This window comes from Azolla caroliniana, unplaced genomic scaffold, assembly GCF_043228905.1.
Source record: "Azolla caroliniana isolate FFs.n. ecotype wild unplaced genomic scaffold, voAzoCaro1.0.p SCAF_16, whole genome shotgun sequence".
Lineage (NCBI taxonomy): Eukaryota > Viridiplantae > Streptophyta > Polypodiopsida > Salviniales > Salviniaceae > Azolla > Azolla caroliniana.
The window spans coordinates 971862-1091606 of record NW_028230451.1 but is presented as its reverse complement, the minus strand read 5'-3'; the positions used below and the strand labels follow the sequence as shown (position 1 = coordinate 1091606).

General features: G+C 38.4%; 13 protein-coding genes and 2 non-coding genes across 18 annotated transcripts; 9 read left to right on the top strand and 6 right to left on the bottom strand.

Annotated features, from left to right (window-relative positions):
* The first annotated feature begins 3781 nt into the window (after positions 1–3781).
* LOC147853449 (protein ACCUMULATION AND REPLICATION OF CHLOROPLASTS 6, chloroplastic-like) lies at positions 3782–14342 on the top strand. 2 transcript variants are annotated; one of them, XM_087332120.1, is made up of 7 exons: positions 3782–4120; positions 4690–4904; positions 9882–10112; positions 10187–10411; positions 11637–12846; positions 13335–13468; positions 13829–14342. In XM_087332120.1, the coding sequence occupies exons 1-7, from the start codon at positions 3964–3966 to the stop codon at positions 14117–14119; spliced, it is 2463 nt and encodes an 820-aa protein (XP_087188246.1). In that variant the 5' UTR covers positions 3782–3963; the 3' UTR covers positions 14120–14342. The 2 variants fall into 2 exon arrangements, with proteins under 2 accessions (XP_087188246.1, XP_087188245.1); XM_087332119.1 differs by having other exon boundaries at positions 4687–4904.
* Positions 14343–17999: 3657 nt separating this feature from the next.
* Positions 18000–20385, bottom strand: LOC147853448 (uncharacterized). The gene has a single exon (XM_087332092.1). It carries the CDS (start codon positions 19633–19635, stop codon positions 18166–18168), a length of 1470 nt encoding a protein of 489 aa, XP_087188218.1. The 5' UTR covers positions 19636–20385; the 3' UTR covers positions 18000–18165.
* Positions 20386–24655: 4270 nt separating this feature from the next.
* LOC147853447 (pentatricopeptide repeat-containing protein At1g07590, mitochondrial-like) lies at positions 24656–27241 on the bottom strand. Its single transcript, XM_087332691.1, has 2 exons — positions 26662–27241; positions 24656–26037 (listed from the first exon to the last, which is right to left on the bottom strand). Exons 1-2 carry the CDS (start codon positions 27199–27201, stop codon positions 24781–24783), a joined length of 1797 nt encoding a protein of 598 aa, XP_087188817.1. The 5' UTR covers positions 27202–27241; the 3' UTR covers positions 24656–24780.
* Positions 27242–29919: 2678 nt separating this feature from the next.
* Positions 29920–37418, top strand: LOC147853446 (Spc97 / Spc98 family of spindle pole body (SBP) component). The gene is made up of 22 exons (XM_087332690.1): positions 29920–30130; positions 31031–31134; positions 31230–31288; positions 31387–31435; positions 31586–31720; positions 31798–31929; positions 32601–32684; positions 32765–32863; positions 32976–33067; positions 33155–33227; positions 33302–33454; positions 33616–33732; positions 33818–33871; positions 33994–34077; positions 34182–34256; positions 34433–34603; positions 34684–34809; positions 34905–35012; positions 35993–36055; positions 36139–36213; positions 36311–36525; positions 36613–37418. The coding sequence occupies exons 1-22, from the start codon at positions 29968–29970 to the stop codon at positions 36737–36739; spliced, it is 2358 nt and encodes a 785-aa protein (XP_087188816.1). The 5' UTR covers positions 29920–29967; the 3' UTR covers positions 36740–37418.
* A 1557-nt stretch (positions 37419–38975) lies between these two features.
* LOC147853445 (large ribosomal subunit protein eL18x-like) lies at positions 38976–41521 on the top strand. The gene is made up of 5 exons (XM_087332614.1): positions 38976–39129; positions 40190–40279; positions 40372–40500; positions 40696–40878; positions 41244–41521. Exons 1-5 carry the CDS (start codon positions 39127–39129, stop codon positions 41400–41402), a joined length of 564 nt encoding a protein of 187 aa, XP_087188740.1. The 5' UTR covers positions 38976–39126; the 3' UTR covers positions 41403–41521.
* Positions 41522–42533: 1012 nt separating this feature from the next.
* TRNAT-CGU (transfer RNA threonine (anticodon CGU)) lies at positions 42534–42605 on the top strand. Its single transcript has one exon. It is a non-coding gene; the product is annotated as a tRNA-Thr (tRNA).
* Positions 42606–44295: 1690 nt separating this feature from the next.
* On the bottom strand, positions 44296–45973 carry LOC147853443 (nucleoside diphosphate kinase 1-like). Its single transcript, XM_087332665.1, has 4 exons — positions 45836–45973; positions 45559–45607; positions 44937–45168; positions 44296–44600 (listed from the first exon to the last, which is right to left on the bottom strand). Exons 1-4 carry the CDS (start codon positions 45884–45886, stop codon positions 44486–44488), a joined length of 447 nt encoding a protein of 148 aa, XP_087188791.1. The 5' UTR covers positions 45887–45973; the 3' UTR covers positions 44296–44485.
* Positions 45974–48382: 2409 nt separating this feature from the next.
* EMB1379 (embryo defective 1379) lies at positions 48383–52180 on the bottom strand. Of its 2 annotated transcripts, XM_087332633.1 has the most exons (6): positions 52033–52179; positions 50788–50978; positions 49589–49669; positions 49280–49504; positions 49124–49201; positions 48383–49016 (listed from the first exon to the last, which is right to left on the bottom strand). In XM_087332633.1, the coding sequence occupies exons 1-6, from the start codon at positions 52139–52141 to the stop codon at positions 48846–48848; spliced, it is 855 nt and encodes a 284-aa protein (XP_087188759.1). In that variant the 5' UTR covers positions 52142–52179; the 3' UTR covers positions 48383–48845. The 2 variants fall into 2 exon arrangements, with proteins under 2 accessions (XP_087188759.1, XP_087188760.1); XM_087332634.1 differs by lacking the exon at positions 49124–49201 and having other exon boundaries at positions 52033–52180.
* A 312-nt stretch (positions 52181–52492) lies between these two features.
* Positions 52493–52564, top strand: TRNAT-CGU (transfer RNA threonine (anticodon CGU)). The gene has a single exon. It is a non-coding gene; the product is annotated as a tRNA-Thr (tRNA).
* A 12441-nt stretch (positions 52565–65005) lies between these two features.
* LOC147853440 (protein TIFY 6B-like) lies at positions 65006–68872 on the top strand. Of its 2 annotated transcripts, XM_087332036.1 has the most exons (7): positions 65006–65022; positions 65249–65419; positions 67117–67195; positions 67276–67372; positions 67745–67961; positions 68049–68106; positions 68429–68872. In XM_087332036.1, exons 2-7 carry the CDS (start codon positions 65302–65304, stop codon positions 68610–68612), a joined length of 753 nt encoding a protein of 250 aa, XP_087188162.1. In that variant the 5' UTR covers positions 65006–65022; positions 65249–65301; the 3' UTR covers positions 68613–68872. The 2 variants fall into 2 exon arrangements, with proteins under 2 accessions (XP_087188162.1, XP_087188161.1); XM_087332035.1 differs by lacking the exon at positions 65006–65022 and having other exon boundaries at positions 65085–65419.
* A 2315-nt stretch (positions 68873–71187) lies between these two features.
* On the top strand, positions 71188–76627 carry LOC147853439 (proteasome subunit alpha type-3). Its single transcript, XM_087332034.1, has 11 exons — positions 71188–71321; positions 74072–74154; positions 74256–74295; positions 74404–74487; positions 75262–75335; positions 75413–75499; positions 75582–75666; positions 75788–75834; positions 75902–75967; positions 76049–76139; positions 76416–76627. Exons 1-11 carry the CDS (start codon positions 71301–71303, stop codon positions 76488–76490), a joined length of 753 nt encoding a protein of 250 aa, XP_087188160.1. The 5' UTR covers positions 71188–71300; the 3' UTR covers positions 76491–76627.
* Positions 76628–78413: 1786 nt separating this feature from the next.
* On the bottom strand, positions 78414–79938 carry LOC147853438 (uncharacterized). Its single transcript, XM_087332306.1, has one exon. The coding sequence runs from the start codon at positions 79777–79779 to the stop codon at positions 78829–78831; it is 951 nt and encodes a 316-aa protein (XP_087188432.1). The 5' UTR covers positions 79780–79938; the 3' UTR covers positions 78414–78828.
* Positions 79939–99268: 19330 nt separating this feature from the next.
* On the top strand, positions 99269–102695 carry LOC147853437 (auxin-repressed 12.5 kDa protein-like). Its single transcript, XM_087332066.1, has 5 exons — positions 99269–99400; positions 99636–99887; positions 100500–100571; positions 100723–100843; positions 101411–102695. Exons 1-5 carry the CDS (start codon positions 99304–99306, stop codon positions 101436–101438), a joined length of 570 nt encoding a protein of 189 aa, XP_087188192.1. The 5' UTR covers positions 99269–99303; the 3' UTR covers positions 101439–102695.
* Positions 102696–104797: 2102 nt separating this feature from the next.
* Positions 104798–106855, bottom strand: LOC147853436 (protein ANTAGONIST OF LIKE HETEROCHROMATIN PROTEIN 1-like). The gene has a single exon (XM_087332559.1). The coding sequence runs from the start codon at positions 106658–106660 to the stop codon at positions 105248–105250; it is 1413 nt and encodes a 470-aa protein (XP_087188685.1). The 5' UTR covers positions 106661–106855; the 3' UTR covers positions 104798–105247.
* Positions 106856–111169: 4314 nt separating this feature from the next.
* On the top strand, positions 111170–118364 carry NS1 (Class II aminoacyl-tRNA and biotin synthetases superfamily protein). Its single transcript, XM_087332201.1, has 16 exons — positions 111170–111720; positions 112399–112467; positions 112566–112670; positions 112749–112856; positions 112972–113109; positions 113186–113266; positions 113457–113534; positions 113628–113696; positions 113773–113847; positions 115034–115117; positions 117007–117093; positions 117181–117276; positions 117396–117470; positions 117552–117678; positions 117805–117961; positions 118055–118364. The coding sequence occupies exons 1-15, from the start codon at positions 111202–111204 to the stop codon at positions 117918–117920; spliced, it is 1827 nt and encodes a 608-aa protein (XP_087188327.1). The 5' UTR covers positions 111170–111201; the 3' UTR covers positions 117921–117961; positions 118055–118364.
* Positions 118365–119745: the final 1381 nt, after the last annotated feature.

The window sequence follows — 119745 nt, the reverse complement described above, 5'->3', positions numbered from 1 at the left end:
AGAATCGTGGTGAAGGGGTTCCAGCAGAAGAAGGGCGTCGACTTCGATGAGATATTTGCCCCGGTAGTGAAGATGACCTCCATCCGGACGGTGCTGAGCATAGCGGCAAGCATGGACCTCGAGGTAGAACAGATGGACGTGAAGACGGCATTCCTTCACGGTGACCTCGAAGAAGAGATCTACATGCAGCAACCGGAAGGATTCGAGAAGAAAGGGAAGGAGCACCTGGTATGCCGGTTGAAGAAGAGCCTTTACGGACTGAAGCAGGCTCCCCGGCAGTGGTACCGGAAGTTCGACTCCTTCATGACCGACGAAGGGTACCACAAAACGCAGTCCGATCACTGCGTGTTTGTGAAGAAGTTCGAAGGAGGAGACTTTCTAATACTCCTCTTGTACGTGGACGACATGTTGATCGTCGGACGGGACCAGGTCAAGATACGGATGCTGAAGAAGGCTCTTCACCGAACCTTCTCAATGAAGGACTTGGGTCCGGCGAGGCAAATATTAGGGATGCACATCATCCGGGACCGGAGGAAGAAGCAGTTGTGGCTGTCACAGGAGAAGTACGTGACAAAGGTGCTTCAACGGTTCAACATGTCGGAAGCAAGACCGGTCGGGTCAACCCTCCCGGCAAACTGCAAGTTGTCCAGCAAGCAAAGCCCCAAGACAAAGGCTGATAAGGAGGACATGATGAAAGTACCATATGCCTCTGCCGTCGGAAGCTTGATGTACGCAATGGTGTGTACAAGACCGGACATAGGATATGCAGTCGGAGTGGTGAGCCGGTACATGAGCAATCCCGGCAAAGAGCACTGGAACGCGGTCAAGTGGATACTCCGATACCTGAAGGGCACGGCAAACGTGTGCCTCCGATTCGGCTCCGGTAAGCCCGAACTCGACGGCTTCACCGATTCGGATATGTCGGCTGATGCAGATACCAGCCGGTCCACATCAGGGTATGTGATGACGTATGCAGGGGGAGCTGTTTCGTGGCAGTCGAGGCTGCAAAAGACGGTTGCGTTGTCAACCACGGAGGCGGAGTACATGGCGGCTGTTGAAGCCGGCAAGGAAATAATATGGATGAAGGACTTCATTAGAGAGCTCGGTATCCGGCAGGAGGAGTACCGACTCTACTGCGACAGTCAGAGTGCCATCCACCTTGCGAAGAACGCGGCCTATCACTCCCGGACGAAGCACATCCAGCGAAGATATCACTGGATCCGGGAAAGGATAGAAGACAAGGAGTTCGTGCTGACGAAGATCCACACGGACGAGAACGGGTTGGATATGCTGACCAAGGTTCTCACACCCGACAAGCTGGATGCATGCCGGAAGAGGATCGGACTGGAAAGACATCCCATGCCGAAGTGAAGGGGGAGTTTGTTGGGATTTCGGTCCCTCCGGATGGGATGTCCGGAAATGAATGACGGCAAGCCCGGTTACGGTTACGGAACCAGAGGATGAAGAGTACCCGGCATGAAGCCGGATGAAGAGTACCCGGCATGAAGCCGGATAAAGACCCGGCTACGAAGCCGGATGATGAAGACCCCGGTTACGGAGCCGGATGACGAATGTACCCGGAGAGAGATCCAGATGCGGGGACATATGTGTGAATATGTTTGCCAAGGGCCCTTGAGGCTATATTTGTAAATAGCCCGAAAGTCATATGTGTATAAATATGACTTAGGGCAAACTGCTGTATGTTGCTGCTCATTTTTCTGTTTTCCACTTAGAGGGAGCGAAGTGAGAGCAGCCGAGAGAGAGAGCGAGAGAGAGAGAGATAAAGGAAGAGGTAGACGCCTCTGTGTAATACCGCCGTCTGTGGCGAGGACAGCGAGCTCAAGGTCGTCGCCTTGCAGCTCGCCATTGTACATTCCCTGCGTATAGTGATAGTTGGAGTATTTTTCACTCCCGTGGTTTTTCTCGTCTAGGGTTTTCACGCTAAACCCTGTGCATTCGAGTCTCTCTCTCTGTGTTTTTCGATTTACTGCTGCATTGATCCGTGTTTCCTCGGTTGTGGCCGAGAGGTGAAGGTTTGAAAGCGTCAATTCCTAACATATAGCCATATTCCTAGGACACATCCTTCTAGTTTTTGTGACATCGTGTGATTCAGTGTTATGACTAACGACTAATATTAAATTTGGAATTAAACACATTTGTTTATAGGGTTTGTAGACAACAATGTTCTATGGCAATACATTAGTGTTGTATGAAACCACGAGTTGCAGACAATGTGGTGTGAATATGGCGTCATGAGTTGTCATCACCCTCAAACTCTAGATAGCTAAATGTGTGCAATGGCAAAACAAAGAAATGGTGGTAAATCATGGTCAATTTGGAATTTGCTATATCTTTTGATTAATCGCACAAGAAACAAGTTTTCATAGCGAATAACTTGGAACTTTATGAGTCTTTGAAACAAATGTTTGTTAAGTACTCATTGTACATTGCACTCCTCAGGTGAAGCCTAAGCTTCCTTGAGTCTAGGTTTTCCTAGACTCAAATCTTCAACCCTAATACTGCAAATTCACTAAGAGGGAAATTACACCAGACAATCCACATAAGGGTTTGAAGGTCTTCTCACAGAACATCATGTCCCTCTTGGTTTAGGTCCTGTTAAGAATTAGGTTATTAAGCACGGGTTAATTAGTACCTAATTATGTGATTAAGCAGCGAAAGATTATGTGATGTGTGTGCATGTATGTGAGAGTGTGAGAGGAAAAGAGAAAGAACACTCATGAACAACGAGACAAGACAGGGGATGATTAACTATATTAAAAAGCATCATCAAATACAAAAAATGTTGTTTTTTTATTATGTTGTTTCATCTTCACATTGTTTTCCTTTGACATGCAAGATGTCTTGTAAGATATGAGTTGTAAATGATTCCTTTGTACATTCTTAACTAATGGAAGTAGATGTTTTTTTTGGAAAAAAAAAAAGCATCATCAAATACAAAAAATACCCACAATGAGGTACATATATATATGTACATACATTATACATCTCATGTGCAAAGGTGCACATGTGTGAGTAGAATATAGGTACAAAGGTGTAAGTCCTATATTAAATGAACATGGGAGTGGAGGATCTACAATGTATCCCACTAAAGCATAAAAACCTATTTAAGGGTTTAAGGTCAAGACACTAATTAGATTTTATCTAGGTAACTACTAAGTTACGTGTGTTGACTAACTAAATCTAGTTTAGCTTGATATCTCAACAGGTCCCCTGCCCAATCCAATTGTATCAACGCATGCATGTGTGTTTACGTGACAACGATAATTACAATATTTAATCACTAATTTTTTAAGTTAAATTTCAAACGAGTGACCCAATTGAGATAATTGGAATCTTAGTTTGCGACATTGCTCCCTTTGCTTTACGTTAGAAGCCAATTACTTGATTTAATTTTGATGATTAAAATTAATGGAGACATATTAAGCTAGCATGTTATTCCCAATTATGATTATTTTGTTGACTAGCATGTTATTCCTAATTAATGGAGACAAACTACCAAATATATCTCGCACTCTTTATTGCTTATCGAATTTTCTTAATGATATGTCTAATCACAAATTTACACACGATTATCGTCTTCAACTTGTCTCGACACGACTCTAATCAAGGGTATATAAAGGATTATTCTATATGAGCACAGCCAGGGGTATTTTGGATATTGATCAAAATTGCTAGGGTTATATTTATAAATAGTCTTTACACTGTCGAAGGAAGGCTATGGAAAGCTTCCGTTCTTGTTGTGATAGGGTTATCTGTTGGCTTAGGTTTTAGATTTTAGGCTTTTGTCTTACGATTTTAGGTTTTAGATTTTAGGCTTTTGGGTTGAAGAACTTACCTGCATCCATCAGGTTTAGGGCTTAAGATTTTACCTGTATCCGTTGGGTTCGGGTTTAGGGTTTTTGATTTTGCAGAATCCTATGTATCGTTTCTATTGTGAAAAATATGAATATTGCATATAAATCCGAGGTTTTGGTACTTGCACCAGAAGTTTTCTCACCGTTTTTCAACAGAAAATTCAGAGCTTTAGCTGGAAATACACATTCGCCTTTTTCCTGTTCTTCCTGTTCTTCTTGTTCTTCAAGAAAGCGTTTGTTTCAAGGTAAGGTGTCTGCTTCTTTATTGCAAAACATGGGAGTTTTCTTTCCATATCTCTAGTCTTTTTTTCCTTATTTTTTTTGATCGCATATCATGAATATCAACTTAAGGATTTCCTTTTATATCGTATTTGTTAATTATTACTATGTTTATACTTTATATGCGTTTTAAACCCTTAAATGACCGCCAACAAATCATTTCATTTCACATACATCTTCTATTGGTGTCAATATCTATGGTTTTTCTTTGGAAAAAAACTCTGAAATACTTCTTCACATTTGCTTTATTTCACCAAATGTCCCTGAGGGTTCGTTATTTCCCAAATACCCTTGGTCACCCTCCTGAAGAGAAAAATGAATTGACGCTTTAATTTCTCAAATAGTCATATAATCGAGAAAAAGGGGAAGAATTGACCAAATGATTGCTTGTTCTTTTGGGTTTTCGATCAAAAAGTCTGGGCATTTAGGAAAGAATGAAAATGCAGGGTATTTTCATAATACATAGAAAATTGAGCATGTTTCAGAGTTTTTCTCCTTTCCTTTTCATAATATTGGTTTTCTTTACGTTCAGAAGAAAGAAGAAGAAGAAACTTTGATTACACTTGCAAAGCAGCGAAATGGACAGACCGTCTCTCTCATGACCTCTATGTTTCGAATGAGCCCAATATCGAAGACCTTACTGAGGCCATTTCGCAAGTGAATAGAAATGGGAAAACTAGTGGTGCACTTGCATCATCTTTCCCGGCCCTAACAGAACGAGCAGTCTCTCTTCCGTTGGATTACTATCAGGTTTTTCTAGCTTTCTTCCCTTATTTATAAATCCATTTTTTTCTTTGTTTTTATGTTTTTCATATGCATCTCCATAAGTTTCCAAGTTTACTTTGTATGAAATGGGGAAGCCTTCGGATTCCCAGTTTTCATGTACGGTATATTAGAATTGTGTGCTCAATGAAAATCTATCTTGGATGTGAACCAAAATCAATGAAACCCCATGCTGATGTGGCACAAAACATTAGCCGTGTACACTATAGGGGGGATTGTTCCTTGTCCATGTACATGTGGAATAAAATTGTCTAGGTTTGGATGGTTTGCCAAGAGGAAAATCCAACCAGATGTGGCACAAAAATTGTGTGCTTGATTGAACCTCCATGTCGATGTGGCACAAACCATTGGCAAAAGACAATGTCAGGGAGCTGGGGGCTGCACAGGACTTTACATTGTAGGATATAGCAAAAAGTGTAATTGGATGGGGAGTAATCCCTTGGTAATCACCCATTGAGAGTAAGAGAATCTGCAGGATTTTGGGATGTGTTGATATTGATCTAAGAGATCAGCTCATCCTCGAGTATGTCCCTGATGAAGTGGTACCTTGCATCAATGTGTTTTGTACATGAATGAAATGTAGCATTATTAGCTAGACATATGGCACTCTACCCAGTTCTAGCTGTAATCCCAGTAGAGATCGAATAGTATATCGCTTTCACAGTTTCTGTCTCACCATCCTCCATGAGTGGCTGAAATATATTCAACCTCTTTGTAGATAGTGCAACTATTTTCTGAAATCGGGAGGATTGTAAAAATAGGACCACTTGCCAATGTATAAGTGTTGCCCCTAATGGATTTACTGGTATCCACATCACCAGCCATGTCTCATTCACAGAATCTCTGCAATTTAAATGTACCCTTTATTGTAAAGTTCGTGATCAGTGAGAAAGAAAATGAAATAGATAGATTGAGAGGAATTGGGAGTGAGAAAGAGAGATAATAGAATTTGAGAAACAGATGGATGGTTTTGGAAAATCAAGAGATTACTTAGATTATTAATAGCTGTAAATGTACAATAGAGTAGTGAAATTGTAACCCTAAAGATTCAAAAACTCAAATATAACTTACAATTATAGATTCTTTAGCTCTTCTTGAACCTGTTGATCAATTTTCCTTTTTCTTCTCCTCTTACAATTTTCTTGAGAGACTATATGTACCTCTCAAAAGACTTTTTGCATGTAATTCACATGTTGCCACATGATGTGCACACAAAGCGCCATGCTAAACCATCCAATTATTGTCAATATCTCTCAATAGGCTTTACAAGGGCTGAATGTGGATGCATAATACACATTCAATATCCAACACGTATATCACATCTAGAGATTCAGACCTTTGCACCTATAGAGCTAAACTATCTTCAAGTTAAACATTTGTTCTTTTGGAACTGCTGTCACAAAGAACCACGTGATCATTCTTTTGGAACTGCTGTCCATCATTTACAGCCATGTGTTGATCATGTTCTACAGGTGTTTTATTATCATCAGGTGAATTCAATGGCTGTCCAACATGTTCTGGCACAATTACCACAAGTTCAATGCTATTTTCAGCCCTTTGTGGTGCATCATGAATCTGTTTGTGTGCTTATGGGTGACCGTATGTACTGAAATTAGACTATTTTGCAGTCATCTTTTGAGGCAACATTATCTCTGAGTAGCTTTGCCCCAATAAAAACATATTAACTGCATACTTCTGCCATAAACTGGTCAACCAAAATCTATAGCCCATTTCATCGTCATCATCATATCCCATGGAAGTGCTTTTAATAGACTTACTATCAATCTTATTTTGCAAATCTTGACTAATGTATACGATAGGCATGCCAACCAAATGCACCTAAGTAGTCGTATAAAGCAAGTTTGCTAGACCGAACCTCTTCAGGGATGTCCATTTTTAATGTTCTATGAGGAGAGCTATTGCAAATATGACTTGTGGTTTTTATAGCAGCTTCTCAAAATGTGAAGCATGCATGTCACTTCCTCACATAGATTCTTGCCATAATGTTCAACCACACCATCGGAAGAGGGACTATATGAGGCTGTTAAATCCCTCTTTATATCATGAGGATCCCAAAATTTCTGAGCTTCAGCACTTGTGCACTCCCCAACAATGTTCGGATGCTGTCATTTCAATATTCTACCTTTTTAGCTACTCGTAAATTTCTGAAACGCAACAATGATGTATCACTTTTACTTTTCAACAAGTGTTTGGTCTTAATTTTCAGCAAGTAAGTCTTGAGTAATCACAAACAAAAGAGAGTAAAAAGCACCTTTCATTGAATTGATAGGCATCAGAATGAACAAGGTCAAGGAAATTCTGCTTCTGAGTCATATCAGAGCAATGAGAATTCCTCACTTGCTTTCCATGTTGGCGATCATTACAAAAATGTAGTTTTTGGCCCTTGGCAACCGGATGGTGATATCTAGGCTTTTTTGGCCCATATGACCAAGCCTTTTGTGCCAAAGTTCCAGATGTCAATATACCTTTGCAACAACAATAAATTTTCAAAGCAAAGTTTATTCATGCAAGCAACAGACTGCCTCTCTTGCTGTCCATGACAACAAGAATAAAATCTTCAGTCAATTTCCAAGAACTACCATTGAACACAATGCTATATTCATGCACATCTAGATGTCCCATATATACCGAATACATATCTGTCATAATTCGATAAAAGCACTTGGCTATCATACAACAGCCAAGAAAACATTGCCATGACCTGTTGATAGGCATCACATGAAAAGATATATCCAAGTTCACAATTCAAGTGTGAGAGCATTCTGTATTGTCAACATGGCACCAATAATGACAAGGACCTTTGCCTGGACTCCTGAAATCAATTTGGGGAAAATCTAAAGTGAAATTCTCTGCTTATGTTTTTACAACAGTTTCTGTATACATTCCACAATGGTAAAGAATCAAAATAAACTGGAACAGAAATGCCTGATTTGCTGCATGCAGACTTGTAGATTCTAGCGGATGACAAAACCTACTATGACAAATTCCAGCAATTTCCCACAGATTCTCTTGCATAAATGCTATCTTCCACTTGACATTGGAGTCAGGTTCAGCTATGAACCTAGACTGTTAAACTCTGTATAAAACCTTTTACACATGAGGAAATCTGAAGGCTTTGATACCGGTTTGAAGAAGGTGGTGAGCTTAGACAAGCCAGGTGGAGAGAAGAGAGAGATGGCACAGGCAAGCAGGTTTTAGGTTGTTTGTGCAGAGTGCAATTAAGGGATTTAGGAAATCAATGAAAGGGTTAATGTCAATGAAATCTCCTATATTTTCTTTCGTTTAATCATATTGCTATTTTTATCTCTTTCTTAATCCTATTGCTAATCTTATCTCCATCTACATCCTATTGCTACTGTTAGTTTTCATCCTCATCTTCAAGAACAACAAAACAACATAAATGTAATGAAGTAAATAAATAAACAAAAATAACAATGACTACAGAATCACATTTTCTATACATGTAAGATTCTCACATCAGATATAGTCCTTATTCCTCAAAAGATGTGTAACATAGGTCAATCCAAAATAGAGAGATCTCTGAAGTAACAAAACCACTTGCGATGGCAGAAGATAATGGTCTTTATCTGTCAGTGACAAGGGTGGTGAGATCGTATTCCCCAAGGCAACGCCTACATGCATGCTATTGTCTGATCCATTGTAACCCTTTGCAAGGTCCTGGTCGGGAGCCCCCTTGTGTAGCCCTTGATTGATTTGTAGCATGAGTAGGAGCAATGGGGCGAAAGGATGTTGTGATAGTTCTTTATCAATGAGCTTGTGTAGTTGTATTATTGTCCTTCAACAACTCCTCTATGTGTCTCTTGAGTTCTAGCAAGAAAGACCCAGGCACCGTTGGTCCTCATATTTCCTTACCTTGTGTATTAGGCCTAAGCTTTGCTTAAAGAGGCAATGACATCTCCCTCTCATTTCATAAAAAACAGTACAATGGCAAACATGGCATTCTTCATAATGCACTCCCTGATGACACAATTGGCAATTTTTTTCTTCTAGAGGTATTTGTGCATATTTGTGTAGATCAATCTCAAACTGATGGGAAAAAGTTTGCAACTACCCTATCACACTAGCCAGCACATAGGATAGATGTATGTCCATATAAGAGGGCCTGATGATGAATCCATCCTCCAATGTGTGTAAAAACTGCTTTATAGTGGGCCATCTCACAGCCAAGAGATGTTCTGGGGCTGTTCCATCTCAGTTTGGATCGCTTAAGCTTTTCCTTTTTGGTCATGTTTAGATGGGGATTCTGGTTCTGATTTTATTACCCATTCTTCAATGGTGTTAAACACCATCACTTGAGTTTTATCTATATTTACCAACAAACCTTTGTTCATACAAAATACTTTTTTAAGGCTTTTAGATGTCTTTGTAGTCCCTACGGACTGTCAGATATCAGCACAATATCATTAGAATACAGTAATATTTGTATGGTTATACCTGCTGGGCATGCTCCCAAACTGCCAAATCTCTCTATGTAATGTTGTACCTCATCCTTGTGTTAGCCAGTATGGGTGAAAGTGGGCATCCTTGTTTTGCTCCAATTGTTCTAGCCAGAACAACTGCTCCTAGTGTCTCTTGAGTTCTAGCAAGCATAGCCCCAAACACTGTTGGTTGTCATATCCCATTACCTTATGTAGTGAGCCAACTCCTTGGCTGAAGAGGCAACAATAGAAAACAGGCCAGTGACATACATAACGTTCTTCAGATTGAACAGTATATGGTGTTTAGTTTTGAAGAATAGAAACAAAATCTTAAGAAAAGAATGATAAGTTGTGGTAAACATGGTTTCCAGTCACATTGATAATATCTTTGGAACATATTCTGTTGAGAACATGTGAGTAAACGCCATTCTTCTTTACTGATGCAATGTATAAGACCATGATCTTATGATTTTTAGTCTGACAGGTGCTTGGGGCAGACACACACTTTCTTGCAGATGCAATTGTCAGAGCTTACGAGTCCCGCATAAAGAATCTACCAAAGGAAGGTTTTAGTCAAGAGGCGTTGATTTCTCGCCAAGAAATTCTCAAAGGAGCATGCGAGACTCTAGCAGATCCAGAATTGCGTGGGGAGTACAATGAAGGCCTTATAACTGATGAAAACAAAACAATAATGGTAGCCGTTCCTCTGAGCAAGGTAGAATTCCTTTTTTTATTTAGAGACTCCAACTTTTTAGGCACATAGCAATTGTCATCATAACATTATTTCAGGTACCTGGAGCATTATGCTTACTTCATGAAATTGGGGAGATGGAGGTCGTCTTGCAAGTTGGAGAGGATTTGCTACGAGAACGACTTGGAAAGTTTTTCCAGCGTGATCTTGTATTAGCAATGGCTTTGTCATATGTAGAGCTTTCTCGAGAGGCAATGGCAGAGACACCCCCTGCAATTGTGCATAGTTGTGAACTTCTTGAAAGAGCACTGAAGCTTCTTGAGGTAAGAAAGAAACAGCATAAAACTTGTGATGAAACGCTATAATTGCCTTGAAGATGAGTTGAAATATATCTTTAGTTGGGGAAACCTCAAACATTTAATTAAAAAATGGAATTTCAAAACTTCATCAGTTAATTGTTGCATACAGACTACTGTGAACATAGTTTTATATATGTTTGTAGATGTTAGTTTCCTCCTTGAATAGGCTTGTTGAGAAGAAATGTTTACATAGTTTTACATATGTTTGTAGATGTTAGTTTCCTCGTTGTATAGGCTCATTGAAAAGAAGTATGAACTTAAGAATGTCATATGAGCATTCAGTACTCTAATGGCTAGTTCTTTCATGCTCCACTAAGATTTAAAGGCCCAAAATTTGATTTTTGTAATGAGTGCCAATAAGGTGAGCAAGTAAAGATTTCCTACTACTCTGGTGTCTCTTGTAAGCCTAATCTGCTTGATCTAGTTCATTCTGATGTTTGCAACTTGCCCACCAAATCTATGGGGGCTGCACTTTAGTTTCAATGAAGGCTTATTCCTAGCATATAATTCATATACAAAATCAAGCCCAAAACATGCTTTATGAAGTCTATTGAGCATGGAAGATCCTATAAAATGACCTCCGGTATCATTACAAATTCATCTTACTACGATATGCCAGTCTAGAGTCTAGAATGTCATTCTTTACTTGGCAGGACAAATTTGTAGGTTTGATTTGAAGGTTGGGACTGATTATTGAAGCGGATTGATTGGATAAGGAATGTAATTAGAGACCACTTGTCAAGAATGTGAACAGTAGATATGGAATAGTTATTGAATTATAGGTTCATTTGCATGTGCATTTGTAAAGACAGTCAAAGCATGAATGGATGTCAAAAATGTGATTTCAAACTACTTTGAAATAAGAAATGGAAGATAGAAAAACTTTGTAAAGAAATACAGATTCATCCAGGTTATTTCTCGAATAGAGTTTGCATTTCTAAATTAATACTTAGTGCCAATAACCTGCCATTACTTTTATGTAGGAGGAAGGTGGCAGTAGCCTAGCTCCAGCCTTGCAGGAACAAATAATACATGCTTTTCTAAATTAATACTTCGTGCCAATAACCTGCCATTACTTTTATGTAGGAGGAAGGTGGCAGTAGCCTAGCTCCAGCCTTGCAGGAACAAATAATACATGCTTTTCTAAATTAATACTTCGTGCCAATAACCTGCCATTACTTTTATGTAGGAGGAAGGTGGCAGTAGCCTAGCTCCAGCCTTGCAGGAACAAATAGATGAAACATTGCAGAAATTAAATCCCCATTGTGTCTTAGAACTTCTTGCATTTCCACTTGATAAGGAGCATAGAGGGAAGCGAGAAGAAGGCTTACAAGGATTACAAAGCATTTTGTGGGCTGTTGGTGAAGGTGGCGCTTTTGCACATATACCTGGGTACACGCGAGAGGACTATATGAAAGAAGCATTTACTCATATGACAGCTGCTGAGCAAGTAGCGTTATTTACTTCCACTCCAAGCAACATTCCAGCAGAGAGTTCGGAGGTTTACTCTGTTGCTCTTGCACATGTTGCTGAAGGTTTTTCTTCAAAGAAACCATACCTTATCAAGGAAGCAGATAATTTATTCCTTCAACTTCAACAAACAAATGCATCTTCTAATGCATTTGCAGTGGGTGGGTCAAATGCTTCAACAGATCAACAACTTGACTTTGCATTTGAGAGAGCAATGTGTCAACTTCTGTTGGGCGAGCTTGATGACTGCCGTGCATGGCTAGGGTTGGATGATATAAACTCTCCATATCGCGAACCTGCTGTGACTGATTTTGTTATTGCAAATTCCTATGGAACTGATGAAGATGTTTATCTACCTGGCCTTTGCAAACTGTTGGAAAGTTGGCTTAGGGAGGTGGTTTTCCCAAGTTTCCGTGAAACAGATCAATTGCATGTCAAATTGCGAGATTACTATGATGATTCCAGTGTACTGAATTATCTGGAGAAGCTAGAGAAAGGTGAGTCACCACTAGCAGCTGCAGCGGCGATTGTGCAATTAGGAGCTGGGGCAGGTGCTGCTCTTGATAGCATGAAGGAGACTTTGCAGAAAGTTTTTCCACTAGGTAAAGTTGGAGTGCAACGGCAGAAAAACAATGTTGAATCCCCGGTTATCACTGATATCAAACATGAGCAGAATAAGGACTATTTGTCCCCATACAATCCATCTATTCCAGTTAATACAGAGAGAAAAAGTGGTCTACATTTTTCTTCAGATGATCATAAAGTAGCAGAAGACACGGAATATACAAGAACATCAAGAAATTCTGTTATTCAAATTGTAGGAATCACAGCTTTGTTTGGGGCTCTAGCTTTTGCTGGCTGGAAGATCTATTTTATGAGAAACACTATATTTAAGCATGAGAAAAAAACAATGTCTAGTAAGATTGCAGGTAAAGAATCCAGCAAAACACATCATTAATGATACTTAAGCTCTGGGTTTTGTGTTCAAATTTTCCCACTTGATTTAGATCATTGTTGTAGAATACTTAGCATACAATATCCAGAGAATATGTGTTCTAAATATTCTAGCTTCTTTAAAATACTCAGAATATATATTCTCCAGATAAAATATGTTAGATACTTATCAATTTTAAACTTTTTAAAAATAATAATAATTAAATTAAACTTTTTTAGCATTTTAGAAATTTTAAATACCTTTTAAATATGAAGAATGCGTAGAATACATTGTATTCTTAGAATACGTAACATATTATAAAATGACAGCTCTAAAACATAGAATACATGTACAATACTTGAGAGTATTCTGATCCATATTCTGAATGTACTCATTTTTGTACAACTATGATTTAGATGATGATGGTTATTTAGCATGTGCTCCAAATTTCTGACATAATGGTGGCTAGTATTTTCTTAACAGGTCGAGTTACAGTTAAAAAAAATCAAATCACTCCAAAAATGAATGCACAGCTCGCAGAACAGCTTGTTGAGAAATGGCAAACTGCCAAGGCTCATGCTCTTGGTCAAGATCATGCTGTTGAAAAACTTTCCGAGGTAATTTATGCCATTCTTTGAATCTTCAATGAAATTTGTAATTCAAGAAGATGCATGCACAAAAAAGCAATTTGGTCAATGAGCGTGACTTCATTATATAAGCTACTAAGGAAAACATTAAGTTTCGATTACATGGTAAATACATATACTCTAGCAAAATAGCAGTTCCATATAACTAAAAGTGAGCCACCTATATTCATCCTAGAAAAAGAGACATGATTTGCTTTCGCTAAAATTATACAAAATTTGGTGAATGTTTTGTTCCTCATTATGATATTGAGGTTATATGTTTAAAAGCAATCCTGTGTGACCACATTGTTCCTACATGCTAATGTTTTGTTTCTTTTGAAATTTGGGAAGGTTTTGGATGGACAAATGCTGAAGAGCTGGTGTGAGCGTGCGAGGGATGTGTCCAAGAATGGGTGGTATTGGGAATACAAACTGGCTGATCTTAATATAGAGAGTGTGACGATAAGCACAGATGGTCAGAAGGCCATAGTTGAAGCAACTCTAAGTGAGGCAGCGAATTTGTATGATGCAGAAAAACGTGAAGTTATAGACTCATACGAAAGCGCATACACCACTCGATATGAACTTACGTCAAATGATAAGAGCTGGAAAATCACATCTGGTGCTGTCTTGCGGTCATGATAAAAGCGTTGATGTTTATATGCTTATATATTGATAAGTTTTTGAGTTGTTGCAAGAGGCTTGAATTCGTTGCTTTTGATGTTTTTCTTCTTGCATCATTGTGTCAGTATTCAGCAAACAAGTTCTGTAGTTGTAACATAGCCATTGATACAAAAATCAAATTTACCATGATCTCTTCGAAATTGTAATCATGTTTTCCGAAGTGAACCTCATTTTTCACGTTTTAATGTGCTTTGATAACCAAAGAATTGATATTTTATGCTTGTTCTGCCTCAATTTTCCAGATCTAGAACAAAACATTGTTGGTTTTCATATGATAAGTGTCATGATAACACATGTTTAACAATTTGATATGTTTTCGTGTATATGTTATGTATGCTTCATATGGCATGCTGGTTTTAAAAAGCAATTGACTTTGTGCAATGCTCAAAACCAGTGGACTGAATAACTCGTTGAAACTAACAAAATTCTTAAATTTGCTACGTAAGGTTACAAGCATGATAATCACGAGTATCCTTTTTGCCATTGGTAGCCAAAACATTTCTTCTTGACCTAGATAACCCTGGCAAGGTATCTATGACTAACAACCATTTTGATGATTCCTTTACTTTAAAAAGCCTTTAGTAGTGTATATTGCCTCTATCAGAATGAAGTTAAGTTCAACATTTGTAGACAGCAAATGTCTAGAGAATTAGTAGTTTGAGAATATTAATATATCAGCATTTTTTAGGGCTACTATTCCTAAGTCTTAGCTCATTGCAAAATCCTAAGACTTCTATTCCCATTTTATGTTGAAATGTGTTCATTTTTGTGTCCAACTAATAGGTAAATGTAGTGATGTGCTTACTCTATAATTTATTATAAGTGCTCAAATGTTGGATTATTTAATTTATGGTATCTAACAAAACCTTGCACATTGTAATGCTTCCAGAAACCAATAGTGACAAATCTCCTAGTAATATTCCTTATGGTTATGATGGGAATGATATATTAACAATGGAGATGTATGATTTTTAACATGTATTGCTTCCACATAGATTTAGCAAGAAAGTCCTTTTGATTAGCATGGTAGTGATATTTGAATCATGAGAGCTGCATGTATTTGCATCATGTCAATCAATCCTCATTCATAATGTATACCACGGTCGTCTGATTCCAATTGCTTGATACCCCCAATGAACAAATTATTGCTAAGAGATTAATATTGGCATGACGTGATCTTGTTAATTTGTTACCATTATTTAAGAAGATGAATTGGTGATGGTGTTTTTGAGCATTTTTCAAAGTTGTGATTGACAATTTGACATGAGGGATTTACCGAATGGTTATCTAGTGATTTTTATAATGGTAGTGAAGGAAAATCTAAGAATATTGGATAGTAATATTATGTTTACTGTACATGAAAAATAGTACATTTAAGTGTTTTGCGACATATTTATTGTTCATTGATTTGTTGTTTTCTTGCTACGAACTTCATTTGTCACGACTTAATGTGATGTAAAATATAAAAACTGAGTAATATCATTGAAGAATGGAGAGCTTTTATTCAGCTCGCAATGATAGTGTCTAGATAATGCTTTTAACTTGACATGAACAATATCTTAATAGCAATGGGGAAAGCTTGTTGCACATGCTAGTTTGGAAAGGTAACATGTTTCCCTATCGAATATGTAAAAATCCAATAATGATAATGACGGTGTTATTAAAGAATGCAACAGTGAATACATTATACATTTATGGGTGTTAAACCAAAACTACTTTTTTCTCCTCATAACATGAAAGTGAATGGAGTGCAATAATAAATAGAGGGCACATAATGCAACCACAAGTTAAAATAAGGTTGGTTGCACATAATGGCATATACTTCCAATTCAAATATAAAGAAAAAGTTATACTTGAAAGGATATCATCTCCTTGATTCGAACATTTAAAAATCAACTTAAAATGTGATGTGCACATAACTGGGGGCATCATCTGTTCTTGTGAAGTTGTCAGGTCTATAAGTGTAGAATTTGAATATTTGAAGTACCCCCAATCCCCTTCCGGCTTTGCCACTCATCTTCATTTTACGTGAGTGGTTTTGTCCTTTCTAGGTTTTCACACTTGCATTTACCATCACTTCATGGGCCAATTACAACCTCTAATATAGATAACAAGATTTGTTGATTCTTCTTCATCTTTGCCTCTTGAGATCAATTCATTTGTATGTTTCTTCTACAAACATCCTTGCTTTTTAACAAATCACGCAATGGACTTCGTGTGTTAGCATTGCTTTCAAGTTACTACATTTCATTGGCATTATTTGACCTACCAATAAAGTGATTTAAGTTTTGTATAGATCTATTTGTATGCTTGTGTAAGAGTAGGTTCTTTATAAAGCTAGTGTCTATTTACATGCTCTCTCGTACTTGTGTCATGATAGGTTTGTCAAAAGCGCAAGCATCAAGTAGTATGTATTGTATCCTTGGTTGGGCTAATGTACATGCGGTAAGTTGGAATGTTCATGAACATGTGACATGAGTAAAGATGACCAAGGAGCATTTGTAGCCTCACACTTGTAGATTTCTTCACTATGATATTCACTCTCAAAGCTTCACAAGCACTAATTGCCTCTCTCTTTCAAACTATCGGCAAAGTATCCAAGTGTGCATGTTTGAATTTCAACAATGGACAATGTTCATCCCTTTTGATTGTAATTTTCCAATTGACTCATGTAAATGTTGCCTTAAACCTAGAGAACTTTGTCCAAGTCATAGATAGTCCAACACATATGGAGCATAGCTATCGTCGGAACACATAGGTAAACAATGTGAATTTCTTGTTGATGTAAGAATGATGTGATGTATATATCGATGTGGCCAAGCGAGGAAGAAAAGGCTATAAGTAGCTTTGTTACAACGATTGTGTAAGGGTGTACCAAGACTTTAATTTATATAATGGAATTATGATGTGATGTAAGAATGAGGTGATGTATATATCATTGTAGCCATGCCGAGTGTAAAGGAAAGGGCTATAAGTAACATTGTTACAATGATAAAGTGTAAGGCCGTACTAGGACTTTAAATTACACGATGAAAGTGTGATGTGATCAAGACGCGGTCATACATGTTGTTAAAGGGCAATATGTATACTGAGGCTTTATCTTACATAATGAAATAGGATATGGTCCTTCGTGCCTTGGGGGTTTCTCTATCAATAATTTTCTACAACATTGTTTACTTGGAATGGGTCATATATGCAATTACAGCAAAGTGTAAACTAGCGTATAATGGTGTAAAAATCAAGTGGTGTTTTATAGTTTGAGAAAGAACAATAAGGTGAGAATGGATTGTATACAATATTAAGATGAAATGCAAAGTTTCTTACCTTGGAAAGGGCGGCGTGCAAAGATAGAGAATGGGTGGTATATGGAATTAAGATTTTACTCCACAACTTCTTGACTTGGTGGAAACAACCTAAAAAAGTAAGTGACTGACACCACATGGTTTGACCCATGTGGTTTGACAAACTACAATAAGGCAGAACCCAGCCTCCCGAAAACCCAAGCGAAAAAAAGAAAGATAAAGAAAAAAACTTTGTTGGCATATCTAGAAGGGTGTGTGACCCTTGGTAACAAATGTTTCATTGCACCTTCTTTTAGTTGTTTCACTCCCATGTACACTAACTATGTATGTATCCACATTTAGAGTGCCAACTTCCAAGTCAAATGAATAGAGAAAGAGAGATGCTAACACGTACAACAAAGTAAAGTAAACAAAAGGTGGGGGAGGGGTAGTTCTTTTATACTTCATCCATCACAACTACATATATCATCTATCTATCTATCCGCTAGATATATGAGCATCCTAATTTTCCAAACCAAACGTAAGAATTCATGAAATATTAACACCTTCCTTCCTTTAGACATCAATGCAATGCAAAGTCACTTGCCTTTGTACATCTGAAATGGTGTGTGCATTATTGGTGTTGCCTCAATATATAATATGAGAAAGTATGAATGGAGAGAAAGAAGCAAATAGAAAGACATACACATCTAGTGGGAAAAGCTAGGGAGAGCTCATTGTCTCTGCAGCAGCAGCAGGGGTCGCGGTCGGGTGGTCCCCGCTATCACGCTCCCCACCGTCTCTATCGTTAGCAGGTGACTTGCGTGGCAACTGGCATGAATCGTCCGCATGTAGTCCCAACCGTGCCCAACCCGCATGCTCGCAACTACCCTCATTGGTCGGGGACCGATGTCCTAGCTGACGCGCCGGTTCATCCATATGTAAACCCGACCGGCCCCACGCATGCTCACGGGCCCCCTCATTGGTCGGAGAATGATGCGGCAGCTGACGTGGGTAGTCCACGGGTAATCCCGAACGTCCATGTCCATGTTCGTGCCCATGTCCGTGTCCTTGTCCGTGCCCGTGCCCGTGCCCGTGCCCGTATGCGTTTAACGCATCGAGCGTGCCTAGATGCCCTTCCTCGGCCGGTTGCCGGAATGCGACGTACGACGAGGCCGATGGCTGCATGAGCATTGACGGGAGCGCCGCCACGTGGTGCATCTGCTGACGTGGCAGCATCATGGCCGGCGACGACGCTGCTGCCCACATGTTATGATGCTCGAGGCTGCCAGGTGTCATGATGTGAGAGGCTACTGAGGAGTCGAGCGGGTGCTGATGATGTGGATCGGGCACGTATGGCAGCATCCACACGGTGCCCGGCGCACTCGCCCACAACGACGGCGGCAAAGCCATTGTCGAACCTTTATTGTGAGAGTTAGGGTTATGATTTAGGTTAGGGTTGGGATTAGCGTTATGATTCAGGTTAGGATTGGGGCTCGGGCTATGATTTAGGTTAGGGTTAGGGTTAGGGTTGGAGTTGGAGCTGGAGTTGGGGTTGGGGTTGGGATTGGGGTTGGAGCTAGGGTTAGGGTTAGGGTTTTTAGAGGGTGTGCTCCCCGAGGTGACCATGGCTGATGCAGGGATCGTGCCTGTGCCGGTGTGGGCGATGACGGCAGGCTCCGCCTGCCGGAGGAGCCATTCGATCGTCTCGCCATCGGACTTGTGGCCGAGCTCTCTGGTGAGCTGGAAAACCCGGGCCGCGCACATGGCGGGCATCCGGATACGTCTGCCTCGTCCGTCCACCTTCCGGTGCCGATCTTTGGTCGAAGAACGTTTGGGCGGCGGCTTCTTGGCCACCGACAGATTGCCACCACCGCCAGTTCCAGCCACCGACATTGTTTTCGTAGTGTCCATTTCAGCTGCCTTTCCTCCATCATTCCGCCCACTGCTCCCTGCACCGGCAAGTATGGCTGCCATCGAAGATGGGTGAGAAACATTTGTATGTCCTTGTGATCTTTCTTCTTCTTCTTCTTCTTCTTCTTCCTCTTCCTCCTCCTCCTCCTCCTCCTCTTTGCCATTATATCCGGGCCCCGACATTGCAATGCGTGTCGATTGCTCCGCCATCGAAGTATTATACCTGGTTTCTGACTCCACTGATGTGTTTGCCAGTGACTGGCTCCAATTATGATCCATCCAATTTGAATTGGAATCTATCTAACCAGGAAGCTTCATCATAGGAGCAAACAACTTATTGAATTTTTCTTTTGCCCAAACTGAAGTACTTTCTTTGAGTTGATGCCCTGCCACAATCTATTCACAGGGAATCAATTTTTACACAAACAAAATTTCCCCGGTTGAATTCCTCGAATTTCTTCACAAAATCTCTGATGTGTTGTGCAATTTTATCTTAATTTTCGGCTCTTCGTTTTTTTCAATCCTTCAAATTTCTGCACCGAGTCTGTAATGGAGTGGAATAGATCAAAGAATGCTCCACCAAAAAGTATGGTCTCTGATTGAACCTGATTCACGGAAGATTTATTCACTAATCAATCAGCTGCAGAGAGCAATTACCCCACAGATTTTTACTAATCATCAGTTGCAGAGTAATTAGCTCACAAATCTTCACTAACCATCAGTGACATCAGATTGTTAGCCTTCAGATCTTCACAAATCAATCGGTTGCAGAATAGAAAACCTTCACTAATCAATCAGTTGCACAAAGTGGTTAGCTGCCCACACACCTTCACTAATCGTCAGTTTGCAGAGTTATTAGCCCACAAATCTTCTGTAATCATCAGGATTAATTATCCCACGACATATTTACGCTTCACTAATCAGGAATTGCAGAGATTAACCCCCCCAAAATTTTCGCAGATTATGTTGTTGCTTCCTTGAGCCCGCAGATCTTCTCTAATCATCAGGGGGGGGGGGGGGCGCAGAGAATTAGTTTTCTGAGGAAGAGACAGAGAGGGCCCACTGAGATGGAGATGGGGGAGAGAGATTGGTTGATTTTTCTGATCTATATGTTTTGAGGAGAGGAAGCATATGACTGATGGGCCCAGCCAAAATATGGATATGGCTTTTAATTCTTGCACAGACAGAACAGATAGTTTGTTGAGAGAGACACAGAGGTGCTGCTGCTGCTACTTATACGACGGAGATCTGAGAGGCAAGTGAGGCCTGGCCCTCCCCCACGCCCCAGAGACGAGAGTCTGTTCGGAAAGTACACTGTTTCTCAGATCTAAAGAGGAAAAACAGCAGAAATACACAGAGAGACACAGACAGAGAGAATGGAGCGTGCGTGCGTGTGTGTGTGTGTAATATGTATGTATACACAGAATCCCTTAGAGAGAGAGTGCGTGTGCGTGTAGAGAGAGAATTGCTTGAGAGAGACAGAGACAACATTGTGTGTGTGCGTGTAGAGAGAGAAAAACAGAGCGTGTGTGTGTGTAGAGAGAGAAAAACAGAGTGTGTGTGTGTGTGTAGAGAGAGAAAAACAGAGTGTGTGTGTGTGAGAGAGAGAGAAGCTCTTGAAATAGACAGAGCGTGTGTGTGTGTGTGAGAGAGAGAGAGGCCCTTCAGAGTGTGTGTGTGAAGAGAGAGAATCCGTGGAGAGGGACTGAGAGAGAGAGAGAGAGGGAGGGAAGCCCTTGAGAGTGTGTGTGTGTGTGTGAAGAGAGAGAATCCGTGGAGAGAGACAGAGAGAGAGAGAGAGGGAGGGAAGCCCTTGAGAATGTGTGTGTGTGTGTGTGTGAAGAGAGAGAATCCGTGGAGAGAGAGAGAGAGAGAGAGAGGGAAGCCCTTGAGAGAGTGTGTGTGTGTGAAGAGAGAGAATTCGTGGAGAGACTGAGAGAGAGAGAGAGAGAGAGAGGAGTGCTTAATTAGCTTTTTCCTGTTTCTGTTTTAGTTTGACGCTTGCAGAATACCTCCTTCATAAGGGTGGGTTCACACGTGCCTGTGAAACCCTCTCCCCCCCAGGGGCCCGATCTTCCCGGGCTCGAGTCTTCTCGGCTGTCGGCCTGTTCCCAATTAGCAAACGTGTCTTGTTCATGTCCACCGGACCCATCCATCCGCCCATCGGTGGCGATTACCATTAGCAAACGTGCATGTCTCGTTATGGCTCCATGAAGCCCCCCCCCCCCCCCCCGGGTTCTCGCTCACCAATTAATGATCAATGACTTTCGTTTCGTAGCTCGCGATCGAGTCGTGTCTTAATTTTACCACGATTATCAGCCACACCAACAAAGCAGCGTTCAATATCAACATCGCATCTTTTGCCATCAACGGGAAACTATTGTTTTTGGAGGAGGGGGTGGGGGTGGATCGAAAAGCACGATGAATATTGAATATATCATAATTATAGTCCACATGACTCTTTAACCAAAAGGAGAAGAATGGGGGTGAGTATGGGATATAATTTAAACCTTTTTTAATTGATGTTGCCACGTGCATTGTGCTCGATACCCAGTGCATCGCCCCCCCCCCCCCCCCACTTGACATTTAGTAAAGCGAGTGATATCACTAGAAATATATCTCTCCATCCCAAGACATGGTGCGACAAGTGAAGAGGTTGAAAGCAATCCCTTTTAATAGCATCGAGAGAACACGAGACACGCTTGCTTGGTAATTTTACTTTAATTTGTGTTCCATGGTAATTTTTGAGAGTTTGGTCCATAATCCCATCTACCCTTGCCCCAAGTTGTAATATGTTTGTATATATGTAACTATATCAACGCCTATAAATGCTATATGGGGCTCTTTACTAGCCATCTCACTATTAAATATTGACCAACAAAGCTTTCATTGCAATTACTCCCTGTTGATACCTACTAAAGCAAGAGAACTCCCATCCAATTCTACGTCTCCATCCCAAAACATGTTGGACATTAAAAATCACTTCGAAAAAAACATGAACTTCATCATAACAGTGAAGATGACCTGATCCTTTTCTTGAGCGTCGTGTTTATCTTTGCGGAGGTTTTGATGTTTGTGTGTACAACTCTTCTTATAAATGTTATCTGGGCCTGTTTACTAACAACTGGGAAGTTAGGAAAAATATGTCACGTGCATTGTGCTTAATGCCCATTGCATCAATCCCACTTGACAACTACTAAAGCAAATTGACTCAATAGGAACTTTGTATCCTTGCAAAACATGTTATGGCTAAGAGAATAACATTCTTTTAAAGTATTGGGAGAACAAGTAACAATTTGCATCTCATCTAACACGATGATTGTGGTTTTTTTTTGTGGAAAGCTACCTTCACATGTTTATCTTTGTGGAAATTGTAATCTCTAGATGAAATTCCCACCAGCTTGTGCTTAGTTTACAAGTTACAACATTGTAATAAGGTGTATGCACAACAATCCATTACATGCACATGTGCATATATTAGTTCGTCGCTATTAAAAAATATGGCCTCTTTGTGATAACATTTATCTTTCTCATGGATATTAAAATGGTTGAGCTTGAAGACTTAAAAAATGTGGCCTCTTTCTTATAGCCTTTTTCTTTCTCATAGATAACAAAATGGTTGAGCTTGAAGACACATTGTCACAAGAAGGTGTGAACCATATAAGGTGACGAAATTTGGTTGACTGCCTCCAAATTTCTAAATTCCTTACTATTTACAAAGGGGCTACCTATTGTAAAGAAAAAATTAGACTCGACGATATGAGCACAGGAATGGGTACAGTGATTGATGTCTAGGATATGATCACATGAATTATTAGACCAATTGTCCACGATATCATGCAATATCCAAATTTGAGTCGAAGAGGGTCATTCATGAGGATCAAAGATAGGGATCATGTTGGAAAATGTGAGCCTATAATATCCATCTAGATAGTTATTCATGAGGATGGGACCATATCCACCTAGTAATACTTGATAAAATTTAGAGCTACAAATCACAATACCATTAAAAATGAAGGAACTAGCTCAATTTATGCATCTCAAAAGGATAAAATAGTGGACTAGATGAAACCGCGTTGGAAACATGGATTGACATGGAAACCAATTGTTTGTATGAATATCCATACTTTTTTTTTTAGAAGTCGATGAATCTGTCACCAATTTATTATCCAATTCTATTATTTTGTGACCAATTGTTGCAAGGCCATATCAATATCTGGTTTCAAATTCAATGTACAAAGAACTAACACATTATTATCATGGCGAATGCTCGAGATTTGAACCCATGTTGCACACCATTGTGTTGTTATAATCGGCATTCAAAGATTTTCAAGGCAGTTCACTTGTCAATCCATTCACATTGAGCTTAGCACATAGTCTTATGCCAGGTGTAATTGTGACTTCAAACTAACACTATATGAAACTCGTAAACCACAGACACATTGTTGCAACAAATGATATAGGTCGCTAGAGAATCCTCACTTTACCTCTTCAAAGTTTTACCTTCCCTTGTGAATGTTTTGTTACAGATTATTGCTTAGTGGTACTGGATGAATGGAGAACCACGTGAAAATGACATTGCAATAACAAAATGAAGGGCTTTCCTGCCTTGTATCAACTTGAAATATCATAGAGCTTCATCATTGAATTTGCTTGAGATATATGCGGTGATCACAAACCAGAAACGACGTTCTGCACTCGATGCTGGTCACCTATTTCATATGTTCATAATATACCAAGAAATAGGATAATTTCCCTATTTGACTATAATTTAACGTAGAATTGTCATATATCCAGATATCATAATTGAAATTCTAAACATAAGAAGAGAACTTGAACTATGAACAATTGAACGACAGTTTCAGAGCATGAACTTTCAAATGATGACAATTGGTTACAGTATGTGATGAAACAATCAATAGATGGAAAACTCATCGATATGACTTCACATGCAAACACTATAATCAAATCAAGCACGGAGGCAAGTTTTACTCTCAACATTTTTTTCATATTCTACAAATATTGTACAGTCAAAGATACAAAATATGCGGGAATTTTAGTATCTACACAACAATTTTAAAATTTTCAATGAGAATCCTCTTAGATAATAAGTCAAAACTCTTCTTAGCTGGCCATGTTATGAGCCTAGAAATGTGTGGATGTGTTGCGTGTGATATCTACAAGCTTTACATAAGCTTATAGCACTCACATGGATAGAGACACTGTCTCATGTATATATTCCTTAAGACACAACAAACTCTTAGTTTTTATCCTCTTTGCTTCTATTGCATACATAAGATGGACAAAATGCGTGACATTAAGACTTCCTGTCCATCAAGAGTGCAGACAATTAATACCAGTTGCCCAAAAACTCGACGATATCCACTAAAAGTAGCCAGCCTTGCAAGAGAAAAAAGGAAACACCTACTTCATCGACGCATCCTTTCTTGAAGATTCGATTTTCTCCAGAAGCTCCAAAGTTTCTGAATCGGGTTCAAAACCATCCTTCGACATTCGTTCGACAAAATTAACTGTTTTTTTTCCAGCATTAACATAAGCCTTTAGCAAGGCATTGTAAATCGACGTGCTCCTATAAGGACCCTCCGCAGTGAACGTTTCAAATGTGCGTTCAGCACTTTCAACATCACCCCTCTCTGCCAGATTTTCAATAACAAGAAGAAAGGATGCTAACCATGGCTTTGAATGATCAAAGCTTAAACTCTCTCTCGATAATCGGAGATATTCTAATGCTTTCTCCATGTGGTCCAATTTAAGATAGCCTTCGATAATATGCCTATATGTCACAGCATTTGGCCTCAATCTATCCTTCTGGATGCGCATAAGAAGCTCTTCAGCTGCTTTCATTTTCCCATGTCTAGCATAAACATTCATCATTGCATTGTATACTCTTGCTACTAACCCTCCTGTCTTCCTCTCAGCTCTAGTGGCGAGTTCTTCTGCTTCTTGGATTAAACCAAGCTTCCCAAGAGACTCGATCATCACACCATATGAGCGAGCAGAGAGGTTTGTAAAGCTCGACATTCGTTTCCAAAGCTTCTTAAGCTCTTGTTCTTTCCCCAAGTCAGCATAAACAGTGAGTAACAGATCATTTGCGAGATGGCGATCCGCAGGATTGATTTTCATCATTTCATCAGCCAACAACTGAGCTTCCTCAACCATCCCAGATGATGTATATGCTTTTATGACCAAAGAGTGAGTAAAACTATCAGCAACAACACCTGCATTAGTCATGGCAGCATAGAACCCCAATACCTTGTCTGTATGCCCTTGTTTATGAGACATACTCATAAGGATGTTATATGTCCTCGTATCAGGTACTATACTTCTAGCATTCATTTCACTTAGCAAATTCAAAGCTTTGTCGAACTCACGCTGATTACTGTATAATGCAAGGAATTGACTAAAAGGTAGCGCTGAAAGATGTTTTCCTGATGCTTTTAATTTCTCTAACATTCGCTCGGCTTCTGCAATCATACCCCTTGCAATATAACAAGACATCAATTGGTTGTATACTAGCTCGGTTGACCACTTGGATGGAACTTCTGCAAAACATTTTTCAACATCCTCTATCGATCCAGTCTGGCCAGTGAAATAGAGTCTATACATGTGGTCAAAATCATCCATCTCGAACAGATTCTCAGTTTTTACATAGTTTGCTAGCTGTAAAATCAATAGATGGAAATATTGCATTAAGAAACTAAGATAGCTTCGAAAAACTATATTACTCTTTATAAACGAGGAAGATAATACGAAGCATAAATTCTCATAAATCACGCATATTATACAAGGAAATAGCATCAGCCACTTAATATTAACACAATCCCTTCATTCCTGTATCATTAACACAAAGGGGAAAAAAATTGCAAAGTGCCTCTTTTATGACAACATAGAGTTATATTAGATGCAGGCACATGTATGAGGTTGAAGCACTGATTTATATTGTAGAAAGCAACCCCTTTATTCCCAGATCCCCAGGAAACCCATCCTAAACTGATTGATGAGAGATTTTTTATTTATAGATAATTGCCAGGTTTTAATTTGCCAGCATACAGACACATAAAAGCACATACATACACACATATGCACGAACATCTATAAATGCATAGTGCATATATGTGTACATAAACAGACGTGCATACATATGCATGCATAATATACATAGTGCATAGCACGCATATATGTATATTATAAAAATATATATTCATGGTATATATATATACATAGTTACCTGCAAAAACAATAAATCATATACATATAAGTTCTACATTATCTTCCCTTGCATACCTCTAGCGCCTGTTTGTACCTACGATGCCGCTTCAAATTCGTTAGAGCAACAATGATGGCATTCTTAGGGAAAGAATGGCCTTCTTCAGCCCATTGCTGGAGAATAGGTGTAACAGACTCATTGGGGCCAAGTCTGATAAGGAGTCGGCCGAGCCTTCCTGCCGCCATTGGCTTACTTTCAGTACTGGAATCAGCAGAATCACCTCGGAAACCTTCTGCGACAGAGGAGATTTCAGATGCCTGTGTCTCCTTCTCAAAAGGTTCATTCCATGAGAACTTATATTTTTCTGTGGGATCGCTAGTTGAAGCTATGGTGCTCCTTTCAGAAACGCTTGTACTGAAGCTCCGGTGTCTATTTCCTACCAGAACTGTTTTTCCTTCTCCGTCTTTAATGTCATCTTGGAAGTGGTCCTTCACTCTATTCAAACAGTAGAGCGCATTTCTTGCGGTAAGGCTGGATTCACAGGAGCTTCTCCATTGGAACAGAGAGTCTCCTGAGGACCTATTGGTGATTCTTCTGATGGAGAAGACCTTCCACATACTAGTCTAGTCTAGTTCTGTCTGTCTGTTTGTCTCTCTCTCTCTCAAAAGAGCATAACAGAGTATATATGTATCAGTATGTATACATACGGCGGCCAGCCTAGGTATGTCATAAACCCTCTGGAAATAGTTAACTATGGTTAGAATTTCTTCAAACCATGGTTAGAGTTTTCCTACAACCATAGTAAACAAATTAACCGAATGATAACACTTCTAGTGCTCGAGTGATAATATCGGATTGCTGCTTAACAATGTCAGATTGGATCCTGGTCTCATTAGGCTTTATGTCTTCTTAAATTCAAGACAGGATTGTCAATGTATTGAACTAACGATCCCCCGACTCCCCAATAGTTTGACATGAACTACGTAATTATTGTTTGAATGCCCTCTGTAGTTCCCTACATTATGTACCACGTATACACCTCACTTATGCATCATTAGGGACATAGAGAAATCAACTATTGCTCGAATACCTTAACAGGCATGCCCACATTGCGTTTAGCTATACTAATATAGTTCGTGATGAATTAATTTGTTGTGTGCATCGATCAACTACCTACCTTCTTCTTCAAAATTTAGGGATAAATGTTTTGAATACTGCCTAACAAGTAATTATATTAGCATGCTCAAGCAATCTTGTTCAAATATTCCCTTATTATCAAGTTGCTTTTATATTAAACTCATCACCCCCTGACACACACAATTCTTTTGAGTTGGTTGATTTATCTTCTCAACTTCCTCGCACCCTTTTCCATATTGGGTCACGCATTGAACCATGTGTTGAATCCCAACCAATTTAAGTAATGTTTGGTTGACTCTCTTTACGAGTTAGTCAAAACTTGTCCACTCCTTTCTCCTCTTCCTCTTTTCAATTATTTGTTTTGGAGTCTGGAATTGTATCTATATATTGAAATAATGACTTCATGAACTCTAATACTTTGCTATTGTTTGATCTATTTTCTTTTGAAGGAACAAGCTACCTTTGTAAACTAGTTACTATCATTGGTGCCTAACACGCAAACCTCATACAACTTCGATCTACTATCCACATATAACTTCAGCTTGTCTCTTAAACACACACACACATGTATGTATGTATCTATGTATGTATATATACTATTTAAATTTTACATAAAGAATGGAAGCAACCTTAGACATGCACACAACCACATGTTGTATAATTTGCACCAACAAAGAGCGTCTATTGTAAAATGCATCGTTTTTTTGTTGTCCCGATGGGTCATGTCTCCTGTTTGACACTTATTGTCCAAAATGAAGCATGTTCCATGTTCTTCTACATTTCATGCAAATTTGTTACCTTAGTCTCTGTTTATTAAATGTACATGCTTTTTTCATATCCACATGAACTCATCGAAATTTACGTATTCCATCATAAGTTATGTCTATGTGTATATTCATAACCAAATATCCTATAATCTATTTGATGTGCACCGATCACATTCACTTTCTCAATGGGACACGTTGATCTAGAGGATTTTGTTTTGTGCGCGTCAACTAATATGCAAGCATCACGATTAAGTAAATGAAAAGTGTGCGTGTGTGCATCTACAAACATTTGCCATTTTGTAGACAACACACAATCACCAATCGATGACCCAGTTAAAATCTCATATATGCATAATGCAACGATTAAATTCCCATTGAATCTGAGAATTTTAAAGTATTATTTCCTTTTCTTGTAATTTGCTTCTTACCAATGTTACATAGGGACTTTCTTACCGAAAACGGAATCTAGCCTTCTTTTACATTAATGTATCTCATTGAAGGTCAGGGTTTCTTGAGACCAACCATTTCAAGGTGTTCTTGTTGCTTCAACATCGACACTCATAACATTCTAGAAGGAATACTTGATATCTTAGACATGAATGGCAACATGACATCGGTTGAACATTTTGGAATATGATCACCTTGAAATTACAACAACACTCTCTTTGGCTTCACCACACTAAAATGTTATTCGTATATTCCTATAGGCGATATAAGCTAGTATGTTAGTGTATGTTTAAGTGACAAATAGTACCAACGTAACAACTTGGGTGGTGATACTAATGCAAATCTAGAGTCATCTATGGTTTTTTGAGATTGTCAAAAACATTGTTCTTTCTTATTGCATCCACATCAATCACACCTTGAAATTACAACAACACTCTCTTTGGATTCACCACACTAAAATGTTATTCATATATTCCTATAGGTGATATAAGCTAGTATGTTAGTGTATGTTTAGGTGACAAATAGTACCAATCCAACAACTTGGGTGGCGATACCAATGCAAATCTAGAGTCATCTATGGTTTATTGACATTGTCAGAAACATTGTTCTTTCCGATTGCATCCGCATCAATCACATGCCTCTAATGACAGAATTTTGATATGTAAACATAAATACTTTCGAGTTTGAAACACAACATACATTATCACCACCTGGTAGAGTCATATACAATTTTAGGAGCAATTATTAGGGTTGTGAAGAATGTTTGAATGCCAAGCATTGCATGCATCAATTGCTACATATGATTCCACTGCCGATAGACTCGGCCCCGGCACTCCGGCCCGCATTTGTTGGAAATTGAAGGGCAGATATAATAAATGGTATTTACAAATCTGGCCCCTCCCAGCTTCGATTGAAGAAAGGAGGGAGGACGCATTTTCTGCTCTCTTTCAAAAGAAGGTTTTAATTTTTATTTCTTTTTGGTTCTCTTTTATTTCTTTTGGAGGGAGAGACATCCTCTGATTTTCTGTTCTCATGGATCCTTCCACTGTAAACGAAGAATCGCGACGAAGCTCAGACATGTCCACGAAACCACCTCAAATCCACGACAGAGATCACGTTCGTCAGCTTCGTTCCACCTCTAATGCGATCTTCTTGCAGAAGCTCGAATTATCGCCTCCCATGACTTCTCCCCCAGGTAAGATCCATCGATTCTTGTGTTTCTTCTTGAATTGATCGATATATATTTCTGTTTGTGGATAAATGTATGAAATCAATTGTCTTCTTCGGTGCTCGTTTTGTGGGAAAATGGACGGAATTAGTTGGCTTCTTAGGTGCTCCTTCATGGTAAAAAGGCGCGAAATTTGTTGTTGCCTTGGAAAATGTATGTTTTTTTGGGTCTTCTTACGTGATTGTTTCTGAAAAATATACCGTTTTCATTACGTGCTTCATTAGATGCTTCATTAGGTGCTGGTTCGTGGAAAACCTGCAAAAGTAGTTGCCTTTGGGGCGAATCTGTTCCAAGTGCATACACTAGTTTCTCTAGAGATTGCTTTCTGATCAACAAAAAGGAACAAAATTTGTAACAGGTTAACTTTTTAAGATCAAAACAACGAGAGGAGTATATAGATTTCCTAGAGATCGATCATATGTTTTTCCCTGATTGTGTACCCGATGTTATTGAACATACAGGTCTCCATGGTTAGCCTCTGCATTCTCTTCACTGCATTACTCACTTCTCAGTTTGCTAGAGAATGCTTGCAGAAGTAAAATAAACAAAGTCTGTATCATATTTGACTTACTGAAATCAAGCCTGTAAGATCAGCATAATGTTTTGGAGTGCCAAATCCAGGGCCTAATGTAACTAGATCACTTGGATGATTTTTTTGTAATTATGCACCAGATGCGGTCAGAAATTAACTATTTGCATTTAGAATCTGGTTTCTCCATGCTGTCCCAAGTGGATTCTCTTTGTAATTTTGCTAGATTATCCTCTCAGGAGGAAAAGGAATGCAATGTTCTAACACCTTTCCTGTATCAGCAATTTTTTAATGCCTTCCCTATATCAGCAAAAGTAAAAGAAAATTGTAAAATACAGATTCAAGAAAAGTCTCCAAACTATTGACTGAAGGGGTTTCATACCCAGCAACACCAAGGTGGAACAGTGAACGGCCATTCTTGACAGGTCAACTTTTCTGTCAGGTAATTATTTTGCACTGATGGACGGCTATTGGTGCTCTCCTTTCCATTCAACTTATAATAGCATGCCTAACCTAGGAAATTTCTGCACATGAAAGATGAAAGAGAGCAGAATGAATCAACACAGAAAAAAAGGACCGTTATCAGAGAGCCTCTGGTGAATATTTGTGTTTTATTTGAGACATTGTGATTTCTCATGTCCCCTATATTTCTACACAACATATTGGTGTTGAGACTTTATTCTCTTGTTTGCAGTATGGACGAGCTTAACAAAGCGATAGGCATTTTTGGCCCATCAGTTCAGGTTGTAAACAGTTAAATATTTATTTCCCTGCTAAAAAGTTTAGCATTAGCCTTCTAATCTATATACAATGATGCCGCCTTTAAAGTGCGGTCAGCATGTTTGTATAACTGCTGACGATATTAAAAGTGGTTTGACTTTTGTTGATTATAGGAGCTTCTCCTTATCGATGACTTGTTGTTTTCAATGGTGGGCATAGAAGGCAAATATATTTCAGTAAAGAGGGGAAACTTGAAGGAAACATCATTAAGTTTTCACATTGATCCATCAATGGATTTATCCCTTCAGGCAAGTGCAACTTATTATCATATCAGGGGCTTGTAAGATGAAACTTTGGAGGCTGATCTTTGACAGTTTTGGTGAAGGAACTAGCTAAGAGGATCTTGCCGCTGTGCGAAAACTATATAGTTGTCAGCCAGTTTGTAGAGTCACGTTCACATTTCAAACATGGTTTGGTGAACCATGCATTTGCTGCTGCACTGAGGGCTATTCTACAGGTTGGAGGTTAACTTTGAAAAGTCTAGAAAGAGAGATGCAAATTTATTAACTATATTCATTTATAGGCCAGAATGCCATATACACTGAACAGGAGTTTGAGCCTATTAGATCGAGTCTCTATTCATTTTTTTAACTGCTAAATTGTGCATTTAGACCATGTTACATATAGGAATAGTCTCAAGCATATAATAGGCAGCCTATCAAACTTTGTACAATCTTTCAGATATTGACCAAATGCAGGACACAACCTTTATTCTTTTCGTGCATCAATGGTCTATCTTAGTCAGATGATCGCGATTCACCACTATGCACTATGGGTTTCACTCAGTGTGGAGAAATAAGGTGCACATGCTTTGTATTATATGAAGTTTACTTAATCTAATGTTATTGAGTACTTGTAATAGTCTTCGCAAGCATTCTCCGCCTTGTACAATCTATATAAATATGAGGCCTTGTCCCCAATAATAACACAGTACATTTGCAACAAATGAAATATTTGGTGCTTGCTGATTCTTCACTTAGAGTTATTGCTATCCTGGTTCACTTGCATTAGGTGTATTTACAGGCCATTTTGAGTTTGACCCGAAACTAGATACCCAGCGGTGGAATCTTTCTTCTTTTTAATATACTCAAATAATGATAGAGCATCTGTTTAAACCCTTCTTGACAGGATTATCATGCATTGGTCGCACAACTAGAGCATCAGTTTCGACTTGGTCGACTTTCTCTTCAGGGGCTATGGTTCTTCTGCCAGGTAAAATCTGAATTCGTGAGGGATTGTTGCTGATTAACTTTCATGGATACAGTTCCAACTTTTGTTATCTTTTGGTGTAGCCAATGATGAGTGCAATGCAAGCTCTAACAACTGTTGTCCACAAAGCAACTGGGGGGAATTTTTCTGGGGCTGCATTGTTAAACTTGTTAGAAAATCAGGTGATCTCCACTTAAATGCTTCATCAGAGTTAAACAAGTTCATCTATTTGACTCACAAAGCTGTAGTCACGAGTCTGTAGAAAATTACGTTCTTATCGTGTAACACATGTAGGCTGCGGCCATAGCAGGTGATAATGCTGCAAGGTCGTTGCTACAGAAACTCTCTCAGTATGCCAGTGCTCCATATTTGGGGATACTTGAACGGTATTTGCAGGAACATTCAATTTGTCGAAAAACCATTTGTAGTTTGTTCTCTAAAAATACCACTAAGAAGTTTTAATGGTTATGAAGATGGGTATATGAAGGAGCAATTGATGATCCATATGGGGAATTTTTCATCGATGAGAACAAATCACTTCAGAAGGTGAGTTGTGTGACACTCTTCATTATATCTGTCTTTTCAGCTGAATGTATGTGTCCACATTGCATGTCCATCAGGAGAGCTTAAGTCAAGACTATAATGCAACATATTGGCAAAAGCGGTACAGCCTGAAACACGAGTTGCCAGGGTTTCTTTTAAGTGCAGCTGAGACTATTCTTACAACTGGAAAGTACTTGAATGCAATGAGGGAGTGTGGTCATAGTGTACAGGTACAATCACTTGGTGACGACTACATAGATACAAAATTCTCGCAATGATGAAATGAGAATATATATTTTTGGTTGAATCACCCATAATAAAGCTGTATCTACATCAGTGCCTCATATTTTGTGTCAGCTGGATCTCATAATTGGTTCTCTTCTGTATGCAGATTCCTTTCCCAGATGAGGCCAAACAATCAAACACTGGGACCCGCTATTATCTTGAGAGAATCAATGTTGCATACAATTTTGCCAGTGCAGAGCTTCTAAATTTGATTATACAAAAGGTGAGATAAACTATTGACTACCAATCCTGACGTCCTTCACTGATGCTCATTGTGCATTGACATCTGTATTTCATTTGTCTACCAGTTTGATCTTATGGGCCGGCTCCGTTCTGTAAAACACTATTTTCTGGTAGATCAGGTATATGTTTTGCGTCAAATCGCATTTATCTGAGAGGTGCAAAAGTGGTTTCCAGGGCATCTTAAGGAATTTCAATAGATTCTGGGCACTTGTTTCTCATTTGTGGGCTTCTCATAACATAGGGGGACTTTCTTGTTCACTTCATGGATATTGCAAAGGATGAGCTAGCAAAAAGGCCATCAACAATATCTGTTGAGAAGTTACAGGTTAGATGAGATCTTGTTAGTCCGAGTGAAGTTGTCTGCTTCTGACAATATGCAATTTCTTTTTGTTAATATGAAATAATTATTTTCCATATTCTTATTTGCAGTCCCTACTTGACCTTGCATTGCGTACTTCAGTTACTGCATCAGATCCTTATTATGAAGATTTGTTTTGCAATGTGGTATGCATATTTGTCAACAATTTATAGTGCTTTAGAGATTAGGTATCTCAATGTGGAAGCTAGAGTCTGTGTGATTCCAAGCAGTCTTGCAACTGTGCTTAAATTTGTAAACTGAGAACTTTTTATTTTACACAAAGTTTCTTTGGCAGTATTTACATACTGTACTTAATGCGTAGGAGGAGGTTCCACTGCTTAAACATATTGAAAATCTGAAGACTGGAGCTGATGGCATTTCAGATATATTGTGGGTTGAAAAATTTGGAGATTCAGGGGCTTCAGATCCTACTATCAGCCAGTTGTCATCGGGTGTTATAACAGGCCTAGATACATTTACGCTGAACTATAAGGTTCATATATCCTGTTTGCTTCTTGCTTAGGATGATACTTTCCGTCCAATAGACTGAATTTCAATTTGGAAGGTAAACAGGTACAGTGGCCTTTATCACTTGTTATATCAAGGAAAGCACTAATGAAGTATCAGCTTATATTCAGACTTCTATTCCATTGTAAGCATATAGAACGGCAACTCTGTGGCACTTGGCAAGTGCATAAGGTATCATTTTATGTTTTTATACATTATGTAGGTGTTGCATTTAGTTTGTGAAAAAACTCAAGAGATTACTTTATTGGGTTGCTTCTCTGGCACAGGCAACACGTGGGCTACAGTTTATTGGGACATCAATGCCACAATCCTATGTTCTTTGCCAACGGATGCTACATTTCACCCAAACATTTGAACATTACCTGACATTCGAGGTGATGAATGTTAAAAATGTCAGGGTTAATTCCGTTGTTCATACATTTTTTTAAGAACTGCTAGATTCCTGAATACACTGCTATTTATCCACCATTATTCTGTTGATACAAAACTTTCTCCAAAGGTATGAAATCTTTTTAGGGTAACCACATAGTGCAATATCTATGTTGATTCTTAACACTAGCAGTATGCACCAGCAAACCAAACAAAAATTTCCTGCTTGTTTTTTGTAATCCTCACCTTGTCCCAATTGCTCATTTTAAGCATGTCTCAGCAGTATGAAATATCCATTTAAAGGAACACGTAGTGCATTATTCATATTAATTCCTAACCCGACTTTATCCACCAAAGAACAATGAAAAATAACCTGGTTTTGCCCATGTTGTTTCATAACCGTCACCTAGAAAAACATAGCACTGACTGCTTATTTTAAGGATGCCTCATGCATCTATCTCTGAAACTGACTGTTTTTCTTAACAAACCGTATCTGGGGAATATATTGTGGATTTTGCAAATTCTCATGTTGAGTCTCACAGGAATGCCAGTTTTGTGACATATCCTTGGACTACTGAATCTTTCAAGATAAATATTAGATTATGTGCGTGCTTACTTTTTATTAGAGAATTCAACTTGTGAATGAGGTTAACTAATCTGGCGGCTGCAGTGAAGCATGGTATCAGATCCAGGACGCAGATTTGACGTGCATGCTCATCTGAGATCAGAAACAATTACACATATCACAATGTGAATTATGTGGAGAGAATGTGTGTGGACAACTGTTGTTTGGAGGAGTTTTGAACGTGAATGAGAACTATGTGAGGGATTGGTGAAAAGTTGAAAAATAAGAACAGAAATAGAGCCGTTTAAAAAAAGAACTTGGTTTTTTCTGGAATGCTTAGAGTTTAATATAATGCTTTGGTCTGCCGAGCAAAGTAAAACATTTGTAAATTTTCTGATAGTAGCTGGTTGTTAATAACAGGTAATTGAGCCCAACTGGCATGTAATGTATGGAAAATTGCAGTCACTTAAAAGCATTGATGAGGTCTGAGATGGTATTTAATAAATCTTTGTTTTGCCATAAATGGAATTGTTATACAATATCAAAAGATTTGTTTTCTTGTCCAGGTTATAGCACAGCATGATTTTTTCTTGGATAAATGCCTCAAAGAATGTCTCTTGCTTTGGCTTAGTATTCTTAGGGTGAGTGGATAGCTTGTGGAGTTTCATCTACGCTCATAATTATACTGGACTACCATTAGATGTTCTGGATGAGAGACTAATTAATATGTACGTGCAGAAAATAGAGAAGCTGAAATCGATCTGTCTGCAATATGCAACTGCAACACAGTGGTTGATACCTTCTATGTTCACACCGGATATCAACACGTATGATCAGATGGATGCACAGAAATCAGCGAAGGCTATAAAAGCTTCAAGAAGCCGACAAGGACGGGATCAAGCTACAAGGGTGTTTAATCCATCGGATGAGGCCACCTTCCGAACTACTTTGGGGTCTAGCCAGAACTGAAATCACCAATTATGCTCTTCTTTGAATGAAAAATTTCATTTTTTTTAATGTTGCTTTACCTTTTCTTGTAGGAAAATTGAAGAGGAGTTTGACAAGGAGCTGAACAAGTTAGTGCTTCTCCTGACAAACGGTTCACAAACCGATCCTTATCTAGCTAATTTAGCTCATGGACTCCAAGGTGGCAGGCAAGAGATATGATATACCATATAACTATTCTTGGAAAGTTCTTGTTCACTTGTTGAACCTAGATTCGGAGCTATACAGAAACGTTGAGTTGTTAGAGGCAAGCTAACCTGTTCCCCACTATACTATCTGAGCTTATCAAACCACTCATATATGGAGATATCTCAACATTCTAGCGCAGATAATCTCCTCGATTCTAGTTTCGTAGGTACCAATATTGCAGTTGATTGTGTCATAACTTTGTAACCTAAGTGATTAGTATGATGGAATAAAGATAACTGACTGAGCTTCAGGATAGTTATGATGTTTCAATGAACTGCGATGGGACTTGTCGGCAAGTTCTATAATCACATCTAACCATTCATCAACGACTATTTGGATGACTATGCTGCAAATATGTTAGGTACAAGAATTAAAGGTATGTATAACTTTAGGTTGATCAGATTTACAAAATACAGCATTTGCTGTTGATTTTGTGAAGTTGTACAGCAATACTTCAATGGATAATGACATACTTCCTCCACATGGAAAGACTACAGGCAATGGCTTGGTAGAAACTACTACTGTCAAAATTTACATGGATGATGCATTTGTCATTTCTCGTGACATCGACTGAAAGAATAAGAAATTGATGTTTTCTGTTATGTGAAATGCCTTGAATCAGTTAATAAAGTCGGTAAAATTGTTCATGGAATTTTGCCTGTGATTTTTTGGCATTATGCAAAATAAACATGCATGCTTGCTTGGTAACAGTGAGATGCTTAGTATAAATAAGCATACATTATTATCTTTTAATGATTTAGAAGTAGCTATTGTTCCTACTATTCCCGTGTACAGAAATGCCAGTTATTTCAACTTGATTCTCTTTTGGGGGAGTGATTCTATGATCAAGTTTTGGCATTTGGCATTGTCATGTTCATCAGCCTTTATTTAATATATCTTCTTTGTGGATTTTCATCATCTACCCTCTTCTCATCAACAGTGCATATAATATGGTTTTTCTGCAATGGCAATTTAGTAATAACAAATCTTTGTTTGGCATTTGGCATTGTCATGTTCATCAGCCTTTATTTAATATATCTTCTTTGTGGATTTTTATGATCTATCCCCTTCTCATCAACCATGCATATAATATGGTTTTTCTGCAAAGGCAATTTTCATATCCTTAGGTTGGACTAAAACTGCTACTAATAACAAATATTTGTTTGTCGAGGATTTTGGGCATATTATCATGATAAATAATCTTGAAAGGATAAAAAGGCTTGTGGTTTTGTGATGCATTTCCATGTAATTTTCTAAATTCTGAATGTCTGGACTTCATGTATAGATGCACAAGGTGCTCTTAGCAATTGCGCGGAAACATAAGTCAAACATTTGACTTACGGTCAAAGTTACTATTTGTTTGTGTAGTAACCACCACTATCACCATGATATTCTATACCACAATACATGGTTACATTGTGTATGACTTATGTTCATTATATTGTATGGTTTGTTGTAAATACTTCATAAGTATTTTGTAGGGGCAGGTGTTAATGCCAATAGTTTAATATTTTAGTGATTAATACATGAATGAGTAGTAACTTGTGCTTTGTAATTCATAGGAAACACAAATTCTATGCTCATTATATAGCAAGGTTCATGTCAAATACCTTATTAGTGTTTTGATTCATCTCGATCTTCTTAGGGATAGGTGTTGGATCTTCTTAGTATTTTAACTCAACAAAACTTTCTACTCTTTTAGTGATTAATACACAAATGAGTAATTACGTGATGATGGACATTGGGCATTGATGTTTAAATGTCTTTCAATAGCGTTAGTTTCACCTGGCATTGACAATAACTCTTATAAAGACAATAGAGCCACAATGTATGACCCATGATTTGTCTTGTTTTTTTTTTTTCTGTTTTAAACATCGATTGATGCCAAGATGCAATGTAAACTATCATCTTCAAAATTTGAGGTATTATGCTCCATAACGATAAGTTTTTGGCGTATATCGCCTTGGTTTGTTTAGGAACATATATACTAGGAATATCAAGAGATGATTCCAACGTGTGTATATACATACACACATTGGGAACTTCAGCATTGATGAGCACATACAGTCGGTTCGATAGAGGTATGAGAAAGTGTTACTCGATGGCATATATTTCCTTGGCATGAATGCATGTATTTGAACGAATGAATCAATACAAATGGAGAGAGCCGCCGTTCGTCCGTCCGTCCGCCCCGTGTGAAATGAAAGCTCGCGTAAAACCCTAGTTTCTGCGACGGAATCCCTGTAGTATAAATTCAATTTCTAGGGTTTCGCTCACGCCTTCTTCCCAATCGCGAAGGCTTGGAGACAGGAAATAAGTCGAAGAAAGACGGAAAGAGTTTCTTCTTCCTTTCCACAGCCATGGTAAAATCTCAACCCTCACTATACCTCCCTCGGTTTCCTTGTATTGTCTCTGTTTTTAATTCGCGATCTTCCCTTAATTTCTCTGTCTTTTCACTGTAATCATTTTCGTTCGCCTCTATAAAAATCCCTTTCCGTCTCCTTGTTTGCGGCTTCTGTCTCTGTGGTAAAGTTCTCCTTCCTCTTTGGAAACCTTTGATTTGTAAGTATTTGCGAATTTCCGTTCTTCTTTTTTTAATTGATTCATTACTACTTTTCTGCATTCTGTAATACTTGCCCTGGTTTTTTCCTGTGATGATTCATTCCGTTTTACCGAGGTAAGGTTATGTTAGATCTGTTTCACATCGCCTCTCCCTTTCATGCTTCCGTCTTCTTCACCGTAGGTCTTATCTTATTTTAACAATGTATAAACTTTGCACTCATGGAAAATATGATGAGTTTGACAGATGATATAGTAAGTGGTATCTCTATGTTCTATTTGAAGTAGAACCTTATGTTCTGGCTAATGCAGTATCGATGGTTAGCCTGTTCTACCAAGGGACAATTGAATATTGCCACTCAATGCGTCGTGTATCTGCACGATCGTCAACTTATTCTCAGAAACATGCACTCTTGTAGAATAGACTAGTATACCAAGGGCAAAGTGGATAAAGTGTTTTTGCTTCGGTGCTTGTCACAAGCGTTTAATTAAGCGGTTTTATCTGTAAAAAAACTATACGTGTTTAATTCAGCATTAAATTCTATTGATGAAATTAATCAATGTATGCTAATTATTATCCTATAGCGAAGACCTAGTAAACACGATTTCATGTTAAATATTATTTCGAGAATGTTTCTGATAGTTTGTCTCGAAGATACAACCTTCAATTAGATATAATAGAGAATCTGTGTGTTTCTCTAGTATCTTTGTGAGTGCAATTGGTATGATAGGAGAACTTAGGACAGTGTTACGTGGTTGTGAAGATACTATTTGTTTGTGTAGTAACCACCACTATTCGTACGTCCCAAGCGCAAATATAATGGTGTTAACTCAGTCTTGTTTATTAACCTTTGATGTTTACAGGGTATCGATTTGCCTGCTGGTGGGCGAAACAAGAAGACGAAACGCACAGCTCCTAAGAGCGAGAATGTCTACCTTAAGCTTGTAGTTAAGGTATAGAATTTTTATACTTATTTGTAATCTTGTTTCTCATTCTTTCAGGGGTTTTATGCATTCCCTACTTAGTATCTTCTATGATATCTTAGCTCTACAGGTTTCTAGTAAGGAGAACTGGAAGTCCCTTCAATGCTGTGATTCTTAAACGTCTTTTTATGAGTAGAACCAATAGAGCACCTCTTTCTCTTTCACGTCTTACACGTTACATGGAGGGAAAGGTAATGAATCTCTCTATCTATGTTTATGTTGTAGCACTCTAGTGTAAATTGAATTATGTTTTTTTTTGTTTTACTGTTCAAGCAGAATTATGTAATGGATCTCAGTAATGTAATATATAAATAGATTTAAGATAGACCTCTTGTGTTTACTCTTTTGAGTATACTAAGAACAGTCCTTGTTTCTTGTCAATGTAGGATGACAAAATCGCAGTTGTTGTTGGAACAGTGACAGATGATGTAAGGCTATATAACCTACCTAAGCTAAGTGTTGCAGCATTGCGTTTCACAGAGACCGCTCGTGCGAGGATCCTTAAATCTGGTGGGGAGTGTCTTACATTTGATCAGCTTGCTTTGAGAGCACCCACAGGATCTAATACGGTATGTTGTATATCTGGAATCATATGTCTGCTACAATGATCTATTAGGTTTTATAGTGTTTTATCGTTTGATGTCAATAATGTTGGCCTTTAGATTTTATTTATAGTGTGACAGATTATTGGAGCTAGACATATTCTTTATATCTTCTACAATTATATCTGAATTTGAATTTGAAGTCTTTATATCTGCTTCAATTTAATTCTCCATATCTTGAATTAATTTTTCTTAGGCTTGTCATATATCCATATCTTCATTTGAATTTACATTGTTTTTGCTGTCTTTTCAACTGGTTTACATTTATATGCATTTATTTGCGAATGTATTGAATAAGTAATACCCTAAAGATTATCACTCTGTTTATGTAGATCCTTCTCAGAGGTCCAAAGAATGCACGTGAAGCAGTGAAACATTTTGGCAGAGCTCCTGGTGTTCCACATAGCTCCGCCAAACCCTATGTACAATCAAAAGGAAGGAAATATGAGAAAGCCCGTGGTCGCAGAAACTCTAGAGGATATAAAGTTTGAGCTTGACGTTTGGTATCCTGAGATTGTAGTGTTCTCTGACATTGTAGTACAAAACAAATTGTTAATCTTTTTTTATGCATCAGTGAATGTCTAATGTTAGACATTTGCAATTTTCAGGGTTTAATTCTATTCTCAATGTTTTTTTAACAAGATTGTTTGGGCAAAAATTAAGTTCAATTGTATGACTGATGTTTCTTTGTTTGTTAGGAATTTTCTCATCCATCATGATGGAATATAATTATTCAATGACTAGAAGGTTTTCTGGGATATAAACTGGTTTTCTTTATAAATCTCTTTATAAAAAGATTTCCAGATTTCTGCATTTTTATTAATATTTAGAAATCGTCATTTGAAATTTGTAACAGTCATCTGTATCCCATCTATTTATAAAGATTAAGGAATATTAAGCTGTTTTGTGAATATTTCTTCAGAAACAGGTTGCTAAATTTCTGCATTGGTAATATCTAGAAATGTCGAGGATTAGCCCAAAGTGCTATTGGAATATTGGGTTTCATGCCTCAAAATGTTTAGGACCATTTTTAAACGAATAATCCCATTGTGGACTATACATGTAAATATCATTAGTAGGAAAGTAAATAGAGTTTGATCTAAACTTCCATTCATCTAATGAGTGTTAGAGTTGACAAACAGGTAACATCTTTGTGAATCTGGAGGAACAAAGTTATGGATAAATTTTAAACAAATAATCCCATTGTGGACACATCTGGGGTTTTTGGAAATTTAACAAACGTTGGTGGAACAAACTGGTAATGTAAATAGAGTTTGATCTTAACATCCATTCATCTAATGAGTGTAGAGTGACAAACAGACACATCTTTGGGAAATCCTTTGGTCAAACGTTAAAAGTTACTTTAATTATTACATTTTGTAGCAATCTGTCATTACTTACAATGTTTTATTTTATTTTGTCGTCTCTCGTTGCGTAGTCACTGTTGATGTAGAGATTGTGTGTAAAATGCATCATTTATGTATATTGACCGTCGATTTGAGCCAAGTCTGTACATAATCTTGAAAAACTATATGGGGTGGGGGAAAAGGGAGACTTGGTTGCAATGAAGAGATCTCTTTTACATTATTCATAAGTGAACTCAAATTATGCTTAGACATCACGCCTCCATAGCACAGTGGTAGTGCGTTCCCTTCGTAAGGGAAAGGTCGCGAGTTCGATCCTCGCTGGTGGCTTCTTGAACTGTTTTAAACTTATCTGGAGTTTTACTGTCTTTTTAATTTGTCTCTCCTTTAATCGAAGAAAAGGTTAGCAAATTAGTAATAGATTTCTGGCACCGATCTACAAGTTTCGCGTCAACTTTTAATCGAAGGAAAGATCTGCGGATATCTGTAGTTATGTATCTACCTATTACCAAGTTTTTCCATTTAAATTTTTAGGGAGGAGAAACGTTCTACCTGAAGAATTCTAAAAACATAATCATTTTGATTATTGTTATGAATTCGTTATCCAGGTCAATCTCTCAGTATAAGGCTTTTCTTCTAGACAACAGTCAATCTCTCGGTACATAAGGGTTAAAGGAACCATGTTAGTTTGCTGAACTTTCTTTCAACAGTCAAGAGGCATAAAAGATTTTCTCAACTCTTTGAAGATCACTTATCTTGGAGATGACTTAGATCCAATCACAATTTGTGTGCCCAGCTTCTTATTCAATATCAAGTCTACACTGTTGGTATTAGCTTGGCATTAGTGTGTATTGAAAGTGAGTAATCTACTATGAATACCTTACAAGTAGTAATGGTAATAGAATCACCCATCAAAATTGGACAAAATCCACTATTAAATACCATTGGAGGATATATAATTATCGTTTTAGTGACATAGTTACTTTAACACCATTGGTTGTTTAGCTATTGTAAGAAGCACAGTCCATTCAGAGATGGTTTATTGGCCAACCACTTGTAGAGATGATGATGAAAGGTTGTTTAATATCCAGACAAGGTCTTACCCATACAAATATAATTTGTTACACCAAAGACAAACCAAACAGATGATATTTTGACTGAGTATACATGAAGATGAAACAAGTACTGAGACTATTGTGTTAATGAAAGCTCGGTGTTGAAGAGAGGTAGCTTGGTGACTATGTGATGTTGGGGCTCAAATATCCAAGAAATAAACACAATACATAACAATACAATCATAGAATGAACCATACTTATCATACGCACATTCACATTCGAGAATAATTCAATCAAACATGTATAGTAAATCATCTCAATGTTGGATTGGATCACAAGTTGAATTTCAAAAAATGACTATGGTCTATATTATATATTGATTGAATCACATGTCAACACAATTAAAAGTTCAAAACTCAGGAATTACTTAACTACTAAACATTAGAAAGCACGAACATAAAAATTAAATAGTACAAAGACATAATTGTATTGATGATGAGCTAGCTCATCTTGCAATTATCGATGTGTTCTCACCTCGCAACTAGTGACGGTATCAATTTCTTCACATTAGAACTTTACAAAAAAATGAGTATGAACTATAGAGATTGAATCAAAATATATCATTATAAATTATAATCAAACATTAAAAAACTCACAAATCATATATTCGAGAATATGAGAAAAACATGACTCCATAAAATTTTACTATGACACACGAGAGAGAGAGAGAGAGAAGACATGGGCAGCAGTAGCAGATCAACTTACCGCTAGGGTAAGGTAATTTCCAATAATAAGAAAAGATAGAGACAAGAAAAAAGGAACACGCATTTTTCCATTTTCAAACGTGTTCGTTTCCAAGTGTTTTCAAACATTTGTATGGTTGCACGAACACGTTTATTTTGTTCTATGAATACAATGCATTGCCTTCCTAGCTTTCTAGAAGTTTCCACATTTATGACATACGAAAGGAATCACATGACAAGTTTTTTATATAGTAATATTCTGTTTTCAAATAATCGATCATGACATGACAACATTATGAAAATAAGGATGTACACATTTATAGAACGAGGCACAGATAGGCAATAACTGATAACTTTAATGTTAAAAAACTGAAATAAATATGCCCCGCAAGACCAAGGAACTACAGGGATTTACTCGTAAATCCAAGAGGCAACACTGCTTTGCCACTCTGTGACCCCATCAGGAAACCATAATGCAATTTCCTTTCTCGCACTCTCAACAGCATCACTCCCATGAATGATATTCCTGCATATACATATAGAAAGACGGAAACAACATTTAACATTCAGTAATCACTACCTCACATTCATTTCACTTCATTCTTCACTTGCCATAATTGTAGCCTTATTACAAAGAAAAATTCAAAACTAGCCAATGTGGTTAATTAGCTTCTAACTAACAAAACCACATTCAGTACTACAAAGCACTTATGTTTACGATTAATATAAAGATTTTTTATATCGCCAAAGTACAATGTTGGTAGCTCATTACATTGTCACACCACAAAGCACTTGGATTACTTAGATAAAATCCTTAATTACAAATTAATTAGTAAGAGTTGGGGTAAAACAACAAGCTCACCTTCCAACATCAATACCAAAATCTCCTCTGATAGTTCCAGGAGCAGAATCAGCAGGTTTAGTGGCTCCAATTATCTTGCGTCCAGTAAGAACAACACCTTTACCTTGCCACACCATAGCCACAACAGGTCCTGAAGACACATAATCTACAAGCCCTGGGAAGAAAGGCTTCCCTGCCAGATCCTCATAATGCTTCTCAGCAAAAGACTTAGTTATCTGCTCGAGTTTCAAAGCTACACAGACAAACAAGAATAGTTGTCACGTGAGCATTCATGAATCGCTGTAGACAAACAGTACATATGGATCATTGAGACGAAACGATAACTACGCAGCATAAAAAGCAAATATATCAAATTGGGATCGAAAATAAACAATGTCAAATATAAAACCGAAGATAACAGCACAGAAGAATTAAGGAGAAGAAACAGTAATTAAGAATCACAGAAAACGAATAAGCATTTAAGAGCCATGGAAAACTAACAGTATCTGAAGATCTGAAGGAGAAGTAGAAGAACTAAGAACTACAGAAAACAAACTAAGAACCAAGCTTCTAGGAAAACAAACAAGTAAAGACCATAGTAAACAACATGAAATGCTAATGATACAACAGAATAGCAACTCACCGACGAGTTGGAAGCCCTTCTTCTCAAACCTTCGAATGATTTCACCGACCTGCAAATGAGAACCACCGAAGGTTTATGTGTAGAACCAGAGTTTGAATAAAATCTACTAGAGAAAAAAAATCCAGGAATTCCGTGATATTATTACAGAAAGCAAAGTTGCAAAATATCAGCGATATTGAAGAATGGACAAACAAAGAGAGATCGATCTCGATGACAGACTGCTCATCTGTTAGAAGAAAAAAACAATTAATGGAAGGAAATAGAAGAAAAGATATACCAGGCCTCTCTGCACGCCATCGGGCTTAATCATGATGAATGACTGCTCCATGGCTACACTGTGAGGCAAAGGTAACAGTGAAGAAAGTAGCCTCCAGGAGTTTTAGCTGAGGATATATATATAAACCCTAGACAGACAGAGAATTTGAAATTTTAGAGAATACCCTTCTTTAAGTTTTTTCATTTTTCTCCTAGTCATGCCCCTTTGGCATGCAATCTTCGACTTGCTCCAGTAATTGCAATCACCATGTCATTGCTCTACCTTTGTAGACATGCTCCAACTCCATGCTTCTCATCATAATAGAAGAAGCATCTACGCATATCTCAATTAGGTCACACTCTCGACATCTTTGAAAGAGACAAATGATCTCTGTCTCTGATCTCAGGGCGACTTGTGTCAGTTGTAATAGAAAACCCACCGTCTTGGCACAAGGCGATAAAACTTGTCGATTTTGAAAAAACTTAACCCAAATCTCTTGAGCAATCAAACATTGCGTGAAATGATGGCTTTTAGCTTTCACTTGAATAGTCTAGAAGAAGAATTCGTTTGTTTAGCAAATCCATTCTCTTTAGAACTAATCCTAAATCAAAACCTTCACTAGAGTAATGCCAATCTCTCTCTCACTCACTCACACTAAGTATATTTATGTATATACACACACACATATTGAATTTGTCAATATGGTCCACTCTACATCAACAAATAAAGGCAATTGTACCTCACCATCACTAGCTTCTATTATCTCTATTTCTCATTGGACTTAGGGTCATTTAGGGTTTAATTGTGTTTCTCAATTAAAAATATGTGAACTTTATATTCCTTACACTAGAATATCTATGTCATCATTTGATGATTTGTATCTTCTAAGCTCTTCATCTATTTTTCACTCAAAGCTTGTTCATAAAGCTCTTCATCTATTTTAAAGTATGTGGTTTCAAGTCTAAGAGATTGTACTAATGTTAGGTTTGATTTAAAATATCTTTAAAATTTTAGTTTCTTATCATTACCTTGAGCAAAATGTTAACATATACCTCATATAGCAAGTATTGCAATAAGTAGAAATTTACACCAAGTACATAGACTCATACCTTCGGAAATATAATCTATCATATATTAAATGAAAATGAAGTAAATAAACATCTTTAAGCATTTGCCAATTTCTACAAAATTGAGAACATAAAACATATTGCCATTATACATTTTCTCTCTCTAGTTCTATCAGTGATAACTTCTACAGTAGCTTAGTCCTAAACAAAGAAAGAAACTCCTATCCAAGTTAATATTTTGTCTCACATATTAATCAAACATACTTACAAATTACTTCTCCATTATTTCCCACTACTTTAACCTTTTGTCTTCATGAGTTTCAACAGGTTGATTCATCACAATGTTTGCAAATTAAAAGCTTTTGCATCAATTTGTGCCTGATCTCCTACATATGTATTCATCATTCCTTAAGAGATGAAGAACAAAACACTTATTGCAAATGGTTGCAAACCTATATTAATCAAACATACACTAGCTACTACTTTTTTCATCTATAACCTTTAATGAGTTTCGAGTGGTTGACTGACCCCAAACTTATTCAAATAAGCGGCATTGCACCAATATCTACTTGGCCTTCCATAATAACATTAAGGGTCTTCAATTTGTCCAATCGTAGAATTACTAAGCAAAAAAAATAGAAACTAATTTACGAAGTAATTCACTACTTCAAGCAAATTGAAAATGACAAAGATATCTATGATGTTACACATCATCATTATTTCAACTTTATAATCTTGGGTAAATCACAAGCAAAATGTCATATGCATGTGTTATAGTTCTACCCTCTAAGCAGGTTCATAAATACTGAGATTCTCATCGCCTTTTGGCCAGATAGTAGCACTGCATATAAGATAGAGCTAGAAAGACACAATGATGCTGACTATTTGAGTGTAGAGCAAGAAAACCCATTCGCAACCACTTGAAATAAGAAGAAATAAATAAGAAGACAGGAAAGGGTCTTATAAGGCGAGATCGTGAGAAGCTCGAGGTTACAAATGAAGCCTCTCTCGTGTTCACTAATAAGAGATATTATGCAAATAATATCTCTTATTAGTGAACCAACAGTATTTATGAACCGTAATAAGACTCACCGAGTGAAACATAGACAAAAGTTATACACCTTCATTACAATGAGATGACTATACATAGATGATGGTGATGCTTGTGGCATAGGTTTCACCACTAAATGTAAATATCCAACAAACTCGAAAATAAAAATAAAAATAGCATCATTTTTCTGAAGTGATCATTCTCGTTTATCTTGTGTATTAGTAAGGAACCAATGCGAGATACAAGAAAACTCCTGAGATTGGGTATCCAATTCAGTGTGAACCCTAAAATATATGCATGAAAAATACTCTATCTGCCAATGTAGTGTTAGAATTTCAATTAGTACCCCTAAAGCTCTGATCAATCAAGCACCTCACATGAATAATGTTTTTTGAAGTTTTTCACAGCATAATATAAAATATTTGGCTCAAGCATATATCAACAAATAGCTTGTAAATGAGCAAGGTGATTCATGAGTTAGGGAAATATCAACATCTTGCTTGTAAAAAATAACATGTAGAAAGACAGACTCAATTTGAGGCATTGGAAACCTTGATGCCTCACCAAAGAGGTTAGCTATTCATTGTAGGTTACAAATACAACTGCTTAAAAGTTGAGTATTGAAAGGAATTAATTCAACTACAACGGGTATGCACTTCAAATCAGCATCTTGAGCAGAAAGATGTGACAGCTGACATTAAAACCCTCAGAATTCAAGAGTATGAAATTATCCAAATGTTACACCAATGTCTTCAATCTACCTTAAAGGCTGTATCTACCAGATGATCTTCACATAATGATAGAAAGGAGACGGTGCACTCGTACTATATAAGGGTGTCCCTAGAGCATTTTACATAGCAATAGGGGGAAAGCCACATCCATGACAATATGTGAAGAAAAGGTCAATCTAAATTTAATGTATGGCATCATCACGTACCTTGCGATTTTTGCGTAGCCTTCTTAAACCTGCTGAAGAGCTAGGGACTTCATCTTCAAAAACTTCATTAGCTTCTTGCTCACTTCCTAAAACTTGATTGTCATTGGTGTTCCACTTGGTTCTACATTTTGGACATTCTCTTGGTACCTATATCAGTTATTACAACAAAGAAACAACTAAATATCTGTAGCATTCCGTAATAGCAAGTACATATCTATAGATGTAGGAGTAATTTTAAAAGAAAGAGGATTAACTCGTGCACGATGGAATTTCTTTTTGACACAATAGTCATGCATTCGCACTGAACACTCTTCATTTTGACATGCTTGGGCCTGTAATGTACTCCAAAATTGTTCAAAGAAGGGGGACAAAAAGCCTCCACAAAGAAGAGGTTTAGAAGAAAAGCATACCTTTATTCCTGCTTCATTGCAAACATTACAAATAGGAACATCATAATTTTTGAAAACATTCCATAACTCCAGGAAAGACCTCACACCCAAGGCAACCATTCCATCTGCTGAAAAATTCAACCAATGATCATGCGTAAGGTCTTGTAAAGTCTTCTCTTTCTGTGCCAGAGTCAGGCTTAAAACTGGTGCTTGTGCCGCATTGTCACCCATCAATTCTTGCTCATTCTAACATAAGCAAATCTGAGTCATGGAAAAACCAAGAAGATAATATAAAAGCTGAAAACATGAAGAGACTTTGAACAAGAATACCTGTGCTTCCAATTGCAAATTTAGAGCTTGAATGCTTGATATCTTCCCTTCTAATGATGTATCAAAAATAACTTTTTCCAACTGAAAAACAAGACACACTTTAAAAGATAATGCCTTCTGATGTGACAACTAGAACCTTTGAGATTAAAAATGAAAATATTAAGGAGAGAGTTGCAAAGTATGTGTAGGTCAGATACTTCAGCAAGAAAGACGGATCCTACTAAGAACAAATGCAGATCACAACGAAGCAATGATCTGGCAGAACAAAGTCAACATGAAGATAAACCAACAGTGCAACCAAAATGATAGTACAATTGACACTCAAAATCAGTACAATCAATCCTCAACACATCAAACCGGGAATGAGCTCTACGTCAAATATCTGCTACATACTAACAAACAATACTACAGGGTCACTGCAGCCTGATGTAGACAACATTAACTATTGACCTTGCAGACATACAACTACTTAAAGAAAGGACTTGCACATAGATTCTGCATCCTTATATTCCTACGGGAAAAAAAAAATTGTTTCAAGCCCATGGCAATTATGGATTCCAATACCACAAGTAAATAATGCACCATAGACAGGAACCTAATCCACTCTAAAAAAGTGTGTATAATATACTCAAGGACATATCCAAATGTGCTAAACTACAAGCCAATAAACACAAGGACAAATGTCTAGATCATCTCCTCCCCAAATAGCATAAGAATATATTCAGAGGGAATCACACAAAATAATGATGCCCGAGATTCTGCATCCCTCTTGGGAACCGATGAGCTAAAGCCTCAATATTAAACAAACCAATGCATGATCCAACTGGCACCAACAAAGTCCACCATCCTGATGCAGGAAGTGGTCGTAAGGGCTGCAAATGATCATGAAATAGAAAATCCAAATACAATAACGATAATCATGACTCTTAATAAAATCCAGTGTCTGCCCTTGGAAAAGTCAATCTTTCTGGACATAATCAGGCATAAATTTTGCCAATTTAAGAGTCATCATAAATAGCATATTTTCCGGTAAGCATCGAGTTGTGCATTGACTTTTCATTTTCTATTATTAATACAATGTCAGTTAGGAGCAATCACAGGTTACCAAACTTTTGCATACACTCATCAACATATGTCATATGCATGAAGATATCTGCTCGTTACTTAAAATGTGAATATCTTTGAAATATGAAACCCACCACAGCCTTGAAAAAGGCAATTTGAGCATGTGTGTACTGTGTTCCCAGCTTAGCCTGCTCATTTCCAACTTTATTGACAATACCATAGTACAGCTTCCCATCATACTGATTAGTGCCCGCCCGAATTTCCAACTGTAAAAAGTTCATCTCTTTATTGATAATGGCAACAAATTGTGGAAACTCCTCAGATCCTGAAGAAAGGACAAGGGGAATTTTGTAAGTATCTCCCAGTCCAATAGGATTTCTATCACCTCATAAATTATCTAATCATAAAAGAAATATTGGTATTGCAAGCCCCTTTGTACAGGATAAACAAAAGTATATCCATATTATGGCATCATCATAAGATATTATGCACAGAACAAACAATGTGCAGCCATATCTTGAAAGTTGATATGACGAGCCACTACGTACAGTATACACAGCCATAGGTAGAAAGTTGACATCAGCATTACATACTGGAATAAAAAACAGTGTAGGCATATCTTGACAGAATAATGGCATGCATTGACATCAAAAGCCACTATATGCATGATAAACAGCAGTATAGAAATATATTGACATCACAAGCCACTATATATATGATAAACAACAGTGTTCTCCATATTTTGCCACAATAAACAGCAGTACCATCATGTCTTACAAGATCAGCCACATCATAAGTCCCTTTACATAGGATAAACAACAGCATTTGATCTGAAGAGCCAAACAATACTGTTGACCACATCTTTACATCAAACACCAGCATATACGCAATAAATAGAAATATATATACAAAACCAGGTGATATAGACATGTTCTGAACATGACCAACAACAATAAAAGGCATGTTTTGACAGGAGAAGAGATATATATATATATATATATATATATATATATATAAAATAACAAAGACACAATTTGACATGAGAAACAATAACGTTGGCCATATGTTGACATCAGAATCCAATCTACAATGGACAAACAGAAGCATGGACAAGAAAAAAAACACTGATACAGACATGTTTTGGACATGATGAACAATAAATACATGTTTTTGACGGTGGTAGAAATACAGACAAAATTCCAACATAATTTAACTCTTACAATATGCTTAAGGAAACAAAGCCGTGTTTTTGACAGGGGTAGAAACGGGGAGAAGATCGACCACATCTGGACATCTTTAGAGACAGATTAATTAATATCCATTCAAAAAACAGAAATAAAAAAATTTAAAATTTAAGATTTGCGAGAGAGGATGGAAACCTTGTTGGCAGAGAGAAAGGAACATGGCCTTGGCATCCGCGTCTGTGATAGGACCTCTGGCCATGAGCGATTGGATGAAGGCGTGATGGCGATGGTCGAGCCTCCCCATGGCGCCAACCAATTCCAAACCCACGCCTCACAGTAGAACTTTTGCTTCGACCCCCCCACACATTCTCATTAGAAGATAGATGGCTTCAATTCATTTATGTAGCTTAACTAAACCCAATGTCTGGTTAGCTAAGCTAATAATAAACTCACCATGAGCAGCAATCCAAAGTGTTAAAGAAGCCAAATTTGAGACTTTGCCTTCATTGGCCCCTTCTTCAAATTGCCCAGACTACGTCTCACATCTACACACAATGTGTAATTGATCCCACGCATACCGCATTACACATTACGTGATCGATTTTGTTAGACTCGGTTACTTGTGATTGTAGAGCATAGCATCTACACTTGTAATGCCTCCATAGCACAGTGGTAGTGTGTTCCCTTCGTAAGGGAAAGGTCGCGAGTTCGATCCTTGCTGGTGGCTTACCTATCAATGGTCTCATAGGTCATATTTGACCTCTATCTGAAAACTCTCAGAGTGTTCGCAAAACAAGACATTGTTCAACCATCTTCATAACAACACTTGACATTGATTGAATGTGTTCGATCCTCGTTGGTGGTTTACCTATCAATGGTCTCATAGGTCATATTTAAAGTGTTTACAAAACAAGACGTTGTTTAGCCATCTTCATCATAACACTTGATATTAGTTGAATGTGTTCTATCCATAGTAGCGAATGCATGCATCCAATTCACCTTGGATGATGTGCTTGTAGTTAATGAGTCTTTGGTGTGTGCCTTGGGCTATTGATTTGTTTCTTGATTGAATTCACAAGCACTCTTCAAAGTTACTAGCAAATAACCCTACTTCGATTTCGATCGCGACATAGAAGTATTCACGTTTGGTGAGGCATTCTCTCACCATGTGAGGGAACCTTAGGAATCACAATATTTATTTTTGGGTGTCATGGTTCTCCTCTCTACCCTTGACTCTCCTCCTCGTGTTCGCTTTGTGATGTATTCACACGAGTAAGGTCAACATTTACCTTTATATGTTGCTAGAAAAACTCAATATTGTACCCCATCATAATCGATCCATGATTCATCACTTTGATAAGCCCCCCCCCTTCCCCCCCAAAACGACAATGACAACGACACGAACCTCTATCATGGTCATATTTAGGTTCAAACAATTGAGCTCTTATGCATGGGAGAGGAAGTTGTTGAGGCAAAATTGATGATGACAATGGTCCAATTGTCCGAGGTAGAAATTTAGGGTGTTCTACCAAAGTTCCTTGCCCAAAACTCACATTGGGTGCACTCCAACAACCGTATAGGTGTTGCAGGACAAATGCCTTGAACCAACTACAATATTGTGATTGATGTTATATTAAGATACGAGCATTCATGCCACTTACGATGGCTTGCACATATGGGTTCATTATATATTTCGCCTACAACATGCCCACGCTATTTGGTATTCTATTCACTTTTGAGAGACTATTGATAGTCAATGTATGGTTTAAGGTCTCTTTGGGTTAGTGGCAACAAACATTGATCTCTAGAGTCTTGTCACGGAATCTTCAAATGTCATTACTACCATTGTCGTGTCAACACACGTGTGTGCTTTGCTCAAGCGGGATCATAAGGGACACATGAACCAGGGAAGACACAATGTCGTTGGAAAGGTATTCGTAGTTACTTACCCGTTATCTGGGCTCAAAGCCCCTTTTCTAGATTCACTTTTGTGTAATCCCTTTGTTGAAATAAACAAGCTCATTAGTCTATTAAATTCAAATATATCACGTTTTTATAACTAGGCTATAAGTTTTATTTAATGAATAGGTAAATATTAAGTAACCTAGTATATTGTGGTTTGCATGTGTTCACACATGCACACCACAATATTATTAAAATATAATAATATAGTAGATAATACTGATAATTAAATATGTCATAAAGATTTTATATTAGATAATATCTATTTACCTTAAAAGTAGTGGGCAAGAAAAAATTAAAAGAAGAATTCTATAGTGGAGAAAAGAAGTGTGCATAAAGAAAAAGAGGAGCAAAGCAATGGTCAAAAATATGTGAAACGGTAGACATGCAACTAATTTAAGACACGACCATTCCTATAAAAGGCAATGCATGGATGTAAGAGAAGTGGGCTACAAAAAGGGAAGCACCTCTTCAAGCTAGAGTTAGCTTACGCCATTCCTCTTCTCTCCTAAGCCATCAAAGTTATTCATGTATAAGCAATAATTCTCTTCTAATATAGTCTTAATTTTATCCAATGTATGCATGTTTAATTACATGTATTTTCTTCTTATATCTCATGATATCTTAGTTTCTTTCATAATTAAACATATATTGTGAATTTTATGTGGCTTACTACTCTTCTAGCGATGTGAGAATAGCATAAATTCTCATATCCTTTGTATTCTTCTCATAAGCAATAATTCTCTTCTAATATAGTCTTAAATTTATCCAATGTATGCATGTTTAATTACATGTATTTTCTTCTCATATCTCATGATATCTTAGTTTATTTCACTGATTAAACATATATTGTGAATTATACGTGGCTTACTACTCTTCTAGCGACATGAGAATAGCATAAATTCTCGTATTCTTCTCTTGTGAAATGTTTTTCATGCTCTCCCTTTGTGGATTGCCTTTGTGGAATAACCTAAATCACACAATCCCTTTGTGCGCTGCCTTCTTGGAATGACCTTCATGCAAGCCCTTTTGTGAACTGCTCTCGGGAATACTCATGGAATGGCCTCATATAATGGTCTAGTGTAAACCTTTTCTGGAATGACCTAAAGTAAACCCTTCATGGAATGGCCTAGTGTGTAAACCCTATGTGGAATGGCCTCGCGAGATGCCTTAGTGTAAACCCTTCGTGGAATGGCTGCTCTCGATGAAGTATGTGCGAACCCTTTGGTGGAATGGACTTTGTGGGATGGCCTAGTGTAAACTGTTCGTGGAACACCTTCGTGCAATCTCCCCTTCATGTGTTGGGCTCATGCAATCTCTTCGTGGAATGCCCCCCTCTTTCACGTAATCCTTTGTTGGAATCTTCTGTTTGATTCCCTTAATGGAATGGCTTGGTGCTCGTGGTATGAATGAGCACTCATAGATTCCAAGGGGCTCTTTTGGGAAAGGGTGCTTAGGGAGAGTGCTCTCTCATGACGAAGCCTCACAACATTGTTACATAATGAGATTAACTTGGTTTAAGATTAATGTTAATAATTAGGTAAGTAATTAAGAGTTAATTAGTACCTAATTATGTGATTAAGTTAAGCGTGGAAGATTAAGTGATATGTGTGTATGTGTGTGAGAGGAAGAGAGAGAGAGAGAGATACACTTATGAATAACACAAGATGGGGGATGAGTAAGTATATTAAATTATCATTATCATCATCGTCAAATACAAAAATACCCACAATGAGGTATATATACATCTCATGTGCAAAGGTGCACATGTGTGAGTAGAATATAGGTACTAATGTGTAAGTCCTATATTAAATGTACTTAGGAGTGGAGGATCTAGAATATCCTACTTAAGTACAAGGTCCTATTTAAGGCGTTATAGTCAATAGTTCTAACTAGATTCTATCTAGGTAACTACGAAGTTACATGGTTGACTAACTAACTAAACTAAGTTGAGCTTGATCTCGCAACACGCCCCCTCAAGCTCAAGTGTGAGGCGTCCGACATCCGGCATTGTTTTCGGCGTTGTTCATCTTTCGATGTCGACTTCTGTGCAGCTTCCGTTCGGCCTTCGGCTTTCTTCGTCGTGGCAATCTCGGGTCCTCCCCCTCAAGCTGGTGACAAAGGCTTGTAGTGTGTGGGCAAAGGTCGACTACTTCCACCCATCGTGGGTGACGAGTCGCTTCGGTGGAGCTCTTGGGCTCTTGTTCGGTCGCTACCTTCATCGTGAAGGCGTAATGATGGGCCATATACTCGTTGTAGCCGAGCCGAGTGACGAGATTCTTCTCTCTAGAAGAGCGTGGAAGTTTTTCGCTCGCCGATGTGAGCGCCTTCTATACTCCGGTCCGGGTGCACGCATGATGGGTACACCGAACTCACTGTCTAGTGAGGGAGCCGACACATCTGAATCATTGTCATCGGGGTGATTGACTTTGTATTCGGGCATCTTACCTTTGCCTTTATCCAAGTTCGTACTTGGCCACGACATGCTTGGGTCATGTGGGGGCTCTTGTGGCCAACTAGGCTTTGTCGTAATCGAACTTTCTTCAAACATGTGTTCGAAGCGATCTCCATCTTCTACCTCCTGTTCAGCCTATTCCGGGTCGAGCAGAGTCAGAGTCGAAGTTGTCTCTGATGCGTACCACAATGCGAACTCGTCGAAGACTATGTCTCGACTTACCTGAACCACTCCGGTAGAAGGGTTGTAGCACTTGTACGCCTTCTTCTCGGACGAGTATCCTATGAGGATACATTCCTTCGACTTCGCATCGGCCTTCTATCGTCGTTCGTTCAGGATGTGTACATTTGCAATGCTTCCGAACACCTTGAGGTGCGACAGGATCGGCTTCTTGCTGACGAGGAGCTCGTATAGAGTTAGCTCATGGACTTCATTGGTGGTGCACCGGTTCATGAGATAGACGGCCGTGGATGCCGCTTTGGCCCAATAGAAATTCTGCATGTGCTTCTCATGCATCATGGCGCGTGCTACCCCGAGTATTTGTCGATTCTTCCTTTCGGCGACTCCATTTTGTTGGGGTGTGTGTCGGCATGAGAATTCTTTGCGAATGCCTTCACTTTGAAGGTAGGAGGTGAATTCGTCAGAGAAGTACTCCTTTCCTCCATCCGATCGTAGGCATCGAATGTGCCGACCGGTTTCTTTTTCGACTTGCCCCTTGAGCTTTTGGAAGTGGGAGAACACTTCGCTCTTCTTCTTCATCGAGTAGATCCACGCATAGCGCGAATAATCGTCGATGAAGGTTACGTTGTCGTGCCTTTCGGCTCCGGATCGTTGCGTGAGTCGGGTGGGAACCGCCAAGGTTTTGGACTAGGAGGAAGAGGAATACAACTTAAGGCTAGTTATGAATAGTAGAAAGAGAAGTAAGATAGCAATCTCATGAATCCCACGAGTTTAGTGTATTTAAAACAATATTTAGATTATAAGAGTAATTTAGATGGCAAAATTCGTGAATCCCACGAATATATTAGATTGATCAATCCTTGTATATTAATCAACAACCTTATACATATTTCTCTCCTCCTTATATAAAGATGGAAGAGGCTAAGAATGGCTTCATGCTTTTTCACCAAAAGTGTCCATGCACACTAAATGTGCATGTGATGCTTTGTCATTTCCTAAGTATAGGGCTCATGCACGCTAGATGTGCATAAGTCACTTTTAATGTCACGTGTAAATAAAATATTCACATCCTAAAGAATACATGATTTTTACCTTTTAATAAAGGTATGTGTAAATAAAGGTCTTATACGTATTAAATCTATATGTATAACACTAAAGATAAGTTATTACAATGGTAAAGTTGAGGTTTATCTACGTGGAGGTGCAAGGTTTGAATCTTGCCCTATGCACGTGATAAATATTTTGATATATTATTTATTTATTTATATGTATCTAAAATCGGATATATTATTTTATGGTTTTCACGTAGTGTGTGGAATACACTACGACAACGTAGTATCGGCATCCGTCGATCATCGGCGTTTGAGTCAATCCCCATACATCCGAGTGTATGATGTCGAGGAGGCCTTTGCTTGCGAAGCTCTCCTTCGGGAATGGGAGTCGATGTTGTTTGACGAGTTGACACGCTTCGCATACTCGGTCGACTCAAATGTCGGAAGTCCAATGACGACTCCCTTGGTTTGCATCGCTCGTAGCTGTTGGAGGTTTATGTGGCCAATTCTCTTGTGCCACAACTCGATGCTTGTCTCGGTTTTGAGACCTTTGGCGTACATTGCCGATTTCACCTCGTTCGAATCGAGGATGAACATTCGGCTATCTCTCCGCCCCTTCGCTATAAGTCGACCATCTTTCTCGATGAAACAACCTTCGTTGTTGAAGCGGACTTGCATGCCTTCCTCCACGATTTGGCCGATCGAGACCAAATTCTTCGTTATTGTGGGCACGTGCAAGACATTCTTGATGCAAGTTTGCTCGCCTTCTTTCCCGAATGGGACATTGCCGATGTGCCGAATGGGGTGCGTGGTGTCGTCTCCCATCTCTATGAAGCCGGGTCAATCCGGTGTACATAAGTCATTGAATCACTCCTTGTGGGATGTCATGTGATGTGAGGCGCCAAAATCGACGAACCACACGTCTTCCGAATTGGAGGTGCTTGCGGAGTTGGAGGCCATCGTAGAGTTCGCTCTATGCCTCATTACGAACATTAAGCCACAGTCGCTGTAGTCAGAATTCGATGTGCGATTTGTGAACATTTCGCTACAATTGTCGTAGTCAGAGTTCGATGCGTAGTTTGTGAGTTGTCAACTTGTTGAAGCTGACTCACTTCTCTTTTTCCGACACTCTGCCTCGTAGTGGCCCACTTTGTCGCAATAATTACAAGTTGCAGGCCTCATTTGCCGACCTTGTTCGGCATGGAAGCTCCCCCTTCTTCCGAAGGTTCCTCGATGGCTTCCGTGAAGGTTTGAGTTCCCTTCGTGTGATGGGCCGAATTGACCTCTTCTACCGCCGTGCCCTCCTCCGCGGCCACCGTTTGAATTCAAGAAGAACATTTGTCCTTTCGACGTCTTGCTTTTGGTTTGGACGTGGTTCTCTTTGACCAATAACATTGATTGGAGGTCGAAGAATGAAGGAGGGTTTTCTCTCGCCAAGATTGTCGTCCGTAATGGATCGAATCGTTGTGCGAGGCCGCCCAAGCATACTTGAACCATCTCGTCTTCGTCGACGTTTATGTTGATGGAACCAAGTGAGTCGCAAATGCTCTTGATCTTGGCGGTGTAGTCCGAGACAAACATATCTTCTTGCCGGATGTTGTTCAACTCTTGTTAGAGTTGAAGCTGTCGGGCGGTCGTGTTGGCCGCGAAAATTTTCTTTAAATTCGCCCACGCCTCTTTAGGCGTCTTGGCGTCTCGAATGTGGCTAAGCATGTGGTCGTGGACACATGTTGCCAAGCAATACATGACTCGACTAGCCGCTTGCTCCCATGTTGCGTAGTCGGCATTCTTTGAGTTCGGTTGATTTTCTTGAGCGTTGTAGATGTAGCTCCAATACCCTTGGCCGACGAGGTATTGGGTCATCTTGTACTCCCAAGATGAATAATTACTCGGGTCTAGCTTTTCACTAGGGACTGAGCTACCCATTTGTGTGTTCGTGTTGATTGTAGTGTCTTCTCTTCTTTTGCTTTTGTTCCTTTGATGACGTACACGTGCTACGTAGCGGCACTACGGTAGCCGATAGCTGGATTTTGTCGTCGGCGTCTCAAACACACAATCACAGAGTCGGGTGGGCTTAGTGGATTTTCTAAACCACACGCTCTAATACCATGTTAATAATTAGGTAAGTAATTAAGAGTTAATTAGTACCTAATTATGTGATTAAGTTAAGCGCGGAAGATTAAGTGATATGTGTGTGAGAGAGAGAGAGAGAGAGATACTTATGAATAACACAAGATAGGGGATGAGTAAGTATATTAATTTAGCATTATCATTATCATCAAATACAAAAATACCCACAATGAGATATATATACATCTCATGCGCAAAGGTGCACATGTGTGAGTAGAATATAAGTACTAATGTGTAAGTCCTATATTAAATGTACTTAGGAGTGGAGGATCTAGAATATCCTACTTAAGTACAAGGTCCTATTTAAGGCGTTATAGTCAACAGTTCTAACTAGATTCTATCTAGGTAACTACGAAGTTACATGGTTGACTAACTAACTAAACTAAGTTGAGCTTGATCTCTCTACAATTAACAATTATTTTGCACAACAATGTTTGAGTAAAATGAGAACCCTTTTAACATAGGGTGTGATTACAAAAGGCGGGGTAATAAACTAGAAGGATGGTCTTCAAGTTTCAGTGGCTTAAGCTCAAGAATGACAATTGCCTCGCCTTTTGCCATTGTGCCTTCCATTTCCTTGTACACCTCATCCTATTTGAGTACCTCCTTTCTCCATCTCTTGGCCCCCTGTTCCAAGGAAGAAGGAACCCTATAGTTAAAGCTAAGGTGTCTATCACATTCCCTCTCCTCGTATATTTGACCATTATCCTTAGAGCATTAACATTTTCTCATTCATAACCTGTAATTACTATAAGCATGGACTAATGAAAACTTAAGCTAGTTGATGACTTGTTGCTTTTTTGTTATTCTTTTAGTAGCAACTATTGTCTTTTGCATAGGATTAAGTGGTCAATTGTGGTATAGTTTGTTTTAACAATTAGTTTAAGTGTAAGTAGCTTGAGAGTGATTGACCACAACTTTCGCTCGCCTCACCCACAAAAGGGTAGACAATGGGATGCCCCCACAAAACGGCCTCAAGATGAACCAATTTTTATACTTGGAATTATAAACGGAAACAAAATTTATAACTTTTCTACAATTTTTTACATGAAATTGAAATTGAAAATATAAATTTTGTTTTTGTTTGTAGTTCCATCATCCATGTTTCACTGTTTTCGATAGCACATATCCAAAACATAACTATCTATTTTTGTTGTTTGAGCACTAAGGACTACCTATATATTTCTCTATGTCGTCATATTAATCACCGTTTTATTTATATAAGTGAAACGTGTTGAAAGTTATAAATGGTGACGGATCCATATGTTATATTCTATAGATTGCATAATTCTTTACGAGAAATTGAGAGTATAAAATTGTTTTCTTTGTATCCCTTTTGGTTATCCTTAATAGTTATAACTTATAATACATTCATTCTTCATGAAAAAAATTGGTAGTTTTCTTTTATCGGAATATATACCGTGCACATGCACTTGTTTATGGATATATACACATGCAAAATATGTATTTTACTAGGAGAAATCATTTGTTTGTGATAATTGATAGTGATATTACACTAAGGTGATAAACCACAAGTTTTTTCCTTGAGTTTTGTTAAGTAGCATACGATGTTAATATGACTTTGTTCACTCATTGCTATAGACTTTAGGGGGCAAACACTATTGAGCATGCTAATGGAGCGAATTGGTTCACTTATTGAACCAGATTGTTAATCCCACTCCTACACTCAATTAAATGACTAGAAAATATTTTTAAAAAATTTATATGAGGAGGAGGATGTTGCATATGCTATTTCTCAAAGACATGGTATGATGCAAAAAAGAATATACCATTGAATCCAAAACGACGACGGCTAAAACTGAAATATGGTAATCAATAAGTAGTATTACAATTTGGTATATTTGGAAGACAAGGTGTTTTAAGGTATTTCAAAATGTGCAAAAAGGCATGCTCAAACAATTACTGGAATTTGGACAAAGGTTCTACATAATTTAAGAAGTAGTTTGGATAACTAGATTAACTATAATAGTGGATATTGAATGAACGTTGACCACATAAAATTCTCTTGAGTGAAATTTGAATTGTCATAAGATCATCTAATTGTTTAATTCATAATAATGAATAAATCCTTAAAACTTGCTAATTTCCGATGTCATTCTTGAAGGATCTGATTGACTTAACTTGAGAGTATGTCTAAGAATTTGGACAGAAAATTCTCTGGAGTGAAAGTTGAAATTTCATAAAATCATAGAATCATTTTTTTCATAATAATGAATCCATGCTTAGAACTCACTTATTTCCGATACATATCATGCTTGACTTATTTGATTGACTTAACTTGAGAGCATATTATTTTATTATGCAATCACAAATTATCGTGGCAAGATCAACAATATAGATATACATGTATGGTTAGTTAATCTTCTCTTGGTTTTTATAGACAATCACAAATGTCCCTTGTTTTGAAATGGATCTCGTTGAAATTATAAATATTTGTTCAAATAGATAACGTTTGACGAGAATGCCTAATGTCTTCATTCATAGAGAGTGAAATATCAAATTTTTTGGTGTTATGCAATAACATCCCATACATGTATACGTGAAGCACCTACACTCCATGTGTTTTGCTCATTGTCACCTCAAAGTTTTGTATATGTATAGCTTTGTCTTTTTTTGTCAATTTTCAATTTTTTCTCTTTTATTTACATAAACCATTTATGGGCATTACATCATAATATAAGCTTGATCCAAGCATTGCCACACAATGATCCCAACCTTTGTCATCTTATTTGTATTGATTATTGGTTACTTCCTATGCTATTGTTGACCATGGCCTATGCTTCTATGATATGAACCCTATTTGTACAAGCATCTATCTTTGATGGTAGTGACAACAAAATTAAAACGACCACAAAGCATGTAAGATAACCAATGATTCTAAAAACAATCTAACATTTACAAATGCAATATCAACTACGTGTGCCATATTAGCTTAATAGATTATGCTGAAAATACCCTGGTACATCTTGCGGTCCAAGTGTTCCATATGATAATGGGTGCTAGCTAATAACTACATTGAGGGTCCAATATGAGCGGATTGATGGAACAAATGATGCCTCAGATTTAATGAGGCTGAATTTCAGAAAACGATGGTGTATTACACCGATGGCTGTAGAAATTGGAGTGGATATACGATGGCAGTACGTAGTACCGAGATGGTTGTTCCCCTCTCCCATTAGATGATAGAGGGGTGTGAATGACATGACAAACATAGAGAACAAACATGTGGGCTATTTAGTGTAAGATAAATAAGTGATGTAACCCATATGGAAGTAGGTAATGTCTAATGTTGTGTATTGTATGTCATTTTAACTAATGGACTATATTCTTCTTTGGAAAAAAAAAATGCAATATCAACTAAGTGACTTACAAAGTGCTTTGAAGAGTTGATTACAAAGTCAATGAAATAAATGGCATGCTTCATTGAGGTCCATTAAATATGCATACATATTGGTCATACTGTAACGTGGTAAAATATGACTATAAATATATCAATAAGATAAAGAAAATCATCACATGTCTTATTAAACAATATTTTATTGCTTCAAATTCATATTAAATCAAGTTGATACATTTGTTTACATTAAGTGGTTGATCATGTGACTAGTTAAAAAAGTAAAAGTGACTGTTTTAGATTTGAGCTATAAAATGTGATTATTTAGAATGGAAACTAAGTTAAGAGATGATAAAAGTAGGCGCCTTATACAAAGGTTTTATTGTAGATCTCTTTATGGATTGATGGTTACAAGGTGCTACAACGAAAATAGAAGATCAATATAAATAGGTATCAATCGATACAGCAAAAAAATTTGTTTCGTTGTGTCGACTCAAATTCAGCACTTCATGGCACAAGTACCCGTACGAGTAAACTACTATTTTATGTGAAGTTTGAACCATTTTCATCACATAGTGTTTTTGTTTGTAATCGTCTTGTTAGCTAGTCATATCTCCATCGATTTGTGCAAGGGGCATTATTGATGTTTTTTACATAAAAACGTTTTGATGATGGTTTCCATCTGCAAATCACATTGGATTGGTTTTATGAGGTAGATCAGAAAACTAGAAAAATGGTACTTCTCATAACACCCTTAGTTCGAACCTCAAGGGGTTTTAATATTTACATTTTTCATGACAGGATCAAGAGCACAAGGCACACTAGGATTTGAACACCCGATTTGAGACAAGCAAGTATTGACTTATTACGTAATTTCGTAAAGAGAAAGAACTACTATATATTAAAATTAGAGCAAATGACATTATTCATATTGCCTTTAATTCAGTGTTACCAATGTTCTCTCCTAGAAAGAGTACCAATTACTTAATGCAAAGCCTAGGCTTTCTCTACGCCAACTTTCCTTCTCAAAATAACCACATGTTGATTAATGAAAATAAAAAACTATTTTTCAACATGAAAATTGGGATTTAAGGGCACATTATAAAAACATCATGAATTCGAGATTCGTGAGGGGTACTACAATTATTGATATTTTTCCATAAAAAGATGGGATGACAGACATTATTTGTATAATGCCTAAGATGAGTATGGACTCTTGAGAATCGAGGGATATTATTGATAAACTCCGTAAGAAACGCACTAAACTTTTAGGCCATGCAAAGGGGAACATCCACCCATAGTTTTCTCTCTCCTCCTTTACAACATAAGGATATATACGAACTAGTGCGTCAAAACATTCCCTCTCCTCCTCTATCAACCATAAGTATGAGGTGCCAAATCGTGTTCAAAATCTTGTTATTCCCACCAGACAATAACCCGACAACACGTGACAACGACTGCATAAAAGAGGAGTTTCTTTACAAGCTCACATGTTGTTGTTCATGTTTTGATCAGATGGTATGAGAGAGGGGGAATGGGATCATGATAAACAAGGTGGTTCAAGAAGAAGAAACGGGTACTATACATACTACAGGGATGCGACGAGTCAGTGTCTTATCAACTCATGAGCCACGAGCATACGGATGGAATATGTGTGGCGCACGATAGACACATTGTTTTTGCTTTGTTGTAAGTTGTAAACTTGTAACACACACACACACACACACACACACACACACACACACACCCACACCCACCCTTACACACCCTTACACACAGAAACACACAAAGAGTGAGTGAGAATGGGCGCGTGCGTGATTCGGTTTGATTTGGGGTGGGTTTGATTGTCACTGGTCAGCAATCCAATTCAAATTGTGTCCCCCTTTAAACTCTCGATTAAATTTAAGGTTCCCCAAAATAGGCACGTGATGAAATGGGTCACTTTCGAGCCTTTTCCCCCACGTGATTCAAAACACATACGTTTCTCTATGTAATCATACCCAACCCAACCCAACCCAAAGAGTCTTCTGTTCTCTGTCTCTCTACGCAAGGTAAGCAAACCCTAACCCTATAAATCCTCACCCAAGCTAATACCAAATCCCTGAAATTCTAAACTTAAAACCCTAACCCTAACCCTAACCCTAACCGTAGTTCCCACAACTATAAACTATAAACTCTAATTCTTAAACCTAACCCTAATCCCATTTTGTCTATTTGCTTTTCTATTGCGTTCATCTTGTCCGTATCTAATGCCGAAGTTTTGTCTTTTATGATTAGTTCCTTAATGCGGGTTCCTCCCTTGCGTCCATCTCTGTAGATAAATTTTGGCCATGCCTCATCATTTTAATGCAAACTTGACTCCTGGGATTCCTCAACATTCGTATGGCTATGGGAGGAACCATGTGAATATGGATGATCAGAGATGGACGGTTTTTGGACAAGAAAGAGGTAACACTCCTTTGTCATTTTCTTTCATATAATTTTACCTTTGGAAGACTTTTTCCAATGCTATTGTCCATACATTGAAAGCACTGTGATAAGGTCAGATTCAGTGTTGTTTCATGTGTATTTTGTGTGTGCGTGGAGAAAGAGAGAGATAAAGACCCCAGCAAATTGTAGGTCAGTGGGTAAGGTTGTCTTATGGAAGACTTTTTCCAATGCTATTGTCCATACATTGAAAGCACTGTGATAAGGTCAGATTCAGTGTTGTTTCATGTGTATTTTGTGTGTGCGTGGAGAAAGAGAGAGATAAAGACCCCAGCAAATTGTAGGTCAGTGGGTAAGGTTGTCTTATGGAAGACTTTTTCCAATGCTATTGTCCATACATTGAAAGCACTGTGATAAGGTCAGATTCAGTGTTGTTTCATGTGTATTTTGTGTGTGCGTGGAGAAGGAGAGAGATAAAGACCCCAGCAAATTGTAGGTCAGTGAGTAAGGTTGTCTTATGGAATCTGGAAGGTAAGCCTTCAACCGTTACATTCCAATGTGGCATCTCGTTTAGGGAATCAAGGGAGAAGTGTAAAGCCAAAGCTTTCTTTCTCACTACTCGATGGAGTTGGACAATTTGATGAGCTCTCCCATGTAGGCAAGCAAGGATATATTCTTGGTGGTTTCATGTTGATCACCATCATTTCGGTTTCACCTATGTTCACACAGCGAGTTTAATAGTCTGGCAAATGTCCTTGGTGGTATAGAAGAGTTGAAGGAGAGAACTTCATAGGAGAAAGTTGTACATCATCACCATATGAGCATCTTAATCTGACCGTGTGATCATCAGTATCGACCCATGAAGGAACTCCTTCTTACACGAGGAATCCTTCTTTCACCTCTAGATTGCTAATAAATACCAAATCAAATGAAAGAAAGTCTACTAGAAGATGAAATCAGCTTATAAATAAATCATGATTACAAGTATGTGTGACTTCACTTCAGGTTACCATATGCTGAAACAAATATAATATCCCAAAGGAGAAGTCAGTGATATGTGATTGCTGCTGTGTTCTGTGTGGTGGGAAAGAGAGAAGAACGATGATGATGGTATGTTAGCGTCTAATGAGGGCCAACAATTGTTACTAAGCATTCTCCCCAGCTTTGTACGTGGGAGATTTTAAATGGTAGAACAGAAAGAAAATTAAAAGCTAAAATGGAAACACAAGAGAACAGAATGTCTTGAAGGCATATGACACCAAAAGAAAAGTTTGGCAGACCGTATCAATACAATCTACTTCGGGGATGTATTCTCTGGAGTCTGGAGCATGTAAAACATGAGAGAGGAAGACCAGATAGATGTAGCTCAGTAGGGAGGATTTGTGGTGGGGACCAGTAAATGCTCGGAATTTGGTACAACTTGTACCCATGTGCATGGGTGAATAATAATATGCATTATCAGTAGGGCACTGTCCCAATATGAGAAAAATAAATCCTCACGGGAAATTTTGTATGTGAGAAAAGCATCATTGAGAAGTTTCTAACATGATCTTCTCTTCCCTTTATTTTTCTTTAATCAAAGGAAAGTTGTTTTGGTTGTGTTACTTCATTTACAAAAGTCATTTTGTTCAATGAAACAAATAAAATTGGCAGGCAGAGTACAATCAAGTCCTACCTTTGGGAGTCATATTCTAATGCAGAGATTGCCAATGCAACAGGAAATACATTGTTAAGCCATGATGCTGCTATCAGAATGATTATGGGTGAAGATACTAGCATGCCAGATATCAGAAAAAGGTAAATTTATTTCATTTACTTTTTCTCTAGATCACTTTACTAATATTGGATTTCAGGAATTTACTCACGTCTTCTTGCAGAAGCAATCAAATGTCTAACATTTCACATCCACCTGCTCAACTAACTGTGTTTTATGCGGGTACTGTCAGTGTATATGACAATGTGCCTGCAGATAAGGTACAGTTTTCCTTCAAGCATCTTTAATATTTTAGAAATTCTTAAATTTATGTATATAAATGACTATTGTGAGCATTAGGGTTTTGTATGTAGAGACCTAAACACTCCTGTAATAATGTCCATTATACGATATATAGAGGTAACATGGTTTTAGCATGTAATGACTTGATCCCATTGTTTTCAACAACCCCTGATTTTGATAAGTGAACATGTACCCATGATTGTGTTTTAATTCCTAAAAAAGATCAAGTGGGCAAGGGAAGAGAAAACTGAACTGCACATTGTTATCCACATCTAAGATATTTGTTATTGGCCCTGGATAATTGTTCTGATGTACATTAATCAATATATTTATGGTGGCATTTATCTCAGGCTCAGGCATTAATGCAACTAGCAGGAAGTGGGCATGGATTGCCTATCAAAGAACAAACTTATCCACAATATCCACCTCAAGATTCATTGTTTCATACAGTTCATAGCCATCACATTGAGACAAATGCGCCCGTTTATGAAAAATATCCAGATGGGCATGGATCAATACAAGAATTGACAAGGTTGCTAATACCTTGTGGAGCTTTGGTACCAAAGGGTGAGCTAAATTGTAAGATTCAAGGTGCTTGAAAATAGTTTTGAAGCTTGATCTTCTGTTGTAATGCCTTATATGCATTTTATTCAGCTTTGCCAATTGCAAGGAAGGCATCATTGGCTCGGTTTCTAGTGAAGCGCAAGGAAAGGTAACTTGGTTTCTAGTGTAGAGTGCTCAGTAAAATGAAGTATCACTCCAAGAAAGTTGAGTGAAATATTGCGTGTGTGAATTTGAAGTGTTCCTTAAATCATGAAAGAACAGAGCCATTGTTCAACTTTGGGAGATGGGTTTAGAAACAGGTTTTTGAAAATGATAGTAGTCTTGGAGTGGGCCCTGTTGTATGCTTCATAGTTGTGAGTAGGTATTTTATTATAGGTTTTCCTTTCATCTTTTCAGTAGTGGTTAAATATAGTACAATACAATGCAGCCGACAAATACGATGTAACATTTCCTGTACTGTATGCAATCAGATTGCTAGCTCCATATCGTGCACGAGACAAATGGCGCACACTGAAAATGTATGGACTCTTGGAGGGTCAGGGCGAAAATGATGGAAGTAACTCTGGATTGGGTATAGAAAATGCAGATGATAACTCACAGAATCTCATTTCTGAAAATTCATATCAAATTTCTGAGTGTGGAAGTGCTACTTGATCCAATTTTCACACCAGCAGACATCTTGCTTGACATATTAGGATATATATATATCTATATAAAGTATTAAGATTAGCATCTATTTTATCCTTTCTGTATACAAACAATATATCAGCATATATGCAAGCTGTATGATTCAGTGTATATGTACAGAAACATATACGGAATTGCTTCCATGAACTCTTCAAACAGTTTGTATATTGTGTTTGATGTGTTCTTTCCTCTTTATTGTTGGTTTGGCTAAGTTTACAACTAGTTATGATCTCTAAAAGCAAGGTGATTTTTGTTTGCACTACCTGTGGTATTCAAAATCATTCTAATGTTATGTGATTTCTGTATTTTGATCTATCTAAATGTGATCATTGGAGAGATGATCGAAGTATTTTTGGAATAGGTTGTCAAAAGGCATGGTCATTATAATATAGGATGACTACATTGTAAAGCAGGGATAACCAATCCGTTTGATAATTTCTGTTAAATGATTTAGAGATATTCACATTAGTTTGGCATTACCAAGATGAGAGGGGTTATCAAAACATAAAGATCGACTAAGTGCATGTTCATTTCTTGACATGTAACTTTTACTCAAAGAGTGGTTTATGTTTGGCATGAATTATTCCATCATTTCCCTTTGATCAATTATCATTGATATAAATTCTAATATGTAAACTACTCTTTTGTGATTGACAATAGAGTAAACCACAAAAGAATGTTGCATCGATGGTTTATCTAAATTGTCTCAATTAACAATCATTGCATGAATCAGGTTTGCCTTTTCCTGCCTTGTTATTAATTGTCACAAACTGACCCTAGAAAAGCTCCATGATATTATGAAGAATAAAGCATGAGGAATAGATGCATTCTATTTATGTGTTCTTTTCTTTTGTGGAAACAAATGTTTTTCAACCCAATTTACTGTTAACCATACATGCATGCTTGCACTTTAACATTTACCTTGATGTTTTGAGAACCTTAAGCAAATATCATTCATGCATGTGCTTACTAAATCCCTATTGAATCAATCAAACCATACATGTTTAAAACAAGTGTTGTCCTACCCTAGAAAATTTGGATTCACATTACAAAATTACCCTTGATGCTTTTGTTCTCATGTAGAACTTTTCTCCCCAAAGGCATTCCAATTGGCCTCAATATTAAAAAATTTGCACGTAGGATGTTCAACTAGAAAGAAGATTCACAATCTTGTGCTCTTTAAGTTTGGCGGATGTCCTACTTTCATTATCCCTGTGTTGTACATTCTTCGATCCAAAACTCATGTTCACCTATTGAAGCTTGCTACACTTACATACTTAAACAAGCTCAACCCTCTCTTGCAAAATTTTCTCCAACTTATCATTTGAGATTGGAAGCTGCATATGGGTTGCACATACTCATACATCCAACTTTCTATTTTGCAAAATACCATGCACAAATGTATGTGGTCAACACACAAATGTCAAGTTAATCCTTTTGATATTGTATTTGACACCATAAAACTTTAAAACATTTTTTAGGACATAGCCTCTATGTGGAATGGTTGAGACATTATGCCCATGTGCAAAAAATCCTTAAGTTCATCATGATTGTTTTGAAAAATTGGTAGAAACATATACTTTATGTCCATATTCCCATGTTACACATGTCCTTACTCTCAGCCATAGAAAAACAAAAATCAATTAGGTTGAAGCAACACAACAACAAAGCTCAATTGAAGAAAACTTTATCGCTCATTATACTTGAGTAGTGTTACCATTGTCCATCCTCAACAACCTTTGAACAAGGGAACATCTATTATCATATATTCCTATGGGGTCAACAATGCTCATGTGATTTTGTACCACATCAATATTGTCATTCGCTTGGACCATAATTTTCAACTGTTGGTGATCTAGTGCCACATCAAGATGGAATTTAATTAATGCAAAGAGTGTTTTGCATATGACTACGTTTCCCCATAACAAATGATATTGGGGCATATCTAATATTGTGTTGCATCAACTTTGTTACCCTTTTCTTTGCACATGAACAACAAGATTATGTTAGAAAATGATTTTTGATGATGGAAATAGCAAAGCACTGCACTTTTTTACTTGGAAATCATACCTTGTTATTAGACCTGTTGTTAATGAATAAGTGGGGTTTAGATCCCAATAAGGATAATAACTTCTCATATTACATCAAAAGTTACTGATCATTTGCATGTTGACATAGGCAACCAACCTCTTGCTGCGAATGAGTGACCCCGGACTGCTTGGCCTCGTTGCACATTCTTTCGAGATCGTGCTTCGCGCCAACATTTCCTTCTTAACATACGATGATCTGCACCACTTTCTTCTTGTTTTTGTTTTAGGAGCACCACCCAAACTCCCCTCACTTGTTGTCCTCCTGGGTAACGCGATGAGATGCAAGAGGCGTTGTGAGGCTGGTGGGCCGCCCATCCCACGCTCCTCTTGGCGTGCCTTCGTTTTTGTCCACAGTGTGAAACCATTTCCCATTTAATTTAGGTAGCACCAGTCTCACAGAAAGGAGGTCGACACAGACACATACACAGACACAGACAGACAGACAGACAGACAGACACAGCGAGACTTGCATCGGAAGCTTCATTCACCTCGCGAGCGACGGAGAGACTCAGATACTTCGCTTTTTGTTCCTCAGTAGTTCGGGAGATCTCTGAGAAACGCCAGGATGAGCAGCATCGGAACCGGAGTAAGTCCCTCATTTCTCCCGTCTCTCTGCTGAAAGCTTTTCGGAACTCTCTGATTGCTTCGTGAGTTTGTTACTTACTCACAGATAGCAATATCAATATATAGATCATTTTCCTATGCTTCATACTTAGTATGAGATGTCACGTCATATTTTGCTCTCGACACTGCACAGTCACCTGAATACGGCACATTGTTTCTCCATGTCATCCCACAATCTAATTGAGAGGCCGCATCCTATGTTTGATCTTATGACAATACCTAATCATGACTTTAAATTTGATTCTTTAAACACATCTGCCGAGTAGCGGCACCATATTATACAAATTGTAACTTTCTTTGAGATTTCAGCTATGTGCTTTCCATTCAATGAGAAACCATCCATTGAATATTAATTATCTTTCAAAAGTCTATAACAAGTTTCCTGTCATAAGATAACAGTTTTTTCTAAGCGTTGCAAAATCATCCAGGCCCATGTTATTCTCAAGATGCTACTTTGTCAAAAATAATGATATTTTAACAGAATCATGACAAAAATGGAACTTTGATCTCTCTTAGAACACATTCAAGGTCATGGACAGGCATTCCCTATCATGCCTTATTGTTGTTTCAACATATGTTTGTAACTTGATAGTAATTAGTTTGGAGGTACATGTTTATACATACTTTAAAAGACAATGTTGTATCATGTTGTTTCCACATTGCATTAGTCCTATTTTTGCATAGTCAGATGTTGAGGAGAAGAGATGATTAAAATTCAGTGTATTGGTCATACTTTAAAAGTAATGTATTATAAATGTTTATGAATAAGCTTATTTATCAACCACTTAATAGTGATTATCGGAAGGTCTTGTAACTTTGCATTGATCATTGCAATATTGTTTTAATTTATTTTTGTTCTTACTTTCATAGCTGTATGGTTTTCTTTAAATATCCTTTTTGGGATTTATTAAAATTGTAGAATCATTTACGTTTGATTTTACTTCTGTTCTCTCTTTATGTTCTGAATATGTTATAGTTCAAAACTTTGTTGATTTACCAAGTATTAAGTGCTATCAAAGGCTATGAGTATTCTGTATTATATATATACACACACAAAAAGACGCCTGATGATGCGTAATTTGTTGTTGGCAATTAGTCAGGTCTTTTCCAGTTTGCCCTTTTCTGTATTGAACATGATTTTTCTTGCTTGTAAACCTCTTTGTTTAGGTCTTTAGTGTTTACATTTCTCTCCCTCTCTCTTTGTCTATGAAGAGCAAAGCGGAATCATTGGAATGAGTAATCCATGGAACTGATTCTATTTTACTTAAAAGTTGGAACTACAGCTATTTTCCATGGAAGAGAAAAGCTGAATTATTGAACCGTGAGACCAATTCTATTTTAGTCACAAGTTGCAGCTATAGAGGTTTCCCATGGAAGCAAAAGAGAAGGCCTAAAGGATGCAATCCCATAATCTGACACACTTATTCTTCAAGAAACATAGAAGCATATGTTATCTGCCATACATTGAGGAATATGAAGGAGCTAGTGTCATCAATGATCCTGTAGATCTGATACAAATAATTTTGTTGGGCATTGATGCCTCAATTCAGTTCGCATGTCTATGTGTATGAGTTGCTATAATATGTGGAAGCCAAATAACTGCATGCCTCAGATTAGTCATTTAAGGTGAAATGGCTAAACAAAAGAACATGAGTCGAAACATTAGAATTTTTCAAATGTTACCATATTCAAGATGATTTGTAAAATGCATGGTCGTTTTCTAACAATGTATTATGAAGAGCCACAAAATGCACAATGATGTTAACATAAATTGACAACATGTTAAAGGTCAACATCATTATGTATGGCAGCCAAAGGCTAGATAAAGACCATTCCACATTCAAGTGTCTTTTTGATGAAAATGAACCTATTAGCACAAATTTCAGAAAATTGGATGGCTGCCATTCAATTTGAATGATTAGGAAATCTGAAATGCTGCATGTAGCAATGGAATAAAATACCCTGAAGGAAAGAAACGAAGACAATAGGAACTTAATAAACAAACCCAAGATACATTACATATTAAAGGAGACCCAATGGGTGCATGGAGAGCTAGCTATCAATTGGCTGTGTGGGGAAGTAAGGGACATTTCTCGTCTGATGAAATCTTGACGTGTGTGGAATTATTATACATGAAAGACGCAGAAAATGCAGGGATCTATAGCAAGATCACTTAGAGGATTTAAGGAAAAATCAGTAGTTTAGGAAAAACGAGCTTGCGATTACAAAGATGTAGAATGGTGTATATAACCAATATTTAAATGTAGCTGGAACCCGAGCAGTCACTTAACTAGGTTCACACCTAAGCTTTCATAGGATACACATTAAATGTAACAAAAGACACAATACCCATGATTGAAGTTATTTCCCGTAATGTGCATGTAAGTATTTCAGTATATGAAGGTAATGAGAAGTGTTACTCTTCTACTTGAGCACTACCAGACTCATGAAACAGTGAAATTCAGCAGCTAGCATAGTTTTTCATTTCAGTTCTTACCTCTTTTTTTTTGCTCCATCATTTAAAAAATGCCCATCTACATTTCGCAGCCTCTGTTGTACACATGGACTAAATTTGTAGGGCTATATGTCTTACTAATTTGCAATATGATCTATCAGTTACAACCTTTTCATAAAGATGGCCGCGTATGTTGAATATATATTTCAATGTTGAATATATGCACAAAGATTAATTGCAATGCTGTTGATTGGCAGTATGATCTATCAGTTACAACCTTTTCACCTGATGGGCGTGTATTTCAAATTGAGTACGCGACAAAAGCTGTTGACAACAGCGGGTATAAGTGTTTGTTTATTATTAGTATTAGCATCATAATTTATAACTGAAGCTATTTTTATCATAACTGGCTTACAATAATTTTACATTTTGTTTCTGCAGAACAGCAGTGGGCATAAAGTGCAAGGATGGAGTCGTTTTGGTAAGTTATTGGACTGTGATATCATTAGCCAATTGCATAGAATGACTTTCTTTTTTACATATCTTGAGAGTTAGGTGACAGATTTATTTATCTGATGTTAAACTACAGGGTGTAGAAAAGCTGATTGCATCCAAAATGTTGCTAGAGGGATCTAATCGTAGGATACATTCTGTTCATCGACACACAGGAATGGTAAGATGACATACGTTTCATTTATTGATAATCAATTATCTTTTCTTGTGGTAATCCAAGTTACTTTTTGGGTTCATAAGGCACAATAAATGAATGATCATCTGATTAATCACTGTGCCTTGAAGTCACCTGGTTGGAAACATGGTTGAAACTTGGAAGACTTAGGTACAGTATATGACACTGCCTGCTTCTTATATTTCCACAGTATCTTGGAGGAATTTTCAGATTTGGACGGAAACTCATAAAAAAATTAGGTGTCTCTTTAAAGTTCACTGGTAGTCTCATATAGTTGTCATCGGTTGCTCATCTGGCATTTCTTTCAATGTTGGTTTTCCAACTAGTGCCAAGTCTTTCAATGTGGCTTGATGGATGGCCAAGTCTTTCAAGCATGCTAACATATTTGTAAGGAAGACACTTTAATGGTTGCTGCTCATGCTAAGCACCTTCATCAAACTTATGTATTAAATCCCATTTAGATTCTTTGTATTGTTGCACATAAAAAAAGGTAAAAGCTAGTGTTGTATTTCTTTCCTTTACTTGTTTCCAAGAATGAAACACTTGCAATATGAGTCACTTGTCATTTGTCCTGTGCTACTTTAAGTGTGACAAAACTAATAATCAACATTTTCTTTATTCCTTACTGCAAAGAGGAAAAAAAATAGACTGGAACCTGGTAATGTTAGCCATCTTTTTGCAAATGAACTAGTTTTTTGATGTTAGTGATGCGTGCATGATAATTCACGGAGCTAATATTTACTTCTGAGTCACATACAGGCAATGGCGGGCTTGGCAGCAGATGGTAGACAAATAGTTTCACGTGGTCGATCAGAAGCCAACAACTATCAAAAGTAATGAGCTGTAAATAATTTTTTCATAGTCCAAGTCTCAACTATGTAACATGTTCTTAATTTATATTTTCTATTAGTTTTTATGGAGAAGAAATTCCTATTAAGGAGCTTTGTGAACGAGTGGCCAGCTATGTGCATTTATGCACTCTTTACTGGTGGTTAAGGTGCATTCACATCTCTCTAATTTTGATTTAAGTTTAACCTCTACTATTTTACAATAGCAGAAGCTTGTATATTGCTGTCCAGACCATTTGGATCAGCTGCACTTCTTGGTGGCTATGATCGGGACGGTCCACAACTCTACATGATTGAACCGTCTGGTGTCGCTTATGTAACTATCCTTCTCTATCTGCATATAAAAACTCTCATTTTAACCACTTGTTCTATTGTTAACAACCTTAGAAACTAGCCTTGTTAGCAATAAACTTATTTTGGCTTTGTTTCTTTGGCAGAGATATTTTGGTGCAGCAGTAGGAAAGGGAAGACAAGCTGCAAAAACGTGAGTTTCATTTTATGCCATGAATGTTACTGCCAAGGTTCAATTTTATATCTATCATGTTATGCAGGGAAATTGAGAAGCTGAAGCTATCAGAAATGACTTGCCGAGAAGGTGTTATCGAAGTAGCTAAGATGTGCGTTTCTTCTAATTGCCTACAGTGGTTAAAATTCTCTTGTATGATCATGTGGTAAATGTTTTAAGATGTTCTCTGCAGTATATATGCTGTACATGATGAAGCAAAGGACAAGGCTTTTGAGCTGGAGATGAGCTGGATATGTGATGAATCGAATCGGGAACACCTACGGGTGAGCACTCTGTTGTTGAATGAAATGCAAAAGAGTGTTGCGTACATCTGTATGTGTTATATATATATAACATGTACTCATATGCTACATGTATGTACAACATTTGAATAATATCTTATACTCTCATGCTAAATGTATGTAATTCTTTGCATCATATCCTACCTATACTCCTAGCCTAAATACATACAACGTTTGTATCCTGTCCTATGCTCCATTAAAAATACAGTATAGTGCCGACTGACATTCTATTATACTGATGTATTGATTCTTTTGCAGGTTCCGACTGACCTCCTTGAGCAGGCAAAAGCAGCTGCCAAGGCTGCTCTAGAGGAAGATATGGAGGCTGATTAGCAAAATGGCTCACTTCTAAGGCACATTACTGAATTTATGTAACATCTTGTCCTGCAGTTTTATTGAACTTTGGAATGATGATCCTTTAGTGGGACTTAATTTTGCAATTCATTGAAAGAGACACAGTTTTAGCTTAAGGTTTTTGCTTTGGATGGCATATTTGTTTGTTGCACATGGTCTTGGAAGTCATTAAAGTTGTGCCTCATAACTAACCATCAAAGTATGGTACTTCGTCTGTTAGGCTGTACAAAGGGTGGTGCAAATCATGGTTTTAACATGAATATCGTTTTTTCAGAGGCTCTTCATGTCTGCTGGTGGGCATGGAAGGTGGGTTAAATCTGTAGAGATTACCTAGTATTTGGAGCAACTATAGATATTTTTGTTAGGTTCTCTTATTAACTGTTACAAAATCTGGTCATGTTGGATTAATAAAAGAGTTAATTAAATGAGAATCATGCATGCGATTTTATTTTAGTATTAGTAAAAAAATGTCCATTGCAGCACAATTAGGTAGGTATCTTAAAATGGCCATTTATTAACCATGTTTTTCACTTTTATGAGGACACAGCCAGATTGAGATCCTGGTTCGTATAGTTTATTACTGGTCTAAATTGGTGGCCAAGTTTCTTCTTTTGGAATTCTGCAAGGTTAGAGAAGTACAATGATGAGATTTCAGACATGTAATATTAAGCTGTAGTCTCAAATGTTCATTGTGTATCAGCTGGTATTGAGCGACATTTGTAACAATACAGTTAACGTGTTAATTGTCTCTATGCATTTCCAAGTATCCTAGATGTTATGTGCATGCTCATAACCTATCATAGGAGTTCATTTTAAGGCTAGACAAGAATATGGTTTGGATGCTATACCTAAAGTTATGTGTATAAGGACTAGCTACCCTCTTGTACATTGCACACTTTTATATTGTCTTCTTGTAGAGGGAGGTTAGGATTGAGCTATTACTGCACACCTCTAATGCAAGGTATGGCTTCAAGGTATCTATCCTAAGCTATGGATCTCAAATCAGGGGATTTATTCAATAATTTGATAAAGTTGGTTAATTAAACATCCCTAACAAACATTCTTAAAGAACATTTGTAGCAATGGGTTGGAAACACATAAATTGAACTTGTGGCAAATCACATGGTTCTAATGTTAGAGGAACGCGGATTCATAACTGAAATTCATTTGTGCTTTTTGACTAGTTTCTTCACACGATATGAAAGTGTACAAAAGAGAATCCCTAATCAATGTGCTTAAGATCCTTGTTCATAAACGTGTAGGCTTTCATTTTAGGCCATTAGAGGTTGTATCCTATTTTGCAACCATTGGTGTCCTTTAGAGACAATGCATAAAGATGTAATATGGACAGCTGCCAAGAAAATTGTAACCCACTTGTAATACAAATTTTTCTATGGCGAGTGGAAATTTGGGGCCATGCCTTCATAGGGCATATAATTGGAGAGGTTTGGAGAGACGTTTAGCGTGGATAATTCTCCACATGATAGAGAAAACAATAGTATACCGGATGTTGAAACATGCCCAACTTATTGGGCCCGTCCTATCATAGGTAAAAATCTATTGTGATGAATCTTACATACAGAAAGCATAAATAAGAATAACTAATGGTTGATGAATCTTCCTTGATAGTTAATTTATATTATAGTTGATTGCAGATTCTTACAAACCATAAATAAATAAATAAGAACGGTCTATCCATGCCAAGGGCCCCATCACTTGAAACCATGGATTCCGACAATAAAAGCATAAAGATAAACACAAATCCAAGTTGAACAATAATGATTCCATGACAATCCATCACTCAATTCTTGATAGATAATCCAAGACCCATCAATAAGCTGTCAAAATAGTACATTCCACTTTATACTCTCCAATAACTCTTGAAGCCTTATAGATAAGGCAAAACCCAAAAATAAACCATCCATATAAATCCATTACCACAGGGTACTCTCCAATAACACTTGGAACTCATACAATGTAGTGTGTAATGCACAGAAACAACACAATGAAATGGCGGCAATCCTTATTTGTAATGTGAATAAAGAAAAACTTGTATTGATTGAATTCTATTAAAGAGTAATTAGTTTGCATTGCTGAGGATGGTGAGAACATTGCATGATTTGGAAATACACGTGACCAAGTGACCACGATTTTATTAGGGCAATCTTACCTTCATTTTTTAGGTAAATGGAGGGCTTCCAAGAGAGGATATTTACAATTGGTTTGGATATAATGCTTATATCTAGATCAGTATATATGGTTGCCGATGCGAGTTACATATTGGTGGATCATGCAGCTTCAGGCCAGAGACACCTTATTATAGAATCAACGATGGTCGCATTTGCTTGGACACAATGAAGAAGGAGCTACGATGAAAGTTTATGTAGTCAGAAAGGGATTTGAGCTTAGCTTGAAGTTTTCGGTAGAAAAGGCGACATGTCGCCCAAGCTAGACGAACCTTCCGCACATGCATGTGCACACGTTCGCTAGGGCTTTTACGTCGAGTGAACTTATAGCTATGCAAAAACATTTGTCGTTGTCGATATGCCTCTAGGCTACACGGACGCACACCTTCACCATGTCGCACCATCCTCATGTCCATATCCTCCTCCTCATCATCATCAAATTTACTATAGTCATTTTTGTATTCTTCGTCACTATTGTCATCAAAGCTACATGCACCATACTTATGCTTACCATGTCCATTTTCAAAGATGATGGGCACATTCACTCCAGCATTACCAAAGAGGATGGCATTTCTATCACAATGACATATTGGGCTGAATCTCTTACAATCTCTGACCACGAATCCGCAATATTGCATGTACCTTCTGCTCCTATAGTATCCATCATTGTAATCACCACTACCACAATGTGTGCTACAACTCCTACAGTAGTTGTTGTACCTTCTATAATAATTCTTATACCTCCTAACATATTTGTTACTCCTCATATTGTGGTTTTTCATTGGACCATCTAATTGTCTATTTAGATTGGCCTTGCAAATAATGTTTTCATTATAAAATTTGTAATCATTTATATAATCACGGCTTAACCCAACCTCTAGTTGACTAAGTTTGGCACTAATTGTAGGTAAATGATGACCATATTCTCCATATGCTAGTCCATGGAAGTCATCATACACACAACCTACTCGAGGGGCATATTGGCAATCAAATTGAGCCGGATCAACAAAGCTCCAACCCTTCTTCGTGGAATTAATCCTAGGTATAGATATACCAGTGGGTTTGATCGAGAACCTCCCCATGGTGATCTCAAAGAAGAATCACTAGAAGAAGAAGAAGATTGAATTGAGAGAGATAAAACAAACAAGAGATTGAAAATGGCCCCAACAGCTAGTAAGTGCTTAACATACACACACATAATACATACATATGTGGATGTGATGGATTGAATGAGGGGCCAATGAGCCGAAGAAGAGCATTTTATAAAGTTACACACAAGTGTGGGAAGGCAATCTTCAAAAAAAAGGTGGCCTATTTTTAGAGGGAACACTTGCTCAAAAAAGTAACCGCTCATTATTATTAATGCAATACCCCACTACTGTATATATATGTTTTATATTTCTTTCTCTACTAGACCAACACATGTACCCCATTTTGCACATTAGCTTACGAGTCACTACACATTGTACACTCCTCTAGTGGACACCCCACCCCCCTCACATGGGTATGGCTTCCGATTCTTCTTCTTCTCATCGTCAAAGACGTTATATTTAGTAGCCTTTTTCTTTTCCACATTTTTATCAAACAAATGCCTCTCACATCCACCCTTTCCCCAACCCCCACCCTCCACTTCTATTGCCTTTTGTTTCCATTTTGTCACAACCTTCCCTAAGGTTTGCTTGTGTTGCCTAAACCAAGTTTAAACTAGGGTCCACATCTAGACCACATATAGCCACCTCCTATTAATATACTTTATCTAACATATCCACCCCCCCACCAACACATACACAAACACAAACACACCCTTCACATATGCAGGTATGCACTTTCTTCTTTTAGCATTGCGTTATATTATTAGTGCAGAATATTTGAGTGAGGTGAAAACCTGCAATGGAATATTTAAAACATTAGTGAATTATAAAAATATTGAAAGCATAGTGCATAATAATGCCTACCAATGTCATCAAACATACAACAACATAATAGTCTCGTAGAAGGGAAAACTGAAATTCATGATACATACTACAAGCTTGTTGCTCCAAATTTTGGTCATTATAAAAAGTCCATAGAGTGGGATAAAGGATAAATACATAGAGACATACATATCCATATATTTTCAATCGCAATATTGTGGGCATGTACTAAAGTTAACAAGGCTTACCTCTCTCTTCTTCTTCTTTTTTCCAAAATGAAGCTACTTTCCCATTAGTTAGGAAGGATGATTACAAGGAGACTACACAAGGAAGCTTATACACAAAACGAGGAATCTGCCTCCGATCAAGATCAAGAAAATGAGACTACTTACATAGTCTTTCAAACCGACTACCTAAAGTAAGTAGATACCTATAACTAAAAGCAGTGGCCTTTAGTGTCGATCAGTATGAGCCAACTCCTGGGGCCTACAACGAAGGGAGGGTGGCATGTGAGAAGGAAACAACTAGCGTGGGGGCTGGTAGTTCCACCTCGGGCCACTTTCTCCTAGCGTCACCATAGGCGTGTTCTGCCATTTCTGCCAAAAGCGCAAACGGGCAATGGCCACATCATTGGAGTGGTTGCAAACCTCATCCAATTTCCCTCGTAGGCAGCTGATAAGCGCGACCCATATATGCATGATCACTTCCTCTGGGGGCTATACCAGATCTTGGAAAACCTTTAGGCATCATGCTTTCCAGACATACCACAAGGCGAAGCTTGCGATCAACCTCCAAACTTCCAGGAACCTAGGGGATGCGGACAACAAGTCTCTCTTAAAGAGGATCTTGACGATTTTGCCTCTCGTGCATACATAGCACCAACTATCCGCATTGAAGGCGTCCGTCCACCTATCGGCCGAGTGGTCAATCCATGCCACAACACTCCACAATGTTGTTCCTTCCACTTCACATGCCGTAAGGAGGCCAATGACTCTGTCCCATACCTTTTGAGCTTGAGGGCAATCCCAAAGACAGTGTCTCAGAGACTCAATAGATGAAGAGCAAAGTGGGCAACCTATCGAGCGGATACTTTTACCTAGCCATTCGCCAACGGGAACCACATTATGACCGATATGCCACCAAAAGAGCTTGATTTTTTTAGGCATGTGGAGACACTAGAGACCCTTCCAAAAAGTAATGAGCACCTCATCATGGATGCCCAATGTTCGCCAGCCATTACAAAGGGGACCATCGAGCTGCAGTTGTAAAGTCCGCTTTAGTGCTATATTCGAAGAAGTGGCAGAGTTTGCCAATATGTTTCCACCTGAAATCCCCTGGGTCCCATTCTAGTTCAACGAGGGGACGAGAACCATATACCCATAACTTCCAATGGGGTTCCACCTTAGTAACACCCGGGTCTGTCTTCCAGATGTTATCAACCTCCACCACCACTCGAACTAGGTGCCAAGTGCCCCTACTCTGCCTCTCCCCAAAAAATGTATCTCTTCCGGATCCACTCACACCCTTCAACTTAACCATTCCAGCCTCATCAAAGAGACCGAACCATGCATCTTCTCACACATCCTCCATCAGAACCCTATCAACTGCCTCATCTATCAATCTCCGCATTTTCATAACTCCCTTGAAGGGAGGGAATGGGTCCTCCTGGGCTCCCCTTGGAGAAACCATGTGTTTCCAATCGTCAATAGAGTGAAGCCCTGTCTGCGCCAACTTTCCCCATGCTAGGCCCTTAAGCTCCCCTAACATCATGTCATCACTTGTTCACACCTGAGGATTCCAAAATAAAGGTTCTCTAGTCCACTCAATGAGTGTCTCTGGGGTGTGCTTGACCAAATGTTGTTGCACATGACACCATGCCCGCAAGATGGAGTTTGTTACCCTGTCCTCCGGTTGACAAGCCATCTTGGGTGGGACTCCGCTCGTGCAACACCAGTTCAAGGAGTTAGGCCAAGGCCTACCATACTTGGGAGTCCTTGCTTGCAACCTGTTGCGAAGTAGTATCTTCCAACACCCCTTACCTGGTAGAAGGCAACGAACCACCAATTTGGCCAGCAATGCACGGCTCTGCGCTAAGGGGTCTATGAGGCCAAGCCCCCCTTTGGCTCGCGGTTGCGTTAAACAACGCCATGACACTCTGGCAGCAAACATTGGGTTGTCCTTACCGAACCATATAAACCCCCTGATGGTAGCCTTAATCGCATGCAAACCTGCCAGGTCCATAATCCAACATGAGACCGAGTGCCACATTGTGGCGAGCATCACTTGGTTCGCAATAAGGACCCTACCAACGAAGGATAATTTAGATCTACTCCATTGGTTCAGCTTCTTGCTTATTTTGGCTTGCACATGGGACAATTGTGCTCCCTTGGGAATTGTCCTCCCCATCGTAAATCCTAGGTACTTGAACGTCGTCCCGTCAGGGACCCATGTAAAATCGGCATGGGGATGCCACCTTGGTTTCTCATGTTCACTGAACTAGAGGCCTTGGGTTTTATCCCAATTGACCTTGGCACCAGCAGCCTGACAAAAGTCCTCGACTAGATGTTCAGCCTGCTACAAATTCTCCTCATCACCCTACAAGAAGAGGACCATATCATCAGCATATTCAGATAAAAGAAGATCTTCACTCGCAATAGGGATGGGCAATCCCCTCAATCCGTTGCTTGGTACTTGTAAGTAGGTAGAGAAAGCCTCGGTTACGAATAGATAAAGATATGGGGCTAGGGGGCAGCCTTGCCTCACTGAGCGTTGTAGTTGGAAGGAGGGGCCCCTAGCACCCGCTATCAGCACACTACTAATAGCAGTCCGATAGAGTGCAGAAGTGCATTTCCTCCATTTTTGGGGTAGGCCCGTAGCTCTCATCACGTTTTCCAAGAAGGGCCATAGTACCATGTCGTAAGCCTTCTTGAAGTCAAGCATCAGAATAGCCGAGCTCAAGACGGAGTGATCAACCAATGCCATTGCTTCTCAAAGAAGCAACACATTATCAAAGATACACCTGCTCCTGATAATCCATGTTTGATTCTCATGTATAATGTCTGGTAAGAAGCTTGCTAACCGCCGAGCGAGGACTTTTGCGAGTATCTTGTAAATCGTGTTAAGGATCGTGTTATTGGACGCCACTTTCACAACTCCAGGCTCCGCTCTACCGGTTTGGGAATGAGATAGATCATCCCCTCAGCCAGCCCGGTCGGCATTGTTCCCGAGGACCAGATCTCCTGAACCCCGTCTTCCAATGACGAGATAACATTGTCCCAATGGATCTCGAAAAAATCTCGTGAGAGACCATCAGGGCCGGTGTCAAGATTCGAACTCTTGACACGACCATGTTATAATCTACTATTATGAGTTAACCAAGATATCTAGTACTAGTTATGTATGTAATTGTTCCTTATTATTTTGCTAGCATCATGTGCATAGTTGCTCCCTTGTAGTATTTACACTTGGCACATGCATGCATACCTACATGCTCTATTGTAGATTCACATGCGTGCAACAAGTATGCATGCCATGTAGTATAAATAGAGGAGTTCACCTTGAAGGAATTCAAGGTGAACAACACCAGTTATGGAGTCTTTCCTTTAGTACTATCTTCTTTCTTGTCCATTTGGTTATCTTCTTCGTTGTCTCTTGAGTTTATGATCCGTGACAGTTTGTTCACCTTCCCATCCTCATAGCTCTCCCTCTCATAAGCCATAGCTATGTCCGACTCAACTAGTGAGTTAGGCCAAATAATGGTAGCCTTACGACAACTACAGCTTGAAAATGAAGCTCTTCGAAATTCTTTACAAGAACTTCAAGTCGGTACCTCCCTATCCTCACAACCCCCGAACCCTAGTCTCCCACAACAACCTAGCCTAGAGCCCGATCTTCTACCAACATCTAGCCTAGCTTCGTCACAGTTTCTTGAGCCTAAGGTTAGCCTCCCAGAAAAATTTGATGGAACGAGGTCGCGTTTCCGAGGGTTCATCAACCAAGTTCGACTTATCATTCGGCTACAACCTCAACGTTATGGAGATGGTCTTCGACAAGTCGGCCTTGTGGGCACCCTTCTCTCCGGTCCGGCCCAAGCTTGGTTTGCACCATTGGTAGAAACCTCATCACCTTTATTGGAGGACTTTCCCGCCTTCCTCGCCGAGTTAGAGGCCACATTTGGAGAGACGGACCGACGACGTACAGCTCTTAACAAGATTTATGCACTCGAACAAGGTTCACGTGCAGCTTCGGTCTATGCTTCCGAATTTCGACAACTAGCATGCGACGTCAATTGGGATGATCAAGCTTTAGCTGATCACTTTCGGCGCGGTCTTCGAAGCAATGTCAAGAATCTTCTCTTAAACTTTCCGGAGCCCACCTCGTTATCCCAAGCGATTTCACAAGCAGTCCATTGTGACAATCGTCTTTTCGAATTTCGCCAAGAAGAGCGCCGGACTTGGTTCCCACCTCATTCACTTCCACGCCACGCCCCGGTCATACAAACCCAAGCATCCTCACACTCGCCTACTTCGGCAGATGCTCCTGTCCCCATGGAAATTGATCAAGCCCGATTTCGACCATTGACTGATGCTGAACGACAATTTCGACGGGCTAATGGCTTGTGCATGTATTGTGGCGCCTCCGGTCATGTCGTTCGCCATTGTCCTAGGAGTACTCGCCCACAATTCCATAGAGCTAACGGACCCCAACATCCGGAAAACGACATCGTTCGGTTGCAGTAGGAGCCATGCAACTGGACATCTCCCGTCGCCCACATTCTCTTGGTTCCATTGCCGGACCATCAGGCAATTTCACATTGGAGGTATGGCTTTCGTTTAACTCTAGTTCCATTCAGTCTGTTGCTTTACTTGATTCTGGGGCATCTTCTTGCTTCATCGACGTCGCGTTTGCCCAAGCACATGGCGTACCTGTCGTTGGCCTCTCAAAACCCATTCCAGTTGAAGCCATCGACGGGTGCGTCCTCTCGTCAGGTGCAATTACTCAAGCTACAATCCCATTAGGGCTTCGGGTGGGCTCACACCAAGAGGAGCTCACTTTTTACCTCATCGCATCTCCTCGACATCCGATCGTCTTAGGACTAACGTGGTTGGAGGCGCACAATCCAATAGTGGATTGGTGCAACCGCTCGATCACATTTAGCAAGCCAAGATGCTCGTGCAAAAGTATGAAGGTAAATTCAGTTTCCTATCCTTCGGAGACGGTCGACTCCGAATTGACTACCCCATCATCCGTCCAGGATGGGTTTGTTTGTGGCACCATTTCTAACACACTCCATGTTATTCCCGAAAAATACCAACACTTCTCCGACGTATTTGAAAAATGTAATGCTGATCGGTTGCCTGAACACCGGCTCTACGACTGTCCGATTGATCTTCAAGAAGGTGCGTGTCCACCCTTTGGTCCTCTATATGCGTTGTCTGCACCAGAGTTGAAGGCCCTTCGTGTGTATCTTGATGAGAACCTCGAGAAAGGCTTTATTCAACCTTCTAAGTCACCAGCCGGGGCCCCCATTTTATTTGTGAAGAAGAAGGACGGCTCTCTACGCTTATGCGTCGACTACCGAGGTCTCAACAAACTCACTGTGCGCAACCGCTATCCGCTACCTCTGATCCCCGAACTCCTTGATCGGCTCCGAGTTGCGCGTGTCTTCTCCAAAGTTGATCTGCGTGGCGCGTACAATCTAGTACGCATCAAGCCGGGGGATGAATGGAAAACCGCATTTCGAACACAGTATGGGCATTTCGAATACAAGGTAATGCCTTTTGGTCTTACTAACGCTCCCGCAGTTTTTCAACATATGATGAACGATATTTTCCGAGAATATCTTGATCTTTTTGTTGTCATTTACCTCGATGATATTCTCATTTTCTCGCCAAACATGGAGGAGCACACTCGCCAAGTCCGATTAGTTCTGGCCAAACTTCGCGAGCATGGCCTTTATGCCAAAAGCGAGAAATGCGAGTTCGACCGTACCTCGATCGAATTTCTGGGCTACATCATCTCGCCCACTGGCATCACCATGGATATGAAGAAGGTCTCTGTCATTCAGGCGTGGGCGACTCCAAGGCGACTTAAAGATGTGCAATCCTTCCTCGGCTTCGCGAATTTTTACCGTCGCTTCATCAAGGGGTTTTCCACCCTAGCACAACCTCTTATCGCTCTCACCCATAAAGGCACTCCATTTTTATGGACCTCGGAGGCACAAAATGCGTTCGACTCACTCAAACACGCATTCATCACTGCCCCGGTGCTGCTACATGCCGACCCCACAAAACCCTTCCAAGTCGAAACCGATGCCTCTGACTTTGCCATTGGCGCCATCTTATCCCAAGCAGACGACAACAACCTAATGCACCCAGTGGCTTACTATTCCCGAAAATTTACGGCATCTGAAATCAATTATCCCATTTATGACAAGGAGCTTGCTGCTATCATTGCTGCCTTTGAAGAATGGCGACCCTACTTGGCCGGCGCACAACATCGTGTCCAGGTAGTAACTGATCATAAAAATTTAGTTTATTTTTCCACCACTCGTACTTTGAATCGAAGGCAGGCCCGTTGGTCTACATTTCTCGCTGACTACAATTTTGAGATCGTATTTCGACCTGGTGGCCAACATGGGAAGGCTGATGCCCTTTCTCGCCGAGCTGACCTTGCACTCCGCCCTAGGGATGCTGCTTATGCTCAACAATCTAGACGTTTGTTGAAACCCGACCAATTGCATCTGTTTGCCACTTGTATGTTGCAGGATGATTCTTTACTCCAACAAATCACTGATGCATCCAAGACCGATGCGTTCGCCAACGAGATTCGAGATAGTTTGCAAAACCCCTCCAAGGCGACCAAAAGGAAGGATCTTGACACCTTCACCATACAAGAGGGTTTGTTGTTCCGAGATCATCTCTTATACGTCCCAGAGGGCCCATGTCGCACCCGGGTGTTGCAGGAATGCCACGATGACCCACTTGCAGGTCATTTCGGGGTTGCGAAAACCCTCGAGCTAATCTCTCGGGGGTATTGGTGGCCACAACCATGGAAGCTGGTCAAAGAATACATAAAGAGTTGTGAGGTTTGTGCTCGCTCCAAAGCCATTCATCATCGGCCATACGGCTTACTACAGCCGCTTCCATGTCCTCGTCGTCCTTGGGCCTCTATCTCTATGGACCTGATAACTGATCTACCCTTGGTCAATAGCTATGACTCGGTGTTGGTCGTTGTCGATCGGTTTACGAAGATGGCTCACTTCACTCCATGCTCCAAAACCATTTCCGGAGAAGGAATGGTGCATCTCCTACTCAACAATGTAGTACGCTTGCATGGACTCCCCGATGATGTCATCTCGGATCGCGGACCCCAGTTTGTCTCTCACTTCTGGCAGCGCCTGCTACAAACTTTAGGCATCTCTGTCAAGTTGTCCTCCGCTTATCACCCCCAAACTGACGGGCAAACGGAGCGTGTCAACCAAATCCTTGAGCAGTATCTTCGGTGCTCGGTTAGTTACCAACAAGATGATTGGGTCAACTTACTTTCGCTCGCGGAATTCGCCTACAATAATTCACTCCATGCATCGACTGGTGTCACTCCCTTCTTTGCCAACTACGGTTTACATCCTCGCTTCAACATTTCCCTTCCTACCACTTCCGTGAACCCTTCGGCGGAGGATCGTGCCCGCATTTTGGAAGAAGTACATCATGATTTATCCTTGGAGCTTAGTCTTGCTAATGAACGATACAAGAAGCAGGCTGATCGCCATCGATCTTCCACTCCACACTTTGTCGTTGGAGACATGGTCTGGTTGTTACGTCGACACATCTCTACTACTCGTCCATGTGCGAAACTTGACTACAAGAAGTTGGGACCATTCCGTATCATCGAGTGCATCAATCCCGTCGCCTTCCGGCTTGCCCTTCCATCCCACTTCCGGATTCACGATGTTTTTCATGTCTCCCTCCTCGAACCCCATTATGCTTCACAACTCCCAGGACGTCAAGCCCCACCACCACCACCTGTGCAATTGACGACAGGGGAGGAATACGAGGTCGACCAAATCCTTGACTCGCGTTGGCACCGTCGACACTTGCAATACCTCGTCCTATGGAGGGGTTACCCCATGTCTGAGGCCACATGGGAACCATCGGAAAATTTACAAAATGCCCCAGAGGTCGTCCAAGATTTTCATCACCGATATCCCCACAAACCAGCGGCCGATTTGGGAAGGCGGCGGCGTAAGAGGGGGGATAATGTCAAGATTCGAACTCTTGACACGACCATGTTATAATCTACTATTATGAGTTAACCAAGATATCTAGTACTAGTTATGTATGTAATTGTTCCTTATTATTTTGCTAGCATCATGTGCATAGTTGCTCCCTTGTAGTATTTACACTTGGCACATGCATGCATACCTACATGCTCTATTGTAGATTCACATGCGTGCAACAAGTATGCATGCCATGTAGTATAAATAGAGGAGTTCACCTTGAAGGAATTCAAGGTGAACAACACCAGTTATGGAGTCTTTCCTTTAGTACTATCTTCTTTCTTGTCCATTTGGTTATCTTCTTCGTTGTCTCTTGAGTTTATGATCCGTGACAGCCGGGGCATGCTCCTCTCTACAAATCCCTGAGTGCCTCCAAGAGTTCTATTCGAGAAATGGGGCTATCGAGCACCATTTCCATCTCTTGGGTTTCCTTGGGGTGAATGCAAGTCATCACCCTATCAACCAACTCTATGTTTTGCCTCATATGGATAGGTGCAAGTAGGTCTTGATAGTATTGCGTTGCCATATGCAAAATCTCATCCTTGTCCTGCGTAATTGAGCCGTCTGGTTTGCGCAACCCTTGTATATGTCCACCACCACCCTTGGGAGCCTTGTAATGAAAGAAATGTCGGTTGACCCTATCGTCTATTCTAGCCCACCATGTCGTCATTCTTCTAAATAGCATTCGGTTCCTCTCCTCCGTCCTTACCCGCACCTTCATCTTGGCTTCCTCTAGCTTCGATCTAGACCAATTGCAACTAGGGTCTGCCTGTAGCAACCATTGCGCTGCCGCAACAGTCTTCCTTAATTTTATTTCAATGGCTCTGACCTACTGGAGGGCTCGCTTGTAAAAAGGAGGAGAGGGCCAGTTTTTTTTGCAAATCCTCACTAGCCGATTCTCTTACAATGGTCTCCCGCCATATACTCTGTAGACTTGCCTTCACCTCTTCACTCTTCATGATCTTTGTGGGGATTTTCACATTGAGACTCCCATGTCTGCGGTTGGGTGGGTTAAGGTCTAGTCTCATCGGTTGGTGATCAGAGAAGGTAAGACCTGCCAAGATAGCGAAGGAGCCCCCCAACTCTTCAAGGGACAAGTTGATGTATATGCAGTCTAACCATGCCAGGTTACCACCCCTAACATTCACGGCGGCTCTAGAGAAATGCAGCGAATGTGAGCATCTCGTAAGGGAAGAGCCCCATGTATCTTTCACCCCGATTTTGCCAATTAAGAAAGCCCATGAATCCTGCTCCGCACCATGAATTGGTCTTTGGGTCCCCCCTTTCCTGTCTCCCAGATGCTCAACCATGTTGAAATCACCAGCCATTATCCATGCCTCTGCATCAGGTAATGTGGTCGCTAACATCCTCCAGAATATTACTCTCTCGGGGAATGAGTTAGGGTCATAAATGTTTAGCACCCCAATCTGTAGGCGATTCCATTTCAGAAGCACATATAAGGCTCTACCCGCAACCAGTGTGCCATGTGATGTTACTTCATATCGGGCCTTATCGTTAATCAAGATGCATACCCCTCCTTTTCGGTGGAGGTCGCCCTGTGCCGCCGACCATCATGTGGTCCACCCACCCGACAAGGGGTTTATTAGGCTCTAAATTCTCTCTTTAGAGAGGTGGTGTTCGTGCAAAAGCAATATGTCGATCTTGCCCCCAATGTTAGGGGGATTCAACTCCTGCCGAAGTCTTTTGCACTCTTGGTGTTGCAGGCCTCCACCAAGGCCCTGTACATTCCACATTAAGATCCTCATCCAAAAACGGTGAGGTTGACACCCATGTCCGGGCTGACCCCCATGTCACGGGAAAAACTAACAACTGTTTTTGGGGCTATGGGCTCCATCAAGGACTGAAGAGCCCCTAAGGGATTCTCTGCCTGTCGATCCCGACCCACTTCAAATAGTTCTCGCGATACGTTTTGGCTCCTAAGTGGTTGTCCAACCTGCATCCCTTTATCCCAAATAGTCCTCGCCAAACCAGGTGATGGTTTGCCTGTATTTCCCTTCCCTTTGCCCTTGATCTTGCCCGTCCGGATCCATGATTTCAGTAATCTGAGGTCACCACCACATTCATGTTCCATCATGAGGGGGGCCTTTGCCAACATCTCCTCTGGGATAGAAAGTACATGATGTGGTTGCAACTCCATCAGGGTGGGGAACACGAGCTGAGGATCTTGTGAGGGAAGGGACAAGGAGTCACATGGGGACAACGTTGCTGCCAACGCTTCTAGGTTGTCATCCCCTAGCCCTTGGAGCAATGTAAATATGTTGGTAGCTCTCACCTATAGGTCGTGTGCTTTTGCACTCCCTAAGAGGATCTTCACCCGTTTCAAGGGTTGTTCGTCCACACTTGTTGGTGACAAGGTAGTGGGACTTCAATCTAAGGGAATGCCTTGAGAAGGGGGGAACCAAGAGTGATGAGGCTCCTTGGCAGCCCGTCAAGAAGAAGGGGAAACTTGGAAGCCTAGGTGCAGCTTACCTCTCTCTTAAAATGTAATTCTTCATATATTATGCTTAAGCATTTTCATTTTAGCATGAACAAGAAGTTTATATTAGAGAATGAGTGATATACATTGGTGGAAGGATTGACAAAGTTCCTTTCTTTCTTTCTTTTTTACCAAGAAAACTTTAAACACTCTCACTAGACAAATTATTACATCAAAAGGAAGCAGTCACCAATTTGTTGAGGCGGGCAAAGGTATCTTCTTGTGCATCAAAGCTCAATAATAAAGTCTCCTTACTCTATTTGCCAGTCCATTCCATATCATGTTTATTCTCCTCAAATTTTGTGACACCATTTTCTTTCATATGACTAATGAGATTATGAATATTTTTTGTTTTGTTTCAAGATCCTTTGCAAATTCTACTTCTCCATGACTTGGCTACATAGTAGACACCTTTGTGCATGGGTTAGATTTTCATTTACACGATTGACAACATTGTAATTTCTCATGAGCCATATTGACCATAGATAATTCAACCTAAGTATTTGCCAAGTTCCATGAGGAATATCATTAGCTTTGATTAGAAGCCATGCAATGTTGAATATGAAGCCATAGATTGTACAAATGTATTGAAGGTTGTAGTGCAATGTGTTGTGATAACCATCCCAATTTTTTCATAAATTATTTGCTATATCTTATGAAATATTTGCATGCTTATGATTCATGTGGACATCCCTTAGAGATGTTATGGCTATGTCAAACTCCCAAGCATTAATATTAGGTTAGTTTCATAGATCTAGTGATCACATGGAGACAATGTTTACAATTTATGGTTAAACCATTATATCTCTTCATGATTGGCTTCTTATTAAGTAAACGTGTATGTAATTATTGTGGGTAGTCAAGGGATTTTATTAATATAATAAGATTGGATCATATATCCCTTGCAATGAAAATTTAATTATATTATCATAGACCATGCAACCACCAATTTATATCCTTGGCATGATTGAATCTTGGTAATGTGCATGTATGCTTGGGAGATAACATTTTCATTTTTTTGTTGTTATGGCTTGCTTATAACTGCACTCTAAACTTACATTGAACAAAGGATACAACTTCAAATACATTGGTATGATTAATGGTCATAGCAAGGTCAGCATCGTTGAACAACTAAAGTGTTCTAATAATAACATTCATAAATGATGACAAGATTGATGTCATCTAGCCAACTAAAGTGACATGAACCTTTAGTAAAGAGGTAGTTTAGACTATTTGGTGTACAAAGACGACAACCACCGGCTCCTGTCTCACCTTTTTTGAGAATCCATTTTTATTTGAATATACTTTAAAGCAAGCTTCCATTATCTACTAACATTTCAAATGTTTATTCAAAAGTTAATGGTTTACGGAATGACTACTCAAATTTTATATTTTAAGATTTTTTAGAATCCATTTTCAGTTGAATATACCTTTTAGAATACTTCCATTATCTTCTAATGTTTCAAACATTTATTTGAAAGTTAATGGTTTACGGAATGGCTACTCAAATTTTATATTTTAAGAATAATGTACTCGTTATATATATGTACATATAGAGAGAGAGGGATGGAGACACACATACACACACACAAGGTTGTTAGGATAACATTTGGTCAATACTATACATGCAATAATACAATTAAGGAGTCAATAATCAACATATGCATTACCTTGATGGACTTCCATTGGGTAGGACACCATCCATGCAACCATTCAGTTGGCCATAAATTAAATATTGTTCACATCTTCTTAACTCTAGGTGCATGACCTCCATGATGGAACACATCGGTAACTACCTCCACAATTTGCTACTTCCAAAGGCACCATCTCAAAACTTTCGTCCATGTTATGGGCCATGGCATGGTACTCATGGTTATTGGTTGGACTAAGAATACATGGGATTCTTCACATGGGAATTAATGTGTGACCTCTACATTGCCCACGGGCCATTGTCATTTAACATGCATTACCAAGCAATGCTACTTATTCTTCTAGCATCCAACATTTTTATTACGATGATTTATTGACGAGTAATATTTTCACCAAAGAATATGACAAAAGTGCTCAATTTCAAAGAAATTTTCCTGTTTGCCTATCATGATCATATCCATCATTGTGATTTGCATACAAGACATCATCTTGGGAATTGATTCTAGAATTCTTCGCCTTTGCATAATCTCTCGCTCCACAAATGTTGCCTTATTTAGATCTACTTTTGCAAGTGTTCCTCTTATCAACATTTTCATCTTATTGAAGATATCCACAAACGCTTGATGCTTAGCCAATAGTGAGGCCCCATTTCCTCTTCTTAACCTTTCTATAACCTTTGTAGGGAAACAATTGAGATATTATGGGATTCCCATATCTATAATAATTGAAGTACACAACTTGGGAGTGTCATCTCTATGAGATTCTCTAGCCTCTCAAATTCCGTGGCACTCTATGAGGACTCTTTCTTGAGTCAATATGTAGTTTATGAAGTTCAAATCAAGGTAGACCAAAAACAACTAGACGTTCCAAATAGTGATTGTTGGGTAATTTATTTAAAGAGATACATTTACACTAAGAAAAAATCTCAATGCATAAAACATAGGGTGGGTCTTGAATCTAAAAGAGTACATGCAAGGGATCGACAATACTTAGATGTATTAAGCTTAGCTCTTGCAAAAACAAAATTGTTATGATTTAATGAAATAGAACTAGAACTAGGAATCAACGACATCTTGGTTGAAGCCTGAACCAAAGCGTTAAATCATTTTTAAATAGTTTGGCAGTTTGGTTTGGTTTGGTTTAAGCTAGAGCGTCCTTAACTGGTTTGAGCTTGATTTGGGGTGGCTCAAGTTGAAAACTAATTTGAGTCAAACCAGCTAAGGCTTAATCGGCTTGGATAAACTGGTTCCTTTAACTAATTTGGCCAAATTGGTTAGCCTTAACTTGTTTAGGAACCGGTTTGACTCTACTTTGGAAACCCCCATACAGATTAAAGCTTAACCAATTTGGTTTGGACAAGGTCGAACCGGTTAAGCCAAACTAAGCCATTGTCGATTCCTAACTAGAACAGGGACAAACTCAATGTAAACTAGATTGTGCAACCAAACAACTCTAGATTTGGCCAAAGTTACATGTTTTGATTCATCATATACTTGGTTAAGAACTTCAAACCGATTGGATCCTCCATGTCTATAAGGGATATAAAGGTTTCTCGTTGTAATGGGGAAACTACGATCAAGATAATCAATAGTACTTACTTGGGTTTCATAGGGATACCAATGTTCCTTCTAGTTGGTAGACTTGTGAAGATGTTTACTCATTGTGTTATTTTTAACCTTCTCAACACTCAATTTGTGTAAGTCTCAAATAATTGATTGTCTTGCTTTGGTGCTACGATTTGATTATATGACACTCAATCTCTAACAATATGAACAAGTATTTATACTTGCCAATATACTCCATGGCTATGAAAAAAACCTTGCTAAAGCTCCCCAAGAAAAGAAGAGAAAAGATGTCATGGTTCAATATGTCATAGGCAGAATCCATAAACTAGATTGATATAGGAAAAGAGAACAATAAGAAAAGGATTTATGTTGAGAACAACATGGACAATACTTGCAATGATGTGACGAAGGCTAACATTTTGAAATGGTTAGTGCACCACAATGTCATGCATGGTTGCCACTTGGCTATTTGCATGCACATCATTTGGCAATCAACATATAACTTAGGGGTGTTGTCATAACTACATAAAATTGCATATAAAATCACAAGGTAATGGAATATTGATAATTAAACATGGAGGTTATGGGTTCAGATCTTTCCCTATAACATGTTGTAAAGTCATGATAGCGATCATCCAATATAGACTGCAATTTGTAAGTTCGAACCATCAAGTCATTTAAACTGTGAGACCATGGTAACTAGTTTGATAAAATATTTTATTCATGGCTCCAATCATGTGAATATGTTATGCATATACACAAACCATATTTGAGCATTTTGGCTCATACTAGGAGCAACATAACATGGGAGACCAAGGAAGAAGAGATGATGAGAGCCACACAATATGATATTTTAATTAATTTAAAAGGACTTCAACATTGGCAAACATTAGCTTTTTATTTTTTTGACATATGATCGTTGTCCACGAGTCATGATAACCTAAAAGGACTAAGAAATGCACATTCATTACAAAATCTTCACTTTAAAGAATTGGATATCTAGAGCCTTAACTCTTCTAAAACTATGTGTATCATCTTGGAGGCATATGAACATTAGAGCAATTTATAAAAGAAGATAATTTGCTTATTGATTATTGATTGCGTTGGAGTGATGTTATTATGTTCCCCCCGAAACTACCATTACTTATGAAGAATTTATAATGGACAATGTTTAGTGCTTTATTTTGTGTGAGACTGAGGGTTTGTGGACGTATACATCCTATGGGGTTTCAATGTGTCAATGTCTTACATACAAGGGAGGGAGATTAAGCTTAACATCACAACAATTAATTTCGTAAGCCTTAACCATTTGTCAAGGTTAGGCATTGATTAGCCCAACCTATGCATCTAGTCTTTGGCATGTTCTTGCCTGCACTAAATTTGGTAAGCCTTAATCATTTGTCAAGGTTATCCATTGACTAGCCCAACCTATGCTTCCAATCTTTGGCATGTTCTTGCCTATACACCGATGAACCTTGAACATTTACCTTGCTAATCCATAAGCAAAACTTGTGGGGACATCTAACGCTATTTAAACAAAGGAAATTTGTAGTTCGTTTCTCAATCTAATTTCCTGAAAAGAAAGTATGGTAGTATGCATTATCTCAAAAAAAAAAAAATGTATATCTATAATGAACTCAACATTAAAACCATTGTTCCATAGGTATTGCTTTCACATTGTGCTTTTGCACATAATGTCTTGTTAATGCAATTAAAGGTAATGTTAATTGCCTTCTCTCTATGTCATGGAGCATGTGGGTTGGTGCACATGATCCAACCTAAAATTAAAGAAACTAATTATTGGTTTCCAAATAATGGGGAGATTGGTTGTCGCGGTTGCCAATCCTTTGTAGTGACAAGCAATTGTTTATGTTATATGTAAAGTCAATACTTTTACAATGTGATTTAGCACGTACGGGCTCGATGTTGGGTCGTGCCAAAATGCAAATATCCATTTCCATATTTTAGGACTATATTTTAGGAGTGATGCGGATGACTTCAATCTTACAAGTTTTGTGATAAGTGTAACCCTAATCTTCGCTTAGGACTTGAACCTGCAATCTTAGTTTATAAATTTGAATTATAGAACTAGTTGCTGGACATGGATGAGTATCTTATATGATATATGAAAGTGATAGATTTCCAAGGTCGATGCATTTGGTAATAGCACAAGATTCATGATACTTACATACCATTTTGTGTATTGGTATTACAAGATGGAAAAAAGTGCCGTGTGAGTTTTGCTGGGTTTTTTGTTGGTTTTGGAGTTGTTCATCAGTGTTGTATATATTGATCCCATTGTGGATTCAAGTTGAACTTTGCTGTATTTGGTTTGCTAACAAACGCAAAGTAATGTTTTTTTTGGGAAAAAAAAAGAACAATTTAGCAAAACCTTGCTTATAGATGGAATTTGTTGATGTGCATAATCTCAAAGCTAAGAGTTTAGAGTGATTTATAATAAATTCAACATGGCGCCCATTGCTAAGGACTTGAACCCGTAACCCTAAGTTGCAAAGAATGAACTTTACTCAATGCACATCATCAACTTAAATTTATCCCAATATAATATGAAGTAACATTGTTTTTTTTACTCTATCTCGGCAAGTTACTATGCAATGAAGTGTATAAAGAAAATACAAAACTCTATAGGAAAGCAATGTCACTGTGACACGCCTAAGGAAATACAATCAATGATCTTAAACAAGTCCTTAACGAAGATGGCAATGTTTTTTGTATTTGATTATGATCAAACAAAGTGTTAGCTTAATAATGCATAAATGAGTTCTTAATGAAGATGGCAATGTTTTTTGTATTTGGTTATGATCGAGCAAAGTGTTAGCTTAATAATGCACATTAATGAATGAGCTCTTTGACGATATGTAGAATGTAAGAAGTATGTCATCAATGGAGGGCCCCGATGTATGGGGGGGGAGGGATTTATGGTGTTTCATGCAATCTCATATGAGATGTAACTTTATATTTTGCCCAAAAACAAATGTAAATCTCTTGTTTGTTTCCATGGAATCATTTACAGGTGTCCTATATTTGCAATTTATTTTTTATATATAAATCGCACGCATTTTTACTTGAAGAAAGAATGGTAGCTTGCAACTAGACCAACTTATCCTTCCAATATCGTTTATCTTTGAATCTCTACATGGCATGTGGATCCATGATTTCCATCATAATAGTGTTGACCTTTTTTGCGTTGAAATGAATGCCAATCCATTAATTGACACGTCAGTAACACATTATAAATGTGACATCGTCAAATAAATGTGCATTTACCCAATAATATACAATACATACGATCATACTATTATTTCGACGTGTTGTCCTTGAGTAAGAACTTGTGAGTCATGGCTCGTTATAAACATGTCAAGATTGAGACTCACATCCAAGAAACTCATGAAGATTTTGAAATTAACAAGAACTAATACACATAAGCTAGCATCTATACCATATTCATAGTGAACATCCCTATATGATTATGATTGGAAGTTGGACAAATGTAAGAATTTGTTACAAAAGTGTCATCAAAATGCGCCCACAACTTTATTTTGTTGTGTGATTACCTTGAGCACAAAACGTCATTTCTTTGTTTGCACTATGTGCATTTGGTGTTGGTACCCTTGCACCCATGGTTGTCGATTTATTGTCCTGGGGAGGGGGTCGACAAGAATCAAAGATTTTGTGGCTAGGATACGAATTTTGGGTTTACCCCAATAAGAAGTGTCATATGTCACAATGCCCATTTGCATTAGGTGTAGGAACAAGCAATTGTTTATTCCACTTTTTGTCACAATATCTGCATCTTGCGCCAAGGGGGTACCTTCAACCAATAAAAAAACAACAACTTTAGAGGTAAAGGGACATCATCTTTTCTTTTGATTGGGTTGTTTTCGTAGAGAAAGAAGGAGAGGAAAAGGAGGGGGTAAAGAGGAGGGAGTGAGTACGCATTTTCTAATATCATCAAAACGAAATGGGCGTCGAAACTTGGAAGACATAAATGGGGGAAAAAAATTACCACGTAGTTCCCTAAATAGGAGGCATGTCAATACAAGAAGGTCCCTCTCGATTGCTTGGCTTTGCCCAATAATAAGTCACATCTTATCTCTCTGTCTCTGTCTCTATGTAATGTGTCAATCGCTCGCTCGGCCCATTCATAAGGTGTGTACATATGTATGTATTGAAATGGGGATAGTTGTCCTAGTTGCCCATTTATACATAATATGTATGTATGTATGTATGTATGTATGTATTATGGAGTCAAATGTCCAAGAGACAAAAGTGGACAAAACTTGAAAGACAAAAAGTTGAAGAGAAGAAGAAAAGAGGTATGGGGGGAGGATGAGGTCCCTCTCTGCCCCCCTTCCTTATCCACACCCACACACAGACGCTGAGTCAGAGAAGAGGCTTTCACGCCAAGAGAAAGAGAGAGAGAGAGAGAGAGAGAGAAAGAAAGAGACCACACAGAGAGAGAGAGAGAGACACACACACACACTCTCTCTCTATCTCTCTCTCTGTGTATGTGTACAGTGTGACTGTACACAGAGAGAGACAGAGAGATTTTTTCTCCTATATATATCGCCTTGGCTTCTTCGTTTACCCATTCTTGCTTTTCTCCTCTGTTTCTGACTCTCTCTCTCTCTCTCTCTCTCTCTCTCTGCTCTGTTTCTTCGTTTGTACTTCTAATCTCGATCATGGGTTTGCTTGATAAGCTCTGGGATGATGTGGTGGCTGGTCCACAGCCAGATCAAGGCCTGAGTCGTCTCCGCAGAAACCCTAGAGTCCATGGTGGTAAGCTATTTTTCCTCTTCTTCTTCAGCTAAATTTCTATTGCTTTCTTTTAGGCTTTGTTCTTTTTTTTCTAATCTGTGATATTTGCTTTTATTTACTGGGGAATGCATCTAAATACACTTGATACGTGATTATGATACACTGTCTTATGCATGTTTGATTCTTTACTTGGGAATGTATGTGCATCTGGACCCTTGCTTTTGCAATGCATTTATGCTTGTGTATTTATGTACAGAAGCCATGGATGATATTGAACAACCGGCAAGGATAATGATGGAGAGGCCCCGCCGACGAAGCTGTGAATTCATCCGGCCGCACGAGGATCCAAGGTGGGTGACACAGAGCATCGCGATTGCCAAGCGGCCTCCAAGGCTCCTCCTGCCCACCGATCCGCTTGATCCTGACTCTGGTGATTGCGGCTCCACCCCTTCTACTCCAGGCGGACCCAACACCCCTGGCTCATCTTTCGTCGGGTCTCCCTTTAGTAGTGAGCTTCTATATACCTTTCCCTTTAGCTCTCTTTAGTATTATCCTAGTGTTTTCATTCCCCGCTCTCAATAGACTCAACATTCTGCATGAACTCCAAACAAAAATTATAATGTTAAAGAAAGGTGATGAATTTTAATTTATATCCCAGGAAGGTAGTAAACCTCACTTATAATTTGTTGAAATTATTAATATACAGATGCTCAATATTTAAAGAGTTTTATTTCAAAACATCTCCTAATTTATAGGTTTCTCACATGTAATTTCAATTGCAATTGATTTCCGGATACACGGCAATTTTACTTTAATTACGGTGTTTTCTCCATTCCCCATTTGAATGTCCAAAATTAATTATACTAATGGTAGTAAAATTTAAAAACATTAAATATTATAGTATGAAGGATTGTAAGAACATCCAAAGCAATCAATGTTTTATCTTTTTTAGATAGACTTTGAACAAAATCTATTAAAAACAATTAATATTCTTCTCTCATAGTTCTTATTAAATCTTAGTGGGACATATTTTTGTAACAATTGTTAAGATAAAAGGGTCATACTATGATGTAATATCTCTTTTTCGTCATCTACTTACATCAGATTTAACATTTGCAAGGTTTCGAGCGTGACAGACATCAGCTGAAATCTGTGTCAGTGCCTTCATCTCCTGCCCTCGGGTCTCATGGTGGTAATGACCCTTCCTGATTAGGAGCTAGAAGAGTTATGTAGCAATGAAATGGAAAGCTGAAAGCTGAAGCATTTAAAGCAACAAATTATTAACATGCTATAATATTATGGGTACTTTGTTGAGTATCAATTTAAAGATGTTATTGATGCAGGCCATGAAAGGGAGAATCCTTGGAGCAATGCGCTCCATTCTGGAAACAACAAAACAACAAAGAGACTTAGCTCAGAGAAGTTCGACAAACAACCACCTAACTCTCCTACAGTATATGACTGGTAATACGCTAACAAAATTTATTACTACTCAATATTAAGGCTAAATCTAGGTCCATGTGGATGAAGAATGGCTTTGTCCACTCACAGTCTGGATGGTTCTGGTTACTAGATCTGGAGATACAAGGTCTAGATACCCGTTCATTTGCTGACCTGTCTGAAATTCAAGCCACTCTGATGCACACATCTGTATTAGATGTAAGGTGGACTGTGGTATCATGCTTGGTTAGAGAGCTAATATCCATGGATTCTATCTATCAAGTGTGATTATTCATAGATTTATATTATTTTTGTTGGTACCTACTCCTAAGTTTTCCTTCTGGAAAACACCAATAATTCTCATGTGGTGCATGGAAAGGTTTTATCCCTCTTCTTTAGGGAATTTGTGAATTCTTTTGCTAAGCTCAATTGTTACAAGGCATTGGCTAACTCTAAGTTCTCCATGAACTGATATGTTTGGAAAGATTCCATGTGGTTCTTGTATGCGAAATTTATGGAAGTTCTAACTGTGATTTAGTTGTTGTGACATTGGCTAATATCAAGTTCTCCATGAACCTGTGCATTTTCCAGGGTAGTATTGAGTGCCTTGGACAGATGAACCATATCTGTCAAGGGCTGGTGACTAGCAATATATGCTATGCCCTCGAGATAAGCTGGTCCATGTGGAGTTGGGCCATTGTATGTAGTACATGAGATGTTATGAAGACTGATGTGATGTACAAATTGTTCAGAAACAGAAAATTCAAGGCTTGCTCTGTATAAAGGGATGGCAAGTTTGAAAAGGCTATACAGTAAAAAAACACCAAGTCAAGCTATTGTTAATCCCAGCATGCCCCTCTTGGATTTTCGAGATGATGATGATAATGTAGGATAACCCTACCTTTGTACAAATATGTATGTGTGTGTATATATGCTGTGGTGTGACATTAGCAGAAAGTGCATATTCTGCAAGCAGTAGAGTGAACAGTGGGATAGAACTTGCTGCAGTTCCAGGTGGGCAACTCTGGCAATTTCAATTTTGTGATATACTGCTGTCATCTGGTGTAGAGGGGTTTTCTTGGCTTCCAGGTCAGATGTTAGTTCAGTGTGTTTGGATGTTAGTTCAGTTATGGCAGTTTGTTTGGGTTTTAGTTCAGTTATGGCAGTTTGTTTGGGTTTTAGTTCAGTTATGGCAGTTTGTTTGGGTTTTAGTTCAGTTATGGCAGTTTGTTTGGGTGTTAGTTCAGTTATGGCATTTATGGAGTTCCATCCTGAAACCAGAGATATATGATCATATGAGGTATTAGCGTTCCACTGCAGTTGTGTAGACGTTATGAGTTCGGTTATGGAAGTTCATCTGAATGTTAGTTCAGTTATGGCGATTATGGAGTTCATCTTCTGAAACCAGAGATATATGATCATATGAGATATTAGTGTTCTACTGCAGTTGTGTGGATGTTACAGACATTACCTTGTGACATCGTCGAAAAGAGAGCAATTGGTATGTTTACTGTGATCTTTTTCGAGGGCTGTTGGTTTCTTCTGAAGTGTTTATGGATGTGAATGTTTTTTAGTCTTTTTGGGAAGAGCTTTGAATGCTTTTATCTCAAGATGCAGAAAGATGTGTAGCCAAAAGATATAGTTTTCCTATAAGAGAGATGCACATTTGATATATATATATACTCTTCTTTTTTCTTATATATGTATATATATTCTGGAGGGAGTGTACAGATGTCAAGTCTGTTTTTGGGGAACTAGTATAAAAGACAGAATTTTATTTGTATTTTGTCTAAAAGCTGTTTTAAGTTTGGGAGACTTGTAATGTCTTAAGCTTTTTAATAGTTTTGAAAATGCATCCCTTCAGTTGCACTCTTTATGTTGGACATTGAATCATATGTTCTTTACAGGAATGCAATTGTGTTATTAAACTTTTGTAAGTACCTTTTTTATATATGTAACATGCATGCACGTCTCACACATCTATTAGCATTTGGGTATTGGATGTTGCCTTACAATTTTTAACGAAATCTCAAATAAAAATTTGTAAGAAGGATTTAGCTACCATAGTTGATACATCTTTTTGTAAATGGCGGGGCAATACCAGCCACACAGGAATAGCACTATCTATGATGAGCTATAGTAATTGTTTTATGAAATGCATAAATAGACTATTAACTAGGCCAGCTTGTGGATAAGCAGTAATACTACAAATGTGGAGGGTGTTCACTGCATCTCTATTTCAATGATAGTTTGCCTGATAACAGGCATGCCCAGCTCATTGCTTTTAGTCATTTAAAATACGTCACAGCTATAGCTATGGGATCATTTTAAAATTCATTGTTGTGTGTGTGTGTGAGAGAGAGAGAGAGAGAGAGAGAGAGAAAGAGAGAACAAATTTGATGTTTAGTATGGCTATTTGATGCCAGCTGATCAGATTCTTTCTCAAAGTGCTTCCAACATTATTGCTATCCATTCTTTGTCAAGTGGTGAAGATTCATCGCTTCAAGATTTCTTTTTAGGGATCTGTTACTATCAGTGGTAATCTAAAGTATGTTATTTTGTTGGGAGTGATATGTTGTGAATGCCATTGGTGCAGAGTATTTCATGAAATACGCAGAATGTTGCATGTGACCATATGAGATATAGGATCTTTGTTTGATGGTGTTCTACTTATGATCCAACCATGAATTGTTTCTCAAGTAATAAAATTGGACACAATTTCTTTACTGTTTCCTTCTTTCACTTGACATTCAAAATTTTGATTCTAGCTTCAATAGCAAATCATACATACAAAAATTCATTAGAAACAAAAGGAAACAAGATTTTGATGGATTGTTCTATGGTTGCATAATGTCATGGGTGGCAAGCACTTGGACCACATTCGTCACATGTCCACTTGAGCAAGGTTGAGCTCGTGAAACAAAACTGAAAATGCATGCAGGGTTGTTTTCCTTATGAAAATATGAGGCTGGTTGAGGGAACATGAAAATCTCTCTCAAAGAACTATTTATTGATAGCTTTAAAAGACAAACAAGTGCAAATACATACTAAATTATAATTTTGCATGACAGTAGGAAATAATCTTATCAGAGCGAGGTTTCGATCCTCGGACCTGTGGGTTATGGGCCCACCACGCTTCCGCTGCGCCACTCTGATATTGGACTGTGTTCATAAAATTGAAATTATTCTATATTTGTATATTTGAGAAAGCCTTTTGACTCATTTGCATGGCAGTATCCGATAGCCAATCTGAATGCGCAATGATATAATGCTCCTCTACAATTGTTTGAATCTCACCTATTTTTTAAACATCGTGTTCTTCCTCTTAATGTTGTTCGATTCATGATAATTGTCAATCGTAAAATACAGCATTGAGCAACAAATGGCTCATATGCAAGTATTTAAATAATTTTAGGTCTTTATGCACCACCTCAATAGAGCTAAAATGAAACACAGCACATCTTAATTCTTAAGGCACAACATTTCTTACTACTTAGGAGAGAGATTAACTTGATGATAGATGTCTTGATCTCCACCAAAGGTAACAATTGGCAGTGGAACTTATGCATCACATGATTATTAAATTTCCTACCACATGACATTTTTCATAATGCCAAACAAAACAAATTGTAAAATGCAATCAATTATCACCAAGCTATTGATCGGTCTTTTTTTCTCTCATATTCATGTGTTTTGACTTATGATTGCCTTCCATTGGGGTCTGATAGAGAACCAGTAAATTACCTTTGCATTGTCAACACAATTCCCTAGCCGGACCAAGAAATTCAATAGCTTAATAATAAATCACACGATGAATTAAGAAAATCTAGCTTTGGGCGCCTTTAAGAATGGTAAATGATTACAAGGCTTCATGTTGCCACCAGTCCATTAAAACAACATTTAATTGGTTTCCAAATTTATCCTCTGGTATATTTGGATCCTATGAAAAGGTATTCAAAAACATGGTACACTTGCACATTAACGTGAAATAAACCTTCACAACGTATACAATGAGAAGACAGTACAATCTCATATATAGATCATTTTCTGATTAGTTTTCACCCCCAACCCATGTTAGTGGCTCTGTCCTCCGGGTATACTGTTCATAATAATCAGTTGCCACATCATAATAATAATTTGCCACACAATGGCTTTACCACTCATATATAAAGTGGCAGGTTACAAGTTTACAACATTTTCTTATCCAAATAGTGGTAAACTCATCAGACAATGAGTTCAAATTCATCCATGTATAGTCATGGTTTGTGAGTGGAATTTATAGCCACTCAGATATTTTCTGACATAAACAGCTAGTACTTATTACAATGCAAGATGCACAGTACACAATGCACTCTGGTTTTCAATATTAAAATTTTCTCATTTTAAAATTTGGAAATGAATATGGTAAAAAAAAACAAAAACTGTCAATTATAGTGATGGTATTATACCCGAATGCATGCTATGCAAGAAACTGTGAGCAATATATTCACGCCGTTCTAATGAAAGTTGAGACCATGGCATGTGTTCACACGGTGTGTCGTCATCTTCAATGGGAATATAAAGGTCGGGATCAAAAGGTTCACTAAGTTGCTCACAAATGTTATGTAAAACACAACAAGCACCAAGTATAGTTGGTAACTCTTGAACCTTAATCTCGGCTCGTTTTGTCAAGTATTGCCACCGTCCTTTAAGCCGAGTGAATGCATTCCTCGCTATCTTTAGCGCCTCCTCAACCCTTTCATTAAAGGCATGTTGAGTCCATGTAAGATGCTCTTGAATATAGGGTGAGAGTAACCAATCCAATGGTGGATAACTTGGCCCACCAACAACCCAATCACCATGCAAGAATCCACTAAGCCCCCTTTCATATAGGGCTGATTTCTCGAGCACGTGTTCATCAGTGTAAGAACCCGGCCACCCAATACATATATCAGTGAACAGCCCATGTGCTTCGACCACACCTTGTAAAGTGAGAGAATACGAGGTTTTCTGGGTTCGTTCGGTGTGTTTCCGGTTGAAATAAGAGGTGACATTGACTTTTGGAGCAATGATGGGCATGTGGGTGGTGTAAATGGCCCCTACAATATCTGGGATGCCAGTAATCCTTTCAAATCCTTCTCGAATAGCTTGGGCATGTTCATGTGAAGGCCAATGGATATACTTTGGTAACAAAACATCATTGATAGCAGTGCAAACCTCAATCACAAGCTTATGACAAGTGGAGATACCAAGACCAAATCGCTTTGATAGGAGTCTAAGTGGCTCTCCAGAAGAGAGTCGCCATAAACATACAGCGACACGCTGTTGTACGGGTATGGCTTGGCGTAGCATTGTGTCTTCTTTTGACACCACAGGCCCGATTTCTTCACAAATATGATCAAAAGTTGCGCGGCTCATCCGAAAAGCATGATGAAATTCAGCCTCAGGAAAATCAGGTTCATTACATCTATCCCACCATGCTTGTGATCTCTCTTTCTTCCATACTCGTCTCTGGAGACCTTTCGCATGAATCACAATCTCAGTTGCCGGGTTCAAATCCATTAATTCAAGATCTTTACAATCCTTCATATCAATCTCTTCTCCTTCTTGATGCATTTGTGCTATTTCCATTAGATGGGCATTTTGCTCAAAGATTGTAGCTTCATCATCATAAAGGACATTTTCTTCTAACTCAATTTTTGCTTCCAAAAGATGGTCTTCATATTGCTCATTATTTTCTTCATACTCAGCACTGTGATGATGATGTTCCATACAGCCATTCTCTTCGTACTCTGCACCTGGATGATGATGATGATGAATGTGGCCGTTCTCTTCATACTCTGCACATTCTTCTTCCTGCATCTGGAGATTCCGTTGTTTAAGATTCTCTGATTTAGACCACTGAATGTATTTGAACCTTCTGAATTAGACCCACGCATCATATGAAATGTCTCCATTTAAAATAAACACACACTCACTCACAAAAAAAAAAAAAACCTACACAAACAGGGTAAGGAAAGTAGTCCTCTTCTCCCCACCCAATTAATGACAAGAAACCCTGATAAGACGAAAAGTACCACAAGAGAACTGAGTGGGTTTTAACACAAACCCGACACAGAGAAAAGAAAACAAGGAAACATAATCTCTACGCAAACATTGCCGATAAAAAGAAAACCGGCCTAGTTGACTACTAGCCAGAATCCAAAATTCGTGAATCTCAAAATTAAGAAAACGGCTAATTTTTAAGCGCCGAAAAAGGAAAGACGGCTGTGAACCCTAATTTGTAATATACAGACAGAGAGAATGAGAGAGAGCTATAAGTTGAAAACAGAAAGAGATGAAGAGCAAGAAGGGAAGAGTACCTCGTGCGAGCTTGAGTTTTGTCTCACGCACACACACACTCCTTTGGGTTTTCCTTTCACACGATCGATCGCCCCCTCCTCCTCTTCTTTCTTTCGTTCTTGGCTTTCTTTCTTCACTTCTCGCCACAGAGCAAACACAAAACAGAGACAGACAGACAGACAGAGAAGCAGCTTCCTTACTTTTACTTACTAGGTCATGGACCATGGTCTGAAAACAAACAAGCTTTTTGTCTTCCTTTCTCTCTCTCAATGAATGAATGAATGAATGCTCTACTATAGTCTATTATGTACACATTAGGGAGGGCCACACTAGTACATATTTTCGTCTCATCGGGTACTTCATTCCAATTTCCCCGTGAGCTTAGCTACCCACCCACCCTCGCATTCGCTACCTTGCCTGCTCGATCCGAACCCGCAACTCCTAGTCAACCAACCACATGCAAAGCTTTAACATCAAAACCTTTCACCTGGGGGGCTATCGAAACCAGATTCCATTGTGTGTATGTGTACACGAGACTGCGCACCCTGATCACACTCAAATGGGACACTTCAGTACTTGATTTTGCCTCGAGTTTATGTCTTGCTTCTCATCATTACCACATTAAGCTACTAATCTTGTTTCTAATTCTATGATTAGGAGCCCCAACTTCTGAATAATCACACTCAAATAGGACACTTCAAAACTTGATTATACCTCAAGTTTATGTATTGCTTCTCGTCATTGGCACATTAAGCTACTAATCTTGTTTCTAATTCTATGATTAGGATCCCCAACTTCTAAATAGTCATGTTTGGGTAGTTTCGAGATTAGGTAAGTACACATTTCGAGTTTCAAGTACAAATAAGCATATTTCTAGTAGCTTTCCCCTGTTATTGGTGGCTATGTAATCCTATGATTAGCAACTAACTTTATGTTGTGACTACCTCCTCGTTACCTTCTTTCCACATCATATTTTGAAAAAAAAAAAACACATAATTGTTAAAGGTGTGTAACGTGTTATGTGAGTTGGATTTCAATCAAAAGTGAGAGTGTCCCTCAATGTGCAATAGTAGTAAATTTGTTAACATTCATTAAAGCTTTAATCTTTGTTAGAAGTAGCAATTGCAAACACACTGTTTTAGATGCCCCATCAAGAAAATCACCAGAGAATAAGAAAGATATTGTGGAATCCTATAGAATCCTGGTTGAGGAACTATTTTACCAATGGTTTTTGTACTAAATTTAGTATCACATGGCCTTCTATTTGCTACCTTCCATGGATTCTTAATGTGTTGGACTTGTACCCTCATGTTCACTTGTATATAACCAACTTTTTGGAATTTTGTTTGTACAACACCAAAACACAATATGAAATGTTTGACTACAAATTCAACATCTAATGTGCTAGATTGCAGGTTTTGACACGAAAGTGTCTCCAGCAAATGAACATGTCATTCTCATGATTAACATTACGGTTTGAAAGGTTTTCATTTATGAAGTCGAGTGATTTTTTTACTAAAAGGTTGACCATGCATGTAATTAGCATGTCACCAACAAAACGATTTTCCTTTAGTTTGTCATACCATCATGTGATGGCTCTATTTGATGACCCAAGAATGTTCGATGAATGTTGCAGGTTAACCATCCTCTATATGGTCTGATGGGGGCAAGATGGGTGATCCATGGTCGAGGAAAGCACAAATCTTGTATTTTGTATTTCACCATTGGATCACGTGAGAAAGTAATATGGTTCAAGTCAACAAACTTGCCCATTGTTGCAGTATATTTATCACAGAAGATACCATCACATATGGATTAATAAGATTTAAGTCGTCCATCTCATTGTCGATGGATTCATAATGTGTTATAAAATAACTATATCCATAAACAATGAAAAGTAAAATGTAATGGTATTGTATTCGACCTCTATAAATATAGGTCTCACGTCTGATGCCCTCATTATTTAAGTATTTTAGGTTTTGGGATGTATAATCTATACTTTTATTTTCCACATGTAGGGTAACAAACTTTGAGGTAGCCCCAGAATTAGACAACTTAACGCATTCAACATGGGTATTTTGAATTTAGGACTCCTTTACTTTCATACCCACGTGTCATTGCTAACCCACATACAATATACGTCAATAAGCTACTAATTTCAATCATCCCATCAAGTCTCGACATCAAGAATGTACATGCTTCCCCGTGGAAGCAACCTTTAACTACTTTTCATTAGATTTTTTTGTATTTTCAATGAAAATGGCAAGAAATTGATTATCAAATGTATGTCAAAGACCGATATATTTATGATAACCCATACGGATTATTCATAACATATTGAAATCAGCCCAACTAGATTTATTGGTGGTTAATGATATTGATGCAAAATGTTTGTTGTGATGTCTACTATGCATCAATGTAGTAGGCTATGTCCAAGATGCAAAATAGGGAGCATTGTATGGCATACATATTCTAACTTTGAAAGACAATAAAATAAATGTCAAACATTGTAAAATTGAGCTTCACATTGTTGTCATTAGACTATATGGAAGGCGTTGATCGAGTCGAGGGAATTAAGGCTTTCGTTTGATCAAATTGATGAATGTTATACCAAAATACGTTGGGTTATTTCGTTATGACGTATATATGTATATGCAAGGGAAATTGAAGTTTCAACTCATAATTACATGATTAAAAACGTTGAGAGACGAGGAAGATTAGAATCTTGTCGTTTTAATTGGAAAACGGTTGACGTCGTGTTGATAAAATATATATGCTCAATATTAACAATCACGTGTTTAGGAACTCCACTTTGGTGGAACATAGAGTGACTACTTCTGAAAATAAATATGGACAATTTCCTTATATATAAAAACATAATTCTATGAATTTCTGAATACTTTAAACCAAACGATCATTCGATTCATCACATGTTCAATTTACTTTACAAACTCTTTGATTTATGTATTCAAGTCTTTCAACCTATTTGGTATGCACTTATGATGTTTTACTTGCATTATGTTCATCATGTGGTGTACTAAAGCTCCGAGCAAATGATCGATACGTCACTCTAATTTACTATAGTCCATAAAATGCCCACAAGTTTCCTCCAAAAGCCACAAATTAATTAATTTTCCTAATTTAATAATGCATAGACAAAATGTGCAATTAACCATAAATGATTTCTTAATGCTCTAATAGTAATAAATACTACAATATACTTGGACAACTTGGACAACATTTGAGGAACAATCGCCCCATCAAGTTAAATAAGAAATTAGTAGAAAGGATGTGCATGATGCATGTTGCAAAATTTTGGAAGCGGGCAACCCAACCATAATTTAGATGGGCGTGCCAAGTATTTGGAGATCACACAATCATTAGTTGGATACATTTGAATTCACATCGAGTCAAACTCATGGATGCATCCGATGTGAGAGATGGATGTGTCTTGAACTCGGTAACTCGTTCCATGTGGCAACAATAACGACTCTCTTCTACTACCTAGATTGGAATAGCTTGCCATAGCAAGTGACAGAGATTTGGTCGATGTGGCATCTATGAGGTCACGAGAAACGATATGTATAAAGCAAAGACATATAGCGTAACAAAGACATATAGTGTCAGATGCAAGGACAGGAATAGTGGAGAGAGTGTGAAGAAGTGTGGCTAGGGCGGGGGCCATTAGAGTATGTACATAACATATATATATATATATATATATATATAGAGGTTATGGAGGGAAGGAAGTTGGAAGTTGGAACTAAGAAGAACGCAGAAGACGAGGGAAGGGAGGGTATCGTGTAGGAATTTCAGAAAGTTCAGCTCAGACGGGGAGGGGCATTTGGGTAAATACCCGAAATCTCGAGCCGATTAACGATGAATGAAACCACCAAACTAAATGGTTTGGAGTGGATATGGACTGCAATTTCCTTCTTCCTTCTTCTTTTTTCTGTCTCTTCTTCCTCCTCCTCCTCCTCTGTTCTTTACGTACATACATACTTAACAAGCAAACGAAAAGGACAGCAGAGACGAGCAGAAGAAGAACAGGAGGAGGAGCCATGTCTGCCCATCTCTGCGTCCATCCATGCCCTGCTACTGCTCGCCACGCCCTTACCTCCTTTATCTTCAAGAGCAGCAACCATTCTTCACGCCCTTCTTCTCTTCTGCTCAGCCATGTCAATGTCCTTTGCATCGCCCACGTCAACAGCAACAACTACACTCGATTCTCAACCCTTCTTCCCAGTTATCCAGAAACCCTAACGCATATTTATTCGCCCTCTCAGGTAAGAACAAGAAGAAACATATGTGGTTCTGTCAAGAAGCTCTATTGCTCAAGCTCAGACGTGCAAGAGATTGAGCAACCATCCACAGCACCATCATCATCAAAGGTCGGGGAAAAGGATAAGGATCAGAAGAATTCTTCGTTTAAACTATCAGTGGGAACATTCCAGAAGAGGTTAAGGGTTGCTGATATCAAAGGAGGAACGGATGAAGGCTTAGAGCGTGTTGGACAGAAAATGACAGTTCGTGGATGGGTTCGAACTTGTCGTATTCAGAAGACATTTGCATTTCTAGAAGTATTTCTCGTCCATTTTATCTCGTGAAATTGTAGACATGTGATACTTGTTGAGTAAAAAACATTTTTGCTTTTCCATTTTACACTAAATCTAAATAGGGAAACTCGTTTCCTTCTTATTCAGTATAGTTTCGATGAATGAGACATAAATACCATGCATGTTCAGTAAAGTCTTTGTTTGGTTTCCTCATTCACACTGAAACAGGAAGCTCATTTACTTCTTCAATAAACTGACATTGCTTTTGACAGGGAGAAAGAAACAAAATTATATCTATAAATTGTAGAAATATCATGCTTGCTAAGTAAAGGCATTTGCTTTTATCATGCATATTGAATTGGAAAACAGTTTTTTTCTCTTCAATATATTGCGTAAAGTCCTTTGCTTTCCCTCTGCCGTGCTACTGAAATCCATCCTTATGCATATTGAACATGCTTTCAAGAGAGAAATAAAGATTTATTAATGCTTTTTGCTCCCTCCCCTCTCCCCTCCCGCCTCCCGGTTTAGAGAAAGAAAGAAATGGCAGAAGGTAATGGAATAGGATATGCAAAGCTGAAAAATTTCCACCCCCTGTGACTACTCTTCCTCTATATCAAAACAAACTGTAAAACCAAAGTTTAAATTTAGAATCAACAAATGCAAAAATGCTAAGAACGTATAAAAACATGTTGCTTTTTACAGGTCAACGATGGTTCCTGCCTGTCAAACCTGCAATGTATTATAACCTCAGATGCAGAAGGGTATGACATGGTAGTCTCATGAGAATCCTGGAGCTTACAAATATTTTGGTATTAGATGATATGAATGTAATGAATGCTATATACTCATGATTATTTATGTTTCATTAGATAGAGTCAGTTTCTACCGGGGCATCTGTCGCTGTAGAGGGGCTATTGATCGAAAGCCAAGGTTCAAAGCAAAAAGTGGAGCTCAAGGCATCGAAACTGCAATTGGTAAAACTATAACGTTTTGGTCAATGAGCTTTAGTTACCTAATTCAATGGCTAATTTAATCTGTTATTTTATGTGTAGATTGGCAGCAGTGATGCAACCACTTACCCTGTGCAGAAAAAAAAGCTTAGTCGAGAGTATTTACGCACAATAGCCCATATGCGGCCGCGGACAAATACATTTGGTGCTGTGAGTACTCTCTCTCCAGTATTTGTGAACTTATTTTTCATGATGTGTTAGAGAAAACGAAACTCTCTATTGTTTTGAGCAAAACATATTATAATCACATTTCCATGGATTCCAGGTTTCACGGGTCCGTAATGCTTTGGCATTTGCAACCCACAAATTCTTTCAAGAGAAAGGGTTTATTTGGGTGGCTAGCCCTATTATTACTGCTTCTGACTGTGAGGGTGCTGGTGAACAGTTTTGTGTAACCACACTTGTGAGTCTCAAGTAGGATGATTGCAGAGGAAATTTGATTACTTATAAGTTCTGCTTACACTTAACTATTTGGGCAGGTTCCAAGCTCTGCAAAGGATACAACAACGCCTATTCGACAGATACCAAGCACAAAAGATGGGATCCTTGACTGGTCAAAGGTAAGGATGACATCCATGGTGGAGAACCTACTTCTATTTTGTGTCTTGAAAAGTGAGAATCTGAAGTGTTTGTGCACAACACAAAATCACTATTAATGGACTTATAAATGATCTGTCAGAAGCACCTGTTATAACCATTATTATATTTTCTATTGCAGTGTATTAATGACGTGGTAGTTTTTATTTACAGGATTTTTTTGGAAAGCCAGCATTTTTGACAGTTTCAGGCCAACTTAATGCAGAGATTTATGCAACAGCACTTTCTGATGTGTGAAAATATGAAATTTGAGTCAACATCATCCTTTACAGCTTCTTATCGTTATGGTGAATCTGAATACTTTTTGCACTTGCTCTATGTAAGGTTTATACCTTTGGCCCAACATTTCGCGCGGAAAACTCTAATACATCACGCCATCTTGCAGAATTCTGGGTGAAGACTGAATCTTTCAATAATGCACCATGTCTCCACTGGTTCATAAGCATATAAAATTTACATTCTTTTGCAGATGATTGAGCCAGAACTTGCTTTTGCTGACTTGAAAGATGATATGGCTTGTGCATCTACTTACTTGAAGAATGTTGTAGGTTCCTTACTCATCATCATCTAGGTTATTGATATTCTCTTTCTGTTTCCATGACAATTTTGCATGTTCTAGAAAATAATGAAATGATTGATGTGATCTGAGTTATCCCACACATGTTTCCTCTATTATTTATGACTGACTTTTTCTGGTTAAATTGTGTGTAAATACTACATCAAAGAAATTATAGATGATGGGCATAGCACATATCCATCAGGCTCAAATATGGGCATTAATTCTGCTTCCAAGGCAAAATAACTTTTGCAGCAGTATTGGTCATTAGATCATACATGAAATCTAATGAAAATCTAAACATCTATCCATGACTCCATCCTATATCACTTGTACTGCTTGAATTCCATCTCTTTCGCATTTCTTGGAAAATCCCATCTCCGAAGTCCTGAATTCCTAAATCCTACACCGTACACGTGTCCACAGATTTGAGAAGATACAAATTTTAGATGGATACAATGATAAAAAAAGAAAGTCCACAGATTTTTGCGTAGGACCTTTATGAGCGAAGTCCTCTAGCATCTTATTCATCTCTCTATCTGAGTTCGAATATTGTTTTTGAGGTTTGATATTTTAAAGAGGGGCTGCATGAAGATGCCATTTCCTACTCTTGATAAACAGGTAGAAGTGGTTCTGTACCATATTCAGCATTAGGAAGCAGCATTTTTTGGCACTATTCATGAATCATGTCATGAATAATGCCAAACCCTGAATAACTTGAACTCCGCTGGTGTACTGATCGATAACAAGATTAAGATGTTCCTTTTTGCATCTAGTGATGCCAAACCATATAGCTGTATGAATATCATTCATCATGCTAATCAATGGTTACTGTTACTCTTGTCCCATCCAAATGAATCTCGAGATTGTAAGATGCGGAATAATAGGAGGTTTATAGCAGAGATCGCGCAATTAATATCTGTATCACAATTGTTCTAGACAATGGGAGTATTTTCCTCTTGAGAAGTATTGATGCTTAGTGTATGAAGATCCCTGCCAAACAGAAAGAAACTGGCTGTGAAAATTATGCTCTTCTTTGATACAATGTTGTCTTTCTATCATATGAAAATGGTAGTTTCTTGTTTCCAAAGCATGGTTTACTTGCACAATAACAAAAGAAAGTTGGCTAGCTAAGTGCCTTTATGAGTTTGACAATCTGTTTTCTTGTGTATAGGTGCAACATGTATTGGATGAGTGCAAAGAAGACATGCAATTTTTCGACACATGGATTGAGAAGGGAATCATTGCTCGTTTGAATGTATGTAATTGTGATTGCTAGTTGTTTATGTACATCCTTTGTCGTTATTATGCTAGTCCTATATTAACTTTCCTGTAGAGAAAAATGTGGCCTATGGAATCTTGGCTGTCTGGCTGGGGAGGTAATTTCGATGATTAGGAGAAGCATTTTGGTAATTAAAAAAATGTAGCCGTTGAGATTTTTACGAATCACATATATAGGATCAATTAGTGTATGACCCATCCATGGGTTCTTTTGAGATCTGAAATAGGATAGAAATTGCTTCATTTGAGCAGGCAATCAATGTAGCCTGCCTTTAAAGGCAGGCTACATCTATGTAAAGCTTGGAAAGGCGGAGAGTGGTTGATTTTTTTAACCAACCACCCACTGTTGTCTCCACATTGATTCTTCTCGCTTACTTGTTTCTGTGTATGATCAAGTATTGATTTGATTCACTTCTGATTTGAGGGTTCCAACTTCCCCATATCCTTTCTAAGAGAACACACAGCTCCCTCATGTTATGATTAATTAGTTAATGTGTGCATGCCTTAATGATAACCCCCTTGGGCGTAGAACCCCTTTCTCTACCCCCTAGGACGGGACAGACATATCCTGATTGTGACCCGTTTTCTGACCGAGTGCTGGTCACTGAGTATAACATCTCACCGATAAGTCTCAGAGGTCTTGGGTATTCACGCCTGTCTGTGGTCAGTGTGGAGCTCTGAGGTTGGCAACCTCTTCTGGGCAAATCCCATGAAATTAACATGGAACCATAAGGTTAATGAAATATTTTAGTATAAACAAAGCCTCAGTTAATCTAGTATTATGTGGAACCAAGGCTTTACCCATCCTATGAGATATCATTGCAAGTGATATATCCTTCATAGAACTCAGTTCACATCCTTCTTTTCCTCGTATCCAAGGGATAGTTTTCAAGGTTTTGGGGGTGCTATTTTAGAGTATATGGTGTTCTGGACGTTTTTGAAACAGAAAAAGTTGGAAGGAAAGCTGTGTCGGTATTGATTCGGTTCCTGTAGATCAGCACTAATGTGAGAAGGAACTGATGTTATGGCAACAGTGTTGTATGCACGAGCTTCAGTCATTGGTAAGGAAGAGATTTTATTTACAAAAAACGAGGTTCATTATTTAATAACAGATGGGCGGATTCAATATGGAGGCAAGAATAGCAATAACCAAAGAGGAATAGAGCAGAGTTCTTGACACAAGAAAGGCCAATTGTAGTTGCTGAATTATGACTTTTTATCTCTCAGATCCAAGCTCTTGCATCTGCTCATCGTTATCCATCTCCTATGACTTTGGCTCTGCATAGACACCCAAAAGGACCATATAAAAAAAGTGAAGCGTCCATCTCTAGTTTTAGAATTAGATCTGGGTTCACTTGTATCAGAAGGCTTCAAAAGCAACATATCTTTTAGTTGATCTGTTGGAAGCTCTCTTCTCACTCTGAATTATGACACACCCTTAAGTGACTCTAGATAAAAACAAGGTGGGTTTGGTGTTCTTCTTGTGGATATCAATACGACCTCTAGTGTGTCTATGGTTCCTCTAGATTGTGTAATATACTCCACTTAATCTATATAGAAATGAGAGGGAGCATTTCTATTTCAGCACTATGGTGCCAGCAATTTCATGTGTGAAGTGCTCATTCTCCATGTTACTTGCTCATTTAGCCATGATTTTCCAAAGAATATCTCTGGAACCTCAATGTGTTGCAACATCTATTCTAACTAGCTAACTACAGTTAAAACTATAGAAGGGGTTTGGTAGACAACTTCAAACTCTGCCTGCAGTGACCTGTTGTTAGGATTGTAGGGATGCAACTATTTCTTCTGACCTATTTACTAATGCTGTAGTTTGTAGCAGTATTAATTTTTGACTTCTTTTGGCAGGATGTTGCCGAAAAGGATTTCGTTCACATAACTTATACAGATGCCGTAGATATATTGTTGAAATCCAACGAGAAATTCGAGTATCAAGTATGCCAGATCAATTTGTGAGGTTAGCATATCCAACAGTTCCACCCTGCTATCCCATTTCTCATCGATGATTATAGTTGTGTGTAGGTCAAGTGGGGTTGCGATTTACAGAGTGAACATGAGCGATATATTACCGAGAAGTTTTTTAAAGGAACTCCTGTTATAGTTACTGATTACCCTAAGGTAGTTCATCTGTTTTGAGTGATGATGAGGTCCTTCTATGTACTCTCTTGTCATCTGCGCATGTAAAGACAAGGAATTGTGGTAAATTGTGATACCTGTCAATGAGTAATATGCTGCAGGATATAAAGGCCTTCTATATGAGAATAAATGATGATGGAAAGACTGTTGCAGCAATGGACGTGCTTGTTCCAAAGGTATGGAATCATATAAACCATGAAAATATGAAGGATGTTACAAAAACATCTTTTAATATTTGAGCTCTCTCCCTGGTAAAGGTTGGTGAGCTGATAGGTGGAAGCCAAAGGGAAGAGCGGCTAGATGTACTTGAGAGGCGTATTGAGGAGGTAGGATTGGAGAAAAGTAATTATTGGTGGTATCTTGACCTGCGGCGATATGGTACAGGTACAGTTGTCTGGTAGCAACCAAAAGTTCATCATTTTCACCTGTTAAATGCAATGTTCACATCCATTGATATGATTCCAATATCTGTAAGGATTCATAACAATATTTGATCATTATTTTTGACAGTGCCGCATGCTGGCTTTGGTTTGGGCTTTGAGAGGCTTGTCCAATTTGTAACAGGCATCGAAAACATTCGAGATGTCATTCCTTTCCCAAGGTCACCAGGCTCTGCTGAGTTTTGAACGGTTTGCGCATATTGAATGAGGTCTTATACACCTGTCTGGTATAGAATTACAGTTTTATATATTGCTCCTATTGGGTTGTTATCTTTATTCCGAAGTTACGTATTTTAATGTTCTATATTGGTCTCTTTCAGGAACAATGAGACTTATTGGGTTCATTCCTCGACATGAGAATGCAATGGTGAATGAGTTTCAAGCCGCTAAACTCAGTTTTTAACTAATGGCTACCTCAGAAGATACTATGTCCTTTTTTCTCTGCTGATCTACATGGTAATATATAATTGCAATAACCATGTTTGGACAGATTTTGGATGCTCAATGCACTGCAATGTCACCATATTGATATTTCATCTTCTTAATTGAAGATTCAATTTTTTTGTACGCATATGAAATTTAATAAGAAACTCACAGATATTGAAGATCTGAAAGATATTTTGTTGGAAACCAGTTGCAAGTAACAGATCTCTAACTCAAATATACTCCCTTCGATAGTAGTACCCTTTCACTTGTACATAGTTGCCCATACGAAGCCAACAATTGATTTGGGTCAAAGACCATTTGGTTTTTGTTCTTTCCTTGAAAGTCTGTCACGCCTGAAAATGCGTCTAGCTCTTCTATATGCAATAAGCTGTAGGCAGATAGTAAATTTCTTAGGCTGTGATATTACCCCCAATGGGTTTTCTATATTCTGTAACCTCTGCATGCTCTTTCGAGTTTTTTTGTGTTGGACTACTTGTTCTGATCAACTTCTTGCAAGGTGGTTACCCATCTTCCGTGGCTTAAAAATATTTGGATTCTTTGTGGTTGGGCATTAGCAAACACTACTAGGTTATTTCCCAATGGATCTCACCTAATTTTCCCATAATGGTCACATAACTGTGGATAAATTCACCTTGTTTAGCATTTTAGTGAGGGGTTGACGTCAACTTTTACATGATATATTTATTGGTGCCTAACATTTTTCTAAGAACACGCAGTGTTTTATTTTGTTTAGGTTTTGCTTCATTTATTTCATGATCTATTCTGAGACCAAGAAGAGTGTTAGAACCAGACCAGTAATTAGGTCTCATGTTAACCACAACATTCTGCAATTGGTGAAGTTGCTAGGAAGGGCTTCTTCATCTTGATGTTGACAATGTGCAAATTTTCTTTGGTCATTCAGATATACCTGGCACATTTAATACACTTTTCCTTGTGAATTTCAATCAGATCTAATACGTATATTGGAAACTCAATGTCTTTGATCTCAATCAATTTTGTACATCTTGTAGTCATAAAGTCTATTAAAATTTTGGTTAAGTCTATTAAAATTTAACTCTTCTGTCGATTGATGTAAATGCAATGGCTACAAGAATCAAAGGCAAGTACTGCTGAATGAAGCCTATTTGTTAGCGACTAATGTATAGCTCAACTAACAGCTTCTTGCTCTTCAGATGCGAATCAAAATTTCAGTAGACATTATGAACTACTTTGAAATAGTTCTACAAGGTGGTCAAGTTGCACTATTGATGTGCCATCATGTTATGGTGTAGCATAGATGAAGCAACAGAAGTATGCGTTTAATTTCATTCTTCCATAACCAGTGAATCTGTACACCACCTTGATTGTTAAAAGTTGACAAAGAAATTAATTGTTGAATCGATGAAGTATCATGATTGCAAAAATTTAACAATTGAAACATTGACCTTCAACATGAGAAAGTCATGGAAGGCTATGCTTTACTATTTATAATCTGTCTCTAGGCAACATTGTTTGTATGAATTTAAAATTCTCTTATATCAGTCATCGATTAGGTATTAATACAGGGTTTCACACTACTTCTATC

Bases quoted from the DNA above. Each gene is read 5' to 3' on its own strand.
- LOC147853448 (XM_087332092.1), bottom strand. From the start codon at position 19,635: ATGGATCATAATTGGAGCCAGTCACTGGCAAACACATCAGTGGAGTCA.
- LOC147853436 (XM_087332559.1), bottom strand. From the start codon at position 106,660: ATGCAGGAAGAAGAATGTGCAGAGTATGAAGAGAACGGCCACATTCAT.
- LOC147853446 (XM_087332690.1), top strand. From the start codon at position 29,968: ATGGATCCTTCCACTGTAAACGAAGAATCGCGACGAAGCTCAGACATG. The intron at 33,068-33,154 runs GTATTTGCAGGA...ATGGTTATGAAG, and splicing joins TATTTGGGGATACTTGAACG to ATGGGTATATGAAGGAGCAA. The intron at 34,810-34,904 runs GTATCATTTTAT...TCTCTGGCACAG, and splicing joins GCACTTGGCAAGTGCATAAG to GCAACACGTGGGCTACAGTT.
- LOC147853437 (XM_087332066.1), top strand. From the start codon at position 99,304: ATGGGTTTGCTTGATAAGCTCTGGGATGATGTGGTGGCTGGTCCACAG. The intron at 99,401-99,635 runs GTAAGCTATTTT...ATTTATGTACAG, and splicing joins AAACCCTAGAGTCCATGGTG to AAGCCATGGATGATATTGAA. The intron at 100,572-100,722 runs GTAATGACCCTT...TTATTGATGCAG, and splicing joins TGCCCTCGGGTCTCATGGTG to GCCATGAAAGGGAGAATCCT.
- LOC147853438 (XM_087332306.1), bottom strand. From the start codon at position 79,779: ATGGGGAGGTTCTCGATCAAACCCACTGGTATATCTATACCTAGGATT.
- LOC147853447 (XM_087332691.1), bottom strand. From the start codon at position 27,201: ATGTGGAAGGTCTTCTCCATCAGAAGAATCACCAATAGGTCCTCAGGA. The intron at 26,038-26,661 runs GTATGCAAGGGA...TTGATTTTACAG, and splicing joins GGTACAAACAGGCGCTAGAG to CTAGCAAACTATGTAAAAAC.
- LOC147853440 (XM_087332036.1), top strand. From the start codon at position 65,302: ATGCCTCATCATTTTAATGCAAACTTGACTCCTGGGATTCCTCAACAT. The intron at 65,420-67,116 runs GTAACACTCCTT...CCAATGCAACAG, and splicing joins GGTTTTTGGACAAGAAAGAG to GAAATACATTGTTAAGCCAT. The intron at 67,962-68,048 runs GTGAGCTAAATT...CATTTTATTCAG, and splicing joins TGGAGCTTTGGTACCAAAGG to CTTTGCCAATTGCAAGGAAG.
- LOC147853439 (XM_087332034.1), top strand. From the start codon at position 71,301: ATGAGCAGCATCGGAACCGGA. The intron at 71,322-74,071 runs GTAAGTCCCTCA...GTTGATTGGCAG, and splicing joins TGAGCAGCATCGGAACCGGA to TATGATCTATCAGTTACAAC. The intron at 74,155-74,255 runs GTATAAGTGTTT...TTGTTTCTGCAG, and splicing joins AAAGCTGTTGACAACAGCGG to AACAGCAGTGGGCATAAAGT.
- EMB1379 (XM_087332633.1), bottom strand. From the start codon at position 52,141: ATGGGGAGGCTCGACCATCGCCATCACGCCTTCATCCAATCGCTCATG. The intron at 49,505-49,588 runs GTATTCTTGTTC...TGCTTATGTTAG, and splicing joins ATTTGCAATTGGAAGCACAG to AATGAGCAAGAATTGATGGG. The intron at 49,017-49,123 runs GTTAATCCTCTT...TAACTGATATAG, and splicing joins AGAAATTCCATCGTGCACGA to GTACCAAGAGAATGTCCAAA.
- LOC147853449 (XM_087332119.1), top strand. From the start codon at position 3,964: ATGAATATTGCATATAAATCCGAGGTTTTGGTACTTGCACCAGAAGTT. The intron at 4,905-9,881 runs GTTTTTCTAGCT...TTAGTCTGACAG, and splicing joins TTCCGTTGGATTACTATCAG to GTGCTTGGGGCAGACACACA. The intron at 12,847-13,334 runs GTAAAGAATCCA...TTTTCTTAACAG, and splicing joins AATGTCTAGTAAGATTGCAG to GTCGAGTTACAGTTAAAAAA.
- NS1 (XM_087332201.1), top strand. From the start codon at position 111,202: ATGTCTGCCCATCTCTGCGTCCATCCATGCCCTGCTACTGCTCGCCAC. The intron at 112,857-112,971 runs GTGAGTACTCTC...CATGGATTCCAG, and splicing joins GGACAAATACATTTGGTGCT to GTTTCACGGGTCCGTAATGC. The intron at 113,535-113,627 runs GTGTGAAAATAT...GCTCTATGTAAG, and splicing joins ATGCAACAGCACTTTCTGAT to GTTTATACCTTTGGCCCAAC.
- LOC147853445 (XM_087332614.1), top strand. The intron at 40,501-40,695 runs GTAATGAATCTC...TTGTCAATGTAG, and splicing joins CACGTTACATGGAGGGAAAG to GATGACAAAATCGCAGTTGT. The intron at 40,879-41,243 runs GTATGTTGTATA...CTGTTTATGTAG, and splicing joins CACCCACAGGATCTAATACG to ATCCTTCTCAGAGGTCCAAA.
- LOC147853443 (XM_087332665.1), bottom strand. From the start codon at position 45,886: ATGGAGCAGTCATTCATCATGATTAAGCCCGATGGCGTGCAGAGAGGC. The intron at 45,608-45,835 runs GTATATCTTTTC...TCTCATTTGCAG, and splicing joins ATGGCGTGCAGAGAGGCCTG to GTCGGTGAAATCATTCGAAG. The intron at 45,169-45,558 runs GTGAGTTGCTAT...TTGTCTGTGTAG, and splicing joins GAAGGGCTTCCAACTCGTCG to CTTTGAAACTCGAGCAGATA.